At 50.2% G+C, this 142,155-nt stretch overlaps 1 protein-coding gene across 5 annotated transcripts; it reads left to right on the top strand.

Annotated features, from left to right (window-relative positions):
* The first annotated feature begins 26,653 nt into the window (after positions 1-26,653).
* ECE1 (endothelin converting enzyme 1) lies at positions 26,654-140,653 on the top strand. 5 transcript variants are annotated; one of them, XM_066375326.1, is made up of 20 exons: positions 26,661-26,797; positions 58,407-58,460; positions 78,261-78,347; positions 87,283-87,424; positions 92,884-93,096; positions 103,267-103,388; positions 103,974-104,120; positions 105,993-106,058; positions 107,158-107,349; positions 119,650-119,792; positions 120,811-120,925; positions 122,809-122,919; positions 124,238-124,336; positions 124,945-125,022; positions 126,737-126,840; positions 129,733-129,843; positions 130,525-130,592; positions 131,381-131,571; positions 137,451-137,546; positions 138,212-140,653. In XM_066375326.1, exons 3-20 carry the CDS (start codon positions 78,261-78,263, stop codon positions 138,386-138,388), a joined length of 2,262 nt encoding a protein of 753 aa, XP_066231423.1. In that variant the 5' UTR covers positions 26,661-26,797; positions 58,407-58,460; the 3' UTR covers positions 138,389-140,653. The 5 variants fall into 5 exon arrangements, with proteins under 5 accessions (XP_066231422.1, XP_066231423.1, XP_066231424.1 ...); XM_066375325.1 differs by lacking the exon at positions 58,407-58,460 and having other exon boundaries at positions 26,654-26,797; XM_066375327.1 differs by lacking the exon at positions 58,407-58,460 and having other exon boundaries at positions 26,703-26,847.
* The last annotated feature ends 1,502 nt before the right edge of the window (positions 140,654-142,155 follow it).

Genomic DNA, 142,155 nt, shown 5'->3' with positions numbered 1-142,155 from the left:
GGCAATACCCAGAGTATTCAGAAGAAGAAAGAAAAGCTAAGAGTTCTTATAGTAAAAAGTACATTCTTGAGAAAAATCAGTCCTGCATTCTTAGTCTCTGGATTGGTCCAAGATGGTAATCCTCTGACCAGTGGTCTCAATATGTGAACATTCTTTCCACAGTCCTTCAGAGGGTAACCAGAAGGTTATTTGGAGGTTTAATGTATATCCAGGCATTGACACAGGACTGAAATGTTCAAATGTTTAAGTTCCCAGGCCAGTTAATACAATAAAATTGTTTCCACATACCTTAACCTACTTTTAGTAATTTAGCAGCTTGAGTATAGTGATTCCATTTTATTTTTTCACTCTATTCCTTGGGGTGGTGAAGGGTGGAGGAGTTCGGCCCAAGACAAGGGCCTACATATCTGGCTAGAGTGTGTTTACTAAATGACAGTCACTGAGCTAAACACTATATTCTTGTTTAATCCTCAGAACTGTAGACACCAGGGGAGCTATTGTTAGCATTTTCCAGACAACCTGAGGATCAGGGAAGTTAGGCCAACTTGCCCAAGATTATACAGTGAGAAGTGGCAGAGCTAGGATCTGAATGTGGACAATCTGACACCTGGTCTGTATCCCTACACTAAGCAGGAAATAGATGTTGAGTGCTTACGCCTATCAATTGATAGTGACTGCTTGGAGTCCTGTGTTGAGAAGGACTCTGAGGTTGTCTCTGGTATATAAGGTAAGAAGGGTTATGTTCAATTTGAGATGTCTTTTTAACAAATTTGACCTAAAAACTCAAAATCCCCATACTTTCAGGTAAACATGCAACATTGATCAAAATTTACCATAAACTAACCACAATAAAGATTGAATACATTTCAAAAGATTGAAATTATTTAAATTATGTACTCTAACCACAAAGGAACTAAACTATAAATCAAAAAAAAAAAAAAAAAGAAAACTAGAAAATCCCTAGGTACATGGAAATTAAATATTACCGTGGTCAAAGAAGAAATCAAAACGGAAGTCAAAAAACATTTGAACTGAATGATAATGAAGATATAGCATAGCAAAACTTGTGGGATGCAGCTAACACAGTTCTTAAAGGCACATCGGTAGTCTTCAAATACACATATTACCAAGGGATAAAGTCTTCAAAATTAAAGATTAAACCATCCATCTGAAGAAGCTGAAAAAGAACAGCAAATTGAACTCAAGGGAAAAAAAGAAAATAACAAAGATAAGAACAGAAATCCAAATCAACATTAAAAGTTGGTTCTTTGAAAGAATTAATAAAATTGAGTAAGTTATATTTACTATAGACAAGGTATTGGGACTTGAATTTGACCAAGGGCAGAGAGAATCTGAATGTTTAAGGGATGATGCATAATTAAATTAGGTCGGAGTTAAATACTGTAAGGGAGATGAATTAGTCAGGATTCTGTTGTAAGAAACAGAAACCCTAATTCTACTGGCTTAAGCAAATAAAAGAGTTTATTTATTTGCATAACTGAAAACTCCAGGGGGAATTCTGGCTTTAGCAATAGTTGGCTCTAGGGGTTCAAACGGTGCTGCAGGCATGGCTTTTTATGTTTTTTCTCCTCTTCTTTCCGTAATCCATGCAATTCTCAGGCAAGCTCTACAGTCTAGACTGAAGGGCAGTGGGATCCTCAGGCGGTATTCTGGTGATGAAAGAAGGGCAAGAGGACAAACACAAGAACATTTCAGGCATCTACACGTCTCACTTGCTGACACACTATTGGTCAAAGAAAGTCACATAGCCAACCTCAAAGTCTAGGGAGGGGGAAATTCTCTCTGCCCATCCTGAGGCTGTGACAAAGAGTGAAAATTGGGGATTATTATTCAATCTATACAGATACTAACTCAATATTGAGCTTTCTGGATCATAGGGTATATACATGCTCAATTTCATTTACATACTGCCTAACTGGTCTCCAGGGTGGCTGCAGTTCCCACCAGTAATTCACAAAGGTGGATGTTCCCTTAACTTCTCACCAGTGCTCAGAATTGTCCAACTCTCATTTTTGCCAGCCTTATGGATGTGAAATGGCATCTCACTGATGAGTCTCTGATAATGTATGCCTCCTAAACAACTCTTCACATCTTTTTTTTCACTTCTGTTCCAAATGACAGGAGGGGAGATAGACAGACTCCCACATGCATCCTGATGGGGATCTACCCGGCAACCCCCATCTGGGGCCGATGCTCTGTCCATCTAGGGCCGTGCTCACAATGGAGCTATTTTTAGTGCCTGAGGCAGAGGCTCCATGTAGGCATCTTTAGCACCCAGGGCCGATGCGCTCAAACCAAGCAAGCTATGGCTGCTGGAAGAGAAGAGAGAGAAAAAAAAGAGAGGGGGAAGGGAAAGGGTGGAGAAGCAGATGGTCACTTCTCCTGTGTGCCCTGACCGGGAATCAAACCTGGGACATCCATACACTGGGCCAACACTCTACCACTGAGCCAACCGGCCAGGACCATATGTTCACATCTTGATAGTCATTTGGATTCCTCTTCTGTGAGTTGCCTATTCATAGCCTTTACTCATATTCCGTTTTGGTTCCTTTTCTTTGTTATTCATTCAAGTGTCAGCATGTCCCAATAATATTGTTTTAGAGTTTTTTTAATTTATTCATTTTTAGAGAGAGGAGAGAGAGAGAGAGAGAGAGAGAGAGAGAGAGAGAGAGAGAAGTGGGGGTGACATGGAATGCTGAGGTCATGGTTTGAAACCCTGGGCTTGCTTGGTCAGGGCACATATGGGAGTTGATGCTTCTTGCTCCTCCCCCACTTCCCTCTCAATCTCTCTCTCTCTCTCTCCCCTAGAAAATATTCTTACATCATGTTGTTATAAGAAAAAACACAGAAGTGCTCAAAGCATAATGGAGACATGTCAAAAGGTAATGTCCAATTTGGAAGGACTTCCTCCAGTCAAAAATGAGATAATTTGAGAACAGACAAAATACTAGTAACAGATTTAAGTGAAATTTTAAAAAAAATCATGAGTCCATATTACTATAAATAAATGCATAGATAAGTTGAAAGTGTGATGAAAATAGAATATTTACATAAGTTTAAAGAACCACTATACAAAATACTTTTAATTATGAAGGGAAAAAGAGTGATTTTTACAATGGCAAAACCCCACGGATACCACCTTAATCAAGGGATCAAAGTTCACTCCATCCGCGATGGGACAAACTGAAATTGTGTTCCATCTGATAAGATGCTGTGGGAAGAACCTGGCACGGCTTCTGTGATGTTCCCGCCAAAGATGCATAGTTTGAATCTAATCATGAGGAAGTATCAAGGTCATGCGAGTCCAAGAAAGGCTGAGGAACTGTTCCAAAGCAAAGGGGCTTAAACAGACATGAAAACCAAATGCAAGATGTGGTCCACACACAAGATGTGATTGCTTTTGCTTTAAAGAAAGTTATTGGCTGAGGTCACCGGTTCGAAACCCTGGGCAAGCCTAAAATCAGCCGTTCATTCAAGGAGACGTGCTTCTTTTTAGTGGAGAATGGTGTATAGAAACCAGGATCTGCGTACACTAGGTGTGCTCATTGCTGCTGGAGTATCACTGCCCCCCAGGGCCTCTCAGTGGACAGTGCTAGAGAATATATTTATATATGTCACTCTATCCCACTTGGGCCCCAACACCCCACACAGGCTGACCTTCTGCACAGATGTCATCTTGTTGTACCACATCTAATGGCTTTAGGACTAAATGTTTTGGTAAGGGAAAAGAAGAAAAAGAAAAAAGAAGCTAATTTCCTAGGTGTGCTAGTATTTTACTTTGTACATATATTTTAACATTTTTTCTATTTCCCAGTTTGTTACTGCCAATATGGGCAAATGCTACTATTTTTATAGGTAGGTCTTTTATCTAGTAATTATTGCTTTGGTTCTTCTGTGTAGGTAACTGTATAGTCTGCAAATACAAACAGTTTCACCTCTTCCAACACTTCTTTGGCTTTTCTTTGTAATGTCACCTAGAACCCCAAGGGTAAGTTAATAATAGCTGTGATATCAGGTATCTTTGAGTGGTTTCTTATCTTAAAGATGCCATTTGTCCATTAAGAATATATTTGCTCTAAACTTTTATCAAATTTTTAAATTATTTTTCTATTCCTGGTTAAGAATTTTTAAAGACTTTTTAAATCATAAATTATTGGTGAATTTATCAAAAGCCTTTTGTGTGTGTGTGTCTCTACAATGGAATACTCATGTGATTTTCTTTTCTCCTTCAGTCTATTAACTAACATGAAGTCCTGGCTAGCTAACAGTTGGTTAGCGTCCTTCCGATATGCCAAGGTTGTGGGTTCAATCCCCAGTCAGGGCACATATAGGAATCAATCAATGAATGCATAAAGAAGTGAAACAACAAATTGATGTTTCTTTCTTTCTTCCTCCTTCTCTCTCTAAAATCAATAAACAAATTTTAAAAAATTTAAACCATGAAAAATTTATTGGACAAGTTTTCTGATGGTTAATTTTCCTTTCTTATCTGTGATAAACCCCATTTGGCCATGATTAAAAACAAATAAACATGGGGTTCAGTTAGCCAGTGTTTTATCTAGGATTTTTATATTCATTGCTCATAGGTGAAATGATTTTCTTTTCTTGTCTTGTTTATTTTTTCAATTTTTTTAATGTTTATCTTATTGATTTTTTTTTTTTTTTTAAGAGAGAGGAACATCAATCTGTTCCCTTATGTGCCCTGACCGGGGATTGAACTGGCAACCTCTGCCCTTTGGGATGATGCTCTAACCAACCAAGCTATCCGGCCAGGGCTTATTTTTCCATTTTTAAAGTAAGATGATACCACTTCATAAAATACATTAAATAATCGCTCACCCCTTAACCCCGTTTTTTCCTTTAGGGTTGAGACTTTGGTACCCAGACAGAAAGAGGCATTTGACAAAGACGACAATGAGTGACATTTTTCTGTCCTGAAAAATATCCCTCTTGGAGATGTCCCCCAGCCTGGGCTCCTTTGTCGGGCAGAAGGGCTCCAGCTACTGCATGGTTATTTGCACTTAACGCTGTCCAGCAGGGAAAAGAACTCTGGGGTCTCGCGTTCAAGTCCTTACCTTACCACAAGACTTACCTCCCTGACCTCATGCACTGGTTTCCTCCTCCGTGGAATGAGGGCAGGCGGGCAGGCAACCCTGAAAACTGTTCTGTTCCTGACAATTGAGGCCTTTGTCATTGTCAGATACCTTCCTGGGGTCTTAGGCCAAGCGTCAGGGCAGAGGGAGAGCCCGGTGAAGAAGGAAAATGCTGGCCAGACCACCGATCACACAGGCAGCCTTGTTTGTAATCCCAGTCCTGGCCATGCCTGCAGCCTGTGCGGACAGACCACCGTGTCTGAGAGAGTGGGCTCCAGGTGATGTGCCCACTGAGACCACAGGCAGATAAGTGACGGGAAAAGGAAGAAGAACAGGAGGCTGCCTCACCCCCTATGGGCAGGGCAATCAAACCTGGTAGAGCACTGGCCCTACCCCAGGACCTCCTTGGCCCTTGAGAGGCCTCATCTGGACAGAAGAGGGCTTAGGGTCCGGTGAGGCCAGCTCAGCCAGGCTCCGGCCATTGGGTTTGGACTCATAGAGGCTGCATCTGGGGCCCGGCCTCTCTGGAGGCCTGACAGGTGCTCCCAATCCCCCTCCCTCGAGCCCGCTGCCCTGCTTCTCTGCCCAGCTCCTGGCTGCCAGCTCTGCTTCCTGACTTCCAGCCTGCAAAGCTCTACCAACCCCTTTCCCTCCCCAACTCCCAACCCCAACCCTGAATTCCAGCCTGAACTCTGCCCTTGCAGTTTCAGCTCAACCCCTCTCCCTTCCCAGACTCACCGAAGCCAGGCTCACTCTCAGGCTGAGCTCTTCGTCTTGTTCTCCCGGAACTCTGGCCGCCCAGCACAGTTCTGCTGCGGGGCCCAGGGAAGTAGCTGGTATTGATCTACTTCCCTCTGACTCATTCAGACTGCTCTCCCTCTGCCCCCAAAGCTGTCGTGACTCCCCAGAGACACTCTGTGAGTCCCCACCAGCTTGCTGCCTGCCCCACCTGAGTGGGGGCACCCTCCCACTCCTAACCCTGTTCCCCACCCACTGGGGTTCCAGCCGGCCTGGGCGGGCCCTCCAGCCCACCTCCTTGTTCCCCTGGGTACCAAACCTGAAGGCTTGAGCAAAGTCCTTGCCTGCAAGGGCATGCTGCCCCCTGCTGGTCAGTTCGTTATAAAACCCGAATGACTTTCCAGGCAGATGTGGTGGATGTTGTTCTTGCTTGGGACACTTGATTTTTCTCTCTCAGCAGCACTGGACCGCTGTTGGCCACTCACTCCTTCTGGAAACACTCCCTTAATTGTATTTGGGGCTCCTGGCTCTCCTCCCGGCTCTCAGGCTTCCCCTTTCTCACTGATGGCCCGTTGTAATTGACCTGGCCATTGAACGCTGGCTCCCAACACTTGGTCCCAGATCCTCTTCTCCCTTCTCCTCATTCTCTCTCCCTGGGTAATCTCATCCACACCCATGTAGGTGCTCATGACCCCCAAATGTACACCTCTAGCCCAAGGTCTCGCAACCAGGCCAGTTTGGCTCTTCAAGGGACCTTTAGCAATGTCCGGAGACGTTTGTGGTTGTCACAACTAGAGAGGAGTACTACTGACATCTAGTGGAGAGAGGCCAGGGATAATGCTAAGCCTCCTACGATACACAGGACAGCCCCCACAGTACAGAATGACCTGGCTTCGAATGTCAGCAATGCCAAGGCCAAGGACCTCATTCTATCTAGCCCAGCTTCTCCTCTGAACTCTGGCTCAGTACATCCAACCGCTGTACCACATCTCTACTTGGGTCTCTCAAACATCCCTCAAAATCAGCCTGTCCAAATCAAACTCATGATTTCCCCAACCTGATCCTTTCATAGGCCTCCCCACCTCAGCTGCACCCTACTGCATGAGCTACAACCTGGGGGTCACCCTGGAAACTCCCTCTCCCTCACCTCAATGTCCAGTCCACCACCAGGTACTGCCCACTTTCTCTCCTCAGCATCCTTCCGACACCCTACTCCAGGCACCATCATCTCTGACCTGGGCTTTAATAAAAGCGTCCTGTCTGGTCTCCCAGCATTGTCCTTCGTCCTCCTGTCTAACAGATCTTGTCTGAAACTCGGGTGGCTTCCCACTGCTCTCTGGATCAAGATGGAAACCAAGCCTGCAGGGCTCTTCTAACCCCCACCATCCCCTCTCTACACTCCAGCCACCATGGCCCTATTTCCATTTCTTCAAATACATCAGGTTCTTTCCCACCCCAGGGCCTTTGCATATGCTGTTCCAGCTCCTTCTTGCCTCTGCTCCCATCATCCATGCAATGACTTGATTAATGTCTGTCTCTCTACTTGACTAAGTGCCCACCAGCGCAGGACCACGTCTGTGCTTGCTCACTGGCCCCTCATGCAGGCCAGGCACCTAAAAGGGGCCAATACAATCTTCGAAAAATAGAGTGAGTAAAATCCTATCTTTCTACCTGGCCACACAACAGGTCCCCTGAAAGGCATTTCTCTCATTCTTTTCTTATTACAAAAGCAATCTGTGCTTGTTGTGAAAAAATCAGAAAACACAAACAAATCTCCTTTTTGCCATGAAAATAAAACATGAGCAATAGGTCTAGATATACTTTCGTAGCAACATTTCTGTAACGTTGTTTTTCCTGCCCAGCACCCCATCCTATGCAAAGAGCGTGGATTCTTTCTCAGTAGACCTGCTGCCTTAGATACCTGGGAAGCCCTTTAAAGCTCAGGTTTCAAGCTCCACGCCCAGGGGCTTCTGAGGGGGAAGACTTGTGTGGATTCCAGATGTTGCTCCCTTTTCAACTTCCTCTGGAGATTCTAGTGGGCCTGCCAGGGTCACTTCTGGCTGTGCAGCATTGTACGTCCTTCTGCCTACCCTAGCAAATGTCCTTTATTTCAGAAAGCCAGTTCCCAGGGTGGCCTTGCACATTGGTCAGACTGTCTGGGCCAGACTGCCAACCCGCTTTGAGTCTCCAGCCCCCTTGTGCCCAGCAGGGCCCTTCTGATTTACTTCAATATTGACTTGATCTGGGAGCGGTAGCCCTTGGGGGGAGGGGAAGCGTGAGTTTCATTTCTCTGTATCCCTTTGAGTGGTTGGATTTGGGGAGGACTGGCATGTATTACTTTAGCAATTAAAAAAAAATAGGATATTTTGGAAATGTCAACTGGGCTTTGAGCCCAGATCTCATTTTCTGAGCCTCAGACTGCTCTCCAGCTGCTTACTTGCTATTTCCTCCTCGGGTGTTGAACAGGCGTCTCAAAATTAAGGCATATGAAAATTTACAGAGCAAAGGCCTCCGTATCCCCTCTCAGAGCTGCTCCTCCCACTGTGTCCAGCCCCATCCACGGCACCTCTGCTCACCCAGCTGCTTGGGACGGAAGCGGGGACCCAGCACCCTATCTCTCACCCCCATATCCAGCCTGCCCAAGTCCTGTGGGTCCTGTCATACATTCCAGTTTGGATCGATCCACTTCGCTCCATCCCCACCACCAGCATCCTAGTCTTACCTGGACTTATGCATCTCACACCCAAACGAGCCATTCTCCCTACAGCAGCCAGAGTGGTCTTTTCTTAATTTATTTATTTGTTTATTCATTTTAGAGAGGAGAGAGAGAGAGAGAGAAAGGGGGAGGAGCAAGAAGCATCAACTCTCATAAGTGCCTTGACCAGAGAAGTGCAGAGTTTCAAACCAGCCACCTCAGCGTTCCAGGTTGATGCTTTATCGACTGCGCCACCGCAGGTCAGGCCAGAGCGGTCTTTCAAAACCTAAGTTAGACCAAGACTCAGCCGAACTCAGGACACTGATAACTTCCTGTCAGACTTTGGATGAAATCCAGATCTTAAAGGTAGCCTATGCCTGACCTCTGGTGGCGCAGTGGATAAAGCGTCGACCTGGGAACACTGAGGTTGCTGGTTCAAAACCCTGCACTTGTCTGGTCAAGGCATATATGGGAGTTGATGCTTCCTGCTCCTCCCTCTTTCTCTCTTTCTCTCTCTCTCTCTCTCTCTCTCTCTCTCTCTCCTCTCTAAAATGAATAAATTTTAAAAAATCAATAAAAAAAAAAGGGTAGCCTAACCTGACCAGGCGGTGGCACAGTGGATAGAGCGTCGGGCTGGGATGCGAAGGACCCAGGTTTGAGACCTCGAGGTCACCAGCTTGAGCGCGAGCTCATCTTGAGCAAAAGCTCACCAGCTTGGACCCAAGGTCGCTGGCTCAAGTAAGGGGTTACTCAGTCGGCTGAAGGCCCCCAGTCAAGGCACATATGAGAAAGCAATCAATGAACAACTAAGGTATCGCAACAAAAAACTGATGATTGATGCTTCTCATCTCTCTCCCTTCCTGTCTGTCTGTCCCTATCTATCCCTCTCTCTGACTCTCTCTGTCCCTGAAATAAATAAATAAATAAATAAACAAATAAATAAATATAAAGGCAGCCTACCGCCCCCCCCCCCTGGTCTGCCCAGCCCAACTCCGCCACCTCACGTCTCTATAGGCCCTGGCAGCCCTGCCTCCATGTGATTCCGTGAGCAGAGCTTCCCACCTGACTGCCTTCACATGACTCTGAAACTTCTCACCAAGCCTCTCTATCCCTTGGCTCTCAACGTGGATGTCTTTTTCCAGGAGACCTAGAGGAGAGTCCCCTCCATTCCCTCTCGCAGCTGCCTGTGCTCCCCCCTAAGCGTCAGTACCTTTGTAAGGTGCGCTTAGCTGCGGGCTGACCAGCTGGTGCAGGCTGCACTCACAGGAACGCAAGCTCCCCGAGAGCAGAGACACATGTGGCTGTCTGTGCCCTGTGACCACAGCACCAGCCTGGTGCCTGACACACAGTAGGTCCTCAGTACAAATTCATTAAAGGGCGTCAAAGGAGCAGGGGTAAAGGTATTCTTTTCCCTGTTTTTTTTTTATTTTATTTAAATTTTCCCATTGATTTGAGAGAGAAGCATCAACTTATTGTTTCACTTAATTGTTCCATTTAGTTATATACTCTTAGATTGCTTCTCAAACATGCCCTGACCAGGCATCGAACCCATGACCTTGGTGTGCTGGGATGATGCTTTATCTACTGAACCACCCGGCTGGAGCTTATTGTCTTTGTTTTAAAGGGGAGACAGTGGAGCCCTGAAATGTGCAAGGAGTTGATGTCACCCAGCAAGTCAGTGGGGCTGTGGGATGTCACCCAGGCCTGCAGACCCTGGGCACAGTGGCTCACCACCTAAACTCACCTTAACTCTGAGAGGAAAGGGGCTCTCTCCTTGTGTCACAGATGGCTCACAGAAGTCACCCGTCTTACCCAAAGTCACAGGGTTAACACAGAGAATGCTGGGTTCACACCCTGGCTTCTCCCTCTGTTCTTTCTATTATAAAAACCCACCGTCCACACATTTTTATTAAATACCTACTACATGCCAGGCTCTATGCTGGGAGGTGGGGAAGCGGAAGGAACTAGAAGACACATCCTTGCCATCACTGTGGGGGAGGCAGGAAACAAAGAGAAAAGCCCAATTACAGTGAATTTTGATACCAGCCTCAGAAACTTAGCAGAGTGTCCTAGGAGTCATCCTGGCATTCATATCTTCCAGCATCTGGAAGTTTCTTCTGCCCCCAAGCCCTTCCCCTAAAGCCTCCCTAGGGGGCTAAATACTGCTGGTTTCTCAGGGCTGTCAGCCTCCACCACATTCCCAAGTGCTCACTTCATATCACCACTAGAGGGCAGTCGTGCTCCGTCTCAGATGTTTCTACCAGCCCGGGCCTCAGCTTCTGCCGGAATGAGATGTGGGGAGGATAGGGAAGGGGAGAGAAGCAGAAAGAGGGGAAGTGCCCCAGGCATCCCAGCTCTGTCCAGACGTGCGGAAGAGTTCCTCAATTGCTTTTCCTACATTGTCTTCCTCCTACTTCATTGTCTCCTTATTCACTCCTCCACTCCCTGTTCCTCTCCCTCCTCAACCTTACACACCATTACTCTACTTCCTGTCTCTATAGATTTACCCATTCTGGAAGCTTCATATAAACGGAATCATAGACTGTGTGCAGTCTTTGTGACTGGCTTCTTTCAGGATTCATTCATGCTGTAGTGTGTCGGTACTCACCTCCTTCTTATTGCTTGAATAATTCTCCCCGGTATGGATAGACCACACTTTGTCTACTCTTTAACCAGTTGAAGGGCATTTGTGTTTTCCTACTTTTTAGCTGCTATGAGTAATGCTGCTATGAACATTTGTGTCCAGGTCGTTCTTTTTCACTGAGATGTAATTCACATGTCATAAAATTCACCCTTTTAAAGAATACAATTCGGTGGTTCTTAGTATATTCACAAGGTTGTGCAAGCACCCCACTACCTACTTCCAGAACATTTCATCACCCCCCCCCCCAAAAAAAGACCTTGTACTCATTAGCAGTCCCTCCCCCATTCTCCCATCCCTCCAGTCCCTGGAAACTGCTCATCTAAGTCTGTCTGTACATATCTGTCTGTTCTGGACGTTCCATATACATAAAGTCACACAATATGTGGCCTTCTGTGTCTAGCTTCTTTTCCTTAGTGCATGATTCTGAGGTTGTCCCTGGTATAGCATGTATCATTACTGCATTCCTTTTTGTTGATGAATAATATTGCATTGTAACAATATACCACATTTTATTTACATTTTTGTTGGCCAGTAGACATTTCGGTTGTTTTCACTTTGGGGCAATTGTGAATAGTGTTGCTACCAGCACTCATGAACAAATTTTTGTGTAGGCATATGTCTTCATTTCTCTTGCATGTGTACCTCGGAGTGGAGTTACTGGATCATATATTAACTCTGTATTTAATCTTTTTTGAGGCACTAAGGAACACAAGTGCCCGCACTGTTTCACACTCCCATCAGCAAAGTCTAAAAGTTCTAATTTCTACACATTCTCATCTTTTATATTATAGCCGTTCTAGTGGGTGTAAATGTTATCTCATTGTTGACTCAATAAACTTACTAAGGTGCTCTGTGCCAAGCCCTGTTCTAGGTGCTAGAGATTTAGCGATGAACACGGCCCGGCTCTCACGGGAGCTCAAGATCTACTACAGATTTAGATATGAAAGGTGAAATGAGTACGTTGACATGACACGTTCAGAAAGTGGTAAGTGCTCTGAAGACTTGAAGCAGCGCCATGGATGGTGGAGGAGGGTCGGTGGTGGCATTGGAGTCAGGAAAAGGCCCCTCTGGGAAGGTGACATTTATGATGAGACTTAGCTGCAGGAAGGAGCCACCTGCTCAGCCCGGGAAGACAAGCATACCAAGTATAGAGAGTGTGACTGGAGTTAAGTGTGCAAAGGGGGAAGAGGTGAGAGGTGATGGCAGAGGTGGGTGGAGGTCAGTCACTCAGGCCTTTGAAGGCCCCGGTGAAGAGTCTGGATTTAATCTGGAGCTTGGTGAGAAGCCAGGAAAGTTTTAAGAGCAGAGTATTTACACTCTAAATCTTGGGAGACTGGTGAGGACGCCCCCGACACAGTTCAGGTGAAGGACGGCAGAGGCTGGGAGGGGACAGGCTGGACTGGATGTGCTTTGGCGGCTGAACAAAACGATTTATTAGGGGCCTTGACCTGTGGTGGCGCAGTGGATAAAGCATCGACCTGGAATGCTGAGGTTACCAGTTCAAAACCCTGGGCTTGCCTGGTCAAGGCACATATGGGAGTTGATGCTTCCTGCTCCTCCCCTTTCTCTCTCTCTCTCACTCTCTCGCCTTTCTGAAATGAATAAATTTTTTAAAAAGTTTTAAATAAAAAAGTGAATCCTAAATACAACCACATTTAAAAAATAAAACAATGAGCCTGACCCGTGGTGGCGCAGTGGATAAAGTGTCAACCTGGAAATGCTGAGGTTGCCTGTTCAAAACCCTGGGCTTGCCTGGTCAAGGCACATATGGGAGTTGATGCTTCCTGCTCCTCCCCCCTTCTCTCTCTCTCTCTCTCTCTCTCTGCTCTCTATAATGAATAAATAAAATCTTTAAAAAAAATTTTTTTAAATAAAACAACGATTTACTGGGGGATTGTGCCTGAGGAAGGAAGAAAAGAGAGGCATCTTCTTCTTTCCGGCCCCTCTTACTCAGCAAGCGTGCAGTGAGGTCTCAATGTACTGATTCGACCCAGTGGACCCACTGGGACCGGAACAGATACGTCCTTTGCCCAGGACTGGCCCCCGACAGGAAATTGCAGAGTGGCAGCCACCTCCTATGGCATCCTAGGTCCTACCCTTGGCATGATGGAGGCTCAAAGGAAGACCTACCCCCACCCTCTGGAGTTCACGTCCTACGCCAGAGCTGCTCTAACTGCTGCTGGTCACCCAGAACGCACTGCCCAGTCGGCTCCCGAAAACCGTGCTCTGCCCCTCTCAGAGCCCTTCATCGACTCCTGTGCCCCTAGCCATGGCCTCCCGACTTGAGTGACTATAGACAGGCTCACCAAGATGAAGATCCTCCCAGCAAAACATCGTTGATTGGAATTGTTTTTATTACACTTTTCTTCTTTTTTTTTTTTTCTTTTTTCTGAAGCTGGAAACAGGGAGAGACAGTCAGACAGACTCCCGCATGCGCCCAACCAGGATCCACCCGGCATGCCCACCAGGGGCGATGCTCTTCCCACCAGGGGGCGATGCTCTGCCCCTCCGGGGCGTCGCCATGTTGCGACCAGACCCACTCCAGCGCTTGAGGCAGAGGCCACAGAGCCATCCCCAGCGCCCGGGCCATCTTTGCTCCAATGGAGCCTTGGCTGCGGGAGGGGAAGAGAGAGACAGAGAGGAAAGCGCGGCGGAGGGGTGGAGAAGCAAATGGGTGCTTCTCCTGTGTGCCCTGGCCGGGAATCGAACCTGGGTCCTCCACACGCTAGGCCGACGCTCTACCGCTGAGCCAACCGGCCAGGGCCTATTACACTTTTCTTTAAAACATAAAGCTCGGTACCGATTCCCTGGGTTCCTATACAACCAAGTTCCAGATGAAATACAAACGCAACTACAAACCCAACAACACGTAGGTGAACACCATTCATTTAACGTGCCGGGTGCTGCCATTTGGTGGCGGTCCTACACTGCCAGGCAGGTTGACTCCAGTTGCCTCCTCACTTCCCATTTGGGTCAGGGGACACCTCTCACGGGTGAGCACCCCGGCTCGTCCCTTGGCCTCCCTTGCTATGGGCATGTCCCTCTCCCTGTTTTTTTTTTGTTGTTGTTGTTTTGGGTTTTTTTTTACAGGGACAGAGAGAGAGGCAGAGAGAGGTATAGACAGGGACAGACAGATAGGAACGGAGAGATGAGAAGCATCAATCATCCGCTTTTCGTTGCGCATTGCGACACCTTAGTTGCTCATTGATTGCTTTCTCATACGTGCCTTGACCACAGGCCTTCAACAGACCGAGTGACCCCTTGCTCGAGCCAGCGACCTTAGGTCCAAGCTGGTGAGCTTTTGCTCAAACCAGTTCAGATGAGCCCCCAGGTGACCTCGGGGTCTCGAACCTGGGTCCTTCAGCATCCCAGTCTAATGCTCCATCCACTGTGCCACCGCCTGGTCAGGCCCTCCCCCTGTTTTAAAGACCTTCACGAGCCCCTGCGTTCTCACTTTGGGAGGCTCCCTCTGTCAAACGTATTAACGTGCACCCACACTCCACATCAAATATACGTAAATGTTTGCAAATAAAAAAGAATTTATTTTTATAATTCTGCAATTGAAATTATTTCAGTGAATAGGGCTGTGAGTGTGTTGTTTCGGTTATTGTTGTTGTTACTACTTTAGAGTCATAAAAATTCTATTTTCAGGTCTGAAACATCTCCTAGGCCCTTGGAACTCTCCCAGGCCCAGGGGCTGAGCTCATGGAGCTGAAAAATAAACCAGCCAAGCTGAGGCCTGCTTCTCTCTTTCCTCATCAACCGAGATAATTAAAGTCAGGCCGTCGGCGCCAACCTGACCCCAAATGCAGACACACATGGGCACTAAAATAGGGTTAGCGGCTCCGGGTTCTGAGGGCCGGGTCATTCACAGGAGTCAGAATGCACTCTTATTCATTGTTCTGGATTATCACTGAAAAAAAAGTCCCAAATGAGGAAAATCCCTGTGTAGCCAGAATACTCGGAACACATCCGAGGCTCCCCAGAGACCCTAGTTTGAAGCCCCATGGCCTTCAAGGTCAAGTTGCCACTCCTTGGCCTGGTACTCAAGTCCTGCACATTTTGGGGCCAGCTCCCCTTTCCAGAGACTTTTCTTGCCACCACTGCCCTATCCCATAGATGTGCTCAGACCTCCTCCACAGACAGCCTCTGATCCTCCTTTTGTCTTTCCCTTCACTGTTTCCCCCTTCTTTTAGTGAAGGAAAGAAAGAAAGAGATAGAGAGACAGGCAGGAAAGGAGAAAGACAGGAAGCATCAACTCATAGTTGCAGCACCTTAGTTGTTCAGTGATTGCTTTCTCATATGTGCCTTGACTGGGGGGTTGCAGCCGAGTCAGTGACCCCTTGCTCAAGTCAGTGACCTTGGGCTCAAGCCAGCAACCTTTGAGCTCAAGCCAGTGCTTGGGCTTCAAGCCAGCGGCCTTGGGCTAAAGCCAGTGACCATGAGGTCATATCTATGATCCCACCCTCAAGCTGGGGTCCTCAGAATCCCAGGTCAAAGTTCCATCCACTGTGCCACTGCCTGGTCAGGTTTTTTAGACTCTTACTGTGTTCTCACTAGAACAAAAGCAAAAACAAAACAAAAACAAGAAATATTTTTAAAAACTAAGGTACAAGAAGCCTTTGTCACATAAGGGCTGCTATGTGAACCTGGCTTTTGGACGATCGCTTTAGCAGCCTGCTACAGACAGGGCAGCGATGTTTCATTACACACGGAGTTCATTCCTTCATTACCTTCCAGGAGCGCCAAGGGCGTACTAATAATATGTCAGTCAGTAAGGGTCCTTCCGGGGAGGGGACTGCCCTGGGTATAAAGTACTCTGATGCTTTTATGTCAATCCTAGAGGACGACAGCCACTGGATGCCTTACACAGTCTCATACTGAGACCGGCACAATATGGGGCTCCTGGTAGGGGCTTGACCACATGCCAATTCAGCCAACAGTTGCTTATTCATGGCTTTTTTTTTTTTTTTAATACTTATTCTGTGCCAAGAATCCAGGCTAGATTCTAGCAATGTTTTGGTAAATAAAAGACAGGGTGACACACCTCATCTAATACTGGTGGAAATGTACAGTGACCTAGCCACTTTGGAAAAGAGTTTGTGAGTTTCTTAAGACATTGAACATATACTTACCACTCAACTCTGCAATTCCACTCATAAGTACCTTGGTGTCTATGTTGGCGAAATGAAAATGAATGACCACACAAAACCTGGTAGGTGAATGTTCATGGCAGTGCTATTCTGTAGACAAAAACTAGAAGCAGTCAAAAAAATAAAATAAAAACTGTGAATGGTTAAACAAAACGTACAACACCCACACCATGGAATATTGGTCAGCAGTGAACAGGAACAAACTACTGGTCCCCTCAACGTGGGTGAAGCGCCCCGACTTGAAAGAAGCCAGGCACAGATCACGCATTCTCCGATTCTGTTCATGTGACATTTCCAGAAAAGGCAAAGCTAGACAGAAGGCTGAAGACTGATTGCCTGGGGACGAGAGTCAAAGCGGGAGTTAACTCAGGGGTCGTCTTGAGTTGATGAAACTTCTAAAACTGGATTGTGGTGACGGCGGTCGTGCCACTGTAAATTTACCCAAAACTGTGCCCTTAAAATGAGTGAATTGTGTGGCATGTTAAGTCACACCTCAAGTAAGAGACATGACAGAACAAAAAAGACATGGTCCCTACGTGTGTGGGTTTTACAATCTCATTGGGAGAGAGATAATTCATAAGTAACCAAGCAACAAAGTATAGAATTATAAATTCTGACAGAGAGAATGGAGGAAATGCAGTGGGTATAGTGACAGAGGAGAAATAAAAAGGGGACCCTCCTTAGAGGTGGTGGCTAGGGAAGAACTATCTGACGAGGGGAGAGTTGGATTGAGACCTACAAGGAAGAGAGGTGGGGCGGGCATTCTGGGCGAAAGCTGTGCTTTTACACCCATGTCGCAGTATTTCAGAGAGGTGTGGTGACCTGCCAAGACCACATGGCACATGAGTGATGTAGACAAGGTCTGCTTGTGCCTTAAGTTGGCATTGGCCTCCCTGCCAGTGTGTTCTTGCGGCTGATGCCAACACCAGTCACATACCGGCTGCCTGGCAAGTCCACACTGGCTTGCCTCTGCCCAGGGTTTGGGGCCCAGCAGGTAGTGGAGGTGCCTGGGCACATGCTAGGTGAGAAGGCAGCCTAGGTGTCAGCCCAACACCTCATGCTGCCACAACACCTACTCAGGCTCAGGCAAAGATAGTCCCGGGTGCCAGGGGAGCCGCAGGCTCCAAATGGACCGGTCTGACCATGCCTCCTCCTCTCCCTGTCTGGAACCCAAGGGCAGAGCTGGGTTCAAACCCCCACTATGCCACTTCTTGGCTGTGTGACCTTGGACTTCACTGAGCCTTTTTCTCTCTGTCTGCCAGGTGAGGATGCTGGTGTACGGGAAACAGCAGACATGAGGTCACACCCCACTGCCACTTGGCTCTGAGACCTGAGCCTTCCCACCACACCGGGCTGAGTGGCTTCTTGCAGTGGGCCTCCCTGCGGGGCTAGTTCAGTGTGCTCGGTCCTGTCCGTGCATGCAAATTAGCCACGAGCTTGATACACTTTGGGACCCACCCTTAGAGATTCATTTGAATTGACCTGAGCTGGGGCCTAGGCACCGATTCTTTTGAAAAGCTCCCCAGATGATTCAAATAAGCTGCCAGGGTTGAGAATCACAGATCCACCCCTTCATTTTTTTTTTTTAAATTAATTTATTTATTCATTTTTAGAGAGAGAGGAGAGAGAAGGGGGAAGGAGCAGGAAGCATCAACTCCCATATGTGCCTTGACCAGGCAAGCCCAGGTTTTTGAACTGGCGACCTCAGCGTTCCAGGTCGACACTTTATCCACTGCACCACCACAGGTCAGGCAACCCCTTCATTTCTTAAATGCAGAGACTGATGCCCAGAGATTTTGAGTGACTGTCCCTATCCCCAAAGTCCCTCAGCCACTTGGTAGCGGCAGTTGTGGTCTCTAAACTCCCCCTCTAGAGGGAAAGCACTGTAGTGAGGATATATAATGCAACAGTTAAGAGGAAGAGCTTTGCCTGACCAGGCAGTGGCGCAGTGGATAGAGCCTTGGACTGGGATGCGGAAGACCCAGGTTCGAGACCCTGAGGTCGCCAGCTTGAGCGCAGGCTCATCTGGCTTGAGCAAAAAAGCCCACCAGCTTGAGCCCAAGGTCGCTGGCTCAAGCAAGGGGTTACCCGGTCTGCTGAAGGCCCCTGGTCAAAGCGCATATGAGAAAGCAATCAATGAACAACTAAGGTGTCGCAACAAAAAACTGATGATTGATGCTTCTCATCTCTCTCTGTTCCTGTCTGTCTGTCCCTATCTATCCCTCTCTCTGACTCTCTGTCTATGTAAAAAAAAAAAAAAAAAAAGAGGAGGAGCTTTGAAATCAGATAGAGGTGGGTTCAATCCTCCATTGCCACTTATGGGCTGTGTGACCTGGGGCAAGTCACTTCACCTCTCTGACCTTTAGGCTCTTTATCTGCAAAAATGTGTGTTACTTGAAGGTTAAACAAGAGAATGTATGCAGAAGAAGGTGCTCATTAAACCCAGAACCTTTGAGGCCCTGGCCAGTTGGCTCAGTGGTAGAGCGTCGGCCTGGAGTGCGGGGGACCCGGGTTCCATTCCCAGCCAAGGGCACATAGGAGAAGCGCCCATTTGCTTCTCCACCCCCCCCCCCTCCTCTCTGTTTCTCTCTTCCCCTCCCGCAACCGAGGCTCCATTGGAGCAGAGATGGCCAGGGCGCTGGGGATGGCTCCTTGGCCTCTGCCCCAGGCGCTAGAGTGGCTCTGGTCGAGGCAGAGCGACGCCCCGGAGGGGCAGAGCATCGCCCCCTGGTGGGCAGAGTGTCGCCCCCTGGTGGGCAGAGCGTCGCCCCCTGGTGGGCGTGCCGGGTGGATCCCGGTCGGGCGCATGCGGGAGTCTGTCTGTCTCTCCCCGTTTCCAGCTTCAGAAAAAAAAAAAAAAAAAAACCCAGAACCTTTGAGCATCAGGGATGCTTTATCCACTGAACCACCATAGGTTGGACAATAGATAAAATTTTTAAAAGATAGAGAGAGAGATTGAAAACCATTGAAAATAGGAAGAAATCTATCAGGCATCTGGACTAAATTATTTACTAAGGTTGAATATATAATGTATCGAAGAGCTTCCTGGCAGCCGTGGCAAAGGGGAAAATATACTGAGTTAGAGTTATTTGGTTCTAGGGTGAGTTAGACCTTTGAAAAAAACACATCCTTATTCCCTTAGTCGAGAGGAGCTGTGTATAAACAGCTACCATTGGCAGGACGGCCTTTAAGAAAATGGTTTGCCACTGTCTCTGCGCTCCTGTCCCCGCTGGCGGGTTCCTGGTGCCCATCCCAGCTAATTTTCAGGTAGTTTTTTCTGCTGCTTTGTAAAGCCAGCAGCCAAGGCCAGGGCCACCATCACAGCAGCCCAGCCCTTGCAGGTTCGCATTGGATTCGGACAGTCGGTAAAGAAACAACGGAGCCACAAACTGGTGGGCCATAGTCTTTAATCCTAGCTTGCACCCGGCGGGCAAGTAAAAACACACACTGGGCTCCAAAACCCAATCGCATTCAGTGCTCACAAAGCCACTGACTTATCCGAGTTTCCTAGAATCAAAGGTTTCTAGCTCACCAGCCTTATTCTCCTCAGTTCCCCATCTCCTTCCTTATCCCAGATACAAACTCTGTACAAACTGGCATCTCACTCAGCACTCCGCCATCTTAGCTGCTTTTCCTGGACTCCTCCACGTGGCCTCCTTCCACTGCTGGCTCTACTCTCTCTCTCTCATGCTAACCTCAGGAACCAAGAGCCCAAACTCCGTTCTGCCCCCATTTTATACTGTAGCTTCACAACCTCTAATCCAATATACAAAATAGGGAAGTCTCCAGTAGTCACTTCTCTGAGGCATGATTGGATTGTACCACCCCACATCAAAAAGGGTGGGAAAGGCTTAATCCCAAAACCAAGCCCCAGGCTACAAGAATTCTAAACACACATTAATATCACCTGGGCGACGGCCTCCATCTTTAACAAAGTGAGCATAATATATTTTATCTGCCCAACATGCTTCACTGCTCCAGCCCGGACTACTTTCTTAGCCGTCTTTCCCTGGCATTGGGATCTGCAAAAGGAGCAGGCCTCCCAGTGCAGAGGTGTCACTGGCTTGAGCCCAAGGTCGCTGGCTTGAGCAAGGAGTCACCACTCAGCTGGAGCCCCCCAGTCAAGGCACGTTTGAGAAGTAATCAATGAACAACTAAAGTGACGCAACTATGAGTTGATGTTTCTCACTCTCTCTGTTCCCTTTCTCTCTCTTCCTGTCTCTTTTTCTTTCCCTCTCTCTCAAAATCAATTAAAACAATTATTTAAAAAATTAATGTGGAAGAGTACTTAGCACAATGTCTATAAGTGGGCAATATGTTTTAGTAGTTGTTATTTTTATGTAACCTCATTTTTTTTTAAATCAAAAAGTAGTCTGAACCTGACCAGGCAGTATGGTGCAGTGGATGGCCTGGGACACAGAGGACCCAGGTTTGAAACCCCGAGGTCACTGGCTTGAGCATGGGCTCATCTGGTTTGAGTGTGGGCTCATCTGGTTTGATCACAGGCTCACCAGTTTGAGAGCGGGGTCACTGGCTTGAGCCCAAAGGTCGCTGGCTTGAGCAAGGCATCACTCTCTCTGCTCTAGCCGCCCCCTCCCCCCGTCAAGGTACATATGAGAAAGCAATCAATGAACAACTAAGGAGACTAAGGAGCCACAACAAAGAATTGATGCTTCTCATCTCTCTCCCTTCCTGTCTGTCTGTCCCTATCTGTCCCTCTTTCTGTTTCTTTGTCTCTGTTACAAAAAAAAAAAAAAAGTAGTCTGAGCTTTTCCATAAAGCTGAGCCACCCTGAGGGCAGTCTCAGATCCCGATTGAATTAGAAAGAAACACTAGTTTCTCCTCCGCTCAAAAAAGAAAAAATCAAAAAGCAATTTAAATATTTCTTCAATTCTTTTGCAATTGTTAAAGCTACATGTATTCATAAACTCAATAAAACTTCCTAGCATTGCTTTTCTTCTCTCTGTTTTCTCACTCCCCCCCCCCCCCCCCTCAGCACCACAGCCCCGTCTGGGTTCAGAGTCCCTTGCAGCATGCTCTCAGAGCTCAGCCTGCACCAGCTCTCAGCTCCTCTGCTCTCTTCCCCGGCCTCTCCTGTCTTTTTCCACCCGCAGCCTCTGCCCTGTCTCTCCTAACTTGTTTTTTCCTCCTCCGCCCATTACCCAGATCTGCAGAACAAAGCCACACTGAAGCTGCTGGGCCTGCGAAGTTTCCTTCCTCCGAGAAGGCAGGGAGGCTACAAGCAAGTTAATGATGTTTTTCTTCTCACGAAACAGACACACATCTGTTAATACAGCTAAATGCAGAATCACATCAAGGAGTTAGCCATGGTTAATATCTGAGAAGTAAGACTTTTTTCACGGTGTTCATTTCTGCCTTGTTTACATCATTTGACAGTAAGCATGTATTAGTTCCCTTTGAAATCAGAAAATAAACAGATTTGTTCTATTTTACTTTTGAAATTACATATGGAAATCAGGGCAAAGGGAGAAAAGAGTAGGAAAAGTAAAGCAAAAGCAGGGATAATGTGAGTATCCAAAAACATATTCCATTGGCCCTGTGTTTAAATCATGTAAAGTGCCCAGTATGGGGTCTGGCCCACGCTTGATAAACAGCGACTTTTATTGGCCAGGGCTTATTGAACCTCAATTCTCACAGAAACTCAAACTGCCCAGTTGAATCAGGGTAGCCGGTAAGCCCAGGGAAGGAGCTCAGGCTGAGACATGCTGGTCCCTCACCCCAGCCCAGGCGACTTCTCTGCAGGGTTGGATGAGTCAAGAAATAGTCTAATTGGGTCTGACAAGCTCTGCCTGCTCCCTTCCCTACCAGCCTCCTAATGGGCTCCTTCTGACGTCTTCCTGATCACATCCTCTTAGACATGCTGGGGTATGTGTGTGTGTGTGTGTGTGTGTGTGTGTGTGTGTGTGTGTAGTTTGTTTCTAGAGAGTTTAGAGATCCCTCTGGGAGGGCTAGGCTGTACTCTCAGTTTAGTTACAGAAGACAAAACAAAATTTAAAAATTAAAGTTTTTATAATGTGTCTCATGACTTAGTATCATATACAAGTATCATACATGATACCAGTTCAAAAAAAGTAAATCAGTCAACCACTAAGGATTCTTTGGGCACTTACTGTATACTAGACATTACGGAACATCTATTCCATACAAGATGATGACACAGGCAAAACAGACAAAGAATATCAATAATCACTGTTGCCATTTACTGAAGGCCTGTAAAACAGAAGCCTCTCCACTAGTCTGGGGGATTCTTCTTGGACCCTGGTGAATCTTGAGGCTGGATTGGCTAGAAACCACATCTAAATTCAAATGTCAGGCACCTCTGAGGCCCTCACTCTCTGCAGCCTGGCCAATCAGATCCCTTGGCCACAGTGATTGGCTGAGGAACAGCTGCATGTCTTTATAAGAACCAATGGCCTGAATTTGGGAAATGAATGTTGTTGGAACTGTTGAAAAGAGTTCTATTTCTGTCAGTGTTGTTGAGAGACTAGGATGCATGTTGGGTGGTGGTGGCAGCCATCTTGTGATCATGAGGAGAGATTCTGCCAGAGAATGAGGCCAGCAGAGAGCAAAACAGTCTTGAGAAACAAAGAGAATGACACTGAATCCTGATGACATCATCTGAGCTTGATGGAGCCATGCCTAATGCTAGCTCTAACCCTGTATGTTCCAGTTTAAGTGGCATTTTCTGCCAGTTTGAGCCCTGGTGCTCCAACTGAGCAGTTGCTGTGTACCCTGCTCTGCCCCCTAAAAAGAGACCTGAGTATTTTAAAGAAGCACCCCTCACTGCCCAGTCTTTAGGATTCTGACAAGGGAAACATATTCTCTGAGAGCACAGTGAATCCACAAATGCCAACAGAAGCAGCCTGACGCAGGTAAAGAGTGAATCCCCACAGGGGAGTGCCTCCTTAGGGAAGTTATTTTCCCTCTCTGAACATTAATTTTTCTCACTTGCAATAAGGGGGGTGGGGTGAGGAATCTTAGGATCTATTACACAGAATTGTTCCCAGGAGGCTGTTTGGAGGAGGTGAGCTATGTGAGGATCCCTAAGGAGTTGGGGGTTATGCTCGGAGTTGGCAGCAAACCTCCTCACTTGTTTTCCCCTGGAGAGCATAAGGCCAGGACTGCCTTCGCTGGGGCAGCCTAGTGGGATGAAAAAGACGCAGCCATAACATTGGGAGGTTTCAGTTCTAGTCCTGGTGTTACTGCCAATTCCAGAAAGGGGCTTTGGGCAAACTCCTCCCCCACTGATGACACGCCCCTTTCAGAAGTGAGAAAGCCACGCCTCTCTCCTGTTTTCTTCCTAGAGCTGGGATCGCATCTTGTTCAGGGCTGTATCCCCAATACTCCTCCCAGTTCCTGCCTTGCTGATGCAGCCTTCCAGAATGCCCTGTGTGTGAGCGAATAAAACGTGGTTAGGGTATGTGACCTTTCCTTTTTCTTTTTTTTTTATTTATTCATTTTTAGAGAGGAGAAAGGGAGAGAGAGGAGAGATAGACAGAGAGAGAGAGAAGGGGGGAGGAGCTGGAAGCATCAACTCCATATGTGCCTTGACCAGGCCAGCCCAGGGTTTTGAACTGGTGACCTCAGCATTTCCAGTTCGATGCTTTATCCACTGCGCCACCACAGGTCAGGCTCCTTTTTCTTTTGAACACGTTGGACTATAACATGTATAGAGAAACACACACAGCTCCTCAGGAGACTTCACAAGCGAAGCACACCCCTGTGCCCTCCATCCTGAGACAACCCAGAAGCCCCCCTGCTTTTCCCTCTTCAGTCATTTCCCCCACAAAGATAACACTAGCCTGACTTCTGACAGCACAAGCTAGTTGTGCTTGTTTTTGAACTTTATATATTGATACATGAATGGATGCTTAACATGTTTCAGTATTTTGAAGCTTGCCAAAGGCCCACATGTATATTAACTCAAATCTTCCTATCAGTATGGGGAGGTGAGCAGGCATTACATATCTCATTTTACATGGGAAAACCCCGAGGCTCAGAGAGGAAAACAGGATCCCCTACAATCACACTGCTGGCAAATGGAGAGCAGGATAACTGGGTTTCATTTTTGTGTTTCCCTGGATCACAAAATGTCCCTGCAGGGGACAAGCTGAGATTCCCAGGAAGATATTTGAGGAATAATCAGGAATCTGAAACCTGTCCAGGCCTGGACAGCTGGTGGTTTAAGTTACCCATCCTCCAGGATGGAGTGTCTTGGCCAGAGAAGCTCTGGTCACCTTCAGGGCATGGCCCAACCCTCCCGTCTCCACCATGCTTCCCTGTTTTGTTTCTCTTCTTTTTTTTCCAAGTTAAAGGAGGGGAGATAGACAGACTCCCACATGCACCCCGACAGGATCCACCCAGCAACTCCTGTCTGGGGTAATGCTCTGCCCATCTGGGGCCATGCTCACAACCAAGCTATTTTTATTTTTAATTTTTAAATTTTATTTTTTTTTAATTTTATTTATTTATTTTAGCCAGAGAGGAAGAGAGAGAGAGAGAGAGAGAGAGAGAGAGAGAGAGAGAGACAGGAACATTAGTCTGTTCCTGTATGTGCCCAGACCAGGGATCAAACTGGCAACCTCTGTGCTTCAGCCAATGCTCTAACCAACATAGCCATCCAGCCAGGGCACCTCAGGTGGAGACTCCACGGAGCCATCCTCAGCACCCGGGACTGATGCACTAGAACTAATCAAGCCGTGGCTGCAGGAGGGGGAGAGAGAGAGAGAGAAAGAGAGAGAGAGAAGGAGAGAAGGGTTGGAGAAGCAAATGGTCATTTCTCCTGGGTGCCCTGACCGGGAATTGAACCCAGGACATACACATGCCAGGCCGATGCTCTATCACTGAGCCAACTGGCCAGGGCTCATGCTTCCCTGTTTTGCACTCAACACATTTTATTCAACAATGGAAGGGGGAAGAGTTATTTCTGCAGAACTCCCTCCCTGCTCTCCAGGTTGTCACACACACTGCCCAGGACCAGACAGACCCTTTTGGAACATGGCTTTCCTCTGAATACCCAGAGTCACCCTGAGCCATCTCCTGACCAGGGGTTATTGTCAGCTGCTCCTACTCCCCCTCCTGGCAGTAGGTGCCCTGTGTCCTAGAAACCACCTCTGTCCCCAGCCAATTCAACTCCCTCTTACTCCCCTACCCCATAGCTGATAGGCAAGATTCCCAGTCTCCCTTCTGGCCGCATGTTCTTATACATCCTTCAAGGGCCAAACCCCACGTCTTCTAAGATGTCTCCATCTCTCTTGAACAATCATTTATTACACCTCCTACATTTTACTAGTTTCTCTTTCTTAACACAACACAAATATAGATGACTGCAAAGTCACACAAATAAACACACACATTTTCACCACATACAATGTTTTTCTTTCTTCCAAACTGGGCTGCATACACAGTGTACTGACTCACAGCCATACCCCTCGTGTGTGCACACTTACACAAGCACACACAACACCAAAACCACAGGGATTTGGTCTCTACCTGTTTACAATAAGGAAACAAAGTCTCTTTCTACCACACCAACATGCATGTACACACAGGTCACAAATGTTACAAATATATCAACACATTTTTTCCTGTGCCTTCCTCCTCCAGTCACGCACCTACACAACATACATGTAGAGACAGTTTCTCCCCTGGACATACAAACACACAAACACAGAGCCATTGGTCCTTCTCTCTGCTTCCTCCCCATCTCCTTCTCTCGCCTTCTCTCGCTCTGGCTCTCTCTCTCTCTCTCTCTTTCTCTCTCTCTCACACACACACAGACACACAGACACACACACACACACACACACACAGAAACACGCAGTAACAAACCCCAAATATAGTCAGTCGGTCTCTCCATCACACATAAACCCTCAGGCAGGCGGGATCCATCCCTCCCCCACTTTTGCCGTCTTCTCTTCTCTCCTCTCCTCCTCTCTTACACACACATGCATACACTCCACTTAAACACACGCAGCTGCAGCGCCCTGGGTCACACTCCCTTGCAGGCGCCAGGCAGAAGACAAAGGTCGCCGAGGCTCCTGGCGCCCCGCACGGGGCACAGCCGAGCCGCTGCCAGGTCCTGCCTGCCTTTCCCCAAAGCAGGTCTCGGCGAGGGCTGGACCCGGCACCCAGAGGCCGGGACCCCGCCTGCGCCAGTGCTCTGGCGTCTGCTCGCAGCTGGGGCTACCGCTGGGCTCTCCAAGGGTTAAGCAGCCGGCGGGAAGGGGGTGGGGGGGGGGGCAGGCTGGCCTCGGGTGTGATTGGCTTCGCAGCCCGGCCCCGCGTCCCGCTATTGGTCCCTTGTCGGGCCCGCCCCCCCCGGGGCCCGGTGCCACAGCCGCGCTCGCCCGGGGCCGGCCAGAGGCGCAGTCGGAGCGGCGCGGCGGGGAGCTGGGAACCGGGATCTGTACGGAGCGGAGCGCGCGCTATGGTGAGTGCTGCGACGGCCCCGCCTCGACAGTCCCCGGCAGCGACGCCCAGGTGGGACCTGGGGCCTGCCCGTTCCCCGGGGGGCTGGGCGCCGGCTGCAGGTCTGGAAAGGCGTGGAGTCAGGGGCGCGCGGGCACGGCTCGGCTCGCCGGGCGGCGCCGCGCTCGGTTTCGTCGGGGGCGGCCGCGCCGGGCTTAGTTCTGGGCAGCTGGACCAGGCCGGCTATGGAGGGCTTGGGGTGGCCGAATTGGTTCGGTTGCGGTTCTGGTCTGGGGAGTCCGGAAGACCCTGGACCCGACTGGGCTTGAAGAGCCCGGTTATCCAGTCTGGGTCCGTAGCGTCGGGGTCGAGGACAATTCCGAAACGGCTGGATCCAGTTGTACTTGAGTGTCCCGGGACTTCGGCTCGGTCTGGGGTTGAGGCTTGGCTTGGGCCATTGTGCGTGGCCGCGCCAAGCGCGTTTAGAGGGCTAGGTAGGTCGGGACAGTTTGGGACTGCCGATCCTAATGTGGCTTAAGGAGGTGGAGAGTGGCGGCTGGGCAGCCAGGTTGCTTGCTATCAGAGACCCGTGGACACTTGGGAACCCTGCGCCCAGCAATCTGGTCTCCCCAGCATTTCCCAGTAATGGGTCCTTAGAGGCAGGTCCAATGGCATCAAGGAGAAGGGAGTTGAGGAGAGAGATTTCATGGGGGCGAGGCGGTTCTGAAGCCCCAGGGGAGAAACCCATTTGGTCCATGCTGGCCTTGTTGGGGCTGTTTTAGGAAAGGGGCTTGTCGCTAGAAGGGACGCCAAGACATTTCAGCCACCCCTCTTGGCCTGATAATTGGCTCTCCGTCATGGGGGCGAAGGCCACCTACCTACTTCTCAGGATTCTTTCCCTGTGGACAGGCCCCTCTGATTCACTCCTAGTCTGGTTCTGTGCCCTGTGAAGTGGGTACAAGTCACTATACAGGGCCTGAATAGGGCGTATGCCAGTGATGGTGGCCTCCAGTCCTAGAGACACGGCCACCACTTCTCTGTGACAATGCTGCCAAGGGGCCCAGGTGGGGGCAGGAGGGGACCCCCCTGTGGATACGAAGAATCCCCCAGTGACTCTTCAGGGTCAACTGTTGCTCTACCCTGAGCTGGGTCCCCTTACAACATCCCCTCCATCAGGACTTGCCTTTGCAGAGTCAGTAATAATGAAATTATGGCTTGACTCCACTCCCAAAGGTACTTAGAAATCATCTTGGACCCAACCGACCTCATTGGTTAGGAACCTCTCCCCTGGAATGCTCTTCTTGGTCAGGTTTGGTGGCAGAGAGCTCACTCCCTATGAACTGGCTCTTGACCCATGGACAATAAAAGGGGTGAGACTTTCAGGTCATATTATCCACTCTGCCTCCAAACCCAACCTGACCTGTTACTCAGAAAGAAAACTTTTTCTTCCTTAACCCCCTCCCCCCCCCCCCCCCCCCCCAGAGTTCACCTTGCCTTGGTGACACTTTCCAGAGCCTAACAACCTGAGACTCCTCCCAGCCTATCAGGAAGACCCTAGGCTTTGACATCAAACAGATTCGGGTTCAAATTCCATCTCCTCCATTTCCCCAGAGACTTTAGTCAAGTTGCATTCTCACCTCTGAGTATCCATTTCGTTATCTGTAAAATGAGATAAGTCTTATCCCACAGGGATGGTGAGGGGATTCGGTGAAATAACCCAGTGAGAGTGCTTTGCTCAAACACAGCCTAGTTTCCTTTCTGTGCAGCATTAAACTCAAATTGAGAGGTTCTGCCTGATATCTAACCTATTTGTTAATCTGGAAGAAGGATGGAAATTTATCATCTTGTGGGAGAAGAAGCAGACAGTGATACAGAATTATTCATTTGTCATTCATTCAGCAAAGGTTTATGGGATACTTACCACATACGATATGCCAAGCCTATGCTAGGGAGGGAAAAATTGTCATAAACATAGTGATAAGGAAGCTTCTGCCAGTCCTTAAATATGTGCATGGACCCTCAGGCTAGGTGAGATATGTTTGGGAGAGTAGAGATGGCATGCCAGGCCAGGGATCTCTCCTGTCTACAGAATGAGAGAGCTTCACTGAGCAGGTGGCATCTGAATTGGAAAGGGCATTGAGGTAGGAAGACCTATGTGAACAGAGGACCAGAGGTGTGAGAGTACAGGAAATACTTCTGGAAAGTCCAGAATGGGGCTTATGCGGCCCCTGGGCATGAAAGAGCCAGGGAAGAGGAGAGAAAGTGGGCAAGGGACATTGATGGGCCCACATAGTCAAAAGCTTAGGCTGGCTGAGTTGGAGCTGCACTATGCATTGTTGATATGTGGGTTGGTGGGGTGGAGGCTGACGTCAGACCCCCCCCCCCACTGTCAATTTTGGTTTCCCTTAAACACTGGTCCCTGTGCTCATTCCTGAGGTGGGGGTGACTCAGGGCTGCTAAAATGTTTATTCCTTGGATCTCCTGTTCCATGGGATTTAAACAAATCCAGCATTCCCTCCCTTCCAGTGTGGCCAAGTTTCCCCTGGCCCCTGGGTTCCTAACAGGACTTGTTTGGAGAGTGTATGTGCGCTATTTCCTGTTGTCCTGGCTGAATCTCTCCTGACAGTCCCCAGCTCCCCACCCAGGTCTCTAACCCCTTGGCAGGTAGTCAGCACTGTTCTCATAGGCCTCAAGTAGAACCCCTCCACCCCACCCCTCAGTGCAGGCTTGGGATGCGGTTCTGAGCAGGTTTTATCCCACCTAGCGGCAGGCGCAGAGAGGTGAGGGAATTTGCCAGGATCACACAGCACGATAATGCCAGAGCAGCTACAAACCTCCTGGATGGCTGGAGGGTTACCGGGCAGAGAGTAAGAGGTACAACCCAGTGTTCCTAGTTTGCTGTTGTGGCACCTTGAGAATATTCCTTCATATTCCAAGCTAAGGACTGTGCTTAAAGCCATGGCTGAGGGTTGGGAATCATCTTTACTCTAAGTGGAGTAAAATAGGGTCCAGCATCTAGGCTTGAATAGGGGATATACCACCTACTTCCTCTCCTACCAGGGCGGGTTTTCATAAGGATACAATGTAGCAACACAGACTATTAAGAACTTGAGGGAAAGTGTTAACTATTTGAAGATGTGAGGCCAGCCTCATACCAGTCTGTAGGGGGTTCAGTGTACAGGAGTACCTTTCCTTGGTCAGCCAGGTCTGTGCTGGTAACTGAGTGACTCATGTTTCCCTGCATTGCTACGATTTTTGGTAAACAGGCATATCGTCCACTTTTGTTAAAGATAAATACATTGTTTCCCCAGAAGAATTGGAGAGACCAGGCCCTATCAAGGGAGGAACAGGATTTGAAGGCTATAGGGTAGGTTTGGCAGAAAGTTTCAGACATTAGCCAAGAACCTACTTAGCTAATGTCCACACTTTGATGTCTACAGTGAAGGAGAAATCATCAGCAACTGTTGACTTTTTGTGTTTCCTCTCAAATCTTTTCTTTTGGTTAACTAGGTAAGCACCCCTGCTATAGTGAGAGTGCTCCATTCATTCACCATTCATTCATTCATTCATTCACTCATTCATTTGCCACACAAGTCTGCATGGCACAATATAAGGCTTTGGGGCTGTGGTCAGTGTGAATGAGACCAACAGGTCTCTCCTCCACAGTCTGGCGGACAGGCAGAGATGGAACAGGAAATTACAAGTGCAATTACTGTTACCAAGGAGATGTGCAGGGTGCTATAGAGCAGATAGGGGAACCTGGCCTGGGGACCAGCAGAGGCTTCCTGAGGACATGACCTTACAGCTGTGGCCTCAAGACCGAATAGGACCAGGAAGAACATTCCAGGCAGAAGGAGCAGTTATGAGCAAGACGGGACAAAATACTGTGCGTTCGAGAATTAATTCATCTGGAGGCTCTGAAGACAATGCTTGGGAGGTGGCCAGGGGCAGGAGCATGCAGGAAGGGTCTTAAAGATTTGGGGCTCCATCCTAAGAGCAGTAAAAGTCACTCAGGAGTTCAGAGTGAAGGGAGTGATGTGGCAGATTGGCATTTTGAGAGGGTCCCCCAGGCTACTCTGTGGAGAACTGGGGTGGGGGTGGTGATGCTGGAGGCTGAGAAACCAGCTGGGAGACTGCTGGAGTGGTCCTGGCAGAGGCGATGGTGGCCTGCCCTCTCCAGTGACTGCCCGTTCCAACCCACACCACACCCCCATCATGCACCCAGAGTGGGCAGTAAAGAGAGAAGGAGGTCGTGACCCTGGAGGCCCCACAATGCCCCTCTTCCTGTGGACACTGACTTTCTTCTCCACATCCTTTCATAATCCTCAAGGCACTCCAGTTGGGTAGAGAAGAAAAGCCAAGTTCCCAAAGGCCTCTGAACAAGGTAGGAAATGATAAGTTCTAGCCTGAGGCTGCAGCTCCAGAGTCACAGTGGCTATGTATCCGGGAAGGCTTCCCAGAAGAGATGGCATTTGAGCTTCAGTTAGTGCAGGAGTAGTCAACCTTTTTATACCTACCGCCCACTTTTGTATCTCTGTTAGTAGTAAAATTTTCTAACCGCCTACTGGTTCCACAGTAATGGTGATTTATAAAGTAGGGAAGTAACTTTACTTTATAAAATTTATAAAGCAGAGTTACAGCAAGTTAAAGCATATAATAATTACTTACCAAGTACTTTATGTCGAATTTTTGCTAAGTTTGGTAGAATAAATTTTTATAAAACAACTTACTATAGTTCAATCTATCTTTGTATTTATACTTTGGTTGCTCTGCTACCGGCCACCATGAAAGCTGGAACACCCACTAGTGGGCGGTAGGGACCAGCTTGACTACCACTGGGTTAGTGGAACAGAATGCTTCCTAGGAGCCAAGCTTTGGAGAGATTAAAATAAAGAGATATTCTTCTGTCCTTTAAAGAGTTATAGTCTGAGAGGCACAGTTTAATAAATAATGCTGATTGAACCCCACTATCTAGAGCAGGGGTCCCCAAACTTTTTACACAGAGGGCCAGTTCACTGTCCCTCAGACCGTTGGAGGGCCGCCACATACAGTGCTCCTCTCACTGACCACCAATGAAAGAGGTGGCCCTTCCGGAAGTGCGGTGGGGAGCTGGATAAATGGCCTCAGGGGGCTGCATGCGGCGGCTGTAGTTTGGGGACGCCTGATCAAGAGCCTGGGGGTTCTGCCTTTTCTGGGGGCCCTGAGGGCAGAGGTGGCTTAAATATCCATCCTGGGGTTTCTGAGGGGGACATGTAAACAAAGGAGCAAGTTTCTGGAGAACATTCAGGAAATCATCTGAGGGAGAATTTAACTTCAGGATCCAGAGACAGGGAGGTAGGCCTGGCTGCTAAATCTTAAAAACAGAGTGCTTGTGTTAAAGGGGATTTATGACCATCTAATTCAAATCCCCCATTTTACAGATGGGAAGACTGAGGGGTGATAGAGCATCCAGCAGGTTTCTGACACTTAAATGTAACCTGTTTGATCTTCACACCAATCCCAGGAAGTGGGTTTATCACCACTATCATTATAAAAGCCAAGTCTCAAAGATCACGTAGGGAATTAGGGACTGGACATAGGCAGTGGCTCCCTGATTTCTTAAGATTCTGGCTTCAGTCCCAAGCTGCCACTCAATTTAGCAGAAACTCTGCCTTCCTGCGTAAGGCCCCTGGGGACAGGGATGAATCTGTTAGGTACTGGCCAAAGGCCTTGCTTGATGATTGGGGTGGACATTGGCCAGGCTGAAATACTGATTTTTTCTTTTTGTCTTTCACCTTTACATAGCACTTGACAGCAAAGTCCTTTTCTTTCTGTTTACTAGCTGTTCTTGGGTCCCACTGCTAGATAGTGGCAGAATTAAGACTTAAACCCATGCCTGGGACTCCCAGCCCAGACCCGGATCTCCTTAGCACCTGGCAGTGCCCAGAGGCCCCCGCCCAAGTGGCCAGTGGCCCCCTCAGTGAAGATGTGCCAGACTTCCTGAACACATGCCCCTGCAAGTATGAGGAGTAGCCCCTGGCCTGGAAGCCTTCTCTCCCCCATCCTGTTCTCCCTGTGCTCCTTGCTTCATGGGAGAGGAAGGCTGGAGGGCGGGTGTGGGGTGACAGCCAGGAGGAGTAGGGTTACAGTGTAAACACCGACATGTCAATATTTACTTCTGCCTGGAACCAGAGCCTCGCCTCTCTGCCTGCCTGCCTCCCACGAGCTGCTCATCCAGGTGCACGTGGCCTGCTCTGGTACTCTGATCTGGTCATTGAAAGCAAGGCCGAGGGTGAAGAACTGGCTTCCAGCCCAAGCCCTGCCATGAACGTTTCATGTGGCCCCGAGCAAGAAGCGCTCCCTTCCTGAGCCTCAGTTTTCTCATCTGTAAAATGACACATCTAGAACAGATTCGCTTAAGGGGCCTTTTCTGCAGTGGCATGTGGGATCACAAACATCATTCTCTGGCTCAGAGCGCGGACTGGAACTTGGCCAGACCTGGATTTGAATCCCACCTGTACCACTTCCTCACTGTGGAACTGTGGTTTCTTCCTCAAGATCCTCATGGTACCTATTTTGGAGGGTCATTGGTGAGGATTCATAAGATAACTCTTGGTAGAGTTCTTGGCACAGGTTAAGAACTGAATAAATGGTGGCGGTGGTTATTCCAAATAAACATTTTATGTTTCCCTGAATTCGGACACTGGATTGCATCACTTGGGAACTGGAGCCAAGGGTGGGGACTGTAACCTCAAATCCTCTTGGTATTGAGGACCAACAGGCTGGGCTGAGGGAGCCTGGGGTTTGAGAAAGCCCCTTGGTCAACACACTTGTGTGCGCATGCTCATGTGAGCATTCACAGACACACACACACACACACACACACAGCTGCTGCCCAGCTTCTGGGGTTCCTTCTTCCTGGGCACAAGTCCAGGCAGAAATGACCTCAGAGATGTGTGGCAGCGAGAGGGGTGAGGGAGGGTGGAGGAGGCGGAGAGGAGAGGAAGGATGCATTTCCTAAGCAGCTTTCGCAGAAGCTCCAAGTCCAGTACATGAGCTGTTTCCTCCAGCTGGCAGAGAAGGGGGCGTGAGGTGGGGACTGGCAACCTATAGGTATGGTAAAGGGGAAGGCAGGGTGATGGGCTGCCCATGTAGCAGAAGTGGGCCTCAGAGACCAGTGGGCCCGGGTTCAGACCCAGCTTCTTCATGGTTTGCTCTGTCACTTTGGATAAGTAGATTACCACCGCTCTGTGCTTGGTTTTACTCATGTCTAATGCGGAGGTTTTGGAGCCTGTTTCTTACAGTGGTTGGAAGAGTTTAAGCAGACGCAGTTTCAGAAGGCCTGCTCCCTCCAGGCACACATCGGGGGCTCCGTGGGTCTCAGCCTCTCTCATTAGCATGGCAGTAAGCACCACATGCCAGGCCTGCTTCTGCTACTCTCTGTACTTCTTGAGAGCAGGACTGTACGTGTTTAGAAATTGTGGTGTAATTGACTTACTTAAGACATACATATCTTGTACAGCTTGATTTTTACAGATATACACACCTGTGTGAACCACCGTCTCGATCAAAAAATAGAACATTACTTCCCCAGAGTTTCCGAGTGCCCGCCATGAATCCCCCTTCCAGGCGGCCACTGACCTGCTTTCTGTCACTCTCATCTGGCCTGGTTTTGATCTTGATCTGCATAAATTCCTTTTTTAAAAAAGATTTTATTTATTCATTTTAGAAGAAGAAGAAAGGAGAGAGAAAAAGAGAGAGAGAAGGGGGGGAGGAGCAGGAAACATCAACTCCCATATGTACTTTGACCAGGCAAGCATGGGGTTTTTTTGTTTTGTTTTTTTTTTAATTTTCTACAAAGTCAGAGAGAGAGATAGATAGGGACAGACAGACAGGAGCGGAGAGAGATGAGAAGCATCAATCATCAGTTTTTCATTGTGATACCTTAGTTGTTCATTGATTGCTTTCTCATATGTGCCTTGGCCATGGGCCTTCAGCAGACCGAGTAACCCCTTGCTCAAGCCAGCGACCTTGGGTCCAAGCTGGTGAGCTTTTTGCTCAAGCCAGATGAGCCTATGCTCAAGCTGATGACCTCAGGGTCTTGAACCTGGGTCCTTCCGCATCCCAGTCCGACGCTCTATCCACTGCGCCACCGCCTGGTCAGGCAAGCATGGGGTTTTGAACCGGCAACCTCAGCTTGCCAGGTTGACACTTTTTCTACTGTGCCACCACAGGCCAGGCACGATCTGCATGAATTCTTGTACTCCTGGTCTGGGTTTCTTTAGCTTCAATCAATTGGTTTTCTTTAGCTTCAGTTGACACTAAATATTATTTATTTATTTGTTTGTTTGTTTGTTTATGTATTTTTCTGAGGTGAGAAGCGGGGAGGCAGAGAGACAGACTCCTGCATGTGCCCGACCTGGATCCACCCGGCATGCCCACCAGGGGGCAGTGCTCTGCCCATCTGGGGTGTTGCTCTGTTGCAACTGGAGCCATTCTAGTGCCTGAAGCGGAGGCCATGGAGCCATCCTCAGCACCCAGGCCAACTTAGCTCCAATGGAGCCTTAGCTGCAGGAGGGGAAAAGAGTGATAGAGAGAAAGGAGAGGGGGAAGGATGGAGAAACAGATGGGTGCAGGAGAGGGGGAAGGATGGAGAAACAGATGGGTGCTTCTCCTGTGTGTCCTAACCAGGAATCGAACCTGGGAATTCCACACGCTGGGCTGACGCTCTACTGCTGAGCCAACCGGCAAGGGCCTAAATATTTTTTAGTTCATCCATGTTGTTGCCTGGACCAGTATCTGCTTCTTTCTTAGGCTGCCTTGTATCCCACTGGATAGATGTATAAGTCAATATCCATGGGTGGCATTTGAGTGGATTCCATTTTGGCTGCTGTGACACTCTTGCGTGTCTTTCTGGACCTGAGCACCCATTTCTCTTGGAAAGGTACCTAGGAGTAGAGCTGGGTCTGAGGTCACGAGTGTTTAACTTTCATAGAAACTGCCACCTGGTTGAGAGGGTGCTCCATTTTCAGGGTATGTTGTGCAGCTCTTTGCCCAGTTGTCCAAGGCTAAAGGAAGCCCTTGATGAATGTTTTTGTTTGTTTGTTTGTTTTGTTTATTTTAATTTTATTTATTGATTTTACAGAGAGAGGAGGGGAGAGAACAAGAAGTATCAAGTCATAGTTGCTTCACTTTAGTTGTTCATTGGTTGCTTGTTGTTTGTGCCTTGACCAGGCAAGCCCAGGGCTTTGAACCGGCAACCTCAGCGTTTCAAGTCAATGCTTTATCCACCACGCCACCACAGGTTAGGCTGATGATGAATGTTTTTGAAAGAAGGAAGGAATCTGAGTCCTTTCTTTGTCTTAATGCTTCAGATCCACTCTTTTGGGCCAGCTCTGGGCAGGCCCTCTGTCTAGACCCTGGGCTTTGGGTCACTCCTGGCATCTCTCAAGACCAGAAGGAGGTCCTGGCCCTGGAGATGCCAGGCCATGAGGCTGTGTGACCACTGATTGGTTGTTTGATCTTTGGCAAGTCCATCCCCTCCCTGGTCCTCAGTTTCCCCTCCTGCCAAACATTGGGTAGGTTGATGGTTTCTGATGCTCTCCCCTCATTTGAGAGTTGCTTGCTCTGTCCGCCCCCCCCCCCAGAGTGGCACCTGTCCCACTGGAGAGCCCCAGCTGTCCCGTATGTCCTAGGAAGGACCATTTTAGAAAGTGGGTAGGCTCTTCATTCTTGGAACCCTTCCTAAGAGCCTCGTTGTGAATCAGTTCTCCCAGGTGAGAGCCCCCAGCATGGCTGGCTGGGGGACCCCACCTACGGAAGAGGCCTCACAGAGCTGGCCTTGACACCAGGTAGATCTGGTGTAAATTCTGCCAGTTCCTGTCTCTGTGACCTTGGGCGCCTCACTTCTCTTCACTGAGTTCCAGCATCCTCATCTGCAGGGTCGTAAGGAGGAAATGAGATTCAGCCTCATTGTGGGGACTGGAGTTGATGAGGCAGCAAAACCTCCGCTCTTGGAGCTATATTCTAGGGGAGGAAGCCACAGACTGCACAGGCAAGCCAGCCAACAGGGTGCTTTCAGAGAGAAGAAAGAAAATAGAAGTGATGGGTTGTAGGGCAGCTGTGGGGTTGGGGACGGGGCTGCCTAGAGGGTGGACAAAGAAGGAGGTGATAGCTGAGCTGAGACTGAAGGCTGAAGTGGTGGCAGTGGAGCAAAGATGTGGGGGAGGAGAGTTCTAAGCAGAAGAACAGCAATGCAAAGGGCCTGAGACAGTGATGAGGGATTTGGCATGCTACGGGTGGCAAGGAGGCCGATGTGGCTGAGCAAAGGGAGCAGGGGGAAGGGAGTGGGAAGAGGTGGGCATGGAGGGACCAGGCCATACAGGACCTTATCAGGCATGGCTGATGTTGGCATTTCATTCTAAGAGCGATGGGAAGGCCCTGCAGGGCTCTGAGTAGGGGAATGACTGGGTGTGGTTAGTTTTAGGAGGGCCTGGCTGCTGTGTGGAGGACTAATGTGGGGGCAGGAGTGAGGCGGGGAGGCAGGAGCCGGGTGAGTGGGCTCAGTACATTCACGTGTCCTGAGAGCAGGGAGACCGGTGTTTCTCCAGGGCCTGAGATTTTAGCAGCTACTTCAGAGGGTGGAAGAGAGGACAGGGCAGCGCAGACGCTGCCGGGCGTTCTGGCGGCAGAGCACGGTGGGCACAGATTGCCTTTCGAGCCAGGCAGATTTGTCTCAGAACTTCCACTTGAACTCAGGCGTGCAGGGGGAGCTCGGGATTCTCTCAGAATGACCACATTTCCACAACCAGGCCCTGCAACCCAGAGAAATGGGGCCAGAAGGGCACAGAGTCAAAGCCTGCCTCCCCGACTTCTGCACACCCTGCTGAGAAGTGAGGGCAGAGGAAGTGATGGCCACAAGGGGATGCCCGGCCCCTCTGCCCTCTGGGCTGCTGCTGCTACTGCTGGCTTCTGGGAATCCTGTGGCTTTGTGGTTTCTGGGTGTCTGGGCTGATCTGGGGCACGAGGCAGCCACAAGAAGGCGGTACTTCATCTCTCTGTGCCCCCGAGTTCAAGTGGGTGGTTACTTAGCACCCACTTAGTGGGCGGAGAGAAGGAGAGGGCAAGGAAGTTCACAGAGCCACCGATGTGGGTGGAGGTGGGACTTAGACGTCATCACTGAGACCAACTTCCTTGTGGGGACACAAGTGTTGAGGAAAACAAAGAGACTTGCCCGAGACTGCACAGCTGTCTTGCAAAGAATGCCTGTGTTCTAATCCTCACTCAAGTGGTTTTCTAGTTCCGGTGAATGCAGTTAGGGAGGTGAGAAAATTCTCTTTGTCGGCTCGCCTTACTGCTGCTTACACGTGGGCGTGGGTGTGTGCACACAACACACAAGACTTAGGTGGGTTGAATGGGGCAGACAGGCACTAAATGCAGGCCTAGGATGGAAAGCTGGGTGGCTCCCCACATTCCATAGCAGGCCCTTAGCACACACTAACTCACTCCTGTTTGCGCCGTGTTGCCTAGGTGTTAAGAGCAGGGGTTGTGGGATCAACTTGAACTTGAACCCTGGACCCGCCACTTAAATGTTGTAAAGGCAGGTAACATTTTCTCTGTGGGTTGCCCATCTGTGAGGTGGGGATAACAGCCTGCTCCCAGGGTGGTGGCAGGCTTTAAATGGGAGTGCTTCTCTGAGCATGTATGGTATATATTCAATTCTCCACCCAAAGACGTGGGTGTCACTAATAACAACATTGACCTGTGTCCCAAACCCGTTAGGCCTTTTCCTCTCTCCAAAGCTGTTCTCAGCAACTTTTCTGACCACCCCTTGCTCACCCAGCATGCATTCCCAGTCCCCTCTCCACTCCCCGACCCCAGACCACCTTCCTGTCAGAGCGCAGGTCACCTCGGATGAACTTTCCCACTCTGTCTTGTCTCCGTGCACTGACATAGATCACGAGCTTGAGCTGTGGGGTCAGCCTGCCTTGGTTTGAATCCCAGCTCTGCCATTTACTTGAGCAACCTCAGACAAATTCCTGAATTCTCTGTTTCTGCATAACTAAAATGGGAATAATAGTAGTCTCAAACTCAGTGGTTTAAACAAGCTATATAATTCTTGTAAAGTGCAGGAATCCATATCTACCATATAGTAACTGCCTCATACTAGATTTTACTACTGGGTAGACTTCTGCTGGAACAGGGCCCCTACCTTTTCTGTATTCCCAGCACCAGGCAAGGATGGACTTAGATGAATTTGGGGTAATTAGGGATTTATACCAAGAAGGGGGTAAATGGTAAGCAGGTAAAAAGAGAGGATAAGGGTCTAGGCCCAGGGAGTAGCATGTGCAAAGGCCCTGGGGTGGTTGACCTATAGCATGTTCTGTGTGGCTGGAGCAGAAAGCAAAGGTGGGAGTGAGCCAAGGTGAGGCTGAGGGGTCATCAAGAATTGGGTACAATGGGCCCTGGCCGGTTTTCTCAGTGGTAGAGCGTCGGCCTGGCGTGCAGGGGTCCCGGGTTTGATTCCCGGCCAGGGCACACAGGAGAAGCGCCCATCTGCTTCTCCACCCCTCCCCCTCTCCTTCCTCTCTGTCTCTCTCTTCCCCTCCCGCAGCCAAGGCTCCATTGGAGCAAAGATGGCCGGGGCGCTGGGGATGGCTTCTTGGCCTCTGCCCCAGGCGCTGGAGTGGCTCTGGTCACAACAGAGCGACGCCCCAGAGGGGCAGAGCATCGCCCCCTGGTGGGCAGAGTGTCGATCCTGGTCGGGCGCATGTGGGAGTCTGTCTGACTGTCTCTCCCCGTTTCCAGCTTCAGAAAAATACCAAAAAAAAAAAAAAAAAAGAACTGGGTACAATGGGGCCATGTAGACCGGGTGAGAGATTTGAACTTTATCCTAAGAGCAGTGGAAAGCCTGTGTGTGTGTGTGTGTGTGTGTGTGTGTGTGTGTGTGTGTGTTTTCAAATCAATAAACTTCTGCACCAGAAGTCCCCATTTAAGCCTGCAAAAGAAGAAAAGGCAGACATGTATAGCTGGCAGGGTGGAGGGTTCGCTCAGCCCTAGAAGGGGTGCCGGCAGGGAAAATGACAGGATCTGACTTGCCTTTTAATAAACCCACTCTGGCTGCTGAATGGATATGAGCTTGGGGAGGGGGCGAGAGTGGGCGTGGCAGCTAGTGGCTAGAGGAAACAGGCGAACATACTGAGGGTAAAATTGAGAGGGAATGCTGATTGGGATGGGCCAGAGGAGCCAGCCCATTGCTTTGATGGGTGAGAACAGAGCCCAGAAAGGTGGGTGAGCTGACGTGGGCCGGGATCACACAGCTCTTCAGTGGCAGGGACTCCCATCCCAGAGCCTTCGAGCAAATCTCTGACTCCAGGCCCACATTCCTGGTAAGTGCTTTTGTAGAGTCCTTCTTCCAGGCCTCCTGGTGGCTGCACCCCCTCCCCGTGCCTCCTGGCTCCCCACTCCTCACCCACCCCCTACACACACACATAGGGTCTGGGGGCTTCTGAGAAAGGGAGACCTTACAGGCAGGGTAACAAGGGGGGCTGCCTCTGACCTCCAGATTCTTTCCCTGTGACCTCTGGGCCTCCGAGGGCCTCCTCGGGCTTTGAAGGAGTCCGTAGAAGCGGAGCTGGGGCTGGGGGCTGGGCCTCTGTGTACAAACCGCCCCTCACTGCGCAGGGGTGGGGAGTGGTCTGAGGATTGGAGAGGAATGGGACAGAGGGCCAGAGCCTGGGCCCTGCCTCCTGAACTGGAAACTGTTGGCTGCCATCTAAGATTTCCTTTTCCTTCCCCCAGTGGCCCTGTCTGGCAAGCGAGACCTCTGACACGTTCAATTAAATGGACTTGTAGTTCGGCAGACCTCTCCCCACCTCCCACCCTGGGCTAAGCCATCCTCTACCGGGAGCCAACCTCTTCTCTGTATCTGGTCCCACATTTTTCTCTTTGGGGTTCAGTCCCCCTTTTTCTCACTAGGCTTCAGAGCCTGCTGTCCCTTCAGGACCCTTCTCCCGGGGAATTGCCTTTGACCCTGGGACCCTGGCCTGACTTGGGGACTAGGTCCCTCGTTCTCCGGGAGACCACATGCTCCCACAACACACACACACACACACACACACACACACCACAGTCTCCTGAGGTTCCATGCCACCCCCCCCCCCCCCCCCCGAACTGAGCCCTGTTTACCTGACTCAGGCTAGGCACGTGAGACATGTTTTCTCTTCCTCCCGCCGCTCTCCCTGGCTTCAAGGCAACCTCCTGCGCGTCCCGCTGCCCCCGGCTTGGGTGTTTTTGCTCAGGGAGCTGCATGTTGTACGCGGCGGAGCCTGGGACGCAGCTGTCATTGGCGGAGAGCATTGGGTGGGTGAGAGGTGAGGGCTGAGGAGGGGCAGGAGAAACACTGCTCCCGGCCCGACCCCCTGGTTCTGATATCCGCTTGGGTCAGGGTGGGGCATGTTTGGGACAAGTCAGAGTAGGGAGCTCAGGTATGGAAATCATTGCAGTGGTGGGAAGTGGACATCAGGTTGGAAACCAGACGGGCTGGTGAGAGAGCCACTAACAGCTTCTCAGAGAAGCCAGGACCTCCTTGAGCCTCTGGCTGATGACAGGACGGTCCCAGGACCCTGTGTCCTTGTATAGCTCTTCATAACGCCTGTCCTCATGCTCTCTTACCTGTCTGCTCCATGGAGGTAGGAACCACAAGGGAGGGAACAACCTGTGCATTGACTCATTTCATTAGTCACCTCCAAAGAGATGTGTTCCGCTGTGTCCTCATTTAACAGATGAGGAAGCTGAAGCTTGCTGAGCCAAGGTGCCTCGGCCAAGGCCACATGGCTTTGAGCCAGAATTCGGGCCAACTTCAGAGTTCCTGGTTTTGGGGGATCCTGTGGGGTGTCCGACTGCAGGGCTGCAGGCTGGTACGCTTGTGGCTCCGAAGGGCTGTCTTTCATCAGCGAAGAGAGAGGAGGCCAGCAAAGGAGGATGAGAAGAAGGTGGTTCTGGAACCCCATCTGGGGGACGGGAGCAGGTGGCACCCTGTCGGGAGGGCTCAGGCAGCTGAAAGCAAGTTTCGAGCTAGATGAGGATCCGGCACTATTCTGTCCTCTGGGTACTCACTTGTGTCCATCACTTCCCTGTCCTGGAGGGGAGGTCCTTGGGGGCAGACCCTGGTTCTCCTGGCATACCTGCCCTCAGCAGATGCCCAGCAGATGAGTGGAGAGAGGATGCACCTTCACAGGGCTAGGACAAGAGGCTCTCCTATGCCGGGTGGGTAGTCCGGGAGTCAGTTTATTGTCATACTGTTACTAGGGACACATCGCTACGCGTAAATGCCAGCTAGTGAAGAAATCAAATGTAATATAGAAGACTGCACATTACAACCAGTTCTGTGCCCTATCCGTTGTGCAGTGCATTTCTTTAAAGAACAAGACCCGGAACAAAATGCAAGTGAGCATTTCTGCCAGCGATCTCAGATCCCTCCGTTAAAGACACTTCTGTTCCTCCTGTGGTGATTTGTGAGTGTTCTTGCTGTCCCCAGGTGGCAGTGAGTCAGCAACAAAGGTCATCAGGGAAGTCCAGAGGAATTTTTCTTTTCCATCAGGTTCCCTTTGAGCAGCACTGGGTGACACCCAGTGACAGGCGCGAAGTTGGGTGACGAGAGACAGGCGCACTCCGCTAGCCACTCGGTCTCTGCCTCCTCAGCTTCCCTGTGTCCCCTGCCTTCCGGGGACCCAGAGCCATCTCAGCCAGCGGAGGCAGGCAGAGCGGTGACCCGCAGGCTCCTCCTTCCTGACTCAGCCCAGCTCCGCCCTCTCTGGGGAAAATGAGTCATTTCTTCAACCCTGAATGTTTCTCTTTCTGTGGAAGGAAGGGAGAAAGGAGTGGGGGTGGGGTAACCCCTCCTGGTCCCTCCAAACTTGTTTTGCAGCTAGGAAGCGCACTCTGGCCGTGGAGGGAGGGACCCCAGGGCAACTGCTGAATGGGGCCGTCAGACCCAGTTAAGTCACTAACCGCAGCTCTGACAGCCATTAGGGTCACCCTGGACAGAGCTGTGCTGGTCTGATCAGGTGGAAGGTCTGTCCCCTGGACCAGCCCGCTCTCTTCCTCTGCCCACCCAGTGCTCTCAGTGGGGCATGAGGGTCCATTTTACCCCTTGATAGCTCTTAAACCCGGTCAACTAAAGAAGGTGTGGGGGGTAGCAAAGTGTTCCTCATAACCTGGAAGATGTGCCCATCCCAGCTCTCCTCTGCTAAGTGCCCTGTGGTCTTTTCAACCACCTCCGGGACGCTTGTGCCAACCCTGTCGATTGGCTATTCTGATGACCTGGCTTCAGCCAGGAAGAGAGATGTGCTGCATTTGATCAATTAGTGATGTCTGCCAGGGCCTGGGGACAGGAGTGTATGTGTGTAGGGGGGGTGCTCCTAAACACCTGCCCTAGAGTGAACCGATGGCCTGGGTCCAGTCGTACACTCTCCTCCAGTTTCTCCGGTTATTTTCCAGGTGGCCTTAAGTAAACCATTTCACCTCTCTGAGACTCACTTCCTCATCTGTGAGACAGGGCGAATACCCCCCCCCCCCCCCCCAGCTCTGAAAAATGAATGAGGAACTGTCCGCACAGCAGCCTCCGTCTCCTTTGAGTCTTGACTCAGGTGTCACCTCCTCAGAGAGGCTTCTTGGCTGCCCTCTGGAAAATTGCTCCAAATTGCCCCTCCCACTTTCGGTCCCCCCTCCCTGCCGATGTTGCTCCTTAGCACATACTCCCCTTTTACTTGATTGTTTGACTTACTCTGTCTTCTTCCTCTGACGTATGAGGATTTCTGCCTGACTTGTTCCCTAATATTTCCACCTAGAACAGTGCTGGCACATAGTAGGCACGTAAATATCTGTAAAAAGAATGAGTAAGTGAAAAAAGAATGACTGAATGAAGGGAGCACCTGGCACAGGGCCCGGCGGATATAGGGACCAGCTGTATTTTGGGTCCCCTCTCTTCTCCTTCTCTTCAGCTGTGATTCGGGAAGGTTCAGTCCTTTCTCCTCCCCACTCTCAAGGTCAGCTTGTCCACTCTTGAGGTTTCATGCTTAATTTTTATATCTGGGCGTTTCATACTAGTTCATGAGATTGCCCTGGGGAATGCAGTGGGAATTGAAAAATTAAAAGTACTGTTTTGGTGCAGAAGGCAGAATTGGCATGACTTTTTGAGGTGAAAATAATTGATGCTTCAGTGAAGGCTTTTAGCTATGTCCCCAGATGCCCCTGTGTACTGGATCACTCTCTGGGACCCTTTGGGAAATTGTGAGGAGCCTTGGTTTTGGAAAGGATCCCAACCTCATCGCCCCAGGGGCTGCTCTCCCTCCCGAGCCCGTCAGAGGTTTCAGCAGACGTGTATGGTTTCAGCAGACACACACAGTTCCACCGGCTTGCAGACCAAGCACAGCTCCCTTTGGCCCGGCCCCTCCCCTTCGGGCCACCCCCTCCCCAGTTCTTTTTCTCAGGAGAGTCCATCCTGGGGCCAGGAATACTACAACCATTTTTTCTTAATAAGCATTTAATTTTGGAATAATTTTACGTTTACAGAAAAGTGGCAAAGATGATAGAAAGTTTTTGTATACCCCTGTTCCAGTTCCTCCAACAGGGACATCTTACACGACTGTGGTACATGTGTCAAAACTAAGAAGCCAACATTGGTACCTGACAGTTAAACTCCACACTCTCCTCCCATTTCCCCAGTGTTTGCACTGATGATGTCCTTCTGTCCCGCAGTCCCATCTAGGACACTGCGTTTGCTCACCATGTCTCCCTAGCCGCCGCTGGTCTGTGAGTTTCTCAGGGCAGGCCTTTTGTAGAGTGTCCTCCAGTGTGGGTTTGTCCTGTGGCCTGTATGTGATGCCTTCCTCTCTCAGCTGCATGGCGTGGTCCCCAAGGCCACTGCCTTTCCCTCTGCCTGCCCCCTCTCTCACGGATGCTGCCCTTCTCTGGTAGAGGCCGTCTCTGCACCTGCCCTTCTCCCTCCCAGACCTGCACTTTGCCTACTGTTCTTACCTCCCTCTGCAGCACCCAGACACCTTCTTGACTAAGTTCTATCAATATTCTGCCTCTGGCTTGACAAGATGGTGGCACAGTGGATAGAGTGTTAGCCTGGGATGCAGAGGACCCAGGTTCAAGACCCTGAGGTTGCCAGCTTGAGTATGGGCTCACCAGCTTGAGCGTGAGGATGCTGGCTTGAGCTTAGGATCGTAGATATGACCCCATGGTCGCTGGCTTGAAGCCCAAAGTTGCTGGCTTGAGCCCAAGGTCACTGACTTGAGCAAGGGGTCAGTCACTCAGTTGAAACCCTCTAGTCAAGGCACATATGAGAAATCACTGAACAACTAAAGTGCTGCAACAAAGAATTGATGCTTCTCATCTCTCTCCCTTCCTGTCTCTCTCTGTCTCTGTCCCTCTTGCTAAAAAAAAAGAAAAGAAAAGAAAAGAAAAGAAAAGAAAATTCTGCCTTCGCTCCTACTTCTTTCCACTCCTTACTCTCACTGGCCTCAGTTGTCGGAACACCCTCTCTGCTGGATTAAGGCGAAGCCTCTTTCTTTCTCTCCCCCCCCCCCCAGCCTTTCCCCTGCACTGCAGCCTCAGCCGTCATTCTGAATTTATGTTTAGCCCTGTCACTGCCCTGCTTAAAACCCTCCTGTAGCTCCCCGTTACCCTGGGAGCAGTCAGACTCCTCTGTAGGAGTGCTAGGGCATTTCACAATCCAGTCCTTGTTTGTTTGTCCCACCTCACCTCTGGCCTTCCCCACCCTGTCCACTCTGCTTCAGCCAAACAACTGTAGTTCCCCCGTGCAGCTGTCTCTTCTCTCTATGTCGACCCCTTTGCATATGCTGTGCCCGCCCTGTCTGTTTCCTGCCATTAGAATGTGTTCCGTGAGAGTAGAGACCATATGTGGCTTGTTATCCTCCGTCCATGCAGTACTTTGGACAGTGCCTGGCGCATAGTAAGTGGCTGAAAAATACGTATTAACCAATGTGAGGAGAGTGTGAAGGCGAAGAAAACTCTTTGTCAGATCATCTCAGGCAAGCATGAAATTGCAGCAGTGACAAATGCCATACAGGCAAGGGTCCTGATGTCACCTGTGCCTGTAGTAGGAGGATCTGACCTGGTCAGAGGTGAGTGCTTTTGCACCAGCCAGGTGAGAAAGACTGACTGGTCTCCTACCCTCAGAGCATCCTCTGAGGTGTTTCCACGGCAACTATGCACCCAGACGCCCTTGGCTTCTGCTGGACGAAGGGAACCAAATTCCCCACAGGATGCCCACAGTCATAGGAAGGGAAGCATCTGCTAGGAGGTCACAGGTGGGCAGCGCTGACCTGTCCCCAATCTGTAGAGAGGAGAACAGCATTCTGGACACAGGTGCAGTGTTAAGTCTCCTGGTTTCATCCACACACCTCCTGTCCACAGTTCATCTCATTGGGAAGCTACCCTGTGACTTCTTTCTTTTTTTCTTGTGGGAGAGACAGAGAGAGGGACAGGTAGGGACAGACAGACAGGAAGGGAGAGAGATGAGAAACATCAATTCTTCATTGCGGTTCCTTAGTTGTTCATTGATTGATTTCTCATATGTGCCTTGACTGGGAGGCTACAGCAGACCGAGTGACCCCTTGCTCGAGCCAGCGACCTTGGGCTCAAGCCGGTGAGCCTTGCTCAAACCAGATGAGCTTGCGCTCAAGCTGGCAACCTCAGGGTCTCAAACCTGGGTCCTCCACATCCCAGTCTGATGCTCTATCCACTGCGCCACCGCCTGGTCAGGCTGTGACTTCTTTCTGAGCCTCAGTTTTCTCATCTGTGAAATGGGGATATAATGCCAACCTCAGTTGTCCTAACTGCCTGCGTGAGCCATGTAAGGGCAACGGTCAGGGAGCCTGGCGAAGCCATCCTGGGAGCCTCAGATAGAGGAATTGGGGAAGCAGGACTAGACCAGTGAGAAGTGGCCAGGGACACAACTCTGTTTCATTGGAAATTGGGAATCGGACAGATCTGCCCCTTCCAAGCAGTATGGTCCTAAGGAAGCATCCTTCCCTCTCTGAGCCTTGGTTTTTCCTTCTCTAAAATAAAAAACAATTCACTAAGTGTTGATTCCCTGTGAAGGCACTGACTGGCCGCAGCTGTACAGGGAGGGGTATTTCCTATGGTCAGCCCTGCTTGCCTGGGCCTGGGTCCCCAACAAACCCCACCTTCCTTATCATGGCTGCTGGGCACCCCCAGGATGTGCTCCTCCCCATGGGGAGTTTCCTCCTGCATTATTCACTCATAGCCTTACCTAAGAAGGCCAAGCCCCACTCTGTAAATGTCCCAGCCTGTTATCTGGCCTTCCTGAAGGCCCTTATTGATTTCTGGTTTGTGTTAGGTTGTTTGTGTCATGTCTTATCTTTCCCAGGGAGATAGGAGAAGCCTAGTGAATGCCAGGATGTGGTTTCAAGTCAGTGACCTGGGTTTGCGTCCCCAGCTCTGTCACTCACTGGCTTTGGGACCCTTGGGAGGCAAGTGCCTTCACCTCTTGGAACCTCGGTTTCTTCCTCTATAAAATGGGGACAATAGTTCCTCCAGCACAGGGTGGTCATGAAGACTACACAAGAAAATGTCCCATGATGCCTGGCACAGGGTGGGTGATCTGTCAACACTTTTCTGAACCGGGAACAGCAGGATCCTATGGGCTCAGACTCAGGGCAAGCAAGGAACATCACAGACAGTCAAATCACCACCCGGGCAATGGGTCGCACAGGGAGCCTCAGGCTGCTGGCAGCTCCCAGTACCCTCATGGCCTAGAGGAAGCCAGGACCTCGGCAGGCCTTCCCAGAATGAAAGTAGGTTGGGAGGGAAGAGACAGATGAGGCCCCTACAGGGACATGGAGGTTTGAACACAGGCTCTGGGTCAGGTACATGCTTCCTCCACCTAACAGGGCCTGTGTGACCCCGTGTAAGTGACTCAACCTTTCTGAACCTCAGTTCCCCACCTGTGAAAGTAGGGATAATGACACATCACATCTCCTGAGGTTGCTTTGTGGAAGTGATGAAATAATATGTGGAAAGTGCTTGGCATAGTCTGGCCGAGAATTTTTTATTATTTATTTTTAGGGTGTGCTCAGGATTCACTGATTTGTTGGTCAAACTCCTCAATTACCCATAAGATAGTAATAAAAAATTTTATGAGCCTATTTCCACAGTGCCTTTCCTGAGCCAGGCATTTAGTGCCTTCATCACATTACCACATTTAATTCTCAGAACCTTGCTGTTACCATCCCCATTTTATGGATGGGGAAACTGAGCCTGCTGGAAGCTGTCCAAGCCCATACAGGTGTTGACTGCCAGAGCCTGGCGCTCTCTTACTTTGCCGCTGTTCTGGGGATCATCATGGACTAGGTTGGAGTGTCTTGCCAGGTATCAGCTGGACACAGTAAACACCAATATCATAGTGAGGAGAATCTGTAAATGGAATCTGGGGTGGGGTGGAGGGTGTCCGTGGAAGACCGGCTGGGAGGCGAGTGGTCTGCGGGAAGCCAAGCCAGAGGCAGGAGCAGTTACTGCGCGTGTTTATTCAGCCTGCACCAGGCAGGAGGGGCCCTGACTGGCCAGTGTAAACATCCGGACTGCTTGTCAGCCTGGTGGGGGGCTGAGGCAAGCTGGGGAACCAACAACCGGGGCCTCCCGGTGCCAGCTGGGTGCTGGAGGTTCCCTGATGGGCAGACAGGGAGGTGGCATGGAGCCAGCCTTTATTGAGCACCTAGTATATGCCAGGTCAGGTATGTACAACATCTCACCACTTCTTTACAACAAAGACACCTTTTTGGTCTCTTGTATCAGTTTTACTTAGCTGATGAGGAAACTGGACCCTGGGGACGATACAGAGCCAGCTCTGTCAAAAGCCCACAGAATTTGATTTGCTAAGAGGATGGGTTTGTGAACTTAGACAGTTTCCCTTTGCATCTGCCCCTGCTGACGCCACACTCTCCATGCAAACTCGGTTTGGGCCCTAATCCACTTTATCTCCTGCTGGTAGCTGGAGGTCTTGCTCTGTGTTACCTCCCTGGTTTACTTTTTAGCACGTCACCGTGTGTCAGACCGGCCAGGCTGAGGAGGCCCAGTTTGACCCAGCGTAGGGATTTGGCCTCTTTCTCGTGTGGGGAAGGGAATCTGGCTGGCTCTAGTTTTGCTGGCTTGTGTAGTAGATCTCATAGATCAATAAGACCTTAGATAACATCCCACCCATTATACAAATGGAGAAACTGAAGCCCAGAGAGGGGAAATGTCTGCCCAAAAGACTCACAGTAGGTGGCTGAGGTAGAATTGGAGCCCTGGTCTCCAAGGACACCTCTAGTGTCCAGGCTGACCTTTGTTAATGGGGGTGGGTCAGGGTTAGAAAAGGACAGGGATGCAGTAAATATGTTCCCCAGATGCGTCATGATCTGAAATCAAATGTCACAGCCAGTCCCACTCCCTGCTGCCGGCCTCTGTGAGCTGTGCCCTAGAAGTGCCCTTGAGCCATCGGGAACGCTGAGAAATTCCTATGCTTGTGCCAGCAGGATGGTTTCATTGGGTTTGGGTGGCTGAGAGCCCATGCAGGGGCCCCCTGCTCCCACTTCCTGCCACTTTCTGCCCCAGGCCGTGCCCTGCTCTGTCCCCACACATTGCCCCTCACACTGGGTTATCCTTGAGTCTAACAGAACTGCCACTTGGGATGTGCCAAAGCTGGGAGGAGTGATTTAACTATAACACAGTCAGTGCCTGGGCACCTGGACTGTGCCATCTGATGCCCCTGCCCTGTTGACCTGCAGACCCTGTTGTCTGCAGGCTTTCTTCACCACCAGAGGTAGTGGTGGCCTCTATGATTCCCCCCTTCATAGAGGACAATGCTGAGGTCACACCCTCAGCCTGAATTTGAACCAGAAGACAGATACCTGGGATCCACACTCCCAGCCACACCTGCTGAAGCCTGGGACCTGCTAAAGTCATTCCAGCAGATTTTTTTGGGTACAAGGTGGCTAAGACTCCACCTTCACAATGAGGAGCAGGGTCTCAGGAGAGGCACGGTGAATTGGACAGAGAGGGAACCCAGCTTTCCACACCGAGCTCACAGCAGGGAGTCTGAGAAGGACTGGGGGCGGTGGAGGGAATCCAGCCAGCCCACACCCATGATGTTATGTATCCAAGTCAAGGGACCATGATTGCTCAATCCCCAGAACCTCAGATGCATCACTAGTTTCACTGAAGGCCAGCCTGGCCTTGGACCGAATAAACCTGTCCCTCTTAGTCTGAGGCCTGTGGACTGTCCCCTTTCCTCCATCTGTTCCATTTGGGAGATTCCCCCAACAGCAGCAAGAACAATAGTGGTGCTGTGCACCAGCCCCCTGACCGTGTCCGCCCCCACATGAGCCAGACCCTCTTCCCTGGGCTCCAGGCCCTGCTATGTGCCCGGCCCTCTTCCCTGGGCTCCAGGCTCTTTCAAACATAACTTTTGTCGGAGTCTCAGAAGAGTCCTGGGAACTAGTGGTGGGTACTGTGATTCCCACCTCACAAAGTAGTAAACTGAACTCACACAGCAGCAAAGCCTGGGTCTGGTTTTAAACCCGTCTGTCTGCCTTCAAAGCCCACACCTTTTTTGGTGTGTGGCAGAATATTTCAGACATACAAAAAACATAGAGTTCAGTAAAAACAAACACGGGTGAACCAGCTGTCCAGCTTAAAAAGTAAAACATTTCCAGATTCAGTTGAACTTCCCACACATGTCCCTTCCTGATCCCATTCCCTACCTCCTCCTTTTCTAGAAAAAACTACTTTCTTGAATAACTGCCTTGCTACTTTTATTCTTTTATTTTTTTTATTCAGTGAGAGGAGAGGAGGCAGAGACAGATTCCTGCATGCACCCTGACCAGATCCACCAGGCAAGACCACTAGATCTTGCTCTGTCCATCTGGGGCGTTGCTCCATTGCTCAGCAAGTGAGCTCTTCATAACACCTGAGGTAGAGGCTAGGAAGCCATCCTCAGTGCCTGGGGCCAACTCTCTTCAATCGAGCCATGGCTATAGGAGGAGAAGAGAGAGAGAAAGAGAGAGAGAGAGAGAGAAATGAGAGGCAGAGAGGTGGAGAAGCAGATGGGCACTTCTGTGTGTCCTGACCAGGAATTGAACCCAGGACATCCACACACCTGCCTGAGGCTTTACCCCTGAGCCAAGGGCCCAGAGTGCTACTTTTATTCTGATTCTTCTGACTTCCCAAATGATACATTGTATTGCTCAGGAGTTTTTAAACTCTAAGTGATTGGGTAAGGAGGCTTTGTAGCTTGCTTTTCTCTCTTCATGTTGTGTCTGAATTGTATCTAGTTCATTTTCAGTGCTGTGTAGTATTCCACCACATGGAACTACCATGGTTTATCTAGACTACTAGAGACAGCCAGTTAGGTTGTTTCTCATTCACTATTTAAACAATGCTGTGGGGCTTCCTTGTCCATGGCTCCTGGTGATCACAGGAGAGTTTCCAAGCCGTATGTCTGTTATTTATGTTACAGAGTAGAATCAGATAAGCACACTGTATCATAAAACTGCTGAGAGGATCAACCAACAATTTTAGGGGCTCCTGCTCAGAGTTAAAAACCTCTTAAGGACAGAAATGGTATTCTCCTTGCTTTGCTGCTGTGAACACCAGAAACAGTGTTGGGCACATAGTAGGTGCACAGCAAATATCTGTAGGCTGAATGATTGGACGAGTGTTGGGCACTGTGGAAAGCACTTGACATTCAAGATCTTAATCAGTCCTCTATGAGGGAACTTCTTCCCATTTCACAGCTAAGCCAACTAAGGCTTCGGAGAGGTTAAGTCATGTTCCCAAAGTCCCATAGCCAGTACCCAAGTCAGCTGACTCCAGAGTCCATGCTCCTTCCTGAGCCCAGGCCTCTCTGAGGTTGCCCACGTTGACCGAAAGGAGCAGATTCACAGAGGTTTGAAATACAAGTGCCTAGGGCTTTTGAGATTGTCCTAAAGACTGGTAGACAGGTTGGCCCACCTACTTGGTTATCTTTGGCCTGGAATGCCACATGTGGTTATAGATGAGTGATATCTCACTTCTGGGGCTGATCTGTAAGGGAATCAGATCAGCCCCAGACTGTGCTAGGCTCAGGATTCAGATGCCGTCAGTGGAAGAGACATCCTGACCCAGCTGAAGAATCATTTGCTTGGGGTATGAACAAACCTGGGTTCAAATCCCAGGCATGCCACTTATTAGCTGTGACTTTAGGTAAGTCTCTCACCCTCTCTGAGTCTTATCATCCCCATCTGTTAAATGGGGACATTGACTCTCTTTTGCAGAATTATTGATAGACTTAGAATTGAGTGTAATAATCTTAACAGAGTGCCTGGCTAGTAGTTATTAATTACAGAGTAGGGAGAAATATTCTACTAGAGCCATATTCTACTAGAGATATGTGCAGATGGGGCAGCTTAGCACATGGAGGAAGAGTTCGTGGTGGAGATGACATTTGATATGGGTTCTGAATGGTGAATAGGAGTTCTCAAAGCCAAGGAGTAGTCTATTGGTCAAGCAACTTCTGTATATCCTGTACTAGGCTTGGTGTTGAGTGGTGCATCATAGTGTCGCTTGCAAAAACATTTTTTTTTCTTTTACTGCGAGAGAGAGACAGACAGGAAGGGAGAGAGATGAGAAGCATCGTTCTTCATTGCGACACCTTAGTTGTTCATTGATTGCTTTCTCATATGTGCCTTGACCAGGGGGCTCCAGCCAAGCCAGTGACCCCTTGCTCAAGCCAGTGACCTTGGCTCAAGCCAGCAACCTTGGGCTTCAAGCCATGAACCGTTGGGCTCAAGCCAGCAACCAAGGGGTCATATCTGTGATCCTACACTCAAGCCAGTGACCCCGCAGTTAAGCTGGTGAGCCCACACTCAAGCCTGATGAGTCTGCGTTCAAGCCGGTGACCTTGGTGTTTTGAACCTGGGTCCTCTGTGTCCCAGGCCGACACCCTATCCACTGTGCCACCGCCTGGTCAGGCTGCAAAAAAAAATATTTTAAAGCAAATGTGAGTTGCTTACAGTTTGTTAGAGATACGATCCTGTGAAGATAGTGCTGAGTGAATAGACAAAGAATCAAGATCAGTGGTGTTGGGCCCTGGCCAGGTAGCACAGGTAGAGCAATGCTTTTCAACTGACGGTCTGCCAAAATTTCATGCCAGTCTGTGAAAGAGGTAACCACCTGATACTGTATGAAGGTTATAGATCCAGTGACCTTAGTTGAATTCACTTATGCTCACGGTGATTTCTGCCTTAGCGATCCCCGAAATAATTCTATTTTCACGGGTCCCAAGTGTAAAAATGTTGAAACCCACTGTATTAGAGTGTCATCCCTAAATGTCAAAGTTGTGGGTTCAATCCTCGGTCAGGGCACATAGAGGAATCAATCAATTAGTGCATAAATAAGTGGAATGACAAATTCATGTTTCTCTCTCTCAAAAAAAAAAAATCAGTGGTGTTGGGGTCAAAGGAACAGATGACTACTGGAAGGGGCAGTCTTCCTGGGGGGAAGGAGAGGGAATGAGAAAGGAAGACCAGAGGCAGAGGGGCTGCCTGATTCTTGGTTTCCTGGCTGGGCTGGGCTGGGCTGGGTCAGGAAAGGAGCCTCCCAGCCTGGCAGAGGACTGGGGACAGGCTTCATGAGTTCTGGCACAAGTCCTGCTGTGATCCTGTCACTAAGTCTTGTGCTGTTCTCTCCATTGGAAGAGAAGAAAAGTTGTTCCTAACTGTTAATTGTGCAATTGCAAATTGGCACCTGGGCTGGGCTGTATAGGAGCCGAGCCCCAGAGAAGGAAGGAGGAGCCCAGGCTGGATGGCTACAGAGCCAGTAGTTCGGGGGCCCAGGAAGGGGTGTGGGAATGCCACTGTGTGAGTGTCCTAGGAAGGGACTTCTGCCTGGCCTAGTCAGGCATCCCTCCCCAGAACTCCCACTCTGTTCTGAAGGATTCTGTGGTACCTAAGAGTTGTTGGGTAGACCTGGGTTTGAGTTGTAGCTTGTCACCAGGTGTGTGACCTTGGACTAGTTGCTTAACCTCTCTGTGCCTCTGTCTTCATCGTTCACATGGGATTGCTGTGATGGTTAAATCAGAAAGCAATTAGTGCAGGGCCTGGAATGAAGTCGTTCAGGTGATGGTTTTTGTCACTACTGCTGTTGTTATTTGGCAGCAGCAGCATCAATGCCATTGTCACCACCACCTCCATGAAGGCCACATGGTTGCTCAGGTTGAACCCCAGGGTCATTCTAGCTCAGGGGTCGGGAACCTATGGCTCACGAGCCAGATGTGGCTCTTTTGATGGCTGCATCTGGCTCGCAGACAAATCTTTAATAAAAAAATAATAACATTAAAAATACAAAACATTCTCATGTATTACAATCCATTCATTTCCTGCTGCTCATGTTCATGGTTGAGGGTGGCTGTAGCCAATCACAGCTGTCCTCCAGGACAACATCTAATTTTTATTGGATAATGTGTAATGTACACGGGTCATTGTATGGCTCTCATAAAATTACATTTTAAAATATGTGGCGTTCATGGCTCTCTCAGCCAAAAAGTTTCCCGACCCCTGTGCTAGCTGCTCATGTCGTCTCTCCATGAGCCAGGACATTCCAGTGCCATCACGTTAGCATCCAGCATCACAGCCTGTACCCACAGGCTTAATCTCACCACAGACAGCCCTAGGAAGTAGGTTCACACGTCCCCATTTTATAGGCAAGAGAACATGTTAAGAGAGATGATGGCCCTTGCCCAGGGTCACACAGTAGATTACAGGGATTCAAGCTCAGATCTGTCTGCTCCAAAACTCTTATTCTTTCCAAAGATGGGAGTGGCCTGTTCCCAGGAAATCTAAGCCTGGCGCTCTCTGTTCCTCTAGGTACCCTTCCACTCCTTTTTTTTTTTTGTCATGTCCCCTGTCCCTTGTTCTCCAACCCCCTCTGGCTCTGCCCTGTGCCTGGGGACCACTCTGGACCAAGACTGCAGATGGGCGGCTTGTATCCTCTTGAGCCAAAACAGCCATTGCTCCCCCGCTGTCAGCAGAAACCGGGCCTCTTATCCCAGCTCCCCACCAGGCGTTTCTTCCCCGGGCCCTCCTGGGCCCCCAGGCCAGCTTGACATGTGTGGTGAGGAGGGGTAATGGGGACCAGATGGGAAGCTGAGCTTGGCCTGGGCTTTGTTATGTGAACATTCCTGGTCACTGAGGCAACCCCAGCTCTGTAGCATCTGGTTTGGCCGAGGGTCTACCCTGATTGGCTGGGGCCAGACATGGGGAGTTGCCGTCCCATGACGTCTGGGCGATGTGGCAGGTGGAGATGAGCACTTCACGCTGAGACAGGATTTCGGAGTCCCTGGAGGGAATAATGGGGGCAGAGAGGCAGAGTGAAAACAACGGGAGATCGGAGTCAGAGAGACTTGGTGTCCATTGTCCAGTGTCGGTTGGCTCTATTTTTCTCTGGCACGGTAACCCAAGCAAGCCACTGTCCCTCTGCAAAATGGGAGACAGTGATGGTACTTCCTTCACATGCATGAGCAAATCAAGTAAACAGCAGTGCCAGTGTTCAGAATGCTTCACATATTTTAACTCAATGAATCCTCATAGCCACTGTGGGAATAGTGCACTGAGGCCCAGGGTGATGGTGTCACTTGCCAAGTCAGGGAGTAGGGGGCAGAGCTGAGATTTGAACCCGGGTTGCCCAGGTCCCAGACCTGCCACACTCCCACTGCGACGTTGTCCTGCCTGTCAGTGACACTGTGGCACTGACGATGCTGCTCGCCTCAAAGCCTCCTGTTGCTGGCATGTGGGACAGGCCTGCTGGGCTTATAAATGGGCGAACGGAGGAGGGGACGGATGTTGTGAACATTCCTGCACGTTGAGTGAGGGGAGGCGCTAGGGTTGTGACCCTCCGGTCCTGGCAGCCGGCCAGACCCCACTGCTGCCCTGAGAGGGCCAGGGAGACCAACTCTGAAAACAGTGGTTCCCGTTACGCCCTGCTGTGTGCCACACACACGTTTTGTCTACATTCTCTCATTTCATCCTCACAACGGCCCTAGTTGCCCAAGATCATCACGAGTGTCTTTGGAAGAAGCTGATTTTGAACATATGTCTGACTGACTACAAAGACAGGGCTCCCTTCCCATGGGGCACAGCTCTGAGGGCCCATCTCCTGCTTCCTGAGGGATGGGTTACAGCCTTCTTGTCGAAGAGGTTTTTGTTTTGTTTTGTTTTGTTTTTATTCAGTGAAAGGAGAGGAGGCAGAGACAGACTCCCACATGTACCCCGACCGGCATCCCCCTGGCAAGGCCACTAGGGGGAAAACTGGAGTGTTGCTCTGTTGCTCAGCAACCGAGCTCTTCTTAGCACCTGAGGCAGAGGCAGGGCCTGGGGCCAACTTGCTCCAATAGAGCCATGGCTGCAGGAGGGGAAGGGGGAGTGGAAAGGGGTAGAGAAGCAGATGGGCACTTCTCCTGTGTGTCCTGACCAGGAATTGAACTTGGGACATCCACAAGTAGGGCTCAACTAGCCAGGGCCATCAAAGAGTTTTTTATGGGGTGATTTTGATGATTGTGGGTAGAGGGAGGAGGCTGCCAGATGGGGTCAGAAGAACCTACTCTAAGTTTCATCCTGTTGGCCCCTTGAGTGACCCCCTCTTCTTGAGCCTCATTTTCCTTATTGATTGAAAGTGATTTATGATCAGGGGGCAGAGTGCTGAGGGCCAAGCTGACCAGAGCCTTGAATCTTTCAGACTTTTTGGACCAGTGGGCAGAACAGCCACGTACCCAGTAGGCTCTGCGGGGGGGGGGGGGGGGGAGGTGCAGAGTGCTGTGGGAGAGCAGAGGAAGGAATACTTGCAGGGCCAGGTGTCAGGGTGTTGGCATGGACACAGGTACTGTCTTTCAAACTGCCCCTCCCCCATTTGACATGGTTGGGTGTCAGTCACAGCTCTTGCCCCACCTTTTCACAGGGTACATGAACCAGGCCTGGCCAGTGGGAGTTCTTCCACGGGACTTTATAATTCAACATAGAGCGTGAGAAGGGCTCTTTTTTCCAAGGCTTTCTGCTGACAGGTGGTAGGCTGAGCTCAGTTCTCCAGGCGTGAAGGACAGCTAAACTCAGGAGATGAGAGTGAGGTCACACACGCAGGAAGCAAGGGCTAGGATTAGGGAGGGAGAGAACTTAACAGCATCATAACATCTTCTGGATCTCCTCCTACCTGAGGCCTGACCCTCCCTCCTTTTTAGGTAGTACAAGTCGGGGTGTTTGCTTTGTTACAAACCCAGTGAGAGCTGGGTTTCTGTCGCTTATAATCCTGAGGGTCTTGACTGAAGAGACTTCGCAGAGAAGGTGACATTTGAACCACATGTTGGAGTTCTTAAGGATAATGGCCATGGCGAGCTTGTGACGGGCAGAGGGGGCTGTTGGGAAGGGCATGATTATAACCTGCCTGGGGGATGGCAGGTGGTGGTGTTGGGCAGACCTGGAAGGGCCTCAGATGCCTAGGAGCAGAGCTTGGATGCATCCCCCATTCATTCATACATACATACATTCATACATACATACATACATACATATATACATACATACATCTGTCCACCCATTTATTCAACCAATCTAACTCTCACTGTGTACCAGGCACTGTTGTAAACGCTTTAACCCACCTTCCCGGGTAGCTTTGTTGATTAGAGCATCATCCCGAGATGCCAAGGTTGCAGGTTCTATCCCCAGTCAAGGCACATACAGGGATCAACCAATGAATGTATACATAAGTGGAAGCAAATTGATGTTTCTCTTTCCCCCTTCCTCTCTCTAAATCAATACATAAATTAAAAAAACAAAGCACTTTACAAAGAACTAGTTCCATTCTCTGAATAACCCAGTGAGGTAGGCAGCATGACTTCACCGCTTTACATGTGAGGAAACAAAGGCAAAGAGGTTAAATAACTCACTCAAGGTCACGTGGCTGGTAAATGACATAGCCAGCATTAGAACCCAAGAAGTCTGGCTCTAGAGGGTTATTTTCCTAGTGGTGTATTTAGTGGTTTATTTTCTTAACCACAGGGTGGAGATGACCACTCCAACTTCAGGCCAGAGTTCTTTCTGTGGAGCTCCATGTCTCATAGCCCAGTGGGGACGAGAGAGACTGCAGTGCCGGTGCCTAGGATGTGACCCCAGAACCACAGTGTGGCCTGGGCCAGGAGGGCAGGGAAGGAGAGTGTCCGGATTCTCTCGCAGGAAGTAGGGTGCTCTCCTGGCCCAGTGCCAGCCCGAGCTAGGCTGGAAAGCAGCGAGGGCCAGGTTCCTGCCAGGTGCCCTGCTGTTTCTGTGAGCTGTGATAATCTCCAGAAACAGTGACTGATGGGCTCTGGCTGGGTCCTGCTAAGCCCTCCATGGGAGGTAAGTAACTCGAAGAAGCTCTGGCTTCCAGCCAGGTGCTGGGGAGTTTTAAAACCTCTCCTGGCAAGGGAGGCCCAGAAGGAAAGGGGTGCTGGGAACTGTTGTGAATGGAGCCCTGGGGATGTCCACATCAGTCCATGACTCCAGCCTGCCCCAGGCTCAAGCACCTCCCAGGTGCCAAGGGCCCTTCCCTTCTATTTTCAGGCATAGGAAGTGTCAGCCCTGGTTTACAAGTGAGAAGTTTGAGGATCAGCAAGGGTAAGTTACTTGCCCAAGGTCACACAGCCATATTTCCTAAGCCTAAGTCCCAGGCTCTGGATGGCCTTACCCCTGCCTCTTTGACCTCATCCCTGATCTGAGGGGTTTCTGCAACGCAGTCCTGAGCTCCCTCAGGCCTCCTGTCCCTTCCCACAAGACGTCTTTCCGTTTCTTACCCCCAATTCCACAGAAGGGATTTTTCCCTAATGAGAAAGTGCCATTCCATTCCTCCCAGGGAAGACCCCAGTAGCCCCTAGGAGTCCCACAGAGTGGCCTCTGGGGCAGGGATTGGGGACTGAGGCTTTTGATTGTGTCCGAGCCCTGGCAGGATCTGTGAGAGGGGAAGCCAGCTGGTGTTGAGAGCCTCCATAAATGCTTGTGAAACTAACGCTCTGAAGAAGGACCTACTTCAGCTGGGGGCAAGGGAACACTGTTTAGGGTGAGCTGCAAAAGAACAGCCTTTGGGGAACAGCAGGGGGCATGGCTCTCTGGGTGGGGGGAGCAGCATAAGCAAAGGCCCGGAGGTAGAGAAGTGGAGGTTTGCTCCAGGAGAGTTCTCACAAGGCTTATGGGTCCATGCAGGAGTAAGGCAGGCAGGTGTCTAGAGGTGACCTGTCTGGACCTTTAGGTCCAGCTAGATATGACCCAATGGGTCACATCCCTTCTAAATGTGACCCATTGGGCTATTAGGAAAACACTGAGCCATCCTCCTCTCTTCTTCTGGCTTGTCTCCGATCTCTGCCCCACAAGGATGCTCTAGCGGGTCTCAGGCTCATCTTGGGCCTGGGCTGGCCCTGGACCTGCCTGGCTGGCTTCCACAAAGGCTCATTTGCCCTTTTTCCATTTTTGTCTGGAGCCCAGTGCCCAGGAGCAGCAGCCCCCATGTGGGCACAGCTGACTGGTGGGGCGGAGCTTCCATGTTGCCTGGTCACAGAGGCCTTCCTGGACTCCTCCCAGGTGGTCTCTACCACCCGCCCTGCTGTTCTTTCTTATAACACAAATCCCGCTGCAGTGAGGCAGTCAGGGTGCTACTGGTTAGAGTTAGGGACTTCAGAGTCAAATTGGCTAAGTTCAAATCCCAAGCTCTACCACTTATAGCTGAGTGATCTTGTCTATAACCTCTCTGTGCCTCAGTTTCCTCACCTATAAAATAGCATAAAAAATAATATATTATTATTATAAAGATTAAATGAGAAATGCACTAAAAAGCACTTATACAGTGCTCAGTACACGGTAAGCAATAAATGTTAAATGCTATTATAATTATAACTTTTTTTGTGTGACAGAGACAGAGAGAGGGACAGATAGGGACAGACAGATAGATAGGGACGGGGAGAGAGATGATAAGCAGCAATTCTTCATTGTGGCTCCTTAGTTGTTCATTGATTGCTTTCTCATATGTGCCATGACGGGTGGGGGAGGGGTTACAGCAGACCAAGCGATCCCTTGCTCAAGCCAGTGACCTTGGGTCCAAGCTGGTGAGCTTTGCTCAAACCAGATGAGTCCACACTCAAGCTGGCGACCTCGAGGTTTCAAACCCGGGTCCTCCGCGTCCCAGTCCAATGCTCTATTCACTGCACCACCACCTGGTCAGGCTAATTATAACTCTTAGCAACGTTGTTTATTGTCTTTCTTCCCTATTAGAATTCAGGCTCCTGAGCTCTTGGGCATGAAACAGATTTCCTGGCACACAGTAGGTGCCTAATAAATATTTTTTTGAATGCATGAGCGGGCAGGTGAGCAGATCCTGGCTTCTAACAGGCCACGTAAGGTGGGTGTGGAGGATGGATGCTAGGAAGATAAACCTGGGCCAGCTCCTGTCTCAGGACCTGGCCAGCCCTCTGGACTCCAGGCAGCCCCCCTGGTGGGTCCCGGTCTGGCCTGCTCTGATGGAAGTCCACGCCCTGCGGGATTGGGGGAATCTCTCTGGGGATCGAGGTGGCTCCCTGTCCTAGCCACTCTGACCACAGCAGTGGTTGAGGATGTCTGACACTGTGATCCAGCTCAGATTCCAGCAGCCAGCCCTGGGAGCTAACGTAGATTTTCCCCTGTGCTAGGCAGCCCTCCCTCCTGAACCCACAGAGCTGGGCCCAGCCTGCTTTGTCTACACTGCCCAACCCTGTGTCCATTTTCAAAAACTACTCTCACAAACAGAAATGCTCCCCAGCTGCCCCTCCTACTGCTGCCACGCCTCCCTCTTGTTCTTGAATTCAGGTAGGACAGCCAGCAGCACATCAGTCCTCCTGTAGGCCTGTCCTTGGCCCCAGGGACTCTGAGCATTCCTGAGGATATTGGTTTATGTGTCCATTTCTTTTCTTTTTTTTTTTTTTTTTAATTCAGTGAGAGGAGGGGAGGTGGAGAGAGACTCCCACATGCGCCCTGACTGGTATCCACCCTGCAAGGCCACTAGGGGGCGATGCTGTGCACATCTGAGGCATTTGCAACTGAGCCCTTCCTAGTGCCTGAGGCAGAGGCAGAGGCCATGGAGCCATCCTCAGTGCCCGGGGTCAGCTTGCTCCAATTGAGCCATGGCTGCAGGAGGGGAAGACAGAGAGAGAAAGAGAGAGAGAAGCGAGAAGGGGAGGGGTAGAGAAGCAGATGGGCGCTTCTCCTGTGTGCCCTGACCGGGAATCAAACCCAGGACATCCACATGCCTAGCCGACACTCTACCACTGAGCCAAGTGGCCAGGGCCTTATGTGTCCATTCCTGAAAGGGAGGGAGAGACTAAGCATGGGGGAGATTTGCTGGAGGCCTCACGGTTGGTTGGGGCCAGAGTTGGGATTTACACTCAGCTTTTTCCACCTTCATTCGTTCAGTCAGCTCATGTTTACTGAGCACCTGCCCCATCAGGCTCTGCACAGCAGTGAGGACAGTGCCTGCCCTGGTGGCCGACCCAGAAGTCAGCCCAGCTTTGAGCTGACGTGCACACTAGTGCTGTCCAGTGGAGCTTTCTGTGATCATGGAAATGTTCCATATCCATGCTGTCCATTAACCATGTATGGCTATTGAGCACTTGAAAAGTAGCAGCTGCAAATGAGGGATTTAACTTTTATTTATTTACTTATTTACTTATTTAGAGGAAGGGAGAGAAGAACATGGATTTGTTGTCCCACTTATTTATGCATTCATTGGTTGCTTCTTGTATGTGTCCTGACCGGGGGTCGACCCTGCAAACTTGGCATACCGGGACAGTGCTCTAACCGAGTTACTTGTCCAGAGCTAAATTTCACTTTAATAGCACATGTGGCTAATGGCCACAGTGTTGGACGTCATGGATCTGTGCAGTTCTTTGAAGATTAATCATTCACGGTCTTAGACTGTAGGTCTGAACTCAAACATCGTTTCCCAGGGGCCCCTGAGGTTGTGTCTTCTTTCACAATTGTCAGTATGTTAAACTCATGGGTATTTTTTTCACACCCACAAAAAGAGTCAGCCACTGTTTTCTTTGAAACATGAGAGCCTCCTGGCCTTTTATTTCCCCCCACTTTTCCACTTTTTTTTCTTATTGGGGTGTGACTTAAATAGAATAAAACACGCCGGCCAGAAGCAAACAGTTTGACGAGTTTTGACGAACACAGATGCTTGTGTCACCACAGTGGAATCAAGATATAGGAAGTTTCCAGAACATTTTCATTCCCCCAGAAAGTTCCCTCAGGCCCCTTTCCAGTTAAGTCCCGTCCCCAGAGGCAATTGCTGTTCTGGTCTATCACCATACGTTAGTCCTGCCTGTTTTTAAGCCTCACGTAAATCATTTTCCTGCCTGACCTGTGGTGGCGCAGTGGATAAAAGCATTGACCTGGAATGCTGAGGTGGCTGGTTCGAAACCCTGGGTTTGCCTGGTCAAGGCACATATGGGAGTTGATGCTTCCTGCTCCTTCCTTTGTTCTCTCACTCTCTCTCCTCTCTAAAAATAAATAAGTAAATAAATAAACGTTTAAAAAAATCATTTTCCCACTGGGACAAGGGTATAAGCAAGATTTCTCTTTTCTCTTTGTTACGAGAGACAGCACCAGCATGATGAAAAGTGGCGGCTGACCCCAGGCCACAGTGAGGAGGAGACAAGAAGGGGTTGGGGTGGAGTGGGGTGGCTGTGGTGTCCTGGGGACTTGTGGCCTATCCAGAGGGGCCAGCCACTCCTCAGCTCCCGCTGAATGTTGCCACTTGAGAATGTGGGCCCAGCATTGCCAAGATGTTTTATTTTTGCAAAGCTGAAAACACTTATTATTTTTGTGTAAAATCTTCTAAATGTTGGCATGTCACTGCCTTTTACAGCACCGTGGGCCAGAGAATTCACGCCCGTGAGCCAGACTTGACACAGCGACTGCCAGGTGGTGCGTTCTGCCTTGGGCGGCTCAGAACTCTAGTCATCTTAAGAGCTGGTGTTTGTTGAGTGGTTCCTTTGTTCAGGTCCTAGTCTAAGTGCTCAGTGTTATTAAGTCATTTAATCCTCCTAACCATTAATAATCCATTTTAGAGATGAGTAAGCTGAGCCTGGAGAGGCATTAAGTGGCTTGCCCAAGGTTGCAGAGTGAGTGCTTGGCTGGGATTTGAACCCTGACTGTCTGGTTCTGGAGTCCGTGCTCCTAACCACTACATGTCCTCCCCGTGTAGTGGGGTGCAGATTTGCCAGCTGCCAAGGGTGCTACCGACCTGAACAAGCAGCAAGAGCCTCGGCCCTCCCCTCTGGGACTGCCCGTGCACGAGAATTTTCAGGTCCTGGCACCTGAGCTGTCAGTGGGTAGAAACCCAGTTTTAGGAAGCGCTGGGAAAGCAGCCAAGGGTGGGGCTGGCAGGGTGGAAGCTGGCTGGTGCTTGATGAGGGTGTCAGGGAGCCTGGGCAAGTGGGGGCAGGAGTGGCAGGAACCTGGTGAGGGAGGGGAGCCCAGGGCCAGGCCGTGCTGCCACTGCCAGAGGAGCTGGTGGCGGGGGCATCCCCGCCCCATGGTGTTTGGTCCAGACAAGCCTATCACTTGGGAAGGAGAAGATAAGGATCACCTGGCAGAACAAGACTGCCTTTCCACCATCCCCTCCCACCTTGCAGGTGGGGCCCGGCAGGAAACAGGCCCAGAGAGGGCACAGCCAGGACCAGACCTGTGCTCCTGCTCCCAGCCCAGTGCCCTTTCTGCTCCATTTGGCTCCCTTCCTTAGGGCCAGGAGCTGTGGGGAAAGAGGGGCTGTGGTCACTGGCGGGAAGTGTTCCAGCGCCTGGCAGTGAGAGGGCAGACCCCTCGGGCCCTTACCCATGTCACCCAGCCAGGGTCTGTTAGTAAAGTGCTAAATAAGCATTTGCCATTATTGGTTGTTGTTTTTTTCTAATTTGATCTTCACACCCATTTTGAGATATGTTCCCTTATTATCACCCATTTTACCAACGAGGAAGCCGAGGCTCGGAGAGGTAGAGATCACCACCAGAAAGCTGTTGGCAGGTTAAATCAGCGATGGGTGTGGAGTGTTTGGTGCACAGCACAGGACTGGGGACCGTGGGCCAGAGAAAGGATAAAGGGCAGGTCAAGGAGGACCTCCTGGAGGAGGTAGCGTGGGGCTGGGCTTTGAGGACTCACCACTCAGGCTGTTGGTTTCCCTGGGGTCAATGTTGTTTCCTGAGTAAGACCTTCTGCCATTTAGGTCTCCTCACTCAGAGGATGCCACCTACCAAATAATGTAGGCTGGCACCCAAGGGCCCTTACAAACCTTCCAGCAGCCTCCATACCAAAGAAGCCCTCTGGACCTGGCTCCAGATCCCAAGCATTGTAAACAGGCACCCTGGCCTTGGGGTGGTCACCATACCTCTCTGAACCTCAGTTTCTCATCTGGCAAATGGGAACAGTGCTACCTACCATGCAGGGTTATGGTGAAGGCCAGGCCTATGACAGGTGCTCAGTAAACAGGAAACAGCTATTGCAGTGGTCCCCAATCCCCAGGCCGCGGACCGGTACCGGTCCGTGGGCCATTTGGTACCGGTCCACAGAGAAAGAATAAATAATTTACATTATTTCCGTTTTATTTATATTTAAGTCTGAACGATGTTTTATTTTTAAAAAATGACCAGATTCCCTCTGTTACATCCGTCTAAGACTCACTCTTGACGCTTGTCTCGGTCACGTGATACATTTATCTGTCCCACCCTAAAGGCCGGTCCATGAAAATATTTTCTGACATGAAACCCGTCCGTGGCCCAAAAACGGTTGGGGACCACTGAGCTATTGAACTGAATTGGTGTGTTAAGGACAGAGGGCAGACACATCCCCAGTCTAGCCCAGGATAGCTTGAGCCACACTTGAGCAAAGAACCAAAGTAATGCCAGAGACTGTGTTTGAACCTGTGTGCTTTAGAGCAGTGGTTTTAAGTCCGCGAAGAGTTAACCATATGATGTTGTGTGAAGATTGTATACCCAATGATTAGAGACGCTATCATCTTCGTACAACATCAGGGTAGTTAACTCTTCCACGCACCAGCACAAAATTTCTGGTGGACTGGCACCGGTCCGTGACTGGTGATTGAAAACCACTGCTTCAGAGGGCGAGGAACACTCACCGTCTTCTGCTGTGTCTGCTCTGGACTAGGGCACGAGGGCGCACGTTTGCCTTTACTGTTCCCCCAAATTCCAGGGCGGCAAACACCTACTGAGCACTCACTGTGTGCCAGACACTATGCTAAACCCTTCCTGTCGTCCCTTTACACAGGGGGACACAGGGTCGATGACTGAACCCTGGGCGCTCAGCCAGTACATGGTGGAGTTGAGACTTGAACCTCCGTACTCTGGCTTTAAACTCTAGGGAAGGGATAATAATGTATTAGAAATAAGTGAAAATATTAATTTGGGGCTCTCTTTCACAGTTACAAACCCTATGCATCATGAGACTCAGTTTTGCCCTGATGTCACCAGATGAGAATAGTGTTATTATCCCCATCTTACAATCGAGGACAGGGAGGCCTAGAGAGGTGACAGAGAGGTGACACGAGCTCCCAAGGCCATGTGGTTGGGCTGGAATGCGGGTTCATCACCTGTCTCCAAGTTCATTGTTCTTCCTTCCGCTTGTCAGCTGCCTCTTGGGGAGATAGTTATCTAGCTTGAATGGTGGCAGCCAGCAGGCCCCAGTGAACTCCACCAGGGCATGGCCCAGCCTGTTCCACGCCCCCACGTGCCCACCTCCGCTGGGCTAACACAGTCCCAGCCAGCTCACCCGGCACCTGCATCCACCACACCTTCGTTCTCAGAGCTTTAGAGCCCTTTGTTAGTTCCGAGAGGAATGTTGAGAAGTGATTTTCAAACTCCACGTCTTGGAACCCCCGAGGAAGCCAGGTTCGGGGTTAGGATATGGGGTCATTGACTATGTGAGTGGCAGCCCCACTTGTCTCTCGTCTGTAGTTGGGTTGCCATGTTAAGTGTTGAAAAGAAAGGGTTCAATGGAATTTAAAAAGTATATGCTTACAAACCACTGTCTAACCCAGCCACTGCCTTCCCACGTTACAAACGGAAAAACTGACTCCAACGCCTGTATGTCCCCTGTAAGTGATAATAATATGCAGGCATTGTTCTACATTTTAAAACTTATTTAACCCTCACAACGTCTCCATTTTACAGAGGAGGACACTGAAGCTCAGATGGTGAAGGAGCTTGCCTAAAGATTAGAATCCGAGGAGCCTGCTCCCCAATCCCCATGTTTGTGTTCTGGAGAGCAGAAGTCACTTGCTGAGGCCTAGGGCAAGACAGTGTAGGAACTGGGACCGAATATAGATCTGCCTTCCAACCCAAGCCCTAATCACCTCCTCCTGTCCAGGACGTCATTGGGGCTGGAGGGGAAGATGGGCAAGCCTGTGTGAATCTTGGCTCTGTTCTTCACTGGCTCTGTGACCATGGACAAGTGAATGGACCTCTCTGAGCCTGCTTCCTCATCTTAGAAAAGTGATAATAGGGCCAACATCCTGGGGTTATCATGAGAGTTAATTAGGGTCCTCCACATGAGTTGGTTGGCATGGGGCCTGGCACAAACCATGGGGTCCCTGGCCATCCTCAAATCCTGGATCCAAGGAGTCCCCTACCTGCTCTGCCTGCTCCCTCCTCCCTCCTCCCTCCTCCTCCTCCCAGCCCTCACCTGCACCTGTATAATACAAATACTAATTACAACCATTTCCATGAGCTGCTTCCTGCTGGAGCCTAATTACTGGCCAGCTCTGTCATCATCATCATCATAAATAGCATTAAGTGAGACAGATTAACTGTGTCCTGAGTTTTATGCGATTAGGTCAGCAAATTGTTTGGCACACTCCGTCTCCCGAGTTTGGGAGTTATTCAGCCTGGTCGTCCCGCGCAGCTTAGAGCCAGCTGTAGGTTTCTGGCCTGTCTCGAACTTGGTGCTCAGAGATCAGAGTGGACAAACTTAGCTTCTTTAGCCCAGCCAGGAGGTGATGCCCAGAGTGACAAGGGTGGAGCAGGTTGGGGCTGCCGTCTTATTTGTTGCAATGGCAAAACAACTAGCTTTGGGGATCGATGCATCTGCATCCCCATCCAGGCTTTGCTTTTTTCCAGATGTTTGACTTTGGGCAAGTTACTACTAACGCTACCTGAATGACAATTGTTTTGTAGTATGCAACAGGGAAGAGCCAAGGTTACCAGGACCAGGCTTGGCACCCGGCATGCCATAGGTCGTCCTGGTTTTTCCTTCCCTTCCCATCTTCTATCAATCTTAGCATGCCTTGAAGAGCTAGCCCTCCCTAAACCTGCCACCACACACGCTAACATTTAATCAGTGTTGCTTATCTGTGGGGCACTGAGCTAAGGACTTTTATGGGGCTTATTTTACTTACTATGTATAAAGACCCTAAAGGGTAGCTACCATTATCATCTTCGTTTGATGGACAAGAAAACCAAAACACAGAAAGGAAGTGGAATCACTGTCCAGGTTACACAGTTGTACTTTGCTGTGGTCTGTTGGAATGAGATGCTAGAGGGCCAGGCAGGGTATGCTGGGGAGCAGCAAGGAGGAAGGGTCACAGTGAAATCCAAGAAGACTGCCTGGAGGAAGATGGAGCTGAGCTTTGCCAGGGGAAGGATGAGAAGAAGGCCTCACAGGCAGAGGACAGTAGATATGCAAAGGCCAGGAAGCAAAAAGCACTCTCATATTTTACTGAGGTTTGAACATGTGAGGGAGAAGTGGTGAGAGGGAGGCTGGAGAGCAGCCAGGGGCCAGATCCTGGGGGATGGGAGGAGGGGGTTGGAGCCAGGCCAAGGCTCATGCTTGCTTCTGCCAGTTCTAGGGAGCCAGCGTGTGAAGGAGAGTGGCTGGATCCTATCAGCTAGGATCTGCTTGGAGCCGGCCCGGAGATGAGGGACTGGGGGATGATTGCTAGATATGGGGGGGCAGGAGCTAATCAGGGAATGCTTCAGGGGAAGGGGACAGAGTCAGTGGGACTGGACAGAGAGGCAGAGATGAGAGATGGGGCGGCTCTCAGGAGGGGGAGGTAGAGAGAGGCATGGTGGGACCCGTGCACGGGCTCGACGGTCATTGGTGTGGATGTGGCCCGGGCCAGGAAATAAGGAAGAGTGGCTGGCCGGGTTTGGGCTTGGGTATGGGATGGACTCAGCAGGCCCTGAGGTTGTCAGTTGGCTGCACTGGGTAATTGGGTAAGGCTTTCATTGCCTTCCAGGGGCCCCCCAGTCAGGTGAGTCAACACCTGGCCAAGTGGGTGTTTCCAGCCCCCTGCATGTGTGGGCGAGTCTCCGACTGCTCACACTATGAGGGGAGCCTAGCTTGGGACTCGGGTCCAGACCACAGTGATCCACTCACTGTCTGGCAGGGCTGCTTCCTTCTTGGCCTCACACGTATGCTCTGTGCCCTTGGCCTTCCAGCCTCTCCCGGAGTCTCACCCTGCGGCCTCCCTTCCCCATAACTCTGCCCGCCTTTCCCCTTCCCGTGCCCAGGCTTCCAGCTCCATCTGACCCTTTGGTGGCACAAAGTGGAATCTCCCTCCCCCACCCCCAGTCATATCCCTCCCAATTGCCCACATTTCAAATTGGGCAGCCTGTTGTCTCCAAAGGAGGTCAGTCTAGAGAGCCAGGCCCCACAGTGGCGCAAGAAAAGAGGGCGGGCCCCGAGAGCGTCAGGAGGGTCTGGGGTTGAGCCCCACTCCGTGGCTAACTGACATGCTGCCTCCTTTCTCTGGCCTCAGTCTCTGCTCCTGTAAAATGGGGATCTCAGGACTTATTCCACAGGGTGATCATGAGACACAAATAAGATAAGTGTATAAAAGAGCCTTGGGAACCCTGACCAGATATCTCGGTTGGTTAGAGCATCTTCTCAAAACACAGAGGTTGCTGGTTCAATACCCGGTCAGGGCACATACCGGAACAGATGTATGTTCCTGTCTCTCTCTCACTCTTCCTTTCCCTCTAAATCAGCGGTTCTCAACCTGTGGGTCGTGACCCTGGCGGGGGTTGAACGACCAAAACACAAAGGCGACCCCTGTGTTTTGGTCGTTCGACCCCCAACGGGGTCGCGACCCACAGGTTGAGAACCGCTGCTCTAAATTCAATAAAACATTTAAAAAAAAAAAAGAGCCTTGAGAAATGTATGGGCAATGCTGGGCTTGTGTTGGGATTGAAGACTCTATTTTCTGGGGGGGGGAAAGTTGTTTTTTTTAAATAAACATTGTATTTTAGAACAATATTAGATTTATAACATTATTGGAAAGATAGTATAGAGTTCCCTCACACCCAGTTACTAACGTCTTATTCAGAGTTGGGCAAAAGTAGGTTTACAGCTGTGAGTATGCAAAACACAGAGTTTATTCTTTGTGTTGTTATTTATTAATGATTATATTTTCCATATGAACAACTGTAAACCTTCTTTTGCCCCACCCGGTATTATATGGTACATTTCTCACATTTCTTACAATTAATGGACTGATACTGATACATTATTACAAAGTGCTGTCTGGACTTTATTCAGATTTCTTTCGTTTTTATCTAATATCCTGTTTCTGTTCTAGGCTCCCATCCAGGACACCCCATTACATTTAGTTGTGATGTCTCCTTAAGCTCTTCCTGGCTGTGACAGTTTCTCAGACTTGCCTTGTTTTTAGTGACCTTGACAGTTTTAACGAGTAGGAGGCAGGTATTTAGTAGAATGTTCCTCAACTGGGATTTGTCTGACGTTTTTCTCATGATTAGACTGGGGTAATGTGTCTGTAGGAGGAAGGCCACAGAGGTAAAGTATCATTTATATCAGTGGTCCCCAACCCCCGGGCTGCGGACCACTACCGGTCCGTGGGCCATTTGGTACCGGCCCGCAGAGAAAGAATAAATAATTTATATTATTTTCGTTTTATTTATATTTAAGTCTGAACAGTGTTTTATTTTTAAAAAATGACCAGATTCCCTCTGTTACATCCGTCTAAGACTCACCTTTGATGCTTGTCTTGTAAGTTCAACAATTATATTTAAAAATACCACAGTTTTTACACCGGTCGCATAATTTTATTTTGTGCATTTATCCGTCCCACTCTAAAGGCCGTTCAGTGAAAATATTTTCTGACATTAAACCGGTCCGTGGCCCAAAAAAGGTTGGGGACCACTGATTTATATCACATTATATCATGAGTGCGTACAAGCTATTGGTAAGTCATATTGGACTTAATTACTCTTGATGTTACCTTGATCCCCGGGAAGTCTGTTAGTTTTACCCTGAGTGCAGCAGCAGGGCCAGGTTAATGCCAAATGTTGGCTGAACTAAGGCCAAGATCAGAAAATAAGGACAAGGGCAGAAGCAAATGGAAAAGGAGTGAAGGGCCCTTGTTGCTTATCTCAGTTGGTTAAGAGTGTCTTCCTGAAACAACAAGGTTGTGGGTTCGATTCCTGGTCAGGGTGTACACGGGAAGCAACCAAAAAAAAATGCATGACTGAGTGGAACAACAAATGCTTCCCTTTCCTTTCCCCACTCTCTCCTTCCTGTCCTCTCTCTGTCTCTCTAAAAATCAATGAAAATTAAGCCCTGACCAGATAGCTCAGTTGGTTGGAATGTCGTCCCAGAGCGCAGAGGTTGGCAGTTCAATTCTGTGGTCAGGTCACATACAGGAACAGAGGGATGTTCCTGTCTCTCTCTCTCTCTCTCTCCCTGCCTCTCTCTCAGAAAAAAAGAAAGAAGGAAGGAAAGCAAGGAGGGAGGAAGAAGGGGAGGGGAAGAGGGAGGGAGGAAGAAAGGAAGAAAAGTAGTGAAGGACAATAAACGCAGGTGAGAGGTGGGTGCTGCAGCATGTCTATCAGGTACCAGGTCACTTGAGGATGAGATGTTATATGTCAGGAAGTTCATGGTTCAGCTCATGTAATCTTCACAACACCCTTTCTACGGATGAGGAAACTGAGGCCTGAAAGAGGAAATGACATGGTCACTTCAGCCAGGGAACCTGGGGTCGAGCCTGGGTCTGTCTTTACTGCCTCAATCTCCCAGTGTTGAATAAATACGTTGAAGCTGTGTTTCCAGGAGAACCAATCAGGGAAGGGGTGTTCCTGATACAGGTTGTTTCTAATTCACTTTATTCATGATGGGTGATAACTAAAGCACATTTAATAAAAGGATAGGCAGTGGGAGTGGAAAATGGGATCAGAGAAAATACGGTGGAAAATGTGGACAAAGGAAAGACTTAAATAAAGACCAGGAAAAAGCCCGTAGGTGAGTTTCTGATTTGGTTATGAGCTTCTTGGCAGCCAATGGAAAAAGGAATATAGGGTGATTTCTATGATTCCTGTTCAGAAAGCAGAGAAGCAGTTCACTTTTTCAGGAACTTTATGGTAAATTTGAAAAGAAATTAATCTGGCCCTGGCCGGTTGGCTCAGTGGTAGAGCATTGGCCTGGCTTGCAGGAGTCCCAAGTTCGATTCCCGGCCAGGGCACACAGGAGAAGCGCCCATCTGCTTCTCCACCCCTCCCCCTCTCCTTCCTCTCTGTCTCTCTCTTCCCCTCCCTCAGCCAAGGCTCCATTGGAGCAAAGTTGGCTCGGGGGCTGACGATGGCTCTGTGGCCCTGCCTTAGGCGCTAGAATGGCTCTGGTTACAACAGAGCAACGCCCCAGATGGGCAGAGCATCGCTCCCGGTTGGGCGCATGCAGGAGTCTGTCTGACTGCCTTCCCGTTTCCAACTTCAGAAAAATACAAAAAAAACCCCCCCAAAAACCAGAAAAGAAATTAATCACCTGGAAATTTCACATTTAAAAGACACTGAGCAATGTCATGAATAATGTAGTAGTAATAGATTTCTCAGGGTGTCATCTTCAGGAATGATGGCCATATTTTTACTATCTTGCCCCTAGGCTAGAGTTGTCCTATTTGAATCTTACTTGATTGTCATTAAACTCTTTTATTTTTATTTATTGATTTTAGAAAAGAAGGGGGAGAGAGAGAGAGAGAAGGAGGTAGGTCAGAGGTGGAAAGTAGTTGGGACACAGAACTCACAGTCTTGAGAGAGGGGATATCAGGTGCAGCTCCCTTGAGGGTAGGGACCGAGTTCTATGCAGAGCTACCTCCTCAGCTGGCAGCACAGGGCCTGACAAGCATCAGGGGCTTAGAGAACTCCTGTTGAGTGTCCAACACCTACAGAGATAGATCTGGGGTCAGGGTCAAGGGTCATGGCCACATACACACCAGAGGGGCTGTGGAGGTGAGCCTAGAGAGGTAAGTTTAGGCCAGATGGAGTCCTTGAATGCCAAGCTAAGGAATTTGGAATTTGTTCTTTAAGAGGTGGGGATCAGTGGGAAGTTTTTAAGCCTGTGTTTTATAAGAAATAATTATACAGCCTGACCAGGCGGTGGCGCAGTGGATAGAGCATCGGACTGGGATGCGGAGGACCCAGGTTCAAGACCCTGAGGTCACCAGCTTGAGCGCTGGCGCATCTGGTTTGAGCAAAGCTCACCAGCTTGGACCCAAGGTCGCTGGCTTGAGCAAGGAGTTACTCGGTCTGCTGAAGGCCCACAGTCAAGGCACATATGAGAAAGCAATCAATGAACAATTAAGGTGTCACAACGAAAAACTAATAATTGATGCTTCTCATTTCTCTCCGTTCCTGTCTGTCTGTCCCTATCTATCCCTCTCTCTGACTCTCTCTCTGTCTCTGTTAAAAAATAATAATAATAGCCTGACCAGGCGGTGGCTCAGTGGATAGAGCATCCGACTGGGATGCTGAGGACCCAGGTTCAAGACCCCGAGGTCGCCAGCTTGAGCACCGGCTCATCTGGTTTGAGCAAAAAGCCCACCAGCTCGAACCCAAGGTCGCTGGCTCCAGCAAAGGGTTACTCGGTCTGCTGAAGGCCCGCGGTCAAGGCACATATGAGAAAGCAATCAATGAACAACTAAGGTGTCGCAAAGTTCAATGAAAAACTAATGATTGATGCTTCTCATCTCTCCGTTCCTGTCCGTCTATCCCTGTCTATCCCTCTCTCTGACTCTCTCTCTGTCTCTGTAAAAAAAAAAAAAAAAAAAAATAATAATAATAATAATAATTATACAAATAACTACTTCCACTTAGTGGTCACTTGCTGTGTGCCCAGTACTGTTCTAAACACTTTATATTTATGTAAGTATCACAACAATCCTGTGAAGGAGGTACTGTTATTATGCCCCCTGTTTTACAGTTGAAACACCTGAGGCACAGAGAGGCTGAGTCACTTGCCCGAGGTCACACAGCTGGGAAGTGGCACAGTGGGGTTCTGAACTGAGGTTGGGATCTAGAGCTTTACTGTACTATATATTATCCTGTCTGTTAAATGCAAGTGTTTAACTGACATACAACTGGAGTGTGTATGAGATGACATACAAGGATTTAACAAATCCCAGCTAATTACTAGCTCTGGAGGGCAGGCATTGACAGGGAGGGCCCTTGGCCACAAAGGGCTGTCTCCCTAAAGAGATGAGGCTTAGAAATTCACCATGAAAACAGATTGAAGGGTGTGGCCAAGGAGTCCCAGGCCTGTGACTTTCTCTCAGAGCTGCTCTTTCCTGCCTCTGACATGCTCCAAAATTCTTTGAAGATCCCCTGCCTTGGGCAAACCAGCTACAAGTGCCATCAGGCCTCCGTCATCAGAGCTCCCTGAGCGGTTCTATTTCTCATTTCTGCTCACCTCAGGCCTTTGTCTCCACGGGGTGGGGTTTCCAGGGCTGGCACCATCACTGTCATCTGACTTTCATCACCTTCACTGTGCAGCCAGGAATGAGCTGTGGTTCCTCCGTCCTGAGTCCCCACCAAGCCCTCCTCATGAACACCGTGCCCGGATGATCCTCCTGGGCCTGGTGGGGCAGGATGGGACAGGAACAAGCAGATCACGACTCTCCACACAGCAGAAGTCGTTCCCCTTTCCCTGAATCTCGCAGCCAGTTGTGCCACCCACAGCCACAAATGAGGCAATTAGGGAGAGCTGGTGCTGGCTGCCCTGCCGGCTCAGGGCCTTTGGACTCCCCCTTCCTCAGTGAGCACGGGACCTGGAGCCAGGACCTAGGTTCTAGGCCCAGCTCTGCCATTTACTAGTTGGGTGGCTCGGGCTCTCTAATGGCAGCCTCAGGAGGTCAGTAGGCTAGGAGTCACATATCCTGGTTCCTTCGCTGTGGAGCCAGGAGACTTTGGAGGGGGAGAGGGAATGGAATAAGTCCTTCTTCCGCCCTAATCCTCAGTCTTCTCATTTGTAAAGTGGAGGTGCTGATCCTCACCTCACAGGGCACTGTGGGGTCAGGAGAGATTTTTGTCAGGCAGCCCAGAGTAAGTATTGGGTCCCCCCCCCCCCCACTCCACTTCTCTTGTAAAATGGAAATGATACCTGCTGAGGCCGAGGCTCTAGGTAGGTGTGGGGACCCAAGACAGTGAGTGGAAGGCCCCACCCCAGCTCTGGGCGAGCACAGAGATAGGGTTACCGTTGTTGTTGGACTGTCACTCACCTGCTGGGGCCCGTGGCCTCCCCCCCCAGCTCCCACCGGACAGAGCCAGCTAAGCCATTCCCACGCCTGAGGTGGCTTCAGTTTCACTCAGGGCCCCCGGCAGGCGGTTCAGGAAGGGCCCCTCATCTTTTGTATGTTGAAAAATAAACAGCTCTCATCTCTGCATATTTCTGCTTGGGAGGTATGTGAGCTCCCCTCCTCATCTGCAGCCAGCTCTGTGAGCTCCCCTTGCCCTCCGTCTGCAGACCGGCCGCAGCGGGATGGAAGGCCTGGCGGCCTGAGCCTGGCCTGGGCCCCTGGGATAAGCTTCCAACCCCCCAGGTTCAATCCCTGCCTTTAGGGTTCTGCCCTCTGTAGTGTAAAGCAGTGGTCCCCAATCCCCGGGCCACGGACCAGTATCGGTCCGTGGGCCATTTGGTACCAGTCCACAGAGAAAGAATAAATAGCTTACATTATTTCCGTTTTATTTATATTTAAATCTGAACGATGTTTTATTTTTAAAAAATGACCAGATTCCCTCTGTTACATCCGTCTAAGACTCACTCTTGACGCTTGTCTCGGTCACGTGATACATTTATCTATCCCACCCTAAAGGCCAGTCCGTTGAAAATATTTTCTGGGGCCCTGGCCGGTTGGCTCAGTGGTAGAGCGTTGGCCTAGCGTGCGGAGGACCCGGGTTTGATTCCCGGCCAGGGCACACAGGAGAAGCGTCCATTTGCTTCTCCACCCCTCCGCTGCGCCTTCCTCTCTGTCTCTCTCTTCCCCTCCCGCAGCCAAGGCTCCATTGGAGCAAAGATGGCCCGGGCGCTGGGGATGGCTCTGTGGCCTCTGCCTCAGGCGCTAGAGTGGCTCTGGTCGCAACATGGCGACGCCCAGGATGGGCAGAGCATCGCCCCCTGGTGGGCAGAGCGCCGCCCCATGGTGGGCGTGCCAGGTGGATCCCGTTTGGGCGCATGCGGGAGTCTGTCTGACTGTCTCTCCCTGTTTCCAGCTTCAGAAAAATGCAAAAAAAACACACACACACACAAAAAAAAAGAAAATATTTTCTGACATTAAACTGGTCCGTGGCCCAAAAAAGGTTGAGGGCCACTGTGTAAAGTGCTGTGTGCTTCCATATAAGGAAGCAGGGGAACACAGAGCAGGGGACCAGATGCCCTGGGGTCGGGGAGGGTGGTCAGGAGAACTTCCCAGAAGGGATGGCCTCCCCAATGAGATGCTTCACTGCCCCTGGGCAAGTTGCTTCCCTGTGCCTCAGTTTTAGGCTCTGTGAAAGGGGCCAGTAATACCTGCTTTAGAGGGAAGGGTGAGAAGCTTAAATAAGGTGATGGATGGGTGTAAAAGACCTAACAAATAGCTGATACCCCTAGGCGTCCAGGAAATAGTACCTGCTATGCCAAGCTGGGGCCATGCTTGGTGAATGGAACCTTTTTTTTAATTCAGTAAGAGGAGGGAGGCAGAGATAGACTCCTGCATGTGCCCCTGACCTAGATCCACCTGGCAAGCCCAATAGGGGGCAATACTCTGCCCATCTGGGATGTTGCTCTGTTGCACAGCAACTGAGCTCTTCTTAGCACCTGAGGCAGAGGCCATGGAGCCATCCTCAACACCTGGGGCCAACTCATTTGAATGGAGCCATGGCTGCAGGAGGGGGGGCTAGAGAGCAAAGCGAGAGGGGAAGGGGTGGAGAAGCAGACAGGCACTTCTGTGTGCCCTGACCAGAAATCGAACGCAGCACATCTACACGCTGGGCCAACGCTATACCACTGAGCCAATGGCCAGGGCCCCTGAACTTCTTTTTTAAGCATCTTTTCCTTGAGTGGTTGACACCTGTTACTTAGTGTAACCAAGGGTCCTAGTTCAAGAAAAAGCCCAGCTGTAACCTAGCATAAAGTGAAGAAGCCTGGGAGCCCTTTCTCTCTCAGGTGAGTAATGAGAACGCCTTCACCCCATGGAAGGGAAACAGAAGACTCCAGAATTAAAATTCTTGCAATGGTACTCTGTCTCCCTGCAGGCCTGGGCCCCTTACCCATGTTTCCGTGGTGCTTGGGCACCGCCACATTAGATGCATAAGGATTTAAAGGCACTGTCCCAGAGGACTTGTCACTTCACCCTCAGCACCTACAGTATGATGGGGATTCCCTTTGCCAGACCAAGTCCCAGCCCTGATAAAGCTCACAATTCTGGGGCGGGGGAGGGAGATAAATGTAAAAACCAGAAGGGTAATTGTAACAGACTGCAATAAGTACCATAAAGGGAAATGATGGGGTGCTTTAATGCAGGACGGGAGGGTCTGCTCAGGGTAGTCGGGACACATGAGGAGGTGATGTTCAAGTTGTGATTTGAAGCAGGAGCTGACCACGGGAGGAGTAGAGATGCGGAAAGAATATTCCAGAGAGGGGGAACAGCGCTATAAAGTTCTGGGTGGGAGGGAGGAGGAACTTGGAGAATCTGAGGAATGAATGAGGGCCACACAGTAGAGGCTAGGACAGTGAGGCGGGGAGCAGCACAAGGTAGCACCCTGGTGGGCAGGGGCCACCCGGGGCTGGTAAAGGAACTGTCCCGGAAGAGTTTTAAGCAAGGAGGTGCCAGGGATTAGAATTTCCTTTTTAGAGACTAGCTCTATCACTTTATACTATGTGTATTGTAGGAGCCACATACGGAAATGAATGGAAGTGCTTCCAGAAAGCCCACAGGTCTCACTGGAAGTAGAGCGCCCTTTGGGAAACTGAGTTAGGGTCTTGAATGGAAAGGAGAGGGCTGGGTGTCCACAGTCTTTACCTGAGCACCCCGCATCTGGGGAAGCCCACTATTTCAGGGCCCCTGAGAGGCCTCAGGAGTGCAGGAGGGAAGGAGCACCTTGCTTGAGGCTCTTGACTCCAGAGAAGGAAGTGTCACATGGCCTTTGAGGAGGCCTGAAGCTGAAGCCAGGGTTCCTGCTGTTTGGGGGGAGAGTCACACCTTTGAGCTTGGAAGCAAGCATCAGAGATTCCCCTCCAGCCAAATATATACACATCATTTTTTCATTCTCTAGGTCAGGGCAGTTCTCTGGAATTTTCTGAAATAATTAGTGAACTCTGGCTTAAAGACCCCTGAGCTGGAGGAAGGGGGAAATGAGAGAGATACCTGTCTTTTTCACTCTACCTTTTCTTTCCCCTTAATCTTTGCAGTTCAGATGGGGGGGGGGGGGCTCTGCCACACCTAAGGGCCAATGCTGGGGGGAACATTTCAAGTGTTGTGGGCCACACTAGGGACACCTCCTAACACTTGACTCTTGCTATCTGCCACTGGGGATTACTGAAGGGGGGGACTTGAGGTTTCTTAGAAGAGGTTGCTGTGAGGCCCCTTCCTGCCTGCGAAGGGCTGGCCATGCCCTGACCTCTGGGCAAGGGAGGCTTCCTCTCCCAGGGACGCTTGGGCCTTGGGGGGTCTCCGGTGGGTCCAGGAAGGGAAACAGAGCCGAGCTCTTCAGGCCCCGCCTGCGAAGGTGGTGCAATGCCCGGCCCCGCAGCACAGCCCGCCCAGACCAGCAGGGCGCGCCGCGCGGTGGCAGTGACGGTGGGGAACCTGGCGTTGCGCGGGGAAGCATGTCTTGCCGAGTGTGTGGCCGCTGCACCCAGTGGCCTCAGCGCTGTCCGCGCCGGGGGTGAGGGTGGCATTGCCTAAGCGCAGGCGGTGGGGGGAGGCGGGACCCCCTCCCCCACGGCGGGCTGGTCGGTGGGCTGGTCTTGGTGTCAGGGCCGGGGCGGGGCGCGGCAGCAGCGGAGGTGGCGGAGGTGGCAGTGCTGGTAGCGGCAGCGGCGCCCGGGCTGTTTCCCCATTCTCCTCGTTTGGGTGCGAGAGTCATGGAGGTGCTGAGAGAGTCCGTGCTGCACTTGGCCTTGCAGATGTCGACCTACAAGCGGGCCACGCTGGATGAAGAGGACCTGGTGGACTCACTCTCCGAGGGGGACAGTTACCCAAACGGCCTGCAGGTAGGAGCCCTAGCCCTCTGTGAGACCCTGGCAGGAGATTGGGGTGGGGGGAGCTGGGCATGCGCGCTTATGCTGCCCCCCCACACACACTGCCTCCGCCCCCATCCTGCCAGCCCCTGCCCGAAGTTCTGGGCAGCACATGGGCTCCGTAGAAAAGACTTTCTGGGGCACAAGTGCCCCAGGGGCACTGAGCTTCCCCACCAGTCTCCCCTGGCCAGCTCTGCCCATCCCTAATTCCTTCTAACCACCTACTCGTGGGGCTACAGCCTAGATGGCAGAGTTGAAGCACACACCCTCCCCGCACCTCCAGGGCTGAACCGGTCCAGTTCCCTTTTCACAGAAGTGACAGTTCCTGAGCACTGAGGGACTTGCCGGGGGTCGCATAGCCCATTACTGGCAGAGTCTAAAACTGTTTTAGCACAAAAGTCCTGCGTCCCTGGAACCTACTCAGTCCTGGGCTCACTGGATAGTTGGTCACCCTGTCTGGCAGGCATTATTACCCTGTTCTTTTTCCACCCAATGCCTGAATTTCCTGGGGAGAGGGGGGGTGAACCATCCTCTGCCCCCTTTCCCTGACACTTCTCAGCCCGATTCCTCCCCTCCCAGCATCTGCCTCTGTGAGGTCCAGTAAGCCACCACCTCCCTGCCCTGTGGCACAACAGTGAGCATGAGGTCCAGTAAGCCACCACCTCCCTGCCCTGTGGCACAACAGTGAGCATGAGGTCCAGTAAGCCACCACCTCCCTGCCCTGTGGCACAACAGTGAGCACAGTTGCTTTCTGCCCGTCCCTCCCTGCGGGGTTGAGTGGGACAGTCCTGACCAGGGCCTTGACCCTAATTAGGTTCTTATTTAGGCAGGTAGGTAACAGTGAGTTGGAAATGTCAAGGATGCCCAGCAGGGCTCTGCAATCTGTCTCCTGAGAAACCCGGGGCAGAGAGAAGAGCTGGGGCATCTCAGCCCAGGAGGAGTTCTGCCAGGCTGACGGAGGGAGGCACTGGGGGGTGTTTGGGGGCCTCCCGCTGAACTAACACCAAACCATAGCCCACCTGGACGGAAAGGTTAGGGTGCATGGAAACTCAAGCTGGCAGGCCCAACCCTACTCGGGTACACCTCTTCCAAGCTGGACTAATAATACTAATAAAGGGAAATAGCATCGACTGAGTCCTTCCCTCAGGCTAGTGAAGTAGGTCCAGGGAGATCTGAACTCTTGACCCTGAATGGGATATGGTACCCTTACCTATGTCCTGCTTAACCTTCAGGACCATCCCCTGAGCTGTAGGGGATACTGTTCCCACTTACAGGTGAGGGAACTGAGGCTCTGAAAGGGAAGATAACCCCCGTTAGGTCACAGAGCTATGAATCAGGGACTGAGAAATCAAACCCAGTCTGTCTAGAACCTCTTCCCTGTGGACACTTTGTAAAAGGCTAAATCCAGCAGGAAATGAGATTTCTGTGGCAGGCACTTTTCCCTTCACAAATCAAAACAGAATCTAATCAGCAATCTTTTTCAGTCTCATCTTCCACAGAAGGTTCTAAATATATCAGCACAAAAGCATTTGGAATTCACAACAAAGTAATGTACCATGTTGTTATCATCATAATAGCGGCCCACATGCGTATAGCCTTTTTTCAGGTCACAGAGTACGTCCATCCCCCTGAGACTGCCTGGCAGAGGGAAGGCAGATCAGTCCCTGAAGCCCCGGGCTCAGAGTTAAATTCTCTCAAGATCTTGGGTGAGCTGCTTAATCCCTTTAAACAGCAGTTGCCTCATCTGTAAAATGGGAGCTGGAGAAAGCGGATGTAATGAATATTACGGGCCTGCTATGATTGTTGTTTTTATGACCTATGAGGTAAGGGCCCTGTGGCCCTATTACAGATGATGAAGCTGAGTCTGGGCGGGATTAGGGCGATTCCTGCTGTCACAGCCTGTCTTGTGGGTTGGAGTGCAGTGTTGGTGCCCTTAACCCTAACTGGATACGTTACCCCACTTTTTATAAAGGAAAAGCCAAAAAAGGTTGCCCTAAGGACTTTGGCATTTCTGTGGGTACCCAGTCTGGCTTAACTTAAGCCCCCACAACTTCCCCAAAGCAAATGTGAACTAGTCCAATGTGTGTTCCTCTAAGAGTCGTGACCCCATCCACCTTCATTTATGAAGGAAAGTTTTGTTTTTAATCATTAAGGTTTCTTTCCAATGTACAGACTTTGCATGCTCATTTGTGGAAAAACAGAATCCAGTATATATATAAAGATTTTTTTAAAAAGAAACAGTAATCCCAATGCTCTCAGGTAATAACTTCCGGTTTTTCACATTTGCAGGTAGCATATGTTTTTAAACATAGCTGAGCTGACTCAAAGGACACGATGTCGCATCCTGCTTTTCTCATTTAATGCCACTTCATAAACAGTTTTCTGTGTTGTTTAAAAACCATATTACCTTACGGCACCAATAGATCATGATATATTTAGTCAATCCACTAGCGTTGGACAGCAGGCCCGATAACTGCAGCACTGCAGTTGACCATCTCTCAGCCTTTTGGATAATTTCCTATGAGTTGGTTGCTAGAAACACAACTGCTTCCTCAATTTTAGGCTTTTAGAAAAAGAGCCAGTCTTCTCAAACCCCCCTCTCTTGCCAGGGCAGCTCTAAAAATAAGCTACTTGATTTCTCAAGAATTTGAAGCTAACTGGTTCTAGGAGCCCCGTAGTTATTGATACGGATGCTAGCAAATGAAAGCGCCCATCTTGTAGTCAAACTTGCCACCTTTCATACTGAATACGCTGACAAAGTATGGAATTTAGCTGAAGCCAAGTTCTACCTGTACCTCACCTTAAAGGGCTTTTCTTTTCCTTTACCTCATATTTTAGGCACAAGTTCATTGCAGTTCACCAAAATTTGTCACTGTGGACTGAATGCAGATTTTTTTTTTTTTAAGGTGAGACGAGGGGAGATAGTGAGGCAGATTCCTGCATGTTCCCTAACCAGGATCCACAGGGTAACCCCATCTGGGGTCAATGCTATTTTTAGCTCCTGAGGCTGATGCGCTCCAATGGAGCTACCCTCAGTGCCCAGGGCCATGCTTGAACCAATTGAGCCACTGGCTGCGGGAGGGGAATAAGGAGAGAAGGGGGAGGGGAGGGTGGCAAGAAGCAGATGGTCACTTGTCCTGTGTGCCCTGACCGGGAATCGAACCCAGGTTGTCCATACGCTGGGCCAATGCTCTCTCCACTGAGCCACCAGCCAGGGCCAAGTGCAGAATTTAAAGCCAGATAGCTCTAACATGGAGCCCCAGCTTTGCCTCTCGTGGGCTCTGAGACCTGAAAGCAACTCATTTAGACAGCTTTTTTCATGCAAAATGGGGTCAATACTATTAATCCACCTCTTGGAGCTGTTGCAAAGATTGAAATGAGACAATGTAGGTGAAAGCCTTTGGTACAGCGCACAGAAAATGGATTCAGGTGTTATCATCCAAATTCACCAGGCGTGATATCTCAGTGATGCCCTAAATGTCATAGCTTTTCTCTTGGAAGCCTGTGCTCTGGTTGGACTCGCTGCCTGGCCTGCCCACACCCCGGCACACACCATTTCAGCGCCTCAAAAGGAAAAAGCTAAGTTACCCCTGCAGCCTAACTGGGGAGTAAATGGTCATGACTATTTACCAAAACCTTTGGAACTCATCCAGTTACTTCTAACAATCCATTTTTTAAAGAAAAAGAAAAGCACCCTGGCTTGGTAGGTTGATTGGTTAGAGCAGTGGTCCCCAACCCCCGGGCTGCGGACCAGTATCGGTCCATGGCCATTTGGTACCGGTCCGCAGAGAAAGAATAAATAACTTACATTATTTCTGTTTTATTTATATTTAAGTCTGAACGATGTTTTATTTTTTTTAAATGAACAGATTCCCTCTGTTACATCCATGTAAGACTCACTCTTGATGCTTGTCTCGGTCACGTAATACATTTATCCATCCCGCTCTAAAGGCCGGTCCGTGAAAATATTTTCTGACATTAAACCGGTCCGTGGCCCCAAAAAGGTTGGGGACCACTGGGTTAGAGCATTGTCCTGAAGCAGCAGAGGTTACTGGTTCGATCCCTGGTCAGGGCACATATAGGAACAGATGTTCTCGTCTCTTTCCTGCTCTCTCTTGTCTTCTCTTTAAAATCTATAAAATAGACATTAAAAAATAAAAAAAAAGCTTTTTTATATCATATTTATATTTTATATTTAATTCTTAGTGTTAGTTTTCTCGTTTTTTTTTCCCTGCCATGCACAAGGCTATCTTTCAAAGGTGATTTCAGGGACAGTCCCACTCAATCCTTTGAAAAGACCTCTCCACCTACCTGAAGGTCCTTTCCTCTTCATCCACCTGTTAGAGACTTACACTTGGCCTTAGAGTTGTTCTAGAATCTGAGATGGTCAGACCTGGGACCTCATCCAGTTTCCTCATTTTAAAGCTAGGAGACAAAGGCCCCGAGGTGGCCCACTGCCACACATAGGGTCTCGGTAAAGTCGAGGGCGACCTTTGACTCCCCAGCTTTGTGCCCTTTCTCTTGTGCTGTTGGCAGCTGGGCGTTCCCTTGGGGAAGCAAAGAGAACCTGAGAGTGTTCCTTCTGAGTGTAGACTTTGATTCCTGCTAAGATTCAAGTTCTGTCCTCCACAACAGGAACTCCTTTCGGCTGTTATCAGTCACTGGGCGAGTCTGGCCTGGGGTCCTGGGACAGGTAGGGCACCAAGAAGAGATGGGAGGACCAGAGGACTTAACAGTTTTGCTCTGGACTGGCCCCAGTGGCTTCAGCCAGAAGTCCACCATATGGAAACTTCCAGAAGAAACTTCCCCAACCCAACACCCTCGTGGAGGGCCAAGCTGTCTTCGTCTGTCTGCTCTGAAAGACTGACTCTAAGAAAGGCAGTCTGATTGCCTTGCCAGCCCTCGTGGGGTGGCCAGGCTCCTGGGCTCCCGGGGCTGGGCTCCCTGCCAACCCCTTAGCCAGACTGACTCCTGTGTGCTGCTCCATGAAGCCCAGGTTGCTGGGAGGCCTGGCTGTGGTTCAGCCACTGCTGTCCCTCCTGACTCCCTGCTTTGTCTGAATACTGGGCTTTGCCTGCCTCCCACCCCTTCTGCTGCTGGTTAGTCTCCTGGGCCCCGGACAGTGGCAGCCCGATCTCCCCTGAAGCACTGCCTGCAGAACTCGTTCTTGCTGTAAGCCTAGGTGAGCCGGGCGCTCCCTTCTGTAACTGAATATTTATCCCTATTAGGGCTTTGTTCCCTTGGCCGTGGAAACCCTGGGAACTCGGGCTACACAGCTCCACTATTTCTCTTCCTCGCATTTTGTTTCTCTTGCACTCTCTCTCTCTCTCTCCTGTCTCCCCCTCCACCGCTCTCTTTTGAGGGCACTCGTTTCTTTCTGTCTCATTCTCTGTTCTGCCTCCATGACAATAAATGGAATATTAAACCCACTAATGAGCTGAGCATTTACAGTGATGGTCTTCGAAGCGTCAGCTCTGCTCCTTGGCCAGTGGTCACATACCCAGAGTAGAGTGGACTGCCCGCCACTCCTGCTCCTACCTTACATTGGCATGCCCTCCTTTCCAAAAGGACCGTGAGAAACCACTTGCCTCCTCCCCTTGCTGTGATCTGTCTTGCCGGGTCCTCTGAAGGAGGCAGGGCGGGACTCCTTGCGGGCTCAGAGAGGAGAAGGGACCAGCCAGCGGCTCACGTTTGCAGCCCCAGCCCTATCCGTGGCACTGGGAATTGGACCCCCAACCTGGAGAGGGCTCTTGATCAGCGCACAGTGCCTCCAGGTGACTTCTGCTGCCCCAGGGGGGTGCCTCTGGACTCCTTCCTCCTTCAGAGATGGGTTTGGGGCTTGTCCAGTAAAACCCAGAGGCCCTCAGCTGGGCAGTAGGAGTCGAGCAAAGACCATCACAAAGGATAAAAACCCGATTTTCAAATTCCACTTGCCATGTCTTCCTGGAATTATGAATTTCTAATTTGTTTCTGACTTAAATCTAATTAAATTTTACAGTGAACACCATGTGTTTGCTTGCCACCCAACAATGAGACTCAGCTCCACTTTGCTCCTTGGGGACAGCATGGCCATTGGGCTGAGGCTGTGGGCTCTGGGAGATGGTCGTTCTGGCTCGTCTCTCTCTTCCTCTGCCCCTTCCTGTGTTTCTTCTGGACCTAATGCAAGTACCTCCTCTCAGGGATGTTGAACAGTAGAATAGAACCGCCCAGCAACAAAACAGAATGAACATGATGCCAGGCACACAGAAAGCACTCAAATATTAGCTGCCATTATTACTCTGTTTTTGTTTTTTTCTTTTCTCCTTCCTTCTGTTCCTTTCATTGTCTCCCTTCCTTTCATTATTTTTTTTTTCTTCTCTTCCTGCACCTCAGATTCCTCGCCTGGACTGTGTATGGCTCTGCCCACATAAGGCAAGGTTTTCCTGCTTCCCTCAGCCTGATGGCTGTGCCCCCCAGCTTCCCAGGGCTAGCGCCAGGCAGAGGCCTCCCTGCCTCTCTGCCTTTCACCGCCTCCCCCACGAGCTAAGCTATAATCAGGGGGCACTGAGAGGCTTAGAGCAGGAAGCAGAAGGTGAGACAAGTCCAAGGGCAGGACTAGCAGGAAAACTAGGGATAAGTGTCAGCGCCTGCTTCATATCCTTTGGGATCCCTCTGAATACAAGGGAAACTGTGTAAGAAGACTTTATAAAGCTTACATGCTGTGAGCGCGAGAGCGCCACCCGGCTCTCTGTCTCCACACCAAGCCCTCTCAGCCCAAGCGCTAACGTTAGAGCAGTAGTGCCGTCAGAATCTTTGTTTCTCAACATTTTAAAACAAGTTCTTCAGGGATTTTAGAAGGTGGCACCCTTCCCCCACCTGACATAGCTGCTTCGGTTTCTAAGCCTCCTGGACCTCCACGGAAAATATGACTGGGCCCAAGTTCCTTTTCTCGCTTTGAGAACCCAAGTTTCCTTTTCACGAGTTCTTAAATGTTCCCCTTTCTCTGATGCAGCACAATTTTTAGTTATTTCCAGGCCAGAAAATACCTAATGATGACCATGAGGCCACTCAGTGCCCTTTCTTCCCCAAGGTGACCAGCCTTAGGTTCCCAAGTGCCAGGGTGAGACTCTTTGGTGACCTAGCTCCCGGGGCAGCCCCAGCCCCAGCTGCTGGTGGGTTATCCGCAGGTCAGAGTCTGGGTCTCCTCAGCTTCCCTGGTGGCTCCTTTCCCTCCCCACCCCCTGCCACCAAGCCTCGTTTGCTCTACCCTGACCTTTCCAAAGGGCAAATCTAATCATATCTCTCCAGCTGGTGGGAGCCCACATTCTTTATTCTTTTTTTTTTTTCAGAGACAGAGAGAGAGTCAGAGAGAGGGATAGATAGGGACAGACAGACAGGAATGGAGAGAGATGAGAAGCATCAATCATTAGTTTTTCGTTGCAACACCTTAGTTGTTCATTGGTTGCTTTCTTATATGTGCCCTGACATTGGGGCTACAGCAGACCGAGTGACCCCTTGCTCGAGCCAGCGACCTTGGGTCCAAGCTGGTGAGCTTTTTGCTCAAACCAGATGAGCCCGCGCTCAAGCTGGTGACCTCGGGGTCTCGAACCTGGATCCTCCGCATCCCGGTCCTATGCTCTATCCACTGCGCCACTGCCTGGTCAGGCTGGAGCCCACATTCTTTAAACCAGCTTATAGATGCCCTTTAGGATCTAAGCCTTGCCACCTGATGCCCTTTTCTTTCCCCATTCACCTGGCCAGCTCCATCTTACTCTTCAAGACCCAGCCCAGGTGGGTCTTGAAGGCTTCCTCCACCTCCAGGAAGCCTTCCCTGACTGCCCACCCCAGTCTGTGTCTTTATCTGCCTCTTTGCTGGGCTGTGAGCCCCTCCCTGAAAATGAAAGAGTCTGTCTTCCTCTCAGTTTTTGCCACACACGTGGCCCTGAGTTGGTGCTCAGCTGTTGACACACAGCCATGATGACACTGAACTGAGCTCCACCTTCAGGGGACCCCTCCTGTATCGTGGCCCTGGCTTTTGCAGGAAGTAACCTTGTAGAACAGAGGGGAGCCCCTGAGCTGCCCCCAGGCTGAGGTCCCTAAGTGCTATTGGCTAGCGAGTCCCTCCTCAGCCCCTAAGGCCCTGCCACGCCCTCCACTTCCTCTCATTGTGACTCCCTTCCTGTTTAGCTAGACTATGAGGCTGGGGACATTTTTCTTTTCTTTGAGGACCCTGCCTGGATGAAGCTGTTTCTCCATAGCATCTCCCCTGACATCTTCCCAAGACTCAAATCTTTGACCCACCGATGGCTCCAGAATCACAGACGTGGAGTCAGTTTCCAGCTTCGCCTCTTCAGCTGTGTGACGAGAGGCAGGGTCTTTTCCCTCTCTGGACTTTCATGTCCTCATTTGTCAGAAAGAGAACTAATAATAGCCCTCTTGGGGTTGTTGGGTTTAATGAGCTGAGGACGTCCACGCTCCTGGGAAGTGTGAGCTCTGGTGGCGTCATCCTTGTGGTGTATTGTCCCAGCCTGTGATGCTAGGGCTTTGAGGAGAGCCCAGCTGGACACTCACTGGATGCCTGCAAGTCCAAACATCCTGTTCTTTTTTAAACTCCTTACTGGAAAAACAGGGGAAAGCTGTTTTTTTCCTTCCACCCATATCGAATGACACACACACAAAAAAAACACCGTCCAGACTAGATTGAGCCACTTGACTCTCTGAAGTTTAGGAGTAAATCTGAGTGGCTGAGCAGGGTGGTGCTTCCTTTCCTGGATTAGGACCCGGTCCGTGGGAGCCAGACCACCCCTGAGGCAGGAGGGCCACCCTGATGTCTCCCCGCGGCTTGAGCCTGCCACGCAGCCCCTTCCTCCTGGGGTGTGGGGGCCCTGGGCTCACGTCCTCCCCGTCCCTCCTGCCTCCTTCGCTGCAGGTGAACTTCCACAGCCCCGGGAGTGGCCAGAGATGCTGGGCCACGCGGACCCAGGTGGAGAAGCGGCTGGTGCTGTTGGTGGCACTTCTGGCGGCAGGACTGGTGGCCTGTGTGGCAGTGCTGGGCATCCAGTACCAGACAAGTAGGTGCCTCTGTGTTTCCTCACGGGCTCGCCTCACCCTGCCCTCAGCTCTGTCCACTTGTGCAGGGGGGCTTCCTTGCTGGAGCTGGAACTGGACTGGCCTCCAAGGCCACGGACAGAGATCGGTCTGGCGGACTCGGATTGCTAACATAGCCTGAGGCCTGGCAGGTGGGCGGTATGGGCGGTGTGAAGGTTTCGGGGTCAGAAGGACATGCGTCTAAATCCTGGCCTGGCAACTTTGCATCCTTATGCCCTTGGACAAGTCACTTAATCTCCCAGAGCCAGTGTCTTCTCTACTTTGCATGGCAAAAACAGTGCCCAGTGTGGGGATGGCTCTGAGGATTAGAGATCATGTATAGCACATACCTGGTGCCTACTAGGACTTCTTTAACCTTAACTGTGGGTATTATTGTTGTTAGGATGTGTGGGCTGTGAGACATACAGGCTGGCACTGTCCCACCATCCTTAGTTCCAACAAAACAGCCATAGTGGCTTCTGTTTACTTAATTCTTCTCATGGACCAAATACCACACCTCTTCTTTACAAATGTAATCTCATTTTCTCTTTATAGCAACCCTTTGAGGTGTGGTTACTTTTGGCCTCATTTTACATATGAGGAAACTGAGGCAGTTAAGACTAAGTGAGTGGTCTGAGGTTATTGCAAGAGGGATTGAAGAAGCTGGAATTCAACCACAGGCCATTAGGCCCCAGAGCCAAGGCTCCGCACACAGACCTGATGTTCAATAGGCATTTATGGAACTGGAAATGACAGATCCAAGTGAAAAACAAGGGTGGGGGGTCCAGCCAATTTCAGGGTCTCTCACTCCCCTGTGCCCCAGCATCTAGCTTTCCGAAAGCAGGTTGACCACCTGGTTGAGCTGCTTCTGAGGGTCCAGCCCCACACACTGGGTCATCTGGTCACTCATCCCATCAGAGAGATTGTGAACCTTTACAGGATCTGGGAGCGTTCACCCCAGGCTTTATTGAGCCTTCTCCACTGTGAAGTTGCTGGCCCGCCCGGATGGCCATGCTGGACTGGGATACAGAAAAAGTTTGGGGGCCTGGAGAGGGGACTTCATCTGAATCATCCTTACATCCCTCCTGTATCAAGCACTATTCATTCATTCATTCATTCATTCATTCATTCCACAAATCTTCAATGAGTGCTTACTCTATGTCAAGACCTCCATGATGTGTAGATCAGGTATCCCCAAACTTTTTACACAGTGGGCCAGTTCACTGTCCCTCAGACCGATGGAGGGCCGGACTATAAAAAAACCTATGAACAAATCCCTATGCACACCGCATATATCTTATTTTAAAGTAAAAAAACAAAATGGGAACAAATACAATATTTAAAATAAAGAACAAGTAAATTTAAATCAACAAACTGACCAGTATTTCAATGGAAACTATGCTCCTCTCACTGACCACCAATGAAAGAGGTGTTCCTTCCAGAAGTGCGGAAGTGCGCTGCGGGGCCGGAGAAGTGGCCTCAGGGGGCCGCATGCGGCCCTGCCTGCAGGCAGTAGTTTGGGGACCCCTAGTGTAGATCCTTTACCACCTAATCCTGGCTCAGCAGGTGCTTAATGCATATTTGATTAATTAATGATTTTCAGGGTCTTAACCATATGTACTTGACATATTGCCTACATGGCATAGATGTGCAAATAGTTCGCACATCAAATAAATAAGTGATGGAATAGACAAAGGAACAAGAAGAACAAAGCTGTGAACAGCCTTTCTCCACTGAATCCTCCTGTCCTGTCCTGCCACCTTGCCTGAGGCAAGATCTGGCCTAAATCTGCTTTAGTTCAGAACACCCTGCCCAGGCAGTGTGGACCCTGCCTAGCCTTACCTGCCCAGCTCCTGGCCCTGTGCCTGGAGAGCAGGTGAGATTCCAGCAGCCAGTGTCGCCCTGAGACTGTCCCAGGAGTTCCCAAGGTGTTTCTCCACCAGAAACCGAAAGGGACCGCCAAGGGGTGGCTCCTAGTGATTGGGCCACAAAGGGGCTCAAGGAAGGAATCCGTTTCTGCCTCTATCCCAGCTTCTCAGGAATGTAGAAGGGTTTTCTCAGCCTGGACCTGGGTGAAAGGAACTCTGGGTGGAGCTGGGCCACAATCAGGTGGCCCTTGAGTCAACCCGTGTGTTTTCATCAGCTGCCTGGGCCTGGGAAAGCAGTGGCCACACAGATATTGACAGTAACCTCATTACCCAGCAGCAGGTGCTGGCACTGGCCACATCTGAGCAAACATAAGGCCAGACAAAGCAAATTCTTTGTGGGTTCTGAAAGACATACCTCTAAGTTATATCTGGGCACTTTATGCACCTTCCTGCTGCACCCTCCTTTCTAGAAACTTGCAGGTGTTTTATAAACAGCAGCAGCAAAACAATAACTTCTTCTAGAAAATATTCTGAAGTGTCTTAGAATCAATGCTAGGTACTGTCCAGACAAGTGTCTGTGACCGGGATCTGGGACCTATTCCTGCTTTCTCGAGTGTCCATGCACATTCCAAAGGGCAGAAGTGTTTCCTGCCTCCACAGGTAGTCTCCCAAGTCCTGGGCGAAGCTCTTTCATTCACTCACTCATTCATTCACTCAACAAACATATATTGGACAGCTGCTAAGTGCCAAGTACAATGCTGGGCAAAGGAAGTATAAAAGCAAGTAAGATGCTGGCCCTGCCCTCGAGTGTACACTCTAGTGGGGGAGGTAGACAGGGAGACGGCCATGACACAGCTTAGTCTTTGCTCGCTTCTCTGACACCTGGGAGGTCAAGGGGCACAGGGAAGAATGAGGGTCTGGGAAGGTTTCCCCAAGGAGATGGAGCCTGAGTATGAGAAGGGCCCGGGAACAGTCATTTAATCAAATATGCATTAAGTACTCATTGGGCCAGGAATAGTTGATAAAGGATCTGCAAGCAAAGCTTATTGCCTAAGTACCACATGGAGACCTGACCTCACGCCTGGGTGCTTACGGTGCTTAGTGAAGAACTCAGGCTAATTCTTGGGGCCTGGTTTCTTTGATTTGTACCCAAATTCCCTTTTGATGACTACCAATCAATCTTTCTCCCCTCCGCCTCCCCCCACATGTGTGCGCGCCCCCACACACATTCTGATGTATCTCGCTCTCTGGGGATCACCCTCTTATACTCTGTCTTCTGGGCATTCCCAGCAGTCAAGATTTTGTCAGCCTTTACTTCCTGTAGTTTGTTGTACAAAAACAATAGGTATTCTTTTCCTCTTCCAAATGTGAAGTTATATCGTAATAGTGAATAGGCTTTTTCAAACTGCACAGAAATTCTCTTCCCCTGCCCCCACCTCCCATAAAGATTCCGGTACGTTCCCCTGGTGGGGAGTGGGCCATGCACCTTTGCTTAAGATGATCTGATTTAGAGGTGTTTAAAGTGGGGCCTATTTCCTGCCATCTCCTTTCCCTGTTTTCATACCTAGTGGCTAGATGATTTTGAATTGTTGTACAGGCGTCTCAAAACAAGTAGTTACCTCAGAAGAGTCACCCTGAGTTTGGTGCTGTTGTGCAGCACCCTTGTCAGCCTGCAGGACTGTGCAGTTGTCATCAGATGTTAATAGCCTACAGGCTGACCAGCCGGCTGGTGCGCTGTTCCTGCTCTCTAAAGATTGGCCTGGCAGCCTTCGTCCCTAAGACACGGGGGAGCTGAACCCCCATGCTCAGCCATGATGAGGTGGTTTCATCGTCCCTGGGAAATTGGTCCTGCTGTTCTTCCCCATTTCTAAATGGAGAAACTGAGGCTCAGAGAGATGAAGTCATCAGTGCAAAGCCCACAGCCAGAGCAGAGAGCTGGTCTTTGAACCCTGGTCTGAGAGCTCACAGCACCTGCGCCGTCCCCTGCCTCACTCCTCCCAGTGCAGGGGAGAGGCCGAACTCACCAGAAGGGCCACGGCAGCCCCTGGTGTGACCAGCAAAGAGGCGATGAGGGAAGGCGGAAGCCCCCGCCGTAGTCACTGCAGCAGGACGGAGCTAGCTTCAGTCTGGGCTCTGCCACGCAGCTGCCTGGCCTTGTTTCCTGACTCACTCAGAGCCTAAGTTTTCTCGTCTTTAAATGGGGCATCCCACCTGTGTCTCAGGCTTGTTCTGAGGCCTGAATGAGACCACGCACATGTGAAGTAGCTGGTGCAGGGCTGAGTTCAGTGCACAGTCCCTCTTATCACCAGCACAGCTGTGTCAACAGACAATTCCACTGGGCCTGTTCTGAGTCACCGGCCTGGATCTCTGGCCTCCTTCTCCTGCAGAGTCGGCTTCATCTCGCTACCTGGGCCTGGGCCACGGCCGCCACGGAGGCTGCTCCCAGTCTGGTCCCTTGGCTGGAGCCCACCAATCAAGCTTGAGGCAGAGGTCCAGCCCCCAGCTCTTGCCTCTGGCCTTCGGATAGCCCTCCCACCTCTACCCATGTTGGTGAGAACCAGCTCAGAGGAAGCTGGTTTCTCACTTTTTGGTGGGGGGGGCACTTGAAGGATCTGCAGCCCTGCCCACTGCCCACCTACACCAACTATTATCCCTCCTGAGGCTGCTCCTGTCAGGTGGGGCTGCCCTGCCTCCTGGCAGTTCACTGCGGGCTTCTCACCAGGAGAGCTCCCTTCCAGGCCCAGAGCAGAGAGAGGGTGGGGTTCAGATCCGACTGGCCACTGAGCGAGGTGCTTTGCTCTCTGTGCCTCAGTTTCCTCTATGTAAAAACGGCTGTAAGCAAAATGATCTGTTAGGTTTGCGTTGTTTTTTGTTTGTTTGTTTGTTTTCTGAGGATTCAGTGAGGTCACTTTCCTGCCTTGTGTTCAGTGGAAATGATTTTTCATAGTTCCTTCTATTCTTGAAAGCCTTTCTTCCTAAGTCCAGGTATTGTAGTATGTGCATTACTTGTTTGGCACATACTGAATATACTCAGTTTGTGTTTGTAGAATGAATGACAGATGTTCCTCCTACTGTTGTTGTCTTTTGATTTTTCCTTTATAATGTGTGTATCCCCAACTAAGTGATTTAGCTCTTGAAGAAAAGGGCTTTTACATCCCTCACCACTCACCACACAAACACCACACACATACCACACACACACACACACATATACACACACACTGCCCTCAGCAAAAAACCTGGAAGATACTAAGTAGTTTTCCTGTTGAACAAATGAATGCATGAATGAGTGAATGAATTTGTTGAACACCAGGGAATCATAAAAAGTCAGTGAATATTAAGAGAAACGCCTTGTTTCATTGAAAGGATTTTAGACAACTAAACAGAAGTCTCATTTTATAAGCCAGGACATCGTAAATCTACTGAGGTCATTTCTCTGGCAGGGTCTAGTGGCCATCCAGCTCCAAGTCTTGTTGGTCAGGGCCAGGGTAGGGGCAGGGGGGCCACCTGCCCTGTACTCCTGCAGCCTCCTCCCTGCCCGCCTTTCACCCGCTTCTTGTCCTTGTTTCTGCCAGGAACCCCCCGGGTGTGCCTCAGCCAGGCCTGTGTCTCAGTGACCAGCTCCATCTTGAGTTCCATGGACCCCACGGTGGACCCCTGCCAGGACTTCTTCACCTATGCCTGTGGTGGCTGGATCAAAGCCAATCCTGTGCCTGATGGCCACTCACGCTGGGGGACGTTCAGCAACCTCTGGGAACACAACCAAGCCATCATCAAGCACCTACTCGGTAAGCACCCGGCGGGGGGCCCAGTGAATGGGCTGCAGAGGAGGCCTGTCAGCAGGACCCACCTGGCCAGGCCAGTCAGAGGAGGAGCTCGGCCGAACGGGAGGGCCACAGGCTTTGGAGTAGGTGAAATGGGTTAGGATGCCTGTCCCATCACCTGTGTGATCCTGAGTACGTTACCTCTCTGAGTCTCAGTTTCTTCATCTGTAAAGCAGGACTAATTACCCAAACTGCAGAGCTTTGAGAACTAGAGCGCACACGTGAAAAGTGTGAACATGGTGTGTATGCACGTAGTAGGTGCACAAATACGGGCAGTTGTGATCCTTGCTCTTGCAGCTTCAAGCTGCGGTTTACGTTGTTGACTGGTATTCTTGACTCTGATTTTTGTAAGTTGTGAGCCAGGGGTCCCCAAACTACGGCCCGCGGGCCACATGCGGCCCCCTGAGGCCATTTATCCGGCCCTCGCAGCACTTCTGGAAGGGGCATCTCTTTCATTGGTGGTCAGTGAGAGGAGCATAGTTCCCATTGAAATACTGGTCAGTTTGTTGATCTAAATTTACTTGTTCTTTATTTTAAATATTGTATTTGTTCCCATTTTGTTTTTTACTTTAAAATAAGATATGTGCAGTGTGCATGGGGATTTGTTCATAGTTTTTTTTACAGTCCGGCCCTCCAACGGTCTGAGGGACAGTGAACTGGCCCCCTGTGTAAAAAGTTTGGGGACCCCTGTTGTGAGCAAAAAGCATCAAGGCTGAGCATACTAGATCAGATTTTAAGGTTGTGATCAGATAAAAGTTCTAACAGTGGTTTAGCCGAGAGTTACTCATTGTAGGCAGCAGTCTTCCTTGGCCTCCTGATTATTGAACTTGCAAGGTAAACCTCTAATCAAAGTTCTTCTCTTTGTCCATTGTGAGGCCTTCGTCCAGTGGCCCTGGGTGTTGGTGGATTTGTGCATGGATTAGAATCCCACATCTGTCTTGTTTGCAGCTGTATCCCTAGATAATGTTTGTTGAATTAACATCTGCCCCTTGGGGTCCTCCACGTGAAACCATAACACTCAGTGCTGTCTCACAAAGAGGTCCTGACTGGAACCCGTAGCCGCTGAGACTTTGCCAGCTCTCTCCTGCTGACCCCATTCTGGGACCCTAAATGGTGGGAGAGGTAGATCATGAAAAGCCAGTCAACTAATCCATCAATGCGGGAACTTAGATTTGACAATTACTTACTAAGTCTTAAAAAAAAAAGAACCCTTAAGAAAGATACTCACAAATAGGTAAAATAGAAGAAAATGCCTAAAAGGGGACAAGTCTTCAAAAAGGGACAGAAAACTTCCAATTTGTCAGTTAAAAATTTCAGGCAACTATCTTTTCGATAAAAGGGGAGCCTTCCTTGCTTTCCCAGCCCAGGGGGCAACACTGTAGCTGGGTGAAGCCCCCCCACCATTTCTTCTTGGCCCCCAGCAGCTCCTTGGCAGGACCCCATGGCAGCGCCCGCTGGCACAGCCTCCTGCTTGTCTTCCTGAGGGTCAGAGCAGGGTACTGGATGGAGATGTTTGCCACTCTGCATGTCAAGGACAGCGAAGCCCCTGCCTGCTTTCTGCCACCCAAGTGCCTTTGGAAGGGGACACAGCTTTTCATTTCAGAACTAGAAGCTTAAAAGGCAAATATATCTGTGGTAGATGGACTGGAACTCAGGGATGTCCGTTCCCCAGTGCCTAAAGACACAGCCAGGAACTGGGCAAGCACTGTCAACCAAGGAGGGGGAATAGTCCAGGTAAGATAACAACATGGGCTAGTGCCTCTGGGTTCAAATTCTGGCTCTTCCACTTACTGTGTGACCTTGGGTCAGTTACATAACCTCTCTGGGCTACTCATCAGTACAATGGGGACTATGCCTTCTTCAGGTTATGAAAATTAAATGGAAAAATACATAAAAGTGCTTTGTTTGAATCGGCCTGGCCTCTTGTGGCAGCTCTGTTTATGTTGATATCACTGTTATTCACCCTTGACTTTTGCACAGCACTTTATAGTTTACAGAGGGGTTTTTGTATAAATCATCCCATTTGATCCTGAAGGGTAGAACCTAGGAAGCGCTGGATAGATGAGGAAACAGGTCGGCAACATAGGTTAGTAGGTGGGAGAGCTGGGGCTTGCCTCACTTCTGGTCATGTGTCCTGTCCCCTGTCTGCACCACCTCCTTTGAGTCCAGGGAGAGGTGTGGTCCCTTCCCACCTTGCTGGAGAAAGCCTGCAGGGAGCTCGGAGCGTGGAGGGTCTGAAGGAACGGGGGAAAGAGACTGACCTTGGCTCTGTGTCTGCTGGGTTCTGTGCACTGTACAGGCTCGACCCACCACCTTTGTCCTCACAGCTACCCGGGGATGTAGGCACTGTGGTTCCCATTTTATAGATGAGGAAACTGAGGCTCAGAGAAGTTAAGTAACTATGCCAAGGATGCACTGCCAGTCAGAATGGAAAGGGTTTCCAGCCCCGGGGAGCAGTTAGCCCCAAGATGGGATGGGAAGAAAGCGGATGGGCAGGCCCTGTAACTTCCCGGTTAGGCCCAGAACTGACTCTTGTGTATGGTCCCTGTGGGGCCTGATCCTGCTGGTTTTAGGGCCGGTTCTTATTAGGCGGACCCTGTTTCTGTGCCAGGACCGGGTCTACCCCCTGGGTGGCAGAGCGCATGAGGAGTGGCCTCAAATCTTGGGCTCTGGCCTTCCATCCACCCTGTCTCTGAAGGTCAAGGTCTGGGGTAGGGAGCTGCACTGAGCAGGCACGGAACAGCCAGACCCATGTGTCAGACCCCGGAAGCAGGGCCAAGGTCTGGTCTTAACCCACACTGTAGGGTTTTGAAGTCAGGCAGCCCTGGCATGCTAACTTATCACCCGCCTGGCCTCAGACAAATGAACCAGCTTCTGCCCAGCTTAGTTTCATTATCTGTGCAATGGGAATGACCATGCCGCCTAGCACACCAGGTTCCTGTGAGTTTTGACTTGCCTGTGATGGTCAGAGTGCTTAGCACAGAGCCTGGCTCCCGGTAAGCGCCCTCAGCAAGGCAGAGCTGCCCTTCTCGGTGTGGTAGATGAGTTCCTGCCCGGGCTTCTTTTATTTCCCACGGAAGCACTGATGGGCACCAGTTGTCAGAGAAGGAGGTGTGGGGCGTTCCCGTGACCGTGTTGGGCTGTTTACTTGTATTTTACTAAAGCCGTGGTGTAGGCTGTATATGCCCGTCTTACCGATAAGACTCAGAGATACAAAGGCAATGTATTATTTAGGCAATAGTGGAGCTGGGATTCAGCCCCAGGGCTGTGGGGCCTCAAATCTGCTTTCCATCTGTGCTGACTCAGCTGAGTCAGATTTACCACGCAGAGGCCACGGAGCGGCCACAGTGGTTCATTCATCTCCTTTCCCCTGTGGCTTTTGATTGAGCTCCCCAGGCCTGGTGGACACAGTAGCTAGGGCCACCCCATGTCGAATTGACCAAGAACTTCCCCAGAAGGTACATCCTGGGGTCCCCTCCCCTGTAAGCCCATTCCCGGGAACTAGTCTGGAAATGGCCCCTTGCCCGTGGGCCTTGGAACCTGGAAACTGCTGAAAAGTCAGGAGGCAGGTGAGTGGGAGACAAAAAATTCAAGAGCGTGGGCCACTGCATTCTTGGGCTTCAGGCCCGGCTGGTTTCAGCTTCCCCAAGGCACGGGGGTCAGCCGGCAGGCTGTAGGAGGGAGCTGACGGGGATCGGAACCGGCAGGGGCTTTCCAGGCTGTCCAGGCTGGCCGGGAGGGCTTTCCCAGGTGGAAGGCAGAGAGGACATTCAGGGTGCTGGTGAGCGCTGTGTCAGCTGGCCACGCAGAACAGCTATTGCAGTCAGCTCACACGTGACCTTGGGCAGACCTCTCCTTTCTCTGAGTAGGGACTGCACCCTGGCTTCCTCAGAGGAAGTCCAGGCAGATCTGTAGCAGGTGGCTGAGCCAGGCCAAGGGCCACTGTGGCATGTCCTTGCAGCCTGCTGGCTGGAAGGCCAAAGTGGCCTCAACTGCATGAGACACCGATGCCTCATCCAGGAGATGCTGCTGCCCACCCAAGCAAGCTGCCAGCTGGGGCTGTCGTCCTGGGAGACGGGAGAGCGGCCTCAGTTTATTAGGGAAAGTGTTACCTCTTAGGCTGGGCCTTGCCCTCGGCTTTGCAGCCTGTGGTTTTAGCACAGACTGTTCTGCTGGTCTGCTTACTTAACCCCCCCCCCCCCCTGCATCCCCACCCTCAGTCCTGCAAGACTTTTCTGAAACTTGTTTCCTCCCTTATGCTTTCCCTGTCTACCAAAGGGCCTCTCCTGGCTTGAGCTACAGTCACATTCTGTGTTCCTGTTGTATTTACTCTATCTCATATTATAAGATTAATACATGCGCCTGACCTGTGGTGGCGCAGTGGATAAAGCGTCGACCTGGAACGCTGAGGTTGCCGGTTCAAAACCCCGGCTTGCCTGGTCAAGGCACATATGGGAGTTGATGCTTCCTACTCCTTCCCCCTTCTCTCTCTCCTCTCTCTCTAAAAATGAATAAATAAAAAATAAAAATAAAAATTTTAAAATAAAAAAAATAAAAAAATAAAAAAATAAAATAAAAAAAAAGATTAATACATGCAAAAAAAAAATTAATACCTGCTTGTTGTAACAATGTGAGCAAATACAGATTCCATAAAAAAAAAAGTTAGTGGCCTCCCTTTCTTCCACCCCTGACAGGAGTCCCACTGAGAAACGCATAGTCATTCCAGGAGCGTTAAATTTGTCCATGTCAGCAACTGCGCAGTTAAGCACGTCATCCTGTGACATCTCATATGTTTTTATTGTGATTTGCCTTTCCAGTGTTTACTGTCGAATGTAGTTTTACCTTCCTGTGCAATCTGGGAACTCTGGGAAAGGTTTTTCACCCAGGATCGTGTCTGCAGCCGTGGGCCCCCCTCTCCTGTGTGGGGAATGGCTAAATGGACTGATGAATGAACTGCCCCTGAGGGTGGGCGCAGGCGTCCAGGACTTCCAGGCGGGGGCTGCACAGTCTCAGGGCTTCCTCTGGGTTCCGAGCTGGCCTGCAGGCAAGGACAGGGACAGGGAGGCAGGGAGAGGTCAGGCTCCTGCCCTGGCAGCCTGAGCTACTCACATGGGTGACCTTGGACAAGTTACCCAACCTCTTGCCTATAACTGGGCATGATAAAAACGGCCACCGGTGGAAATTGTTATGACAAGATGCGCGCGCGCACACAGCCACGGGCACGCACAGCCACGGGCACACAGAGGAAGCAGTTCATTTTCTCAAGGAGGCTGAAGAATGCCTGGGTTAATTTAACATTCCAACCTGCCAGTGCCACACACAGGAGCCCTGCTTCCTTAGGCTTGTTCCCTGAAATGAGGTGATAATATGCACCTCGGGGTGTCAGCATGGCAATGAAAAGATCTCAGCACAAGGCTCGCCAGCCTGATATAGGCACCAGGAAATGGTGATGGTTATTATCAGTCCTTTGATTCTTCAGAAAAAGGCACCATTCTTTTTATCTGTTCCCCACATCCCCTCACAGGATGGGGCTCCTGAGGGCTGGGATTGTCTGAGCTGAGTCTGGTTTTTATCTCAGGCGAACACTGGTCCTGCCCTGGTGTGGAGTTGGGGCCCCGTGCTCCTGGCCAGAATTCCCAGGGACCCCCCTTTCGGCAGCTGCCTGGGCATTGGTTTCCTCCCTGGTGTGACGTGGGAGAGGCTGTTCCGATATAAACTCCCAGACAAAGAAGTGGGCCGATTAAATGGTGTGCTGTGTTTCCTCATGGGGACTTTGGGGAAGTGACTGAGGAAGTTTCGGGAACTCGGGGTCCCTAAAAGGAAGTACCCAGGCAACCAGGAGCCCTTTTGCCTGCCCCTGGGCTGCCAAACTATTTCCATACCAATGGGGCTCTGGCAGTGCCACCATCTCCAAAACGTAGCCTGGACTCACTCCCGAGAACTGCCCTGTCGAGTCCTCTTTGCATGACCCCATGGAACATGCTTCTGGGAAGTAAACCTAGCAAGGGTGTCTTGAAAGCAAGCTTCTCCTAAAAAGCAGGCTGTGGCTGATTTCACTTGGAACCCGAGCTTCTTCCCTCAGGCCAAAGCAATCGATAGCTCTGTGGAGCACCCATAACGCTCACTCATTCACTAGCAGTTATATATTGTACACTGTACCAGACATCACTAGGTGCTGGGCGTTGCGTAAGGGATGAGAAAGTCTTTTCCTGTGGAGTTATATTCCGGCAGGGGGGACAAACGGTAAACAAATAAATGAGTAAAAAAAATAATATGAGTGTGATGAGTTAGGGCTTTGAAAAAAATCAAAGAGGACGCAGAGCCTGAGAGGGAAGAGGAGGCCCAGAAGGGATGGGTTTTCCGAGGAGGGGATGTGTGAGCAGAAACTTGAATGTAGTGAGAGAACAGGCCACATGGATGTGAGGGGAAGAGTGTGGCAGGCAGCAGGAACAGTGAGCACGGTGGCCCTGGGGAAAGGAGCAGGAGACAGGCGGCAGCTGGGAGGTGGCGGGGCCCAGATCATCCAGAGCAGTGTTTCTCAACCGTTTTCGTTACTGCCTCCTCCTAAAATGTTCATACCACAAACATACCATATACTGACCGGTGGTTGAAAAACACTGATACGCTGTATGTACAGATAGACAGAGTAAGTTGTTTCTGCCCCCTTAGAATTAATTCTCTTCCCCTTGGGGGCAGTATTGCCCCTGTTGAGAATGAGTCGTCTGGGGCCTCAGCAGTTTTAAGGATTTTGTATACTCCTCTGTCTAATGGGACTCCAAGTAGCTCAAGACACAGCTCTATAAATCCCTACCCAGAGTTTACTTGGATGCCTAATAGACACCTTCAACGTAAAATGTCTAAACCTGAGTGGCTTATTCCACCCCCCATCCTGCCCCATGTGTGCCCGGTGCTCCGCCCCCTCAGCAGCAATCCCCGCTCAGGCCAGGGACCCTTGGCCGTGTGCTTCACTCCTCTCTCTCCATCTCTCACTGCTTCTCCTCCCTTCTCCGCTGCCACCTGGCCCGGACCCCCTTGCCGCTCGCTCGCATGGTCTGTTCCAGTGCCCTCCCACCTGGCATCTCCCTTCAGTTCTTGTCCCCGGTGCCTGGCAGTAGGTGCCCTGTGACAAGGTGGGAGAATGGGCTGCAGCCGTCCCGGTAGGCTCTCAGCCAGAGGGCGGCAGAGGGATGGGAGGTGGGGCTGTCTCTTCCCCTGGGGTCCTGCCCCAGCAGCGTCAGCATGGGAATGTGGGGGTATGAACGCTAACTCCTGGTGGGACCCTCGCTCCCGTCCCTTCCTGCCCTGCCTGCCTCCCTGTGCAAGCGGCGCCGGCCTCCTCACCCTCTCGGCCCCCAGATATGGTGTCCCTCCTTCTCAGAGGCAGGCATGGGCTCTGTGCTTTCAACAAACTGCTGAGCGTTTCTGTGTGCCCAGCAGGTGCTGGGGCACAGGGACAACCAGCACACAGACTAGTAAGAGGCATCCCAGGCACAGCCCCTGCGTCCGCTGCACAGTGAGCTCATCCTGAGCACTCGGGCAGGGATCCCGGCCTCCCCCGCCATCCCCTCTCAAGGCCTCGGGGATGCTCGTTCTCATGGCCTTCGCCCCACTGTGCAGTCAGAGGCCTTCGTGACCATCATGTGGCTGTCTGTCTGTCTCATCCACCAGATTGTAGACCTTATGGGCACCACACTCAGCCCGGCAACCGCCAAACCACAAGAACTTGACATTTGTGGCAAAATGAGTGGACGTGACTCCCAAGGTGTGGAGCTGGGAGGAAGAGAACTCCTCAGGGGCAGCCTCTCCACGAAAGAGCGGAGGGGGCTGGAAGCTTCCCCCTCATCCCAGTGACCTTTTGGGGATTGGACCAGGTTTCAGAGAAGGGGCTGCCCGGAAGTTGCTGTAATGAGTACAGCCAGTCTCTCCCTGGAGCCTCTCTTGGGCCTCTTATCTCAGTGGCCTTGGGGCACTGGGGGAGGGAGGCCAGGCCCTCGAAGGGGCCAGAGCGCAAGCTCGCCTCCCCTGGAGCTGGCCCTGACATTTCAGGGTCATGGCCAGAGCCACAGGTGGCCGGCCAGACGCTGCTTCCCAAATCTGTCATAGAGTGAGGATCCGGGCTTTCCCTTCCAGGAGTCTAGCTGCTGGGAGGCGTTGTCATAGAAACAGCCCCTGGGAGAGGGTGGGGAAGACTCCTTTGCTTTTCCTGATATTCTGCTTTGTGAATCTGAGGAGCAGGGAGAAGTCCCTGCCCTCCCCTGCAGGGGGTACAGGGGACATGCAGGTGTTGCTAGGCTGGGCAGTGCCAGCCTGTGGTCTCCAGGGCTGTGTAAACCCTCCATAGCTCTTTGTAATGGCGGTCCTTGGACCTCTGTCACCATATATCGCCCTTCAGACTACCCCATCCCCTCTTCAGGACTGTCACCCTGACTTCAGTGCAGGGGCTGATGCTCTCTATAACCAGTGAAAACCTTGACGCTGCTCAGGGTAAGGACTGAGGGGCAGGGGAGCTCAGGGCGAGGCTGGGAAAGCTGATTAGACTAGGCAGGAAGTGACTCGTGCCCTTTGCACCAACTGGCTATGCCAAGTGTAGTTCTTCAGACCGCGTGCTTCCTCGCTGTTCCTCACCCTCTCTCCAACTCCCCCAAACCCAGTTCCCTCTTCCCCTCACTTCCACCTGGTGAATAACTTTTCATCTTTCAGAAGCAACTCAAACAGGATGTCCTCTGGAGGCCCCCCGACCCCACCCCACCCAAGGATGTGACTTTTTTCTGGGTTCCAAAACCAATTTGCATTAATCAAAGCACTTTGGCGCCTCATGGTCGTTTCTTTGCAGTGCATGTGTGTTCGCTTCGCTGTTAGACCTTGTGCTCCTTGGGGTTAGGGAGTGGGTCTTACTCATGTCTGTAAAACCTGGTGCCTAGCCCAATGCCTGGCACCCAGTAGGTGCTCAGTGGTGAGAGCCTTTATGAGTGAACCTCTTGGGAAAGACGGCCCCAGAGAGGGGCCTGAAGGCTGGGGAGAGTGTGACAGTATCCCACACAGAAGGGCCAGGGTGGGCTTCGTCTCGATGTGTTTACCATGTCTTCATGCTGGAAAGGGAACTCCATGAGGACAAGCATGTGGTCGTCTGCATCCTCAGAGCTTACACAGAGCCTAGCACAGAGTCAGCATCTGTTTAGTGGGTGAATGGATAACATTCTGCCAGAAAAGTCTTCATGAGGGAGGTAGGGATTGGGGGGTAGTTCTTTGAAGGAAGCACAAGAAGGAGTTTCAGGGTCCGGAAAGACAAATATGAAATGAGAAAAAGTGTCTGGAGCAGTGAGGAGTTCCCCAGGGAGGGAACTAAGGGGTTCGGGGACTCTGGTGGGGTATGGAGTGGGGCTATACGGCAAAAGCTCAGACATGGGAGCCCAGGCACATAGTAGGTCCTTTGTGACCTGAGTGGCAGGAAACAGTCACCTTGTCAGGGTGCAGATGGGACCTTGCCCTGTGCTTTCACACATATAGGACCATGGCCCTCAGCAGGTGGCACCTATACCAGGGCCCCAAGGACAGGGAGAAAGGGACGGTCTTCCAGGTGACCCAGTGTAAGGGTCTGGGATGCTGCTTGCCCGATTTGGAAAGGGAAATAGCGAATGGCCCCTGAGTCGGCTGGAAGTCTGATGAGCATGCCCAGCTTCTCTGAGGAACGGGCTGGAAGCAAATTCGTAATGAATGAGGCCGTGAAGGGTTCCACCCAGCTCCAGTCTTTATCACAAAAAAGGCCTCCCGGGATCTGAAAACCAAGGCAGTCTCCGTCCCACGCACCAGGCGGGGATGTCTGGGCCCTGTGTTGGCCAGCGGGGAAAGCAGACTGTCCCGCTGGGTGGCCTTGCTGCCAACGCAGGGCCACATCTGCAAACCCAGCCACCAGGGGGCAGAAACATGGTCAGCTGAAAGCAGGGAGCACCTCCAGTTGCCAGGCTTTTCAGGGGCGCTCACATACCTGCTTTGACCAAGTTCCTCACTGCCATCCTGACAGTCAACGACCTAGCTGTTTAACCTGACAACCAGGTCCCTGAGAAAGACCACCCGGGGCCTCCCAGAGTGTGCACGTGGGGGCGTGTCACAAATGGCTGCCTCTTGTCATTCCAGAAAACTCCACAGCTAGTGTGAGTGAAGCAGAAAAGAAGGCCCAGGTATACTACCGTGCGTGTATGAACGAGACCAAGATCGAGGAGCTCAAGGCCAAGCCCCTGATGGAGCTGATTGAGAAGGTGAGTCCCACCTGCTGCCCTCTGGGGCTTCTGTCTCAGCTCTCAGCTGCCGCTGGGGCTGGCTACCTCACACCTCCAGCCACAGTGCCCAGCTGGAGGGGAGAGACTGTGTGCTGATGTGTGTCTGGGCTGAGTGTGTGTGTGTGTGCATGCATGTATGTGTACGTGTTGAATGTAAACTAATTGAAAAATAAGTAAAGTACACTTGAAAAGTAAATAAAATACAGAGCTTTGGGCACAATTGAGTTAATGCTTCAGTAGGAATGACATGCAAGTGATTTAGTATCCAAAAAATAAAGAATGTACCAGAGAAGTCATCTTCCCATCCCCATCCCCGCCACTCAGGGAGCAGCCGCCATACGGATTCATGGCTCACTTGTCCAGGACACATCTTGTCTCCTTCAGGATTTCTGGCTTGCTGGTCAGAAACCCCTCATGAAGATCAGCCCTTTCATTTGCTTTTGAGGCTCAGAGAGGTCAGCTGACCACACCGGGGTCACAGAGCATGTCAGCTACAGAAGCACATTTCGCTCTCAGATCTCCCTGCCACCTCATCATCTACCTGTTTCCTCTCCCTCCCCACAGCTCGGGGGCTGGAACATCACAGGGCCCTGGGACAAGGACAACTTCCAGGACATCCTGCAGCTGGTCACCTCCCACTACCGCACCTCGCCCTTCTTCTCCGTCTACGTCAGCGCCGATTCCAAGAACTCCAACAGCAACGTGATCCAGGTGAACCGCCCTGGAGTCCCAGGGAGAAGGGGCAGGACCTCACCTCAGGGCCTGGGTTGAGTTTATGAAGCGCTGCCTTGGGGCCGGCTTGGGGCCGATGGAGAGGGACTTGCTCTGGCCAGCAAACCGGCTTCTGGTTCGGAGCCTGGGCTATGGCTAGAGGCTCCCAATCACGGGATCTTTACAGGCAAGAAGTTTTGAAAGGGCAGGCTGTCTCCTGGGGTAGCTGGTGGGGTCACTGCAGCACTGATGAGTGTTCCAGGTTCTCCTTGGTCCCTGTGGGCTCCAGGAGTGATGTGAACCCCCAGGTATAGCTGGAGCCACATCTTGGTCCCTCCCCTACTTCAGCCTCCAGCCTTGTAGCTCTGCTTGGAATGGCTGAGTCCATCTCTCCCTGCCACAGCCTGTGCCAGGCGGGGGGGTCCTGAAGGCTGAGTTTCCACCCATCTCTGCTACTCTCTTACTGTGTGACCTTGGGTGAGTGCCTCAACCTCTCTGAGCTGCAATTTGCTTACCACTCAAGTGAACTATAATAACACCTACTCTAGGTCTGACAAATTGTAGTCATAAGGCTCTGATAGGAACTGTCAGAAATTGACCATCCTCACCTGCCCCACCCTGCACTCATCAAGCCTCTTTCCTGGTGTTCTCTCCTTGAACCCCCTTTCCAGCTCTGAGGATTAGATGTTCCCCGTTTTCCAGATAAATAACCTGAGGGTCAGACAGGTTCAGTAACTTTTTTTTTTTAAATTCAGTGAGAGGAGAGGCAGAGAGACAGTCTCCTGCATGTGCCCCAACCGGGATCCACCCAGCAAGCCCACTAGGGGGCGATGCTCTGCCCATCTGGGGCATTGCTCTGTTGCTCAGCAACCTAGCTCTTCTAGTGTCAGAGGCAGAGGCCATGGAGCCATCCTCAGCGCCCAGGGCCAACTACCTCCAATCAAGCCATGGTTGCAGAAGAGGGAGAGAAAGGAGAGGGGGAGGGATGGAGAAGCAGATAGGTACTTCTCCTATGTGCCCTGACCAGGAATCAAACCTGGGACATCCACATGCTGGGCCAATGCTCTACCATTGAGCCAACTGGCCAGGGCCCAGGTTCAATAACTTGACCAAGGTTATACAGCTTATGAATGGCTCTTAGCCACTGCCCCACCATGGGAAGTGTTTTATGAAATAGAGGTGCTCTGTTGGGCCTAGGCAGTATTTATTTATTTATTTATTTATTTATTTTTACTTTATTTATTTTTTACAGAGACAGAGAGTCAGAGAGAGGGATAGACAGGGACAGACAGACAGGAACGAAGAGAGATGAGAAGCATCAATCATTAGTTTTTCATTGCGCATTGCAACACCTTAGTTGTTCATTGATTGCTCTCTCATACGTGCCTTGACCGCGGGCCTTCAGCAGACCGAGCAACCCCTTGCTGGAGCCAGCGACCTTGGGTTCAAGCTGGTGGGCTTTTCCTCAAACCAGATGAGCCTGCACTCAAGCTGGCGACCTCGGGGTCTCGAACCCGGGTCCTCTGCATCCCAGTCCGACGCTCTATCCACTGCGCCACCGCCTGGTCAGGCAAGCCTAGGCAGTATTTAAAGAGGAGAGTGGCTCTGGCCCTTCAGAAGGGCCCAGCATCCCTGCGGTTGACCACATGTATGAGCAGGAATCCAGCCCCCATGTGTCTGTTCCCTCCTCAAGTGGGCTCATTGCAGGGGCAGCCTCAGCTACCAGCTCGTGTTCCTGCTGGGACCCGAGTTGGCCCTCTGTTGCCTTGTGCCAGGTGTCCCCAGGGTACCTGGCGGAGGCCATGCAGTGTGTGTGTGTGTGTGTGTGTGTGTGCAGCAGGAGATTCCCTCTCACTCTCACCTTTCCCTCAGGTGGACCAGTCTGGCCTGGGCTTACCCTCAAGGGACTACTACCTGAACAAAACCGAAAATGAGAAGGTGAGTGGACCTCTTCAAAGAGAGTGGCTCCTACCCCCAGCCCACTGCTCTTCATGGTTTGTCCCCACCCCCAGTGTCCCCTGAATGTTCACACCTGTACAGATCTTTGAGCTAGAGGAACACAGAAGTGTCAGTTATCTGATAGGTGACACACAGTCCCTGGCAGAGAAGGGATGTCATTATGTCCCTATTCTAAAGTGAGGCTGTTTCACACTTGGGCGTCATGGACACAGTAGGCAGGGAGTAGGTGTCTGTGATACGGCCACTGCCATTCGGGGGTGCTGGGCCTTTTCTAGAGGCCACCTCTAGTCACCCTGCATATGCTGAAGGTCTCCTCTGAACTTCATTTGCCTCATCTGTCACATGGGTGTTATTTTACCTGGCCTATTCCAGAGGGGGCACAAGGCTCAGAGACGGTAAGTGACCTGATTAAGGATTAGATGGTGGTGAGACAGAGATTCACATCCAGAACTAACTCCACGCCTCTCCGTCCCCATGACTGCGTCCCGTGATGTCCCAGGGAGACCTTGCCTGGGGTTCATCCTCTATCCACTTGTCATTCCACCCCCTTGTACTGAGCAAGCACCTCCTGAGAGCCTGAGGCTGGGGACAGGGTGGTAACAGGGCAGCCTGGCCCCTGCCCCGTGGGGCTTAGCGTCTGGAGGGGAGGCAGACGTTCATCAACTAACACCAGTGAGAGGCGTAATGATAAATTGTGATAAGTGAAGGGTGAGCTGGGAAAGTAACCTGGGGACCTGAGTCAGATCTGGGGCACAGAGAACAGTTCAGAAAAAGTGAGTTCTAGGAACTGAAAGTCGGCCCCATTGGTGGCTCTCATAGGACGAGCATGTGGGAGGGAATGTGGACCAGGACTGCAGGGGCCAGCGCTCTGGGGGACCTGTGGTCTTAGTCCTGAGGGCCATCGGGAGCCAGTGAAGCAGCGCATGCCAAAATCATTCTAGGAGCCGGTTTTCAGTGGGTTCCTGCATAAAGCACCCAGCTGCTCCTGCTCTGTGCTGGGCCACAGCTGGCCTGCCACCCTTGTCCAGTGGACACTGGGTGGCAGCCACTGACCGCCTGGGGGTGCTGGGTTCCACAGGTCCTGACAGGGTACCTGAACTACATGGTCCAGCTGGGGAAGCTGCTGGGCGGAGGGGATGAGGACACCGTCCGGCCACAGATGCAGCAGATCCTGGACTTCGAGACCATGCTGGCCAACATCACCATCCCCCAGGAGAAACGCCGAGACGAGGAGCTCATCTACCATAAAGTGACAGCAGCCGAGCTACAGGTAACCTCAGCTCCGGCTGGGGCAGCCACAGGGCTTCAGCACGTAGGGCGCCGGGCTGGGGGGTTGCAGCTACTTCATCAGACCCTCGAACAGCCCCTGTGAAGCAGGGCTGGTTGTTACATCCAGTTCACAGATGGAAGAACTGACTGAGGCCCAGAGAGGTGGCGTTACCTGCTGAAGGCCACACAGCTGGTGACTGCAAAGCACGTCTCTTGCCTACACCAGGCTGCCTTTTTTTTTTTTTTTTTTTAAGATTTTATTCATTCATTTTAGAGAGAGAGAAGGAGAGGAGCAGGAAGCATCAACTGTCATATGTGCCTTGACCAGGCAAGCCCAGGGTTTCATACCAGCAACCTCAGCGTTCCAGGTCGACGCTTTATCCACTGCACCACCACAGGTCAGGCGCCAGGTTGCTTTTCTGTAACAACATTTGCCTGTGGAGACTCTGTGGTCATGATAACGACTCACATTGATGGCATTTCCAGTCTCTCAAGCACCAAGCTCATTGAGCCTGGTGTACACGGCAAACAGTAAATGTGAAGTGTGGGGTCTGTCGTCACAACTTTTTTATGCCAGGAGATTAGGGGACATGTTTAAGGCCATGACAGTCCTCTAAGTGGCAGGGGAGCTGGGCATTGGACTCAGGCTTGGCTCACTGACGCTCTGCTTCTGACCATGACCCCAGAGACCTCCTGGAGGTGGAATCTGTTGGGGTCAAAGCTGTGAGGCTCTCTACTGACTGGAACCCATTTGGAAAGCAGATATCCCCCTCCATAGCTCAGCCTTTGGTAAAGGCTGCCCCCTGGTGGCTGTTTGGGGCTTGCAGGTCATGAGAGGGCCTGCCAAGTTCCTTCTTTCCAGTTCATGGGGCCCAGGTCCCCCAGGGTCACAAAGAAACCAGCAGAGTGGCCTCAGCCAATCTTCCTGTTCCCTGCCATTGCCCAGGAATGCTGGGCTGGGCCTTGCTCCCCTGGGGAGGATTTCTGGGCCACTTGTGTTGGGACGCCACTAAAATGTCTCCTCCCTTCTCTATCCTCTGATCAGCCAAGTCCTGCCCATGCATTAGAGTCTGACACATTTCCTCTTTCTGGAAGAACACTGAAGTCCCAACTCTTCTCTCCTCCCTTCCTCCCTTTGACGGGTGTATGCAGGGCCACCGACGAGGAAACATCCCAAATTCACCGCTGAGGGCTTTGAGTACAAGACACAGGGCACTAGGGCGAGGTAGGGCGAAGTCAAGGAGGCGAGACTGGCTCGTGCGTGAGCAGCAGCCAGCCAGACCGGTGTCGCAGGTGGAGGGCTAGCCCATGTGAAGCCCGGCCTCCTTCTGGGTGCCTGCTGCCTTTAGGTCCCCAGAGAAGCTGGCATCGGGGCCAGTGGTGCTGGGTGAATCGTCCGGAACACAAGCAGCCTGTGTTGGGCACCATCTGGCGCTGTTTTTCTGCTCTGAGGCCAGGTCAGGGGAGACACTGTTTGTGCAGCATCATCTGGTTTGCTCCTGCTGCCCGTTCTCAGCTCGAGAGACAGAGGCCCCCCCCCCTCCCTGAGCAGTGCCCCCGACTGTGGCCATGATGCCCACTCACTACCCACAGTAGTCCTGGGCTCATCAGCCCCAGCCTGGCTATCAGATTCTGCCCCCAGCCACCCTTATCACCACTGCTTTTGTTCTGTTCTCCCAAGCAAGAAAGGAAAGCTTCCTCCCCCCCCCCCCTTCAACTGCAGAGTTTTCAGGGCAGGGAGGACTTCAGCAGAGGGGGGCAGCCCAGCCGGAGCTGGTGAGCCCTGCGTGTAGTCAGAGCACTGCTCTGGCCCAGCGCCACCACACGAGCCGCGTGACGTTGGGCAAATCACAGGACCCTTCCTTTGAGCCTGGGTTTTCCTTGTAAAATGGGGCTTTGCTCACTCACTCATTCACACCTGCTGTGTGCTAGGGCACCGCCACAACTGAGAAGCAGCCCCACCCTCACAGCTTCAAGTCACAAGAGTCCTTTGAGAACAAATTGAAAACTGTGTAGTGTTTCTCAGAAGACATGGGCACGTTTAAAGGCATCCTGGACCCCTAAGCCTGTCTGCTGAGTGGGAATCGTGCCTGGCCTGCCCATGGGCTTGTGAGAGGATACAATGAAGCAAAGGATGAGGTTTCCTTTTATAAACTGATATATGCAGTTCAACTATATTTTAGTGCCCGTCGTTTGCATTATTCCTTTGTTACTAGGGATCCCAGCTCATATCCCCAGCGCTGAACTAATTTGACTCATTCCACCCTTGGACAGAGAATGTCTTGTTCCCTGGTGTTTGGAAACTGGTTTTCCATACTCCGGGTGACTCAGGGAGTTCCAGACTAGCCCCCTGCAGTGTCTGAATGCAGAACACTGAATCAGGCATCCTCCTGTCACTTCCCTGGGAGCCTGAGGGCTCTCATTCCTTTCTAGGACCTTCTACACCAAAAGGTGTTGGGGAATGAGCCCCATTTAAAACCTCCAATGGAGATGGAACCTGACTGCCTCTTCCTCTTCTCTCCCTCTTTGCTCGAGCTGGGCGGCTGGTGACCAGCCGTGCTCTTTGGCTGCAGGTATGGAAAATAGAGCTCTTCGGTGTGCCCCAAAGGATTGGAGTCACAAGTGGAACGTCCTGGTGGTTAAAACAGGCATCCCCTTGGAGACAGACCTAGACACGCGTTTCAGTTTGGCATTCTTTAAAGGACTAGAGAGTGAAAATGTGGAAACCCTGGTTCAGCACACACCCTGTCTCAGAGTTGTGGGAATTCACCTGCACAGAGCAGTCACTGTCCCTAAAGGAACAGGCTTGTGTCAACTACATAGAGATCAGTCTCCTCCTGGTATCTGTGCTCTGATCAGAGAGTTCCGGTTTATGCAGTTTATGAAGCTCTTGTTAATTGTATAAACAGTGACGTTTTGTCAATGTGGCCAATTTCCCAGGGATCTTGGCCAGCAGGTCACGTAAACAGGTGGCTCTAAGTGTTGAGCCCTATTCAACCATCTTCCCTAAACACCTCCAAGTTCTGCAGCCACAGAAATGTTAAGGGGACGCCCCAGAGGTTGCCTGCCGGGGGGGCTCCTGCCAGGAAGAGAGAGCAGAAAGAAGAAGCTAGGGAGAAAGGGTTGCTGAACACGCTGCCAGACAGGCACAAAGCAGCCAGCCCTGGAGTGGAGGTGGGGCTCGTGGTCTCCATTGTAGAGGAAGGCTGGGTCTTCTCAGGCCAGTGCAGGGCTCTCACCAGCTCGTCTCACTGTGGGGCAGGCAGGCATTTGCAGGAGCCCACTGGGCACAGCTCTTCCCAACTCTATGGGAAGTCTGCAGTAGGTCATGGTGGGAATACAAACCGAAGCCCTCACCCCTGAGAGCAGATTGTCAGACCCTTGCCTGTGGAAGCCGCCCTCTCCTGTCCTCTGAGGTCCTTGTTCCCCAGCAGCCAAGCTGTCCGTTAAAACCGGGCACATGAGTACACCTGGGTTTTCGACCTGGGTTTATACCTGTCACTTTAGCTGACCTGCAAATTCAGTATCTGTTAAGTGGAGGGTTTTTGTGGCTGCCTCTCTCACTGAGGACACCATAGGTGGTTACCAACAGGTCATAGATTCAGGTGATGTTATGGACTGGTCTTACATCATTGATGGATCTTACCATGGGGAGGCCATTTATAATGCATTTCTCACCTGCCTTTGTCTTGCATTTTTCCCTTTTTCAAGGGAACAAAGAACAGAATTTGGAATGGGACGAGCCCAGGCCCGCTCTTGGGAGACTTTCAGCAGTGATTACAATAGCTAATACTGACCACTTGCTGAGCGCCAGATACCTTCCTGATTGACACATACAGGCATGTTTGCGATAACACAGGCATGTAGGCCCCCTCCCCCAAAAAAATACCTTGCATTCTGTAAGAATACAGGACCAATAACTATAAATAACAAGACAGATGGGAAAATAGGTCAGGAGCAGACCATTCAAAAGTTGTGCAGCTTTGCTTGAGAGCAGGCGTGTCGCTAAGTGAAACAGCAGTCACAGAAGGACAAATGCTATATGATTGCACTTATATGAGGTAGCTAGAGTAGGCCGACTCGACTCGTAGGGACAGAACATAGAGTGGGGGTACAGTTTCAATTTTGCAGGATGAAATAAGTGAATGGATGTGTTGATGGTTGGGTAAGGATGTGAATGTACTTAGTGCCACTGAACTGTACCCCCTTTTTTTTTAGCGAGAGAGAAAGAGGAACAGATAGGGACAGACAGAAAGAGAGAGATGAGAAGCATCAGTTCTTCGTTGCAAGACTTTAGTTGTTCATTGATTGCTTTCTCATATGTGCCTTGACTGGGAGGCTATAGCCAAGCCAGTGACCCCTCGCTCAAGCCAGCAACCTTGGGCTCAAGCCAGCAACCATGAGGTCATGTCTATGATCCCATGCTCAAGCTGGATAAGTCAGCACTGAAGCCAGTGACCTTGGGGTTTCAAACCTGGGGTCCTCTGTGTCCCAGCCCAATGCTCTGTCCACTGTGTCACCGTCTGGTCAGACTGACCTGTACCCTTAAAAAGGGTTAAGATGCCCTGGCCGGTGGCTCAATGGATGGAGCATCATCCCAGAGTGCCAAGGTCACCAGGTTCAATCCTGATATCACCGGTCGGGGCACATATGAGAAGCAATTAATGAGTGCACAACTAAATGGAACAACTAAGTGGAACAGCGAGTTGATGCTTCTCTCTCTCTCTCTCTTCCCCTCTCTCCCCCTTTTCCTCCCTTTTCCTCTCTCTCCCTCTCTCCCCCCTTCCTTTCTCTCTCAAAAAAAAGGTTAAGATGGTAAATTGTAGATGCTTAGTCTTACCACAATTTAAAATAAACATTGTGTAACTTTGTAATCAAAACACTCACAAAACAAGAATTGGAACCTTGAGAGAGTGCACAGCATGGCGGAGGCTGCCTGCTGGGAGGTGGAAATGCGGCTGTGGACAGAGACCCTGCAGACAGCCGGGGGCTCCAAGCCGCGGGGCTGCCCATAAGGTGGGCCAAGAGCAAGTGAACCCTGCCAAGCTGAGGGTTATGCCAAGCTGGCTGTGTCTCTGAGGGGAGGGAGCCCCTGGGCAGGTGCTCATTTTAAATTACCTTAAAATAGATCTGATGGGCTTCCTGTGGATGCATCAGCTGAGCAGAGGGATTTTCCTCTCTGGCTGAAGGTTATCATTATACTTGCTTCTCCTGAATGCCATGCCTGAGAAAAATCACCTATGGACCAAAACAGTTGACATGTTATACTGCTGTCATTCTTTTCTTTTCTTTTTTCTTTTTTTTCTTTTTTAAAAAATTTAATTGTGTTTACATAGATTCTAGGGTCACCCCGAATGCATCCCCCCTCCCCCCTATTCCCCTCAACATCTCCCTTTCCCCCCTCCCTACAGCACCCTCCCCCCTTCCCTTCAGGTTTATCCCATCCTATCATCCCCTTTCCCTCTGTCCTCTTTTCCTCTGGTCCCTTTGATCTCTCCTCTGTCTCAGTTCCGTTCCTCAGTTCACATTGTTCATTGGATTCCTCCAATGAGTGAGGTCATATGATATTTTTCTTTCTCTGCCTGGCTTATTTCATTCAACATAATAGTTTCCAGGTCCCTCCATATTGTTGCAAAAGGTAATATTTCCTTCTTTTTCATAGCCCCATAGTATTCCATTGTATATATGTATACTGCTTTTTAATCCACTCGTCCACTGATGGACACTTGGGTTGTTTCCAGATCTTCGCTATTGTGAACAATGCTGCCATAAACATGGGGGTGCATTTCTTTTTTTCAGTCGGTGATATGGTGTCCTTGGGATATATTCCTATAAGTGGGATGGCTGGGTCAAAGGGCAGTTCCATTTCTAATTTTTTGAGGAATCTCCATACTGTTTTCCACAGTGGCTGCACCAGTCTGCATTCCCACCAGCAGTGCAGGAGGGTTCCCCGTTCTCCACATCCTCGCCAGCACCTATCCTGTGTTGTTTTGTCAATGAACGCATTCTGATTGGTGTGAGGTGGTATCTCAGTGTGGTCTTAATTTGCATTTTTCTAATGATTAGTGATGTTGAACATTTTTTCATTTGTCTATTGGCCATTTGTATGTCCTCTTTGGAGAAGTGTCTATTCATTTATTGTGCCCATTTTTTGATTGGATTGTTTGTCTTCCTGGTGTTGAGTTTTACAAGTTCTTTATAAATTTTAGTTATTAACCCCTTATCAGATGTATTGTCGAATATGTTCTCCCATTGTGTGGTTTGTGTTTTTATTCTGTTCATATTGTCTTTAGCTGTGCAAAAGCTTTTTAGTTTGATATACTCCCACTTATTTATCCTATCTTTTATTTCATTTGCCTGTGGAGATAATTCAGCAAAGATATTGCTGTGATAGATGTTGGTGAGCTTACTGCCTAAGTTTTCTTCTAGGATACTTACGGTTTCAAGATTTACATTTAACTCCTTTATCCATTTTGAGTTTATTTTTATGCATGGTGTAAGTTGGTGGTCTACTTTCATTTTTTTGCAGGTAGCTGTCCAGTTTTCCCAACACCATTTGGTTTTTTTTTTATTTAATTAATTAATTAATTTATTTATTCATTTTAGAGAGGAGAGGGAGAGACAGAGAGAGAGAGAGAGGAGAGACAGAGAGAGAGAAGGGGGGAGGAGCTGGAAGCATCAACTCCCATATGTGCCTTGACCAGGCAAGCCCAGGGTTTCGAACCGGCAACCTCAGTATTTCCAGGTCGACGCTTTATCCACTGCGCCACCACAGGTCAGGCCCCAACACCATTTGTTAAAGAAACTGTCTTTACTCCACTGTATGCTCTTACCTCCTTTGTCAAATATCAATTGTCCATAAAGATGGGGGTTTATTTCTGGGTTCTCTGTTCTGTTCCATTGATCTATATGTCTGTTCTTATGCCAGTACCAGGCTGTTTTGAGTACAATGGCCTTGTAGTATAACTTGATATCAGGAAGTGTGATACCTCCCACTTTATTCTTCTTTTTCAAGATTGCTGAGGCTATTCATATTCTTTTTTGGTTCCATATAAATTTTTGGAATATGTGTTCTATATCTTTGAAGTATGTCATTGGTATTTTAATTGGTATTGCATTGAATTTATAAATTGCTTTGGGTAATATAGACATTTTAATTATGTTTAATCTTCCTAACCATGAGCATGGTATATGCTTCCACTTGTTTGTGTCTTCCTTGATTTCTTTTATCAATGTTTTATAATTTTCTGAGTATAAATCTTTAACCTCCTTGGTTAAATTTACTCCTAGGTACTTTATTTTTTTTGTTGCAGTAGTGAAAGGAATTGTTTCCTTAGTTTCTCTTTCTGACAGTTCATTGTTCGTGTATAAAAATGCCTCTGATTTCTGTGTATTAACTTTATATCCTGCCACCTCGCTGAATTCATTTATTAGGTCCAGTAGTTTTTTGACTGAGACTTTAGGGTTTTCTATATACAGTATCATGTCATCTGCAAATAATGCTAGTTTTACTTCTTATCCAACTTGAATGCCTTTTATTTCTTCTTCTTGTCTGATTGCTGTGGCTAGGACTTCCAGTACTATGTTGAATAAGAGTGGTGAAAGGGGGCACCCCTGCCTTGTTCCTGATTTTAGGGGAATTGCTTTTAATTTTTGTCCATTAATTATAATGTTGGCTGTGGGTTTGTCATAGATGGCCTTTATCATGTTGAGGTATGTTCCCTGTATTCCCACTTTGCTAAGAGTTTTGATCATAAATGGGTGCTGGATTTTATCAAATGCTTTTTCTGCATCTATTGAAATTATCATGTGGTTTTTCTCCTTTCTTTTGTTTTTGTGGTGAATCACATTAATTGATTTACGAATGTTGTACCATCCTTGCCTCCCTAGAATAAATCCCACTTGATCATGATGTATGATTTTTTTCATGTATTGCTGGATCCAGTTTGCTAATATTTTGTTGAGGATTTTAGCATCTAAATTCATCAGGGATATTGGCCTATAATTTTCTTTTTTTGTGTTGTCTTTGCCTGGTTTTGGAATCAGAATTATGCTCACCTCATAAAAGGAACTTGGAAGTGTCCCTTCCTCCTGAATTTTTTGAAATAGCTTGAGAAGGATAGGAGTTAGTTCTTTGAATGTTTGGTAGAATTCACCAGTGAAGCCATCAGGCCCAAGAGTTTTGTTTTTTAGGAGCTTTTCGATAACTGTTTCGATCTCTTTTGTTGTAATTGATCTGTTTAGGTTTTCTGATTCTTCCAGATTGATTTTTGGAAGATTATATGTTTCAAGGAATTTGTCCATTTCACCTAGGTTGTTTACTTTTTTGGCATGCAGTTCTTCATAGTATTTTCTTACAATATTTTGTATTTCTGTTGTGTCGGTTGTTATTTCTCCACTCTCATTTCTAACTTTATTTATTTGAGTCCTCTCTCTTCTTTTCTTGGTGAGTCTTGTTAAAGGTTCATCGATCTTGTTTACCCTTTCAAAGAACCAGTTCTTGGTTTCATTGATCCTCCGTATTGTTTCTTTAGCTTCTATATCATTTATATCTGCTCTGACCTTTATTATTTCCTTCCTTCTACTACCTCTGGGCCTTACTTGCTGTGCTTTTTCTAGTTCTTTTAGATGAAGGGAGAGGTTGCTTATTTGAGCTTTTTCAAGCTTCTTAAGGAATGCCTGTAGTGCTATGAACTTCCCTCTCAGGACTGCTTTTGCTGTGTCCCATAAATTTTGAGTTGTTGTTTGCTCATTATCATTTGTTTCTAGGAATATTTTTATTTCTTCTTTGATTTCATTGTTAACCCAGTCGTTATTTAATAACATGCTATTTAGTTTCCATGTGTTTGAGTATTTTTCAGTTTTTCCGTTGTGGTTGATTTCTAGTTTCATGCCATTGTGATAAGAGAAAATGCTTGATATGATTTCAATCTTCTTAAATTTGTTGAGATTGCTTTTGTGTCCTAACATGTGGTCTATCTTAGAGAATGTACCATGAGCACTTGAAAAGAATGTATATTCTGCTGCCTTAGGGTGAAAGATTCTAAAGATATCTATTAAATCAAGTTGATCTAGTGTGTCCTTTAAGTCTACTGTTTCTTTGTTAATTTATTTCTTGAGGATCTATCTAGTGATGTTAGTGGGATATTGAAATCCCCTACTATTATAGCATTGCTATTGATCTCACCCTTTATATTCATCAAAGTCTGCTTTATATATTTAAGTGCTCCTATATTAGGTGCGTAGATATTTATGATGGTTATATCTTTCTGTTGGATTGCTCCCTTTATCATTATGTAGTGACTTTCTTTATCTCTTACTATAGTCTTTGTTTTAAAGTCCATTTTGTCTGATATAAGTATTGCTACCCCAGCTTTTTTTTCATTTCCATTTGCATGAAATATTTTTTTCCAACCTTTTACCTTCAGTCTATGTGCATCTTTTGTTTTAAGATGTGTCTCTTGTAGACAGCATATGTACGAGTCCTGTTTTCTTATTCAAGAAGCTACCCTATGTCTTTTTGTATTTTTCTGAAGCTGGAAACAGGGAGAGACAGTCAGACAGACTCCTGCATGCGCCTGACTGGGATCCACCCGGCACGCCCACCAGGGGCCACGCTCTGCCCACCAGGGGGCGATGCTCTGCCCCTCCAGGGCATCGCTCTGCCGCAACCAGAGCCACTCTAGCGCCTGGGGCAGAGGCCAAGGAGCCATCCCCAGTGCCCAGGCCATCTTTGCTCCAATGGAGCCTTGGCTTGTGGGAGGGGAAGAGAGAGACAGAGAGGAAGGAAGGGGGCGGGGTGGAGAAGCAAATGGGCGCCTCTCCTACGTGCCCTGGCCGGGAATCGAACCCGGGTCCCCCACACGCCAGGTCGACGCTCTACCGCTGAGCCAACCGGCCAGGGCCTACCCTATGTCTTTTGATTGGATCATTTAATCCATTTATATTTAAGGTTATTATTGATATGTAGTTGTTTATTGCCATATTATTCTTTAAAGCTGTATTCCTCTTTTGCTATATTCTTTTCCCACTTTGATCTGTTTACAACAGGCCACTTAACATTTCCCGCAGCATTGATTTGGTTGTAATGAATTCCTTGAGGTTTTTTTTGTCTGGGAAGCTTTTTATTTCTCCTTCAATTTTAAATGATAGCCTTGCTGGATAAAGTAGTCTTAGTTGTAGGCTTTTGTTCTGCATTACTTTGAATATTTCTTGCCATTCCCTTCTGGCCTCAAGTGTTTCTGTTGAGAAGTCGGATGTCATCCTTATGGGGGCTCCTTTGTAGGTGATAGCCTTCTTTTCTCTAGCAGCTTTTAATATTTTCTCTTTATTGCTTAGCTCTGGTATTTTAATTATGATGTGTCTTGGTGTAGGTCTTTTTGGGTTTCTCTTTAATGGAGTTCTCTGTGCTTCTTGAATTGTGAGACCCTTCCTTGCATCAATTTATGGAAGTTTTCAGCTATGTCAGGAACCCCTATGATGTGAATTGTTATGTCTCTTCATGTCACAGAGCTCTCTGAGTTTCCTCAGACTTTTTGAGTCTCTTTTCTTTTTTCTGCTCTACTTTTGTGCCTTTGTTCATCTTGTCCTCCAACTCGCTTATTCGATTCTCAGCTTCATCCATCCTGCTTTTAATTCCTTCCATTGTGGTCTTTATTTCTGATATTGTATTTGTCACCTCCAACTGATTCTTTTTTAATATTTCAATGTTCTTTTTTATACTTGCTATCTCTTTATTTAGGTGTTCATAATGACCATCCATTGTTGTTCTAAGATCCCTAAGCATCCTAACAATCATTATTCTAAACTCTGCATCCGGCAGTTTGGTTATTTCCATATCACTCAGTTTTTTTTCTGGAGATTTCTCTTGTGGTTTCATTTGGATTGCACTTCTCTGTCTTCTCATTATGTCTGTGTGTTTGAGTGTGTTGTTTGTAGGGCTGGTTGAGTCTAGGTTGGTGTTGTCTGCCTCCAATTTTCAGTTGTGTTATTTCTAGGTCCTGTCGTTCTTGAATTTAGCAGTTGTATAGAAGGCCCATCAGATAGAAGCTAATGTTACAGAAGTGTGTATTGAGTTGAACAGGCGTAGTAACTTATTTAATTCTCACACGAACCCCATGAGGTGCGTTCTGTTACTATGGTAGTCCCCACTTTTCAGATCCCGAGGCACAGAGGGGTTCATCATCTTTCTCAGGGTTACACAGCTGGTGGTGAGTGAGAGAGCTCGAGTATGAACCCAGGCAGTCTGGCTCCAGACTCAACACACATATCTGTTAATTCCCGCCTGAGCCTCCGTTTCATCATCAGTGAACTGGAAATAATAGTACCTACCTCCTAGGCTTGTCCTGATGACCAGTTGGCACCTGGACTAAGAGGGGCTTGATCAACGGTAGCTTCTCACTGCTGCTACATCCCCTCTGTCCCATCCTAGTTCCATGTCAAGTTCAGGTTTTGGCCCCTTAGAATTCTATGTACATACTTTTTCAACACCACTGCCCATTTTTCTCTGTACTTAACCAAGATGTTAAGCAGGATGGTCACACTGTTATGTTTTCCATTAAACTCGAAATATGATATTATTAGATATTTATCTTATATTTGTAACCTGAATTTTACCACCTAAATATAACATTTACATGCTGCTATTCTACATGAAAATATTTTTTGTCAGCCTGACCAGGCGGTGGCGCAGTGATAGAGCATTGGACTGGGATGCAGAGGACCCAGGTTCAAAGCCCTGAGGTTGCCAGCTTGAGCGTGGGATCATCTGGTTTGAGCAAGGCTCACCAGCTTGAGCCCAAGGTCGCTGGCTTGAGCAAGGGGTCACTCGCTCTGCTGTAGCCCCTGGTCAAGGCACATATGAGAAAGCAATCAATGAACAATTAAGGTGCCGCAACGAAGAATTGATGCTTCTCATCTCTCCCTTCCTATCTGTCTGTCCCCATCTATCCCTCTCTTTGTCTCTCTCTGTCTCTCACAAAAAATATATATATATTAGGAATTTGTCACATTGAGCAATATTGTAATATGGAAAGTTAGCCATATGAATTTTGACATGTTACAGAGAGGTCAATAAAAAAATTATATTATATGAATATATTTTTAAAAAAAGAATTGTGTGTACAGCATCTCTGATAAAAGCCAGCCAGCCTTTGTGTGACATCTGCCCGGTACATTGTTGGACAGCTTCCAGCTCTTTGCTCGGTCTGAGGACGGAAGGCACAATGAGAGCTCAAGGACAGCTTCAGAAGGATGCGTCAGAGACCTGCATGCTGAGTCATGCTGTTCTCTTCTCTTCCAGACCTTGGCACCTGCCATCAACTGGCTGCCCTTCCTCAACAGCATCTTCTACCCCGTGGAGATCAATGAATCTGAGCCCATTGTCGTCTATGACAAGGAGTACCTCAGCCAAGTCTCCACCCTCATCAACAACTCTGACAAGTGGTAAGGACACCTGGCGGACTGGGACGGGCCTCTCGCAGGCAGTCTTCGGGGTCACACCCTGCTGCCCTCCCCTTAGGCAGGACAGGTGAGCGATGACAGGCTGACTCAGCAAAACGGGCCCTGGGGCTGGGTATTAGAGGCAGTGGGGCATCCTGGTTATGGGCTCAGGTTCAAATCCCAGCTCCGCCTCCTGCCAGCTCTGTAGCGCTGAGCACGTTTCTTCCCCTTAAGTTTGTTTTCTGCACCCATAAACAGCGCCTCCCAGGTAGGGTTGTTGGGAGACTTGAGTGAGATGATCCACATGAAGTGTTTTCATGGAGTGCCTTGATGGGGAAGGGAACTCAGTGAACGTTAGCTAACATTTTTAGTTAATATTTATGATTTTTTTACATTTTAAAGGTCTGCTGTAGAAAGTTTTGAAAACTACAGAAAAAAATATAATGACCCAGAACACGACTCTTGATCTTACAGGATGTGTGTGTGTGTGTGTGTGTGTGCATATGTGGAAAGATGTGGAGAGAGAAGACACACACGTGAGAGACAGATGTGGATTCACAGTCCCTCCCTTCCCTCATCATTGTGACTAGCTGTGTAGTCTGGTTTTTCCTGAACTTTAATCACAAACATTTTCTGCACGCCAGCCCAAACCCTCTGCAGACCTACTTTTTCAGGGCTACATATTGTTCTTTTGGGAACGTGTATGATTATTTACTCACCCCTCCCCCTGTTGGTTCCAGTTTGAGGTTTGCAAGAAGCCCTTACAGAACACTGTGGTGGACAGATCATGGCACTAGGCACAGAGGGCTTTTCAATAGAAGACCCAGGCTCTGCCCTTGAAGAAATCACAGCCCATGTGCTTGGAGAGCAGAACTATCAATAGATAGACTGAGACAAGTGTGAAAAGGGCACCTGGGATTGGACTGCTAGGTCTCAGCGCCCCCTAGTGGTCAGTGGGGAAAGTGCTGTGATTCTTCCAGCCCAGGGCACTCCTGAGCGTGTCCTATCTCCCTTGCCCCAGCCTGCTGAACAACTACATGATCTGGAACCTGGTGCGGAAGACAAGTACTTTCCTTGATCAGCGCTTTCAGGATGCCGACGAGAAGTTTATGGAAGTCATGTATGGGACCAAGAAGGTAAGCCTGGAACTGTGCATTCCCATACAGGTGTTGAGTACTGACTGTGCCAGGCCTTGGGTTGGGGGCTGGAATGATCACGGACCCTCCAGGGCCAGGAGGAGTGGGGTGGGTAGAAGCTTCTAGGATCTTAAAGAAGAGTCTTAGGGATTGAGCTAACTTACAGCAAAAAGTAGCACCTCTATTGTCTCCCTTCTGATTCCTTCTCAATGGTGAGGATGATAAATGCATTCCTTTTGTAATTCACGGGCTTTTGTATTCCCTGTGAGGTGGGGTTCCATCATCATCCCCCCTTTGCACAGGTGACCCCTGTACTACTTCCCCGTAAACACAAAATTCCTGGAGCAACACCTGGCGCATGGACATGTGACACAGGTGTTCGCTGATGCTGCCATCCTCCCAGACCCCGGACTTGAGTGGCCCACATTCTTCCAGAGGTCCCAGAGCCCTCCCTTGCCCTCCCCCCAGGAGCCCCCCACCCGGGCCTCACCTCCTATGTAGTCAGCCTCGCCCAGGTGCAGGCTGGGTCCAGCTGGAGGCTTTAGCCCTGGGGAAGGGTGGGTGGGGTGGGGAGAGAGGGGACATCCAGGTGGACACCTGGGGACGGTGGGCGAGCTTAAAAGAATGCTGGCGACTACTACACTAGAGGTTAGAGTGTCTTTTTCTCCCTTTCTTCTTGCTTAGAAGAAAGTATTTTTAACTAAGGTATATAATTTACGTGCAGTAAAATATATACATGAAATACATAGTTCAATGATCTTTGACAAAATGAAATCACCTATGTAACCACCACCCCATTTATTCAGCATCCTCGAAGCAGAATGTTTTCTGTGCCCCTTTCCCATTAGCCCCCCCACCCCGCACCCCCAGGTGGGTGTAGCTGGGTGTAGACAGAATCACGCTCTAAATGCCCTTTTGTGTCTGGCTTCTTCTGCTCAACGTAAGCCTGTGACATGCGTCTGTGTTGTATGTATCGATAGCTCATTCCTTTCTGTTGCCAAGTAGTGAGCATGCTGTTGTATGAAAATATGTTTTATTTATCCATCTGCCTGTCGATGGGAGTTTGGGTTGTTCTCCATTGAGGGTTATTATGAAGCAGGCTGCCCTAAGCCTGGGGTGTTTTTACCACCTGCTGTTCAGGATTCAGAGAACTCGGCAGCAGGAGGGATTTCTGGGAGCAGGGCCTCCACTTGGGGGTCATACAGACTGTCCACAGAAGGCTGCTGGGTAGGGGAGCAAGTGGGACAAAAACTAGCCTGGTCTCTTCCTTATGAGGCTGAAGCCCCCGGGGTGCCTGTCTTAGCTCGCACAGGGGCCTGTAAGCTAGTGGGCTTGAGGGTGAGACTGAGGGCAAAGGGGTGCTTCAAAGTCTCTCAGTGAGCAGCTGGGATCCTGGCCTTCTGGGAAGGTTCTCCTGCTGCTCAGGGGCAGACAAGGTAGATCCCCAAGGTTCTTTGTCACCAGGACACCGAGTCTCCTCCAGGAGGTAGGACAGGGTACGAGTGGGTGCATGGGTGTGGAATCAGGCGTAGCAGAGTTCCGGTCACTGCGGGGCCCTAGACCAGAGGCTTCTCTGCGCTGAGTGTCCTTGTCTGTCAAGTACCCATTGTCCCTGCCTCCCAGGCTCATGTTGATGGCTTGACAAGGTACCATCTGTGAAGCGCTTGCTGTGCACGGAGCCTGCATTCAGGAAACAGTCGATGGCCATGATGAGGAATGTTCTGTGGCCCCTTGGTCCAATACCTAAAATAACTTCTGGGTCAGAAATGTTCTCCCTGAAGTTCTGGAAGATAAGCAGGGGTCCCAGCTGATGTTACCACCCAGACGAACAGGGGTTGAGAAGGAGGAAGGGACCCACAAACCACTCCCACTTATGTTAACAGACCTGTCTTCCTCGCTGGAAGTTTTGCGTGAGTGACACGGAAAACAACTTGGGCTTCGCCCTAGGGCCCATGTTTGTGAAAGAGACCTTCGCGGAGGACAGCAAGAACGTGGTAAGTGCCTCCCCTTGGACACAGGCTGTGACATCACGCCAGCGACAGCTGCTCATGAACTTGGACCGCCCGCACTCTGGTCTGCTCTGGGCCTCCCCTTCTCCAGCCCAGGCTCCAGCCTTAACTCCAAGGTCTCGTTTTCTAAAGCCTTGAATAGTGTGAGTTACTCACAGTAGTTGTTGAGTGCCAGGCCTTTTAGGTGAATTCTCTCGTTTAACCCTCTCTGCAGTCTAGCCATCTCCACCTCCATGGGCACGGAGGACCCAGCGCGATAATGTTGGCAGGGCAGTGCTGGCCTAGAGTGTGACATTCTTCTCACTCCATAGTGACAGTTTGTTCTAGATAGGCAGAGGAACATCATAGCTATAAGCATGTATAGACAACCAGGCACCTAATCGGATCCTGGATTTACCAGTTCCTGGTTGGGTGACTTGGGACAGTATTCTCACCACATTGTCACATGGAGCGGGAGGATGTCGCCCACAGGGGGAGGTTAATGACATGCTGCACACAAGAGCACCTGGCACAAAATGAGGGTTCAGTAAAAGGTAACTTATATTGTTGTTACAGTTTTTATTAACATTAATTATATAGACATCATCTGCAGACAATGGTGAGCAAAGGGAGACTCAGACCTATTATATGAGTTCACTGTTGCCTGACCAGGTGGTGGTGCAGTGGATAGAGCGTCGGACTGGGATGCTGATGAGTTTGCTGTGAGGGGCTGATGAAGAGTCTGAGTCGATACCTGTCGGCCATCAGCCCCTCTGCCCTTTCTGATGCGAAACTCCTCCTTCCCCGGTCTCAAATCTTCAGCTGACAGGTCTGCCCGTGACATTGCCCTTGAGAATGGCCGGCCATTCCTCTTCGGCCTGACTAGAGCATTTCTGAAACTGCTTCTAAGAACTCGAGTTCTCTAGATTGTAAAGCCAGTTCCATAAAAATGGAAATCCACGATCCAGTAAGTCTGGGAGAGGCTGCATGTTCTGGCCTCTCCAAAAAGAATTGCACTGCGTGGTGCACCTTAAAAACGCTGGAAAGTCCCTCAGCAAAGAGACTTGCCCTGCATTCTCAGAGCTTGCCCTCACTGTATGTGACCATGGAGCCCGGTTTATGGAAGTCTAGTCTTGTCTTATGGGATGTCAGTGTTCTGAGGAACAGGCTGAGGAACGTGACTGTGCCCCGCCCCCTTAGCCCAGCACCCGGGAGCCTGAAGCTTTGAGCCAAGACCCGAGCTTAGTCTCTGGCCTGGCCTCGTCCTCCTGCCTGGGGCCCCGTCCACTGCCCCGACCTTCAGGTTCAACCCCTGTCTCCTCAGGCCAGTGAGATAATCCAGGAGATCAAGAAGGCGTTTGAAGAGAGCCTGAGCACGCTGAAGTGGATGGATGAGGACACACGCAAGTCAGCCAAGGAGAAGGTGAGGCTCGCAGGCGCTCGAAGGGCGTGACCGACGCTTCCTGCACGCGGGTGGCAGCCACAGATTGAGGGTGGATGAAGGAGAGACGATATCCAGATGCTGTTCTCCCTTCAAAGGGTGGACAATCCGGCAGGATGGAGGGACAGCCTTTAGCACATGATTGCATTAATGGCTGTGTGAAAACAAACAAACCATGTCATGGCCGGATAGCTTAGATGGTTAGAGCATTGACCCAAAGTGCAGAGGTTGTCAGTTTGATCCCCAATCAGGGCACGTGCAGAAACAGAAGGATGTTCTTCTTTCTCTCTCTCTCTAAAATAAAAATTTTTTAAAAAGTAAACAAACTAAGCTGACTGGGTGAGGAAGACATGACATGTCTAATGGAGACTGAAGGATCTGATGTGGTCTGGTGGGGTGGTGACCAGGAAAGGCTGCCTGTAGGAAGTGACATTTAAGCGATGCCCAGGGGATAAGTAGAATTTAGATAGAGAGGAATGTTTCCAGAAAGAGATGTGAAAGCCCTGGGGTAGGAGGAGCCTGGCCCCGTCAGCCCAGCGCCCACAGAGTATTGCTGGGCACTCACTGTCCTCTGTGTCTCCCCTGTCCAGGCAGACGCAATCTACAACATGATAGGCTACCCCAACTTTATCATGGACCCCAAGGAACTTGACAAAGTGTTCAACGACGTAAGTGATTCCCACCCCGCCTCCTTGCATTCCCAAATATCCCTGGGGGTCACCATTTGGGAAAGGGCAGTAGCAGGCTGGGTCTGGATGGGACCCTGGAGGCACCAGGATTGTCAAGACATCTTGAGAGGATGTGCTGTGGGACGGATCAGGCATGAGGAAGCTGTCGCCGGCTCCTTCATCTCCTGAGCCAGCGAGAGGCCCCTGCCTCCCTGGAGCCACCAGCAGTCAGTTCCAGGACAATGCCACATGCCCCCACTGGAGGTGGTCAGTTACATTCAATGAGTGGGAAACAGTGGGGGGAATGGACCCTAACAGGTGCAGAGAGCATTGGTGCCTCTAAAACGTCAGTGGGCAGAGGACAGCATGGAGCTCCTCATATCACCTCCTCCTTCCCAGCCCGAGTTACCTCCTGTCCCAGGGTCCTCCCCACCTTCCTGGGGAAACCTGGACCCCTGGTTTGGCCCTTGAAATGCTAATGGGAAAAAGGAAGCATAAATCTAGTCAAGTGCATATTGAACCTTTGTTTCGGCAGCAAAGGTAGTTGATGTATGCTGAGTAGTTAGAACTTTCACTCGGCAAATTGCTCCTTTAAATGGATTGTGCTTCTCCTGAAAGGTAAATTTTTATACCTTTTTCTGGTTGAAATGTATAAATTCAAGTATAATCACCTCTTGTCACGATTATATTTCAAACCTAAGAATATTAACCCTTTGAGTAGCGAGTTTTTTTTATGCTTGCTGACCCCCAGGAGTGAGGTTTTTTTTTCAAAAGATGAAGTTAGTTCCAGTTCCAGTTTTATTGACTTAAAATCATGTTTGATAACCAATTTATGGAAGCAAGAAGAACATACATTTGCCTTTTTTTAATGTTGCCTTATACATTTTTAAAATGTGTACTCTGGATGGTCAGGGAGCACGAGGACATACATGAATTTCTTACTACTCAAAGGGTTAAAGTCACTTCTGAGAACGTGAGGCTCATTCTGCAGCCTTTTTCCTTGTGAGTCATTTAAGATGCTCGGGAGTGTCATGAAAACCAGGGGCTCCTGTAAACAGCCAATGGGCCTAGAGCACTGGCCACCAAGGCCCAGCATTTCCTAGAGCCCTGCCATGAAGCCAGAATGCTCTTGGGAGGAGGACCCAAGGAAGGACCTCGCACCCGAAAAGAGCGGAGAGGCCGGGCGGAGGGGTGAGGAAGATGCTCAGTAATGCCTGTCCCCTGACGTTTCTGAGACAGCCCTGGCTTGCTGGATGAGATCTGTGCTGTCCAGTATGGTGGTTACTGGCCATAGCTGGCTAACTAATTAAAATGAAGTGAAATGTAAAAGTCCCACTGGCCACATTTGAAATGCTCAGCCACATGTGGCCAGTATTTTGAACAACACAGACATGGAACATGTCCATCACCGCAACACCGAAGAGACCTTCTGCCTGGGGCCTGTGCACTGCCACAGGGCCTGTGAACGTGCTGGGGGTTGCCAGCAATGGGGGGAGCCCCCTGTGCCCTTGACTGGGAGAGGGTGCCAGTCCCCAGCAGGGTGAGGGCCGAGGGAAGAGCCCAAGCCTGCAGCCCCGAGCTCCTTGTGCTAGCCTCCATGCTGCACAGTTCCTTAACCTCGTGGCCCCTCAGTTTCTGAAAAAAGGGCTTGGGTTCAAGTATCTGGGGTACTTCTACGTGGGCGTGCTCTGACCATGACTGCTCTCTCGTCCAGTATATGGCAGTCCCGGACCTCTACTTCGAGAACGCCATGCGCTTTTTCAACTTCTCGTGGAGGGTCACTGCCGACCAGCTCAGGAAGGCTCCCAACAGAGACCAGTGAGTCCGGGCCTCGCCGGGAAGGTGCTGGCTCCCGGCACAGGGTGGGGTGGGGGGCTCCGGGCTGAACTCGCCTTTGTGGCGCACGTACCGTGTGCAGATATAACCGTGCCGTCGTCCCACTTCTCAGATGAAGAACTCAGGGGTTGCCTGACCTGTGGTGGCGCAGTGGATAAAGCATCGACCTGGAAATGCTGAGGTCGCCGGTTCGAAACCCTGGGCTTGCCTAGTCAAGGCACATATGGGAGTTGATACTTCCTGCTCCTCCCCCCTGTCTCCCTCCTCTCTCTCTCTCTCTCTCTCTCTCTCTCTCTCTCTCTCTCCTCTCTAAAATGAATTTAAAAAAAAATTTAAGAAAAAAAAAAAAAAAAAAAAAAAAGAACTCAGGGGTCAAGGAAGTGTTGCTCAGGCCGGAGCCGAGATAAGTCAACTGTGTGCCCCCAGTGCCGGGCTGTTGGCAGAGTGATTGGCATCATGTCCCAGCTCTTCCACTTAAGCCCTCGGAGCTGGTGTGACAGGCAGGTGTGCGAGAACCTCTGGGGAGTGTCACACAGAGGAGGCCCTTAGCTAGGGCTGGTTTCCTCCAATTCCTCACTAACGGGAGGGGTGGGTTCTCAGGGCCGTCCCCCCACAGATGCCTGGAGAGCATTCTGTTCAGGCCCCTGACAGCTGGGATTCCCAAACCTCACTGCACATCAGGAGTCTCTGGGGTATGTTTTTAAAAGACAGCTTTCTGGCCTGTCCCCCAGACCTTAAATCAAAATAATTTGGAGTGAGACCTGGTATCCGTTGTTTTTTTAAGTCTCCTCAAATAACTCAGATGTAGTCATCCCAATACTAGTTCTCAGACTAAATTCCCTCTGCCTAAAACATTTTGCAGACTAAATCTTACCAAAAGGAGAAAGCAACTTCTCTTTGCCTCTGGTGCCCCCTCGTGGACAACAGGGGTTTGAACATCTTTGTTTCCTCTTAAGTTTCCCTTCTACAACCAGGGTACCCACCCCTAAAATGCACAAGAAAGCCATCGTTTATCTCCAGAATATGGCACAGGGACTGCCATCGTTTGTGAATTTACCTGGTCTTTTAATCAGGTTAAAAATTTTCACTTAAATGTTATCTCCTACCCATTGATGTGTATTCGTGATTACTACGTATAAATACAGGTTGGGACAAAAGTAGGTTTACAGTTGTTTGTATGAAAAATAATTAATAAATAATAATACAAGAATAAACTCTATGTTTCGCGTACTTAACAACTGTAAACCTACCTTTGCCCCACCCCGTATGGTATTTTCAGGTTCTCAGCATCGTTTCATGGCTGCAGGCACCCCTTCACACATCTCTGTGGGGCTCACCTGGCGGAGACAGAGTGGCTTTCTGGGCTCTTAAGAGAGATGGTCGTTCTGTCCTGCTCCACTCTTCTCGGGCCCCTCCCCTACACACCAGAAAAATCTTCCAGGGCCCAGATGTGTCAATACTATGTACCGTCCGGGTCCTTCTCCACTTGAAAAATGATGGGACCTAGAGAGCTTTTTTTAATGAAGTTTATTATCAATTTTTATACATAGTTTATGAAAAAGAACTATTTTGTCGGTCTAACGAGGAAAAAAAGATTGTTTTACCTTTTGCAAATCTCTTTAACGTCTGGCTTACTTGGAGACAGCTGGATTCTGCCTCTTTATTGCACACAGCCTATTCATTCATACGCTGTAATGCTGTGTCACAGTTTATTGCAGTGTATTATTTTGAAATATATAAAGAAAGTGTAGTCTGACAGAGCCGTGTAGCTGGAAAAGGGGGAGTCTTTTAATAGTCTTTTCTGATACTAGTGCACCTTCTTTATCGATATTAAACCAAAACTCAATTAGTGGTAGTTTCTTAAAGGCTGCTTGCACTGTGGAATTGGAAACTGTACCCATGAACTTTTCATACTCTGTTACACTAAAATCCACCCGTCCTGCTCACTTCCATTATACATCATAGAGAAGCCACATCTGTAAACATCACCATTGACCTCCTGAGAAAAGTCTTTACGTATTGGAAGCTGAGAGTTGCGGTGACTGATACAAGTTTTTCAGAATTTTGATTTTTGCTTGAAACATCTTTTTTTTTTTTTTTTTGAAACCTTGAATTTGTATCATTGGTGATAAATGGTGTCAGTTTTTTTCCTTGAGGTGACGAGCTCATTTTTTTATTCATTTTCAAGAAAATGTCTGCCCAAGACCCACATCTGAAATGTCCCATTTTGTCTGCCATCCTGTCACGTACAGGTAGTGTTCTGGGGAAAAAAACAGAGGCACCGCGGCGGACTTCCTGTGTGGTCACACGGTATTGAAGGTCTTATGCGCAAGCGTCTAGCTTTAATGAAATGAATGGGTACGCTGCATCATCAAGGATGTTCTTCAATGAAAATGGCTTTTATTTTTAAGCTATTGGTGTAAATGTCAACACAGTGGAAAAGACAAAAACGTCTTAATGTTATTATGAAAATAGTTTGACCTCACAGACCCCTGAAAAGGAACTGAACTGCACCCCCGCCCACCAGGAATCCACAGACCATGTTTTGAAAACTGCTGATGGATAGATACAATGTGAGCTGAGACAGTGATACTGTATAATAGTCCACCGGGCTCTCTGTAAGAGCTTTGGTGTTCGGTTGTGTGGTGTGACATCAGGTTTAACCGGTCCCTTAGTTAATATAAGACATTTAGGTGTTTCCCAGTTGCCCCTCTCAAAAACAGTGTTGCTGTGGATGTCCCTTTACTGGTGTGCACTTGGGCCTGGGGTCAAGGGGAATCCATGTCTTTAAGGCACTTGACACCCTCCCAGTGGGCTGTCCCCACCCTCCCTCCCCCAAGCTGTCCTGTTTGTTCATGTGCATGTTGCTTGCAGGTGGAGCATGACTCCCCCCATGGTGAATGCTTACTACTCGCCCACCAAGAACGAGATTGTATTTCCGGCCGGAATCCTGCAGGCCCCGTTCTACACCCGCTCTTCACCCAAGTACGATGCTTCTGGTGTTCCTGTGCTGTCTCCTTCCCCCACCCCTCAGCGGACCCCCGGCCCAGCCCTGTGGCCCACAGCTGACAACACGATTCAGCCAGTCTCACTGAGCACCGTCTGCCCCACGGACATTCAGAGAAGTCGCAGAGAGAATATCCTTACTCCCCTGTTCTTCTCTCCAGCGTCTCCCAATTCTAGAAGCCCCTGCACAGAGGGAACCTGGGGGAAAGGTGTGGAGGAGCCTGGTGTGGGGGAATGCACCTCTCATGGTGTTTTAGAACAGTCACAGCTGGGGAGTTGGGAAGGGTGAGGGCGCTGTCTCAGAAAGGAAACCCACATGGGCCTCGCTTTACTGACCGGGTGGCCCTTGGACAGTGATTGTACCATTCCAAGCCTTGTTTTGCTCGTTGATAGAGTCGGTCACTCATGCCTAACTCTTTTGAGATGACCAAAGAGAAGAGTGCAGTTCTGTGGAGCATGCAGCACAGTGCCTGGCATTTAGTGGGCACAGGCTGACCACAGCCGGCTTACCTACCCGCTAATGACTGGCTTCAGGCTCAGGCTGCAGCCATGTCCCCACAGGGTGCTCTGGAGCTCTGCTCTGTGTCATGTGTCCAGCCCTGGGAAGTGATGATCCCTCCCCTTATGGCATCACGCTTACCTTCGTGTCCTCCTCTCCAGTGCCTTAAATTTTGGTGGCATCGGCGTTGTCGTGGGCCATGAGCTGACTCATGCTTTTGATGATCAAGGTATGGGCTCCTTAGGGTTCCCTTCAGGTGGGGCCCACCAGCTTCCTGGCCCCCCCTGACTCTGCTTTAGCTTCTTTCACATCTCAGGGTCTTTACCTTAAGACAGAAGGATCTGGGTTCAAATCCTGCCTCTGCCTCCCGCTGATGGTGTGAACTTCAGCAAGTCCCATCATTTCTCCAAGCCTCTGTTTCCTTGTCTATAAAATGGGCATGGTGATCCCAGCCTCGTCTGGTGACTGTGAGGACTATGTCAGATACACTGTGGAGCACCCTGCTCCAGGAAGGGGTCCAGTCCTCGGGGGTGGGTACTAAGTGGGAACATACCCCTGCTCACTACTCCAGAGACTCCTCTGGTCTGACCACAGTCACAGGAGTTGAGGGCATTCCCCTCCTCAGCAGCGAACATTCAGTATCCTCCCTATTGCCTCTTGCCTTGTGGACCCCAAAGCCAAGAAGGAGGCTGGACCTCAGAGGCTGTGACTCTAATGCCACCAGCTCCATTTACCCCTCTCGGGCTCAGGGTCAGAGGTTCTTAGCAGCCTTGACCACTGAAACTTGACACATGCTGGTCCTTTGCTTGGATCATATTCCTGCGTGTCCTCACCACCACCCAGACTGGCTAATTCATCCCGCCCGTTAGTACTCAGTGGCACCGTCTCTCCAGCGTGGGGTGGTCATGGGTGTAGATGGATGCCTCCATTTCTTACCGGAGGAGGGGTGCCCCAGCAGCAGCAACAGGCTCCATCTGCCTCTTCCCCTTGATTTGATGCTTCCCTGTGACACTGCAGGACGGGAGTATGACAAGGATGGGAACCTCCGGCCCTGGTGGAAGAACTCGTCCGTGGAGGCCTTCAAGCGGCAGACGGAGTGCATGGTGGAGCAGTACGGCAACTACAGCGTGAACGGGGAGCCGGTGAACGGCCGGCACACCCTCGGGGAGAACATCGCCGACAATGGGGGCCTCAAGGCAGCCTATCGGGTAAGCCCCCACACACAGTCCGGGCCCAGGTCTGGGCCATTATGGACAGCCTGTCAGGTAGCCCCCACACACAGTCCGGGCCCAGGTCTGGGCCATTACGGACAGCCTATCGGGTGAGCCCCCACACACAGTCCGGGCTCAGGTCTGGGACATTATAGACAGTCGGGCAGGTGGCAGCCGCTCTGTGAGCTTCAGTGTCCTCACCTGTGAACCAGGTGTAGTGAGGACGAATTGAGAGGGTGTCTGTGACAACGCTTGACACAGAGCTCAGCACACAGGCTTGCTGCTCTTGAGGCCAGCCTGCCAGAGACACAGGAAAGAGCTTGGGTTGGACCCACTGGAAGTCCTGCCTGTTCTTCCCTGTGCGGGGGAAGCCACCACTGATTCGGGCAGCAGTGGGCCCAGAAGGGGAAGACAGGGACACTAGTCATGGAGCCAGTTCCAGGTTGAGTCCTGGTTCCGGAGTAAGTCACCTGGCTTCCTTGAGCCTCAGCATGCTTGGCTGAGTCCCTGATTCCTGCATCACTGGGGTGTATGACATGTGACAGCTGGGGCACAGGGCCTGAACCAGACTGACACTCAGAAATGGTAGCTGCCTGACCTGTGGTGGCGCAGTGGATAGAGCACTGACCTGAAACGCTGAGGTTGCCAGTTCAAAACCCCAGGCTTGCCTGGTCAGGGCACATAAGAGAAGCAACCACAAGTTGATGCTTCCTGCTCCTCCCCCTCCTTTCTCTCTCTATCCTCTCTCTAAAGTCAATAAGTAAAATCTTTTTAAAAAGAAAAACAGTAGCTGAGTTGGGTGGGAGTGATAACAGAAGCCACGAGAGAAAAGGGTGAGGTGCCCATCAGAGCAACACAGAGCTTCCTCCTCACCTCGGTAGGAAGGGCAGAATGACAAAGCCGTGCCATTTATGAGGCCTCGTCATGTGCTGGGCTCTGCGCTCCGTGCCCCCAGCACGTCACAGTGAGGGCAGTTGAGGACATGGAGCCCAGAGACCTTCGGTAACTTGTGTGAGGCTCACTGGCCAATGAACATGTATTGCGAACCCACCCACCATGCGTCGTTTGGACACTGGAGTTTCTGTGGTTACGACAGACAGGGGTCCCACTCTCAAAGTCACAATTGTAGTAAGGCAGGGAGGGGACAGGAAGGCCATGCACACTGAAACAAATAAGATAATTTAGTGGGGGAGGGAAGAGGGGGCAGCTTTCTGGAAGGGTTATTTGAGCTGAGAACAAAATGATGAGGAAGAGGCAGGAAAAGGTGGGAAAGAAGAGTCAGTGCAGGGGCCACGAGATGGACACATGCACCTGGCAAGTTCAAGGGCAGGAAGAAGGACGTGGCAGAGTGGAGGAGAGCAGGGCTGGGTTGGGGAGGTGATGTTGGGGGGAGTGGCGGAACCCAGAGCAAGGAGCTTGGGTTTTATTCTGGTTCCAGTGGGAGTCACTGCCAAGTTTTGGTTTTTTGTTTGTTTATTTTTAATTTTTTTTTTAAGAAATTTTTTTTATTCATTTTTAGAGAGGGGAGAGAAAGGGAGAGAGAGAGACAGAGAAGAGAGAGACAGAGAGAGAGAAGGAGGGAGAGCTGGAAGCATCAACTCTGTGCCTTAACCAGGCAAGCCCAGGGTTTTGAACCGGTGACCTCAGCATTTCCAGGTCGACGCTTTATCCACTGCGCCACCACAGGTCAGGCTGTTTATTTTTATTTTTTTTAAGTGAGAAAGAGACAGGAAGGGAGAAAGATAAGAAACATCATCTCGTGGTTGCAGGACTTGCGTTGTTCGTTGATTGTCTTCTCATATGTGCCTTGACCGGGGGGCTACAGCAGAGCCAGTGACCCCTTGTTCAAGCCAGTGACCTTGGGGTCATGTCTATGATCCCACACTCAAGCCAGTGACCCCGAGCTCAAGCTGGATGAGCCCACACGCAAGCCGGTGACCTCAGGGTTTGGAACCTGGGTACTCAGGGTCCCAGCCTGACGTGTTATCTACTGTGCCACCACCTAGTTAGGCTGCTGCAGGGTTGTTTTTTTTTATTTATTTATTAAATTTAATGCAGTGACATTGATAAATCAGGGTACATATGTTGAGAGAAAACATCTCTAGATTATTTTGACATTTGATTGTGTTGTATACCCCTCCCCCAAAGTTAAATCATCTTCTGTCACCTTCTATCTGGTTTTCTTTGTGTCCCTCCCCTCCCCCAACCCCTCTCTCCTTCTTCGCCCCATCCCCCCTCTCCCCACCCCCACCTCTGTTGCCATCACATTCTTTTTTTTTTTTTTTTTTAAGATTTTATTTATTCATTATAGAGAGGAGAGAGAGAGAGAGAGAAGGGGGGGGGGAGGAGCAGGAAGTATCAATTCCCATATGTGCCTTGACCAGGTAAGCCCAGGGTTTCAAACCGGCAACCTCAGTGTTTCCAGGTTGACGCTTTATCCACTGTGCCACCACAGGTCAGGCTCCATCACATTCTTGTTCATGTCTCTGAGTCTCATTTTTATGTCCCTTCTATGTATGGATTCATATAGTTCTTAGTTTTTTTCTGATTTACTTATTTCACTCTGTATAATGTTATCAAGGTCCATCCATGTTATTGTAAATGATCCGATGTCATCATTTCTTATGGCTGAGTAGTATTCCATAGTATATATATACCAAAGCTTTTTAATCCACTCGTCCTCTGACGGACACTTGGGCTGTTTCCAGATCTTCACTATTGTGAACAATGCTGCCACAAACATGGGGGTGCATTTCTCCTTTTGGAGCCGTTCTATGGTGTCCTTGGGGTATATTCCTAAAAGTGGGATAGCTGGGTCAAAAGGCAGTTTGATTTTCAGTTTTTTGAGGAATCTCCATACTGTTTTCCACAGTGGCTGCACCAGTCTGCATTCCCACCAGCAGTGCAGGAGGGTTCCCTTTTCTCCACATCCTCGCCAGCACTTATTCTGTGTTGTTTTGTTGATGACCCCTTGTTCAAGCCAGTGACCTTGGGGTCATGTCTATGATCCCACACTCAAGCCAGCGACCCCGAGTTCAAGCTGGATGAGCCCACGCGCAAGCCGATGACCTCAGGGTTTGGAACCTGGGTACTCAGGGTCCCAGCCTGGCGTGTTATCTACTGTGCCACCACCTGGTTAGGCTGACAGCGCCATTCTGGCTAGTGTGAGGTGATATCTCATTGTGGTTTTAATTTGCATTTCTCTATTGATTAGTGATATTGAGCATTTTTTCATATGCCTATTGGCCATCTGTATGTCCTCTTTGGAGAAGTGTCTATTCATCTCTTTTGCCCATTTTTGGATTGGATTGTTTGTCTTCCTGGTGTTGAGATTTACAAGTTCTTTATAAATTTTGGTTATTAACCCCTTATCAGACGTATTGTCAAATATGTTCTCCCATTGTGTAGTTTGTCTTTTTATTCTGTTCTTGTTGTCTTTAGCTGTGCAAAAGCTTTTTAGTTTGATATAGTCCCATTTGTTTATCCTGTCTTTTATTTCACTTCCCCGTGGAGATAAATCAGCAAATATATTGCTCCAAGAGATGTCGGAGAGCTTACTGCCTATGTTTTCTTCTAAGATGCTTATGGTTTCACGGCCTATATTTAAGTCTTTTATCCATTTTGAGTTTATTTTTGTGAGTGGTGTAAGCTGGTGATCTAGTTTCATTTTTTTGCAGGTAGCTGTCCAATTTTCCCAACACCATTTGTTAAAGAGGCTGTCTTTACTCCATTGTATTTCCTTACCTCCTTTGTCAAATATCAGTTGTCCATAGAACTGTGGGTTTATTTCTGGGTTCTCTGTTCTGTTCCGTTGATCTATATGCCTGTTCTTATGCCAGTACCAGGCTGTTTTGAGTACAATGGCCTTGTAGTATAACTTGATATCAGGAAGTGTGATACCTCCCACTTTATTCTTCTTTTTTAAGATTGCTGAGGCTATTCATGTTCTTTTTTATTCCATATAAATTTTTGGAATATGTGGTCTATATCTTTGAAGTATGTCATTGGTATTTTAATTGGTATTGCATTGAATTTATAGATTGCTTTGGGTAATGTAGACATTTTAATGATGTTTATTCTTCCTAACCATGAGCACGGTATATGCTTCCACTTGTTTGTATCTTCCCTGATTTCTTTTATCAATGCTTTGTAATTTTCTGAGTACAAGTCTTTAGTCTTCTTGGTTAAGTTTACTCCTAGGTACTTTATTTTTTTGGTTGTAATTGTGAAGGGGATTGTTTCCTTAATTTCTCTTTCTGACTGTTCATTGTTGGTATATAAAAATGCCTCTGATTTCTGAGTATGCTACAGGGTTTTTAAATAAAGCCAGATGCAGGCTCACTGGGTGCATGCCCTGGGCCCCCCCTTCTGAAGGGCCCTACAAAACCCCAACTTGACACTTTTTTCTAATGTAAGGGGCCCAGTATTTTCTTCTGTGCCCAGGGCCTCAACCAACCTTAATCCGCCTCTGAATAAAGCAATGGCATGGTCCAATTTATCCTTTAAAACAGGAGTCAGCAAACCTACAGCCTGCCGGCCAAATCCAGCCCTCAGCCGGTTTTTGTAAATAAAACTTGTGGGGGGGTGCAGCCAGGCCCGTGCATTTCGATGTTGTCTGTAGCTGCTTTCACAATACCGCGGCAGAACTGAGTGGTGGAAACAGACTGGTTAGCCTCCAAAGCTGAAAATATTTACTCTCTGGCCCTTTGCAGAAAAAGTCTGCCAACCCCTGCTTTATGAGGATGACTTAAGTTGCTATGTTGGAATAGGAATTGGACCGGTCTGAGTCAAGCAGACTAGTTAGAGAGGTGTTCTGAGGTTGTCCAGGCAGGAAGGAAATGGGATGATGGAGCCATGGGAAGTGTGAGAAGTAGTCAGATTTGGGCTGTTTGCTCTTACTGGAAGAGAGGAATCAGAGACCCTGCCTGGGGAGCTCAGTTGGTTAGAATGCCGTTCCAACGTGCCAAGGTTGCAGGTTCCATCTGTCGTCGGGGCACATATAAGAATCAACCAGTGAATGCGTAAGTGGGTGGAACAACAAATCGATGTTTCTCCCTCTTTCTCTCTTCTTTCTTCTCTCTCTTTCTCTCTAAATCTAATCTAAACCTGAGCACATTCAACCCTATGGCTCTGAGTAGGTTTCTAATCTAAAAATTAATAAATAAATTTAAAAAGTTTTTTTTTAATAAATAAAGAGTCAGAGGGCCCTGGCCTGGGGGGCTCAGTGAATAAAGCGTCGACCTGGAGCGACAGAGATTGTGGATCTGACCCCCTGTCAGGGCACATACAAGAAGCAATCAATGAGTGAAACAATGACTGGATGCTTCTCTCTCTCCCTTGTCCTCTCTCTTGCTCTCCCTCCTCTTCTTCTCTCTTTCAAATCAGTGGAAAAATTAGGAAGGAAAAGACAGAGGGAGGGAAGGAGGGTGGGAGGAAGGGAGGAGAGAAAGAGGAATTCTGGGGTTTGTGCCTCAGTACCTAGGTGCCATTTACTGTGATGGGGAGTGTGTGTGTGTGTGTGTGTGTGTGTGTGTGTGTATGTGTGTGTGTCTTTCATTCTGTCTGTGCTGTTGGGTTGGAGATGCATCTTGGAGGTCCGGCTGGGATTGTTGAGTATACAAAGCATGCACTTGAGAGCCATCGGCATGTGGATGGTACTCAGAGCCATAGGGTTGAATGTGCTTGTGTTTGGAATGAGAGGAAGCAGAGAAGATGGCTTCTCTGTGCTGAGCTGGGCCATTGGAGCTGAGGCCCAAACCCCAGAAACCATCTCTACAGGGTAGAACATCCCGAGATCTCCCACACTAGCCCCTCCGTCACCACCTGGCCCGCTCTTGTGCCATGGGAGCCCTGAGCTCTGTGTTCTCTGCCCCCAGGCCTACCAGAACTGGGTGAAGAAGAACGGAGCCGAGCAGACCTTGCCCACCCTGGGTCTCACCAACAACCAGCTCTTCTTCCTGGGGTTTGCGCAGGTGAGTGCGATAGGAAAAAGCCAAACTCAGGCCCATTCTGGTGTCTTGGTGTTCCAGGAGCTTTGAGAGCCAAAGGCACGTTCCCCTCAGCTGAGAGCCTCTAGCTCACTGTGCAAGGGGGAGGACCCTGTGAGAGGGTGCGCTTCCTGTCATTAGAGTCGAGGAAGGACCTAGAGTGCTGTTAAAGATTACTGTATCAGGTAGTTGAGAGGACAAGGTGATCACTAACGGGCCTTCTGGTTCTGGGCTTCTAGAAGTTTCTTAAACTCAATATCCAGGGTGTACTTTGAGATGGCATTCAGCATATAGCCTTCTCTTGGCACTTGGTGCTACCGGACCATTAGACAGTGGTCCTGCCCAGGAAGTGAGTGATGTGGACTCAATCCGAGATTTTCAGAGTGGTTTGGGGACCGGATCCTGTGTTCAGATGAAATCTAGCACAGAGGCCTGGACAGGGAGATGCCGCTCCAGCTGCAGGAACCCAACTGGAGACAGCATACCAGCCCACTGTTTCTCTCCTACCCACTTAGCAGGCCCTCCTGACTCCTGGGGGGGTCTTAGAACCAGGTGGGGGGGCTCACTCCTCTCCTGTGGTGCACGGGGCCAGTCTGGCCACCTCAGGACCCCACAGTGACATCGGCCTCTCCCTTGTCACCCTCACCAAGGTCTGGTGCTCCGTCCGCACGCCTGAGAGCACCCATGAGGGCCTCATCACCGACCCCCACAGCCCCTCCCGCTTCCGGGTCATCGGTTCTGTCTCCAACTCGAAGGAGTTCTCGGAACACTTCCACTGCCCACCGGGCTCGCCTATGAACCCACATCACAAGTGTGAAGTCTGGTGAGGGGCAGAGCACCGAGAGCCAAGACGGAGAAGGGGGAGGGACCGAGAACGAGCCCTGAGGGTGGAGCCAACAGGCTGCTCCCTCCATCCAGTGCCCAGGGTGTCGCCCAGCCCCCGGACACCCAGGCCCCTACCCCACACTGGAGGATTTTCAGCCGGAACTGAGCCTGCGATGTGGGTTCTCAGCATAATCCGAGATTTGATCCCCTGCAAAGACCCTGCTGTCCCAGGCACGCGCGCGTCAACTCTGAAGGGCATTTGGGTCTCAGGCTGGTTGCTCCAGGCCTGGGCCCCACGCCAACAAGGGCAGTGGATACAGTCCCACACCTACATCCAGTGCCAGAATCACCACAAATGCCACTGTGTCAAATGCTTTAAATATATATTTTTGGGGAAACTATTTTTTAAACATTGTGGAATACACTGGAAATCTTCAGGGAAATAATACATTGAAAACACTTTTTTTTTTTTAAAGGAAAGGCTTAGTATATTTATTATGTTCTGTTTTTCTAAATAACCTGTGGACATGGGAAGTTCCACTGACTTACCCGTCTCTTTTCCTCGCTCACTGCAAGGTTGAGCTGAGGCAGCGACCCCCGGGCCATTGAGCAGGTCCCCAGAGGGCGGCTTCAGCCCTTGGAATACCCGATCTCAGCTTCCATCCCCCGGTGCAGAGGAAAGGTGCGGAGGCCAGGCAGAGGGAGGCCCAGCTCATTGGCACCACCCTTCTGAGTGAACCTGCCTCTGTTCCCAGAGTCCAGCAGTGGGAACCCAGCAAGGAAGGTCTGATCCCCAAAGCCGCAGCAGGAGACTGATAGCTGTAGCAACAGGAGGCCAGGTCAGGGCCCTCAAACCCAGTCTGGGTGCCCAGGCACCCTGGATCTAGACCACCGGAGCTTTGTGAGGCTGACATGCCCCCATCAGATATACTCTCCTGGACTCTCTTCCCTCCTCTTTTGGCCGCTCCTCTGTCTATCCTGGGGGGCCCGTCACCTCTGCAGCAACTTCTGCCCTATCCACTTCAGAGTTCACTTTGCCAGCCCTCTTCCCCAGAGGAGGAAAAAGAGAGAATAGGTCTCAGAGGTCCCTGGTCCTTCCTCTGAGCTCTGCCCTCCACCCCCCGGCCAGGGCCTGGCTCCCAGGATCCAGCAGTCCTTGCCCTCTCTTCTCTAGTGCCTTATCTGAGGGAGGCAGCCCTGTCCCCCAGAGCCCCCTGGCCACCTCAGTGAAGCCCCTAAGTGTCCTGTCTGGAACATAAGGCCATGCCCCCTACTCCCAATGCCCACAACTGCCTCTCACACCAGCGCAGAAGCCCTGGCCTACAGGCCAGTGCCCCTGAGGTCAAAAGTCAGAAACTCCTGCACTTGCCCTGGCTCCACCCACCCTCAGGGATGGAGCTGGGCTTGAATCAAGACAATTCCTTTAGCTAGATGGCTCCTCTCCTTGGGAAATGCTCTCAGCAGCGGGAGAGTTCCCCCAGCCTTCAGCCTGCCCTGTGGTGTCCGGACCAGGAATGCCGTCCTTTCCTCCAGGCCACAGTGCAGAAGTTCCCCCAGGTGGTGCTAATTGGAGCCCCATTCTGGCCCTCTGGGGAAGCAGGCACCTGTGACGTGGCAGGAGCAGCCAGTGCCCAACACGGTTTTCCATATCGGCAGCCTAGGCAGCCTGGCCGGGCCCCACCTGCCCAGGCCCTTGACTTGCCCTGCCCACTAAGCAAGATCCTCCTTGTCCAATGGCAGCGACAGCTCAGCCACTGCCTCACCCGCCTCAGATCAACCCCAGGGCTGGGGCAGGGTGTGGGGAGTGGGTTCCCTGGTCCCTGCAAGCAGCAGGCCTCCTGGGAGCGCTTCAGAGCAAAGCAGGGCGGGAGCCGGACAAGGAGCTAGAGTCAGAGTCTGCCACACGCACCTTGCCGCATAGATTAGGCTTTCCCCGTCCTGACACCCTCCTGGCCCTCCTGCCTTCAGCCTTCCCCTAGGTCACAGTCCTTGAGGGTGTCTGTTGGCACCAGGGACTGGGATCCTCCAGCCAGAAGCACGTGCCCTAGGGCTGAGGGTGTAGCCAGAGGGAATGTAGTTTGCACTACACTAATTGCTTCCTGGTGTGCTATGGGGGGGGGGGGTACAGGGAGGAACAGAGAGACCCCTCCCCTTAGGCCCAGGAGACTTGAGTTTTGGAGCTGGGAATCTATTTTTTGTATCATGTTCTGTGCTACTGTAGTTTTGGTGTGGCACTATTGTAATTGAAATAAAGTACTTGTACTGAGGGCCGTGTGACTGAGTGTCTTCTCAGGGTGGTGTGTCATTTGTGGGACCATGGGAGGGCACCCCGCACAGTGTCGTCAGGGCCCGCTGTGCCTACTCCCCAAAACAGAAGCCTCCGATCCTGACAAATGACAGGTCGCTCTGCCTGTGCCCACCTGGCCACTCTTCCATGAAAGACATGATTGTGTGAGCACTCCCTGCTGGTGAGAGTGATGCGTGTCACCACCAGGGCCCAAGGGGACTCTTGGTAAAAATAATTTTTCCATTATCTTGGAGCAAAGGATGCTCACAGTGGATTTGCAGGCCTCAGGTGCTGGGGAAGGGCAGGCCAGAGTGCGGAAATTCAAGGAAGGTCTAGGAGTGTCTCTGACACACACTCATGCCTCCTCCAGGGTTTTACATATGTTCTGTTCTCTGCTTACACTGCTCTACCCTGACTTTTTTTTTTCTGTATTTTTCTGAAGCCGGAAACGGGGAGAGACAGTTAGACAGACTCCCGCATGCGCCCGACCGGGATCCACCCGGCACGCCCACCAGGGGGCGACACTCTGCCCCTCTCGGGCATTGCCCTGTTGCGACCAGAGCCACTCTAGCGCCTGGGGCAGAGGCCGAGGAGCCATCCCCAGCGCCCTGGCCATCTTTGCTCCAGTGGAGCCTCGGCTGCGGGAGGGGAAGAGAGAGACAGAGAGGAAGGAGAGGGGGAGGGGTGGAGAAGCAGATTGGCGCTTCTCCTGTGTGCCCTGGCCGGGAATCAAGCCTGGGACTTCTGCACGCCAGGCCAATGCTCTACCACTGAGCCAACCGGCCAGGGCCTCTACCCTGACTTTTTTGTTTGATAAACTCTTACCCATCCTTCAATGCCCAGCTCAGCATTACCTCCTCTACGAAGCCCTCCCGGACTCCAGTCCAGATCAGGTGAGCTCACTCGGGCTTCCCTCCACTACTGGAGTGTTAGTGCCTGGGCTGCCAAAACTCAGCACCACAAACGTGACCTGCTTCCACAGCTGGAGAGCAGCCGTGTCAACCATGCCACGCCCCTTCATCAGCTCCCAGTGCACACACTTACACAACGAGGCCTGGAGCCTGCCCCGCTGGCCTGCCCCGGGTCCCCCTAAGCCTTTTCCTGCCTGTCCCTCAGATTGGAATGATCACACACCCTTGCCAATGAATCAGTGAATCCATGGATTTTTAAAGAAAATTTTTAAGGATGTTTTTTTTTTTTTTTTAGTGATTGATTTTACAAAGAGTGAGAGAGAGAGAAGGAAGGTAGAGAAGGAGCAGGAAGCATCAACTCAGTAGCTGCTTCTTGTATGTGCCTTGTGCAGGCAAGCCCAGGGCTCTGAACCAGTGACTATGAATTTTTTAGAGCTTCCAGGCATTGCAAGCCTACAGGCTGTGTGCTGCCCCCCCCCCCCCCCCCCCCAGCGCTCACAGCAATTTTCTCACCCAGATCACAGGGGAGTAGTGGCAGAGCTGGGTTCTGAACCCAGGGACTAGCAGGGAA

This window comes from Saccopteryx leptura, chromosome 3 (assembly GCF_036850995.1).
Source record: "Saccopteryx leptura isolate mSacLep1 chromosome 3, mSacLep1_pri_phased_curated, whole genome shotgun sequence".
Classification (NCBI taxonomy): domain Eukaryota; kingdom Metazoa; phylum Chordata; class Mammalia; order Chiroptera; family Emballonuridae; genus Saccopteryx; species Saccopteryx leptura.
Note: the sequence above shows the minus strand (reverse complement) of the source record. Positions and strands in the feature narration are given on the sequence as shown.

Bases quoted from the DNA above. Each gene is read 5' to 3' on its own strand.
- ECE1 (XM_066375324.1), top strand. From the start codon at position 78,219: ATGGAGGTGCTGAGAGAGTCCGTGCTGCACTTGGCCTTGCAGATGTCG. The intron at 129,844-130,524 runs GTACGATGCTTC...CCTCCTCTCCAG, and splicing joins TACACCCGCTCTTCACCCAA to TGCCTTAAATTTTGGTGGCA. The intron at 137,547-138,211 runs GTGAGTGCGATA...ACCCTCACCAAG, and splicing joins TCTTCCTGGGGTTTGCGCAG to GTCTGGTGCTCCGTCCGCAC.